The sequence below is a fragment of the Panthera uncia genome, chromosome D1 (assembly GCF_023721935.1).
Source record: "Panthera uncia isolate 11264 chromosome D1, Puncia_PCG_1.0, whole genome shotgun sequence".
NCBI lineage: Eukaryota > Metazoa > Chordata > Mammalia > Carnivora > Felidae > Panthera > Panthera uncia.
Window position 1 is genome coordinate 6,610,842 of NC_064808.1, and position 137,419 is coordinate 6,748,260.

General features: G+C 59.2%; 2 protein-coding genes across 5 annotated transcripts; one reads left to right on the top strand and one right to left on the bottom strand.

The window, feature by feature from the left end:
- Positions 1 to 12,367: 12,367 nt before the first annotated feature.
- Positions 12,368 to 112,633, top strand: NRXN2 (neurexin 2). Of its 2 annotated transcripts, XM_049643660.1 has the most exons (22): positions 12,368 to 13,456; positions 26,295 to 26,312; positions 33,050 to 33,079; positions 35,410 to 35,481; positions 39,831 to 40,132; positions 46,201 to 46,245; positions 54,079 to 54,240; positions 54,929 to 55,367; positions 58,675 to 59,061; positions 59,240 to 59,443; positions 65,390 to 65,416; positions 66,963 to 67,091; positions 67,465 to 67,846; positions 68,453 to 68,643; positions 70,279 to 70,452; positions 70,846 to 70,965; positions 84,219 to 84,400; positions 89,117 to 89,288; positions 93,605 to 93,694; positions 97,070 to 97,395; positions 99,726 to 99,804; positions 111,082 to 112,633. In XM_049643660.1, exons 1-22 carry the CDS (start codon positions 12,394 to 12,396, stop codon positions 111,966 to 111,968), a joined length of 5,481 nt encoding a protein of 1,826 aa, XP_049499617.1. In that variant the 5' UTR covers positions 12,368 to 12,393; the 3' UTR covers positions 111,969 to 112,633. The 2 variants fall into 2 exon arrangements, with proteins under 2 accessions (XP_049499617.1, XP_049499622.1); XM_049643665.1 differs by lacking the exons at positions 12,368 to 13,456; positions 26,295 to 26,312; positions 33,050 to 33,079; ... (11 more) ...; positions 70,279 to 70,452; positions 70,846 to 70,965 and adding an exon at positions 76,679 to 76,925.
- Positions 112,634 to 116,999: 4,366 nt separating this feature from the next.
- SLC22A12 (solute carrier family 22 member 12) lies at positions 117,000 to 125,389 on the bottom strand. Of its 3 annotated transcripts, none has more exons than XM_049643598.1 (10): positions 124,956 to 125,389; positions 124,203 to 124,306; positions 123,748 to 123,800; positions 123,402 to 123,570; positions 120,006 to 120,129; positions 119,727 to 119,842; positions 118,810 to 119,024; positions 118,261 to 118,369; positions 117,835 to 118,038; positions 117,000 to 117,300 (listed from the first exon to the last, which is right to left on the bottom strand). In XM_049643598.1, the coding sequence occupies exons 1-10, from the start codon at positions 125,355 to 125,357 to the stop codon at positions 117,237 to 117,239; spliced, it is 1,560 nt and encodes a 519-aa protein (XP_049499555.1). In that variant the 5' UTR covers positions 125,358 to 125,389; the 3' UTR covers positions 117,000 to 117,236. The 3 variants fall into 3 exon arrangements, with proteins under 3 accessions (XP_049499555.1, XP_049499546.1, XP_049499563.1); XM_049643589.1 differs by having other exon boundaries at positions 123,646 to 123,800; XM_049643606.1 differs by lacking the exons at positions 123,402 to 123,570; positions 123,748 to 123,800.
- Between the last annotated feature and the right edge of the window lie 12,030 nt (positions 125,390 to 137,419).

The following is a 137,419-nucleotide window of genomic DNA, read 5'->3' on the forward strand; positions in this document are numbered from 1 at the left end:
GAGTAGAATTGGGGGGTAGAACTTTAGAACCCAGAAACCTTGAGACATAATAATCTTGGAGAGGGCCTAGAATCTCCAGGAATCCAGAATCTTGGCAGGGGCGGGCGGGGGGGGGGGGGGGGTGTCTCGGACTTGATGCTACGGCTTCTTTGCACCCAGAATTGCTGGGCCCAGTGGCCTGGGTAACCGTAGCCTCCAGCCCGTAGCCGAAATTCCCTTGCTTGACAGGTGGCCTCTCAGCCCCTGCTTGAATACTTCCGGCGGTGGGAATCTCACTGCAGTGGGGGAGAGAGGGCAGCCCTGAGTGCTGGCTGTGGGGCAGGGAGGGAGGTGGGGACCTGGGCAGCCTTGGCCCCAGTAGCCCCTGCCGGGCTGGCAGCCTCTTGACCCGGTGCTGCTGCTGCCAGCCGGAAGGACGGTGACTTCCAGAGGAAATGCATATCGATCCCTCTCTCAGCCTCCTGTGGCCTCTCCCAACCCAGCTCTTCCCTCCTGAGTCTGCAGCACCGAGGTTTTGGGGGTCACCGCTACCTGAGGCTACTTCTAAGGCTGGTCTGGGTACAGAGGGTGGGGTAGGGGGGCTTCTGAAGGTTCTGAAGCTGGGCCAGGCTCCAGCAGCCCTGAGAGTGGGAGCTGTCTCCTCCAACATTGGAGCTCCAATGGGGAGCTGCCCCCCAACCTGGGGTGTGTCGAACGGCAGCTGTGGGTTGTCCTGGGGGTGGCGCCTTGAGCACCGCCCCCCATTCCTACCTGCAAAGCAATGGCCTCAGCCCCTCCCTCGGGGGTCCCTGACCCCATGCTCCCCTCTCCCCTTGAGACCCCACTCCTGCCGGGCCACTCCTCACTGAGGTCACCTGCAGCTCTACCCTCTGTTGAGACCCCAGCCCTGTTCCCCATCGGGTCCCTCGCGCTACCCCTCCTTTCGTCCTCAGCCCCCTCCTGCCCTGCCCCCTCTGAAGGCTGTAATATCCGTTTCACGATTTGGGGGCTGAGTTGCTATAACAACAGACGGCGATTGTGTTGTGAAGAGCAGCTCGCTCCCGGTGCCGCCCGCCTCCCGCGCTGCCTCCGTCCCTGCAGCCTGGTCGGCTCCCCTCCCCGCAGCCCTCCGCCCCAGCCCGGCCTCTTCCCCGTGTGGTGTGTGCGTGTGTGTGTGCGCATATGTGCGCCCAGGTCTGCCCTGCCCGGGAGTGTGATGTGGGACTGTCTTTTCATGGTTGCGCGTGTGAATTTGGTGTACGAGCCTCACGTTGTGCGTGCGTGTGCATGTGTGTGTGTGCAGACACACACGCCGTATTTGCTGCGTTTCCCCTCCGCCGTGTGTCCCCACGGGACTGTGTCTGGGAGAAGGGCCACATTGGGTCGGGTGCCTTTTGGGGGGCTGTCTTGAGGTGGTGCGTCCCAACTATGTTGGGTAGCCTGAACCTTGGGACCTTGGCGGGGAGACCTCCCTGTGGCTGGGGGGAGGGGCAGGGAGGTGCAGCGGCTGCCAGGTGACCTTTCCTGCCCTTGATGGGCAAAGGTGGCCCAGAGAGCTGGGGGTAGGGACAGGAGACAAATGCTCACTCTTACATCCCTCCCTGCCCCTGCCCTCCTCCTATCCTTTCTTACACCCATCTATAAGGGTCTGAGAGAGTCTCTCTGAGTCACTGCACCTGTCCATCTGTCTGCCCATCCATGCCCCGGTGCCTGTCTGGACAAGTCTGTGTGTGTATGTGGGTGTGGGCGTGGGGGGGGGGGCTGCAGGGAGAGAAGCAGTGGGGGATGGGTGGGGCAGTGGGCTGTGGGGTCAGAAAGGCGAATTCACATCTACAGGCCCTGACTCAGCAGCTCCCATTCTCTGGCTCCTCTAGTGGCCTTGGTGGGGCCAGCCTGAGGGTCTTTCCAAGGTCAGACTGGTCCTCCAGTCTGGGACATGGCTCAGGGATCTCTTCCCCGATCCCTAGGAAACACCCCCTGCAGTCCGGGTCTCCTCGTCCTCCACACAGTCTGGAGAGGAAGACCACTGGTGGGTGGGTGTCCTCGCTCATCTACTCAGTAAATGGCCACTCTGTGCAAAGTGCTTCCCGGGGGGAGAATGAGCCTGGAAGCAAGTCCTCTGTGTGCACCTGTCCCCCTGGGCGTGCACTTGCCTCCCGTGTGGAGGTACCTGTGTGCACAAGTTTGTATGTGTATGTGTATGTTCTTGGGCAAACATGTGCTTCCTGTGGGTAGCTTACCTGGGTGGGGCATTTCTGCAGCTGCCCCCCGTGTGTCTCTTTGGGAATGCCTGTGTGCACGTGGTTAGGTGTGCGTGGCTGTGAGTGTGCCTCTGGGTGCCCATGCACGCACTGGTGGTTGAATGTGTGTTCTTGTATGTTGTCTCTGGCGAAAGAAGCACCCATCTACCACTGGCTGTGCAAATCACAGACCCTGCAACAGAGATCAGGGTTTTGGGGTGAGGTGGCAGAATGGTCTGGTACACACACACACACACACAGCCTCATTCAGAAGCCCAGTGCCCAACTTTGTGGTACACGCACCAGGTGCCGGGTCCACCTTTGATTGGCTGAGTGAATGAAGGGGTGTCCCCTTCCTCCCACACTCGTACACGCGCACAGTGATGCGGACACGCTCACAGGGAAGGCCTCGACCCAGCGCCCGCGCTCGCTCTGAAGCTCCTGGTTGGGGGGGGGGGGGAGGGGGTAAGAACAGAGAACTGGGCTGCTGCCAGCCTTCCTTCGGTGATCCAGGCAAAGTGAGGCCTCACCCCTGCCCCCGAACCTGCTCCTTCCCCAGTGCAGAGTTCCTGGCGGGACTGGGGGCCAGGCTGCAAACTCGGATTCCCATCAGGCAGGGCTGGGAAACCCCAAGCCCTTAGGTCTACCCCGCCTCCATCTCTGCCTTTCCCTCCCCCACTGCCTGCTTCCTCCTCCCCGCAAAGACCCTCACGCCTCAGCTCTAGGGGAAGCCAGGGCGCCCTCGGGCGGTGGGAAGCGGAGGCCATACTAAGGGCCGGAAAAAGCCCCTAGCGGCTTCGGGCAGGCCCCCTTCCCTAGGCTCCCGGCAGCCGGGGCCCGCCCCTGGGCGTAGCCAGTAGAGGGCGTTGCGGCCCGGGCCCCTCACTGGTCCCGCTTTCTCGGGGCCCCCCAGTCGGGGCCCGCAAGTCTCTCTTGGGCACGTCCCAGTCCTGGGCGCTGCTACATCGACCAGCCGGCCGAGGGGTGCGGGACCCGAGGGCCCGACCCAATAGGACAGAGGCTAGGGCGCCTGGATTCCAGGAAAAGACACTGGGGCTGGGTTGGGGGTCTGCCTGGTTGGGAGCCTGGGCGCCAAGGCTAAGCACCGGGAGAGGCGGGGAAGAGCTCGGACGCCCTGGGGCCGGGACGCCTGGGTCCCTGGCAGGGAAGGGAGGTGGGCCTGTGGAGCGGAGGGACCGGCGGCCTCCGCGCCTTCGCATTGGCTGCGCCGCTCGTCCGTTAGCGCAGCGTGGTCCAATGCGCGTGTCTGGGGGGCGGGCCCTGGTGCTGATGCTGCCGTCAGTCGGTGTTGCAGGGATGCGGCGGCGGGAGCAGCCGCCCTGACTCGCAGAGCATCCTCCACAGAGCGGCACCGCGGCGGGGCGGGCGGGCGGACGAGCCGGCGGGCGGGGACGCGGCGGGGAGCGAGAGAGGCGCGAGGCGGCCGACACCGCCGGCCCCGGCTCTGCCACCCGCTGGAGACGGGGCGGCCCTGGGGCTCTGATCCCCACCCTCCAGCTCTTGGCGCCCCCAGAACCAGGTAGGGGGGGGGCTGCGGCGGAGACGGGCGGGGGGCGGGAGCCGATCGGGGGAGGGGAGCGACCGGAGGGGCGGGGGAGGCAGGAAGGATGGATTGGGGGGCGGGGGCGCTGCCGTGCTGAGAGGGCTGGCTGGGTGACAGCGAGGAGGCTAAGTGGCTTGGTGGGGGGGGGGGTTGGGGGTCGGAGGCTCCCTGTGGAAGGGGCACTGGCCCTGAGCTGGGGTGAATGGAGAGGGGTGAGAGGGAGGGTCGTTGGGGGAAGGGATGGGGCGAGAAGGAGGGGTATCTGGAGGGCTGAGAGGGAGGCTCTGAAGGGGGGTCCCCAGTCTGTGCTAGCCCCAAGGGCTGGTAGCAGTGTTCCTCCAGAAGGGCTGGGGAGCTGTTGTGCTCTGAAGGGTCCGCAGGGGCGAAACCAGCGAGGAACTGGGCTTGGTGGAAGAAGGAGAGGGCGCTGGAGAGGGGAAAGGGAGAAGTGGAGAGGCAAGGAGCAGGGGCCAGGCCAAGGGCTTCATACTGGGGGGCACCACTGAGGACCAGGCTTTCCTGGGGGATGGGAGCCAAGGGGAGAGGAGGTTATTGGGAGGGAGCAGAGGGGAAGGTGCCAAGGTGCTTGAGGCAGAGATGGGTCCGTGCCGGGGGGGAGAGCCGGGAAAGATGGGGGGCCTGAGGGAGAGGAGCGGAAGCTTGCGGGGGAAGGTTGGGGGCGATGGAGAGGGAGACTGGGAAATCAGTAGGAGGGGGCTGTGCTGGGGTGGGAATGCGCTGGGGGCGGCGACAGGGTTATGGTCAGAGAGTGCTGCAGGGAGAGGCAGCTGCAGGGCCCTGGGCCGGCTCCCCCACCCCCAAAGAGGAGGGGACCATTTCTCATGTCCCAGCCTCTCCCCTAGCTGAAGGAGCCATCTGCCCTGGGTTCTTTGGGCTGGGTATGAGCCCTTGAACCCTTGATGGGCCCTTGGAGGCAAAATTGGCTTTTCGGGGGCTCTTGTCTTCTTTACTCTCAACCCCCACCTGAGTCCTGGGCGAAGGCATTCGGTGCCTCACTGAACAAGTGAGGGCTGGGGCTGGGAGGGGCTTGTTTCGTGGTGCCTGGAGGTGAAGGGGGTGGTTGTCCAGACCCAGAGGGATGAATCTTAGGGGGGTAGGTCTTGGCCGTCCAGTCCTCTCGACTGCCTTGGGGGTTTCCTCACACCCCTGGTTTTGTATGTGCTGGGGGTGGGGTGGGGTGGGTGAGCTCCTGCCCCTCCCTCTGTCCACCTGCCTCGTGCCTGGGTATTCCTTTTGGGGGACTTTAGGGCTCTGCGTTCTCTATCTTCTGCCAGAGAAGTAGCAAGAGAGAAACGAGACAGAAGGAAGAAAGAGTGGAGGGAGGTCGGTTGGTCTGTTAAGCGCGAGGCCTCCTGTCCTGTGGGTGCTTTGGCCACTACTGTCCCTAACTCCTCGTGCCTCCGGGGACGCCTCCAGGGATGCTGGCGTCTGAGGGTGGGGGCGAAGGGTCTAGCTGGGGGTTCCTTCATTCCTGCTGGAGGAAGTGTGCTCAGGCCCACCCTGTCCTCAGATCCAGGGGGGTGGGCGGGACTGACCCACAGGCAGAGGCCAGTGGCCACCGGGTGGCTGAGGAGTTCTCTCCAGGAGCCAGGGTCCGGTTCCGGCTTCTTGGCTTGGGCTGAATCCACACTATGGGTGCCTGGGAGGAGGGGGCTGGGTTCTGCAGGGGCTGTTAAGGGCCTCTCTTCCCTCCAGCCCTCAGTCTCTGCCCAGGTCCAGTTGCTCCCCCCTGCCCGCCCTTGCCAGTGACACAGACACCTTGACACCGATGCATACACTCGGCGGCACCCACCCAGACACACACCTACACAGGCACACACCTGCGTACACAATACACCTCCTGGCGGCACGCCGCCTACACTCCCCCGCCCAGAGAGGCGGCCACCTCGCTGCCTGCCTCAGAGACCTCCCCCGGGTGCCCTGCTCTCGTGAACATGACACACGCATGGCCCCTCCGTGCCCCCAGAGCCCCGGCACCGCACTGTCAGCCCTCACCCTCAAACACACACACACGCACACACGCACCCCCCCCATCCACTCGTTCGCCTCCCCAGGTTTCCACGGTCACGTCGGCACACCTGCACTCCTCCGTGCACGCAGCCTTGGGACACCCCTTCCTGGACACCCCCTGCCCGAGTACACGTCGTTAAGTGCCGTGTTAGTTGCCTCGGGTCTTTGTGTGTGTGCGCGCACCAACACACACACACACATGCTTGCTAATACCCGTTTATGCCCTAGCTCCCCCCCCCCCCCCAACATCCCCCCCCCCTTCCCCTTGCCCCTGCTCACTCCCATATCTTTGTACCCTGAGAAAGCCCCCCCGCCCATACACACACCCCAGGGCCTCCCAGCTCTCCTGGCCACGACCACCATCCTTCCTGGTCGCTCAGCTGCACCTGGCCTTGCCCAGAAACTCCCATTTCTAGGTGCCCCCACTCCCCAGCACTAATCCTCACACTCAGGGCCCTACCCCTGCCTGATGCTGGAACCACGCTGTCCATTCATTCCCAGCTCCGAGCCCAGCCCCCAGGGGGACGCCCGACCATGTGTCTCACACGCCACCTACCCTGCTGTTCCATCTGTCGGGGCGGCTCCCCACCCGGTCCCATCCACACCGGCTTGGAGATTCACTCGACAGATAAGCCAGCATATGCGTGGCACCTTAGCATTTACAAAGCCTTCTTGCTGCCACCGTGGGGGCACCACAGGGGCTCAGCTCTGTCCCTCGGTGAGCGGTGAGCGTCGGTCTCCTCATCTGTAAGATGGGGGTCCTCCTGCCTAATCTCATGGGGTTCTCGCGAGGACCAGATGACCGGAAGAGTAGCAACTGGTCAGCAGGGGTGTTGTGCTCCTACTGTGAGCCTGGCTCTGGGCTAAGCGCTCTGGACTTCGTGGAGTTGTCAGGAGCGCGGCAGCTGTTTGCATCACGAGCGTACAACCTTCCACACGCATGTGCACACACCTGTCACGGATACCTTTAGCAACATCCCCAGGGACCTCGTGCTTACTCACGAGCCTCACCCACGCCGGCCGGTGTCCCCCAGGGGTGCACAGCACGGGGATGGACAGAGGGGTGAGCTCCCCGCTCCCACTGCCTGCCCCCAAGCTCCTGGCACCTGTGCACCAGCCCCCACTTTGCCGAGTCATTCAATTGTACCTCACTCAGTCCCCAGCCCACCCAACGCCTCAGCCCCACACACCAGGCAACAGCCTCATCATGCACACCTCCAGCTGCCCAGCCCTTCTCTCCACGCACAGAGACCTGCTCGGGGGGTCCCCGTGCACACACCCCTCGCTTCCAGCCTGTGCTGCTGTGGGACTCTTCTGGTCTTCAGACTTTCTCCCATCTTCCTCGGCAGGAGGAGGTTTGCAGCAGCACCGGGGAGGGTCCAGGGGGCGAAATTTGAGTCCCAGCCCTGTCACTTCCAAGCTCTGTGACCTTGGGGGAGGGCCCTTTTCCCCTCTGAGTGTGTTGCCTCATCTGCAAAAGGGGGCAGTGATCAGACCTGCCCTGACCATTTCCCTCGCCCGGCCCTGGTGGAATCCAGGGAAACATGGGACACGCGGAGCTTCGTAAATTGCAAGGTGCCAAGATGAGGAGTTTGAAATGTGAGCATTAATGCAACGTACTTTCGTCTCTGCTAGGCGCTGTCCTAAAGTGCTTTACGTATATTAACAATGCTAGTATTGCCTCTGTTTTCTACCTAAGGAAACTGAGGCCCAGAGAGGCTAAATAATCTGCCCAAAGACACACTGCTAGGAAGAGGGAGAGGTGGCATTTGAACCCAGGCTCCAGAGTTAGTGCTTCCGATCACTGTCTTGTGTTTGCCCACTGCTAAGGTGTGGCCGGATGCGGGCACGCTCTGAGTCTTTCCAAAAAAGTCATCAGGGCTGGCAGGAGGGAGCAGAGAAGGGAGGTCAACCCACCAATCCTGCCCGAGGTTTTAGGGAGGCCCTCCCAAAGCCCCACTGATTGAAAGGGACCTTACGGCTCAAGTAGTTTGATGTCCCCTCCCATGTGATTCAAGAGCCCCCTCCTGAGCTCCACTGAGCAGCAGTCACCCGCCTCAGCTCACACACCTCCACAGAAGGGGGACTCACCCCCCCCACCCCCCGGAGGCAGCCTACTCCGCTGTTGGATGCTTTAAATTGCCAGCAAGTTTCTCTTTAGCTCGAGCCAAAATCTCCCTCCCCGCAACACGCACTTCTCCCACCTGTCCACGGGCTGCCTTCTGGGGCCACCAGAATGTGTGTAAACCCAGCTCTTCCTCCCTGGCGCCTGGGGGAGGCCCCTGCTGTCACACTCCCAGCTGGCATGAGAGGGAGCTGGCGTGAGGGGAAGAGAGCCAGAGGGAGGCTGGCATTCCCGAGGCTGGAGGTGTGCGTGTGCGTGTGCGCGTGTATGGTATAGATGTGGCTGGAGATGGGGTGGGTGGATGCTGGGAGAGGGCCCCTGGCCAGGGGCTCTGCCGGCGTGGGGGCATGGACCATCTCTTCCCCCTGAAGTTTGCGTCCATTTGCTTAGTTGGCACTGGCGGTGTGGGGAGGGCTGAGGCTTTGGGTCAGGTGGAAGGCCCAGGTCCTGAACAGTGGGTACAGTGGGAAGCATCTAGAATGGAAGGCCAGCGACCTTCGTTTTAGTCTTGCTCTGCTGTGTGGCCCGGGGCCAGTCACTGCCCCTCTCTGGGACTCAGTTTCCACCTCGGAAAAGGCGAGAAGGATGACCCCCCAAGAGCTCTGAGGCCTGGGTTTTTCAGCCCCGGGGGCAGACGGAGTCTGGGGTGTCCGCGAAGGGCAGTGGCCCCTGTGGAGACCAGATCAGAGAAAGGTGGGCTCCAAGCTCAGTGCGTCCCTGTGGCCTGTGCACAGTGCAAGGGGGGAGGGAGGCAGCAGACGCTGGAGCCAGCAACGTCTTACCTACACACACTTGGGCCAATGCATTAATCAGTCTAAGCTTAGTCTGGGGTGATGAGAGCAAATCCCCAAACTGTGGGTGAAATGAGACAGTGCGCGTGTGTGGTGGTCCGGCCAGGTGCCTGGCGCGCGGCACGGAGCCCAGAAGTTGTAGCCCGCACGCCACGGTGGCACTGGCCTGGCCTGGCCTGGCCGCGGAAGGTGAGAAGGAGGCTGTCAGCCTAGAATGATCTAGGAAGAGCCTGTGGGAGAGCGTTCAGTGGGCAAGAGAGTAGGCCGGGGGCCTGATCCCCTCCCCCTCCAGCTCCCATCCCCACTGGCTCAAGGCTGCAGAGTCCTTCTGTGGGTTGGGGGCGCTAGGGAGCTGACTGGGGGCAGAGTCCCACATGACATGGGAGAGGTCAGGTCCCCAGAGGAACAGTGGCCCCGGGCCCAGCAGTGGCTGGCAGTGTGCGCTGAGCTGACGTCAGTCAAGGACGGGATATCCCGAGGCCGCTCTGGCCCGTGTCCCTGCACCGGCAGTGGGTGCTGGAGAAGAAGAGTGGGTCTTGGGGAGCCAGTGCCTGGTCTGTGGGTGCAGGGGGCTTCCAGTGCACTGCATGGGCCTAGGGGAGGGGCCATTGCCTTGCACAACTCCAGGGGCCACCATTTACTTGATGTAGCTGTGCAAGGCCAGCCCTGGCCCATGGCTAGGAGATCTGAGTCCGGAGAGCCGTGTACCAGGAGTGGAGGAAGGTTCGCAGGATTCCCCCTGCATCGCGGGAGGAAGGGTGGGTTGGAGGCTGGGTCAGCAGAAGCTGGAACTGCAGGGTGGGGTGGAAGGGACCCAGGTGTCCACTTAGCACGCACTCCTCTTGGGGCCATCTCTGTCTCACAAGCCTGAAGCTGCTCCCAGGGTCTCTGGGTCCCTGGAGAGAGGACCCAGGGAGGGCTGGGGCTTCCTCCTGGCCAGCCCTGCAGCCCCTGTGCCCCGGCGCTGAGCCAGCCTGGCCTGTGCTGCAGAGCTGTGGGCTGTGGGGAGAATGAGTAATGAGTCTTGAGGGGCCCTGGTTCCCAGACCCTGCCCTCGCCCCTCCCTGGAGACACCGCACAAACCCAGCCTCTGCCCCCACTGCGGGCTCACAGGCGCTGTGAGCTGTGTGTATCTGCTCCCTTCCCACACTCTCCTTGCACATCTTGGCACACACAGCCACTCTCTGTCACACGCTTTGCCGCCCCCCCCCCCCCCTCCAACTGGCCTCCGGGACCCAGGCGTCTGCCTCCCGGCCCTCTGGAGGCCTCCTCACCAACCTTCACTCTATCTGTCCTCTGCCAACTTCCGGAACAAGGGGGACCTTGCCCCTAGGCTTTCTCAGCAAGAAGCCCCCTGCCAGCTCCCTAGAGGGTCGGGGGATTGTGAGTATGGCAGGGGGATTGGGTTGGGGGTGGGGCAGGGGAACTAATCCCCTCCCTCTCCCGAGCTGAGGGGTGAGAGTGGACAGCCTGCATGAAATCCTATTCCCTCTGCTAGTGGAAATCGATAGCTAATTAATTCCCTCCCCAAAATGTGTCCGGAGGTGGGGGTGGGGGTTGGGGGGAGGCGGAGAGAGACTGAGACCCCAGCAGGGGAGGGAGGAAGGACGTCACTTTTCTGCCCTTCAGGCCTGTGCCTCCGCTGGGGGCCTCCCTGCCCCTTCTGGAGAAAAGGGGGAGTTTGGCCTTTCCCTCCCCCAAGCCTGAGGGTCCCCCTCCTCTGCCCTGGGCTGGGGGCGCATGTGTGTGGGGGTAAGGGCGTCAATCAGGCTGGGAGCAGGTGCTGCATTTAATTTGATTGGCTAATTAGCCCGCGCATGTTAATTATCTCCATTACCCAATGAGGAGAGGCAGTGGCAAAGCTATATATAACCGGGACAGTGTTTGGAGGGAGAGGGGGCTGTCTGCCTGAATCGTCTTCTGTCCCCTGCCCGGGAAGGGGCAGTGAGGTGGGAAACTTGAGTCCCCACTGGAGCCCGTAGGACTGGGGGGTGGTGGGGGTGGGTGGGTAGGGCAACAGTCAGAAGAAGCCAGATAGAAGGATCTGAGAACTGGGCTTTGAGGGTCTCTTGGAGATAGCTCCCCAAACCCTACCCCTGGTCTCCTGGGACCTTCTCTGCCCCCTCTTCCTTTGGCACACATGTCACTCCGACCATCCCTGCCTTCCGATGACCCTCTGCTCACTCCCCTGCTATGGATTTTTAGGGGGCCCCTCGCTTTCTCTCTCTCCCTTCGTACCCTTGCTCCCATGTAGAAAGGAACCACACCCACCCAACCTTCTCCTGCCCCACTCTCCTCTCCTTTTGGCTCTCACTGCTCTGAGTGAGACCTGTGGCTACCCCACCCCTTGTCTCCTTTGTGGAAGGCTGCAGTCTGACACATGTGGATCTAAGTCCCAATTCCTGCTGACAGGCTGTGTGACCTTGGGCAAGTCCCTAGACTTCCCTATGTACGCTTCCCCAGTGGTCAATGGGAATAGTGGGACTTCTCAGAGTGATTAAATGCCATTGGTAAAAATGCCCAGCCTCCAGGGCCTTGACAAATGCTGTTTGGATTTGGAATTTAATTTTCTCTAGCTTCTCTCTCCTTTTCTCCCCATCAGGCCACCTTTCTCCTCCATTACTCTTCTGTCTCTGTCACTTTTCGTGCCATTCCTCTCCTCAGCCTTCAATCTTTCCCTGTCCCTTCCGAAACTTTGGGCCCTCCCTGCTTCTCTCCCAGGCTTCACCCCACCTCCTTCCCTTCCTCCCTCCCCAAAATAAAATCAATGCAATATTCAGGAGGGTTGTTGGATATAAATAATTACGACTCGGAGTTTAACGAGATGCAAATTCCCCTCCCCGGTGTGGGGTATAAATTGCTCTCTGACAGCCCGTTACAAGGGTAATCATTTCAGAAAGGCAATTTTATGTAAATGAGCCTGCCTGCCTCCTGGTGGCTCCCCCAGCCGTGGATGGGGAGGGGGTGGAACCCAGGGGTGAAGAGAACCCAGGTATTGGGCCAGGCCCGAGGCTGAGGACTGGGAACTGGAGCTTGAGGGGACAGACAGACATTTAGGTTTGTGGGCTGGTGAGCAGTGGGGTTGGGGCCCAGGAAGGGGCGGAGTGTTGTCTGGGGGGAATCGGGGACGAGGAATCAGATGCTTGTACCCTTGTGTGGATGGAGAGGGCTTGGGGCCTGGATGTCCGGGTCACAGCTGGCTTCTCTCCCTTGCCCCCTTCTCAGCCAGGTTACCCAATGATCCCATTGACGAATTGGCATTTAATTAATCCCAATGAATTATTTAGCAACTTCATCCAGCATCAGGAGCTGATGAGACAGAGCCACGACTGGCTGGCGGTGGGAACACCACACAGAGGTTGGGTGACTCAGAGAGGAAGGGCCTGGGGTCACCAGCTGGCGGAGGGTCTCCAGGCCTCACCCACAGGAACTGGCCCTGGTCGTGCCGGGAGACGGGTGTAAGGGCGGCTGCACTGGGCTCCTATGAACTTTAAGATGCTACTACCCACCAGCCCACATCTCAAATTAATAATTACCCTAGTGAGTGCAAGTGTTGGGCCCCCAGTTCTATCTATGGTGGTTATCTCTTGTTCTGGGACCCTCTCCAGGTCAGGGCCGACCCCTCAAGTCCCAAAGGGAAACCATCGGGTGCCTGCCGGTGTGATGGGGGGAGTCACGACCCTTGATCCCTTAACCCTTTCCCCTCCTCCGAACCCCTCCTTAACCCTTTTCTCTCTGTTTCCCCGCAGGCATCCCTCCCCCGTCTTTCGTCCGAGCCCGCAGCGGGGGAGGGGCGCCTCCACCGCCGCCCAGGGAAGCCGGTACCTGGGCCTCTGCGCCTCGCCCGGCGGCCGGGCCCATGGCACTGTGAGCCGGCGAGGGAGCCCCGCTCGGCGCGGGGGGCGCCCGGCCCCCTCCCCGCCCCATGCGCCCGCGGCTCTGAAGCCTGAGCGGGGCCGGGGGCCGGGCGGGGCCGGGGCCGCCGGAGGCATGGCGGCCGGGAGCCCGTGGCGGCCGCCGTCGCCGCCGCCGCTGCTGCTGCTGTTGCTGCTGCTGACGCTGGCGGCGGGCGCGGGCGGCCTGGAGTTCGGCGGCGGCCCCGGGCAGTGGGCTCGCTACGCGCGCTGGGCCGGCGCGGCGAGCAGCGGCGAGCTCAGCTTCAGCCTGCGCACCAACGCCACGCGCGCGCTGCTGCTCTACCTGGACGACGGTGGCGACTGCGACTTCCTGGAGCTGCTGCTGGTGGACGGGCGCCTGCGGCTGCGCTTCACGCTCTCGTGCGCCGAGCCGGCCACGCTGCAGCTGGACACGCCGGTGGCCGACGACCGCTGGCACATGGTGCTGCTGACCCGCGACGCGCGCCGCACGGCGCTGGCGGTGGACGGCGAGGCCCGCGCCGCCGAGGTGCGCTCCAAGCGGCGCGAGATGCAGGTGGCCAGCGACCTGTTCGTGGGCGGCATCCCGCCCGACGTGCGCCTCTCGGCGCTCACCCTCAGCACCGTCAAGTACGAGCCGCCCTTCCGCGGCCTCCTGGCCAACCTGAAGCTGGGCGAGCGGCCTCCCGCGCTCCTGGGCAGCCAGGGCCTGCGCGGCGCCGCCGCGGACCCACTGTGCGCGCCTGCGCGCAACCCCTGTGCCAATGGCGGTCTCTGCACGGTGCTGGCCCCCGGCGAGGTGGGCTGCGACTGCAGCCACACGGGCTTCGGCGGCAAGTTCTGCAGCGAAGGTGAGCAGGGGGGTGGCTGCTGCTGGGCGCCGGGGGGAGGGGGTTGTGGGGGGGGTGCTCGGGAGCGAGCGGCCGCCTGCGCGCGTGTCCTGGGGTCGCGCGGCCTGGGGGGGCGGCTGCGGCCGGCGGGCGCGAGGGCGTGTGAGAGTGTGTAACCTGCACGCGAGGGTCGTGAGGCGGTGAGGACACCTGTCCCAAGGAGAGGGAGCGTGTGGCTAGCCAGTGTCCCGTGTGGGCGTGGCCAGTGCGGGCCCTGAGGCCACCTGTGGGGTAGGGCTGTGTGGTCTGGTCCTGTAAGGGGCTGGCGAGAGGATGAGGGTCCGGCCCTTGGGGGGCCTGTGGGGCGGGTGGGGGAGGGAGTATGTGCTCTTGATCTGTGTGGGTGGGGTCTTGTGCGCGGGGACTGCGGGGGCTTAAGGTCTGGGGCCTGGGGCGGAGTCCGTAACTAGGCCCGTGTGGACCGCGAGGCTAGACGGGGTGCCGGACCTGGAGGGTGAGAGGCCGGCCCGAGGCGGGGCGGGGCGGGGCGTGAAGGGCGGTGGGTGGGGCCTGTGTGGGCGGGGCCTGCGCGGCGGGGGCGCGGCGGGCCCTGGCGCTCTCGGCAGGTGCTGCCGGCAGAAGCCTGTGAGTGTTTGCGAGTGAAGATCTGGGAGCGCGGCGGGTGAGGCCGGGGCGGGACCGGAGGATGAGGGCCTGGGAGTGGGGAGAAGGGAACGCCGGCGCTGCGACGGCAGGTGAGGGAGAGTGGGGATGGCGAGGTTGTGACTGGAAAGGGAGCTTTGGGGAGGGAGAGCTTTCACCAGCGCCCCAGCTTCGAGAGGCGGAGCCGAGTGATGTGAGGGGCCAGGGACTCTGCGGGCTGTGGTTCAGGAGGATGGGGAAAGGGGGACTGGAAGGCGTCTGTGGTACTTTGGCTGGCGAGGGCGTGGGGGAGACGGTCCCCATCAGTTTGGGGGCGGGGGTGGCCGCAGGCATGCTTTCCCCTGCCGCAGACCCCTAGAAGCTGCGGGCCACCTAGCAGCTGTGTGTGTCTGATCCCCTCCCCGCCCCTCCACCCCTGCCCAGCCGTAGAGTCTTTTGGGGAGTGTGTGCGGGTGCATGTGTGTGCCCACAAACTGGTGCGGCTCTGGGACTGCTCTGGGGGTGGGTGTGCTCCTGGCTGCCGGCGTGTGGACGGCCACCCCAGGAGCTGAGTCTGCAGGTGTGGCCCTGGGTTTGGGATGCACAGTATTTTGACTGTGTATCTGTCGCTGTGGTAGAGGGATCCATGAGGAAAGCGTTTGGATTGCTTTTGTGGGGTTATTTGTACCAAGCGGCGGGATGTATCTTCAGGAACTGTGTGTATGAAGTCACCTGACACCTTCTCACCTTTTCTCCCAGGAGTTCCGGTGCTCCCTAAACTGTGATCGTGTGTGTCTGTGTGTGTTTGCCAGCACGCAGAGGCTGCGAGTCTGGCAGTGTGTATATTCCGTGCAGATGGTCTGCTTGACTAGTAGTGTTTACAGATAGGAGTCCAGTGCCTAGGAGAGTGAATAGTACACACACGTAAGGCGTGTGCTCAGGCGTAGATACCCGTGTGCGTGTGTTTTAATGCAAGACCTCAGAGACACTGGAACTCCGTAAGGAATCTTTCTTTCCATGACTTTGAATTTGATTCTCTGGTCTCTATGACCTTTCCCCTCCAAGCCTTTCTAAGAAAAACAGGACGGTGGCATCTGGGTGGCTCCGTCGGTTGAGTGTCTGAGTCTTCATCTCGGCTCAGGTCATGATCCCAGAGTTTTGGGATCGAGCCCAGCATCGGGCTCCTTGCTGAGCGTGGAGCCTCCTGAAGATTCTCTCTCCCCGCCCCTCTCTGCCCTCCCTCTCTCTCCCAAATAAATAAATACATAAATAAAAAGAAAATGGGATGAACCACCCCTCCAACTTGATGGAAGGGGAATTTGAGTTAGAGAGAGGTTACAGTAGCCCGTCTCACGGGCAGAACTGGGCCCGAGCGTATGAAAAATGCAGCCAGAGGCACACTGGTCGGTCAGAGCCCTTGTGTCCATTCCCTGAAGGGATTTATTGGCCAGAGGCTCCTAGTGAGTCACACGAGGTGTGTGCTTCTGAATAGGGGCCGTGCGGGTGTGTGGCAGAGATGTGTTGGCGTCCGTGTGTGTGGGAGGGACAGGTGTGTGTATCACGGGGGCGTGTTGGATGTGTTTGGGGCGAATGTTCGCGTTAGCTGTGTTGGAGCTGGGAGATGGCTGTGTATCTGACCCATTGTGTGTGTGTGTGTGCGCGCGCGCGTGTGCGTGTGTGCGCGCGCATGGGGTAGCTGTTGTGGTTTGTGATAGTGGTGGTGCTTTGTGATAAAAGGGCAGGGATATTCCTCTCTGTATGCCTTGCACCTAATACAGTACCAGGCACTTAGTGGGTGTTTGATAAAAATTTGTGGAATGAATTAAGAGACATTAATAAGCGTTTGAGAGAATCAAGTCTTGGGCGAGGCTGTATGTGTACATGAAAATCTGTCCGCCGATATTTTCAGATATATGTTGGGGGTTGGCATGGGGTTGTAAGCACTGATTGTGCCTGGAGATGACAGGTCCAGTGACAGCCCTACTGATTGGCCTTCCTCTCCCCACCCTGTGACCTCATTCCCTCTCCTTACATTTGTTCCTATTTCCTGGGCAGCTTTTGCGATACCCTGTGCTCATTAGACTTCTTCTAGAACATTCTCATCCAGCCGGGATGAGAATTCCATCTCATTTCCCATTCCAGGAAAGGAATGCACTCCCACCCCTGGGTTTTGGGGTTGAGGATGAAGACTTTGAGGGGAATATCTCCTCATCTCTGAGATAGATCTCAGGGCCAGGGTCCCCACGTTTCCCCAGAAGTTCCAGTTATTTCATTATTAAAATTTTTTTTTAATGTTTATTTATTTCTGAGAGAGACGGAGACAACACAAGCAGGAGAGGGGCAGAGAGAGAGGGAGACACAGAATCCGAAGCAGGCTCCAGGCTCCGAGCTGTCAGCACAGAGCCTGATGCAGGGCTCGAACCCATGACCTGCGAGATCATGACCTGAATTGAAGTTGGACGCTTAATCGATTGAGCCACCCAGGTGACCTCCAGTCATTTCATTATTATCTGCTTTGAGTGATTCTCAACTTTTTTGAGATTGTAGGCGTTTTTTAAAAAAGTTTATTTATTTTGAGAGAGAGAGAGAAGGTATGCGTGCATGCAGGGGGTGGGGCAAAGAGAGAGGAGAAACAGAATCCCAAGTAGGGTCTGTGCTGTCAGTGCAGAGCCTGATGTGGGGCTCGAACCCACGAACCGTGAGATCATAACCTGGGCCGAAACCAAGAGTCTGATGCCTAACTGACTGAGCCACCCAGGCGCCCCAAGATTGTGGGCATTTTTAAAGGTCAGTCATTCGCAGTACCCTTTCCAAATAGTAGTTATTTTTGTATCCGTTTGCTGTGAGGACGGATGGCTCAAAGCTACTATGAATTCAGGAAAGCTTTTAGATGACTTTGATGTTATGTTTGCCATTGTGGTTAATCAAATATACCTTAGAAAATTTTTTTTAGCTTTATATGCAAGACATATCAACCTGCCTTCAGTACTTGGTATACATATGGGTCTGTGGATCCTTTGGAATCCCCCGCTGCCTTCCTGGGTCTGGGCTTACCCATTGAGAACTTCCCTGTTAGGATATCTGGTTTTGTTTTTTTTTTAATAGTTTATTTATTTCTTTTTGAGAGAGACAGAGACAGCTTGAGCAGAGCAGAGGAGGGGCAGAGAGAGAGAGAGAGAGAGAGGGAGAGAGAGAATCCCCAGCAGGCTCGCACTGTCAGCACAGAGCCCTCGGCGGGGCTCGAGCTCACAAAAGCGAGATCTTGACCTGAGCCGAAACCAAGAGTCAGACGCTTCACCGACTGAGCCACCCAGGGGCCCCTCATGTGCGTGTTTCCTAAGTTTGTTGGTGATTCAATTCAACAAGTAGTTATTGAGGCCTCCTTCGTGACGGGCCATGTATTGAGGGCTGAAGGGGAGCCAGAAATGAATAAGACACTGCTCTGGGAGTTGACTGTTTAATTGGGGAAACAGATTAAAAAAAAAAAAAAAAAAGCAGTCCAGTCTGTGGTTAAGAGCACAGATTCTGCAGCCAGACTGCCTGGGCAGTGACCTTGGACTTCAGCTCTCTCCACCCTGGTTTCCTTTTCTGGAAAATGGGGGTAATAACAGTACCTACCTTACAGAGTTGTTATGGGAACTAAGTCAGCTAATTCACGTAAAATGCTTAGAATAGCGTCTGGCTCATAGAAGATGCTCAATAAACAACGGCAAAAGAACAACACAAAATTGTGTGGTACGTGCCCAAAGAGATGCAGCTAGGCAGTGCAGCTTAGTGATTAAACCCCAGACTCCTGAGGCTCAGAAGGGAGTTTAAATCTGACTTCTGCCCTCACTGGGCCCGTGACAGCAGGCGGGTGCCTCACGTGCGGACTAATTTGTCCTTGTGTGTAAGTGGGGCTAAGCGGGCTTGTCTCACAGGTCTGTTGTAGAAGTTAAAGGAATACCTGGTACACGACTAGAATGTACTACTCTCACAAGCAGAGTGCCCTTGGGGTTTTTAGGAAGGGGATAGTTTACAAGTTGGAGGTCGGTGATCAGTAATAAGACGCGTGCTATTGAAGACTGACCTTGAACATGGATGAAGAAGGTTGGGTTGAGGAGGCCCCCATGTGCAGGCCCTGGCAAGAGCTAAGGCGTGGAAGGGAGGGATGTGTACGTCATGGCCATTGAGGGGCGCCAAGAATATAAGGCAAATAGTGGAGTCGAAAGCAGGGGAATCAGGGGCACCTGGGTGGCTCAGGTGGTTAAGCGTCCGACTCTTGATTTCAGCTGAGCTCACGATCTCACGGTTCGTGAGTTCGAGCCTGCATCTGACTGTCAGTGCAGAGCCTTCTTGGGATTCTCTCTCTCCCCTCTCTGCCCCTACCCCATTGCCCTCTCTCTCAAAATACATAAGTAAGCTTTAAATAAAATAACATAACATAACATAACATAACATAACATAACATAACATAACATAACATAAAATAAAGCGGGAGAAGCAGGTTGAAGCCAGGTCTCGGAGTTCTGACTTAAATCATTCAACCAACATTTACTGGAGGCTGTGTACGGGGTATCGGCAAATGAAGCCACAAAAGAATTTTGAGCAGATGTAGGAATCAGCAGAGCTCTATATCAGAAGCTGGGAGTGGGGTGTAGAAGGATTTTGGGGGGCAGAGTTAGGCAGTGGAGAAATCGGTCGGGAGATAGAAAAAGATAGTTGGGAGAGACTTGGGTGGTCGAAAGAGATCTTGAGGCCCTGGACCCAAGATCTTGTCTTGGGGAGTGGCGAGGGAGGGTGGCGGTACTTGGGAGCTGTCGCTGGAATCTTTAGGACTCTGCCTCTTGCGGGGCAGGGAGGAGTCAGAGGTGATGAGGTTTCAGGTTTGCTGCGGTGGAAGGAGGTAGAGGGGTGAGAGGAAAGGGGAAGCCGGGCGGGGAGCCGCGTTGGGCCACAGATCACGCACGTGTTGAGCTGCATTGCCCCTCAGTGTTCTTCGACGGAGGCATCCAGGCTGCTGGAAATGTGGAGACCAGAGCTTTGAGCCAGAGGCAGGGCTGCGGAGGGAGACCCTGGCACCACGGGCGTGTGTGGAGAGAGAGAGTCTTCGAAGCTCTGGAATCAGAGGAGGTGGCCAAGGAGAAGGTGACGAGACTTCAGAGGAGCCCACAGTTGGGAGGCGGAGGGAGAGGAGTGGCCGCGGACGCCGCCAAGGAGCAATTGGAACAAAAAGAGGAGGAATCACACAGTCAAGGGGGCAGAGCCCGGGGCCTCACAGCTGGTGAGCGTTTGCTAGGTGTCTGGATGCCTTAGGTCATTTTCACCCCTCGTGGCCGCCGCCTGCGATATAAGGGAATCTGAATCCTGCTGCCCCCCACCTTTGTCCATTCTGCCTCCAGAGGCTCAGGCAGCGGGTGAGCTGTGTCCGTGAATTGCTTGCCTTTGGTTTATTGGGGTGTTTAGCGACCGTGTTTTATCAGAAACCAGCACCCCCCCCCCCAAATTCTTCAGGTCACAGCTCCTCCCGTAAGCCAGGATGTGATGAGGGCATTACTGTATTTGTCAGCCAGCTGTCCCCGCACTGAGAAATCGATCGGTAGCATGTCAGTCTCCCGGAGCCCTGGGGGAGGAACTCACCCTGGGAAGTGGAACGTTATCCCACTTAAAATACACAACTCACCAACAATGAAAGAGCATCCCGGATGGAGATCTTTCGGAGATATATGTTGCACGCCCCTCTGCCTCACTAAGCATAATATTTGGAGAGTGATTTCACCTTTTCCGGATGACTCAGGGTGTCGTGATTCCCCTCAGGTGTTGGATCGCACTGTCACACAGTGGTTCGTTCCTTCGTTGAGGTTTGTCCCTGCCTGAAATGATGCCTGGCTGCTGTACTTTGGATTTCTTATATTAGCTCTTGCTGATTTTTCCACCTCCGCCCTTGCGAGGAGTTGTCAAGGAGCAGCCCACAACCGTCTCTCTTTCCCTCTCTCTCTCTGTCTCTTTCTCTCTCTCTCCTCTCTGTCTCTCCGTTTGCAAACTTGGAAAAATCAGCATTCCCAAGCGTGTTAGGCTCGTGTGTCACCACCAGTAAGTGGATTCTGGGTACGGTCCGAGAGGCTCCCCTATGCGAAAATAGCAGTCTTTCAGGCATCACTGTTAAGGACATTCGTTTCGGCCGCTCAGAACTTTTTCTTTTCGTTTGTTCCAGTCTTCATCACTGTCCTTGATTATGAACCTGCTGGGATCTCGAGTTCGTGTTAGGCAATACCACGCATGCCCTCTGGTGGGGCGGGTAAGCCCCCTGTGTGTGAAAGGTGACTACTTGAGGTCACGTGATGTGGGATCACCTCTGATACCCAGGGTCCTGACAGTTTCTGCTGTAGAGACGGCTCCAGGCTCGAGAGAGTAGTGCAGGGAGTGACTGGCGTTAGAGCCCAGAGAGAAGACACATACTCACAAGGAAAGGCTCCGATGGCAGAGTGGCTAAGAGCGAGGGCTGCCCCCGGGGGTTGAGTCTGGCTTTGCTACTTGCTGTGTGTGTCAGCTTGGACCATTTACTTAATCACATTGGTCTTCAATGTCCTACTCTGTAAAATGGAGGCTATAACGTTGCTGTAAGGACTAAATGAGTCATACGGAAATCCTTTACAACGCGCCAGGCACTATTCTAAATGATCGATAAGTGTTACCGTGATCATTAACCCTGGTGGTCAGAGAAGGCTGCAAGGAGGAGGAGGGACTTGGCGAGATCTTGAAGGCAGACTGAGTGAGATTCGTGGAAGTGGAAAGGATAGGGCAAGGGCTTTCTCTCTAGGTGAACAGCCTGAATGAGGAGTCTAGGAGATGTGAGTCGTGGGGCAGGGTGGGTCGGGGCGGATGAGGAGACCAGGATTGCTGTGCTTGGAGGGAGATAAGATCAGAAACTGTAGATTAAAGTCGGCATCTAAAAAGTCTTGACTTCCAGCCAAGGATGTGGCCCATTGGAAGTATTTGTTTTTTAATTTTCTTTAACCTTTATTTATTTTTGAAAGACAGAGAGACAGAGCATGAGTGGGGGAGGAACAGAGAAAGAGGGAAACACAGAATCCGAAACAGGCTCCAGGCTCCGAGCTGTCAGCGCAGAGCCCGACGCAGGGCTCGAACCCACGAACTGTAAGATCATGACCTGAGCTGGAGTCGGACGCTCAACCAGCTGAGCCACCCAGGCGCCCCCTGCCCCCCATTGGCCGTATGAAAGCCAGACAGATGTGGGTTCAGATTTTGGGTCTGTTCCTCACCAGCAGTGTGCCCACTGGGCAAGTTTCTTCCACCTTCTAAGCCTCAGTTTCCCCAATCTCTACAAGAGTAGAAACAGTGTGCCCTGCTGAGGTGGCGACGGCGAGGAAGTGAAACAATGCGTGGAAAGAGCCAGGAGCACTTGAAGTACTCGGTATGTGAGAAGTGTTTTTGATTATTCATTCAACAAACATAGGCATGCCTTTTTCTGAGCCAGGAACTGTGCACACAGCTGGAGGTAGAGATGAATGAGACGTTGTCCTTGCTCTTGGACGTTACACCGTCCAGTCAGGAAGCAGACATGGAAACGCGACCGCAATGGATATACAATAAGTGAAACGATAACACAATGTGCATATTGAAAGCTGGCACAAAGGCGGGGTGGCCAGGGGCGCCTGGGGGGCTCAGTCGGTGAAGCGTCTGACTCTCGGTTTCGGCTCAGGTCGTGATCTCACAGTTCGTGTGTTGGAGCCCCGCATCCCGCTCCCCGCCCCCCACCCCCCCCAGAGCAGAACCTGCTTGGAATTCTCTTTCTTCTCTCTGCCCCTCCCCCCACCTCCCACTCCCCCTCTGTGTGTGCACTCTCTCTCTCTCTCTCTCAACGTAAATCAACTTAAAACATTTTTAAAAAGGGGCGCCTGGGTGGCTCAGTCGGTTAAGCATCCAACTTCAGCTCAGGTCATGATCTTGGGGTTTGTGGGTTCAAGCCCCACCTCGGGCTCTCTGCTGTCAGCATGGAGCTGGCTTTAGATTCTCTGCCCCTCTCTCTGCCCCTCCTCCGCTCACACGCTCTTCCTCTCTCTCCGTCTCAAAAATAAACATTTAAAAAAATTAAGAAGAGGGTGGCAAAAAAAAAAAAAAAAAAAAAGAAGAGGCGTGGCTAGCCTTGACTGGGAGGTCAGTTGGGACCACGAACAGAGGTGTAACTGACCTGGTCTTAGAACAAGAGTTGGCTTTCTCAAGCAGCTGAGGGTGACAGGAGTGGGGATAGAGCACGGCGTTTCAAGCCGAGGGAACGGTATGTGCAGAAATGTGGCACATTAGGGAAACGGACAGCCGTGGGTGGGGCTGGAGCCCGGATTGCTGCAGGAAAGGAGGTGGGAGGGAGGCATGGCCCAACTTTGCATGTACTTTCCTGAGAAGACTGGACTGTTTCCTGGAGGCATTAGGAAGCCTTGGAGGTTTTTTTATTTTTTTATGTTTTTTAATGTTTATTTATTTATTTATTTTTTTTTTTTTCAACGTTTTTTATTTATTGTTGGGACAGAGAGAGACAGAGCATGAACGGGGGAGGGGCAGAGAGAGAGGGAGACACAGAATCGGAAACAGGCTCCAGGCTCCGAGCCATCAGCCCAGAGCCTGACGCGGGGCTCGAACTCACGGACCGCGAGATCGTGACCTGGCTGAAGTCGGACGCTTAACCGACTGCGCCACCCAGGCGCCCCTAATGTTTATTTATTTTTGAGAGGGGGTGGAGAGAGAGAGAGAGAGAGAGAGAGAGAGAGAGAGAGAGAGAGAACACCAACGGGAGAGGGGCAGAGAGAGGGGGAGACACAGAATCGGAAGCAGGCTCCAGGCTCTGAGCTGACAACACAGAGCCCGACGCGGGGCTCGCACTCACAAGCGGTGAGATCATGACCTGAGCCGAAGTCAGACACTTCACCGACTGAGTCACCCAGGCGCCCCAGCCTTGGAGGGTTTTAAGCAGGGTTGTGACTTGGTTGGACCACCGTGGTTTGCGGACTATGAATTGTAGGGGAAAAGACTGGCTGTAGGGGGAGGTCATTTAAGAGGCTTGTTAATGTTCTGAGGGGAGGCTTTGAGGGGGGGGTCTGGACTTGGGGGTGTAGGGGGGATGGAGGGATGAAAAACACTTCCAAGGTTTTAGAAGGTGGAAGTGACAGGACCGGGCGATTGTTATGACAAAAGGGCAAGGCTGATTTCTGGGTGCCTACCTTGACCAGGGAGACCAACCAGGGGGAGGCTCCGTTGCAGGAAACCAGGGGTGAAGGGTGAGGGCGTGGGCTATGATGACCTAGGAGCGCAGTGATCAAAGTCAAAGGTGATTTTGTGCTGCGGGGCGTGCTTCCCTTTCTGCCCACAGGAGTAGGTACTACACCAAGCTCCTGAGATCGCGATGGGGCTAATGTGTGAGATGCATGTTGAGGGTCATGGGCACTTGGGCACTTAGCTAACTAACGGCGTCTTGAGCCTGGCAGAGTGGGGGGGCACATGCTGGGTGCTCAAGGAGCGTTGGCTGAAGGCAGTGCCTTTGCCAGATGCAGGGGAATGGGCACTTTGTGGCGGGGGTGGAGACAGGCATGGCTTTGGCACTTGGAGGTCGGGGAGCTGAGTAACCTCTGAGCAGACAGATGGGGAACGCCGATCTGGCATCCAGGGAAGAGGCCCAATCTGCAAACACAGGTTTGGGAGTCCTTAAGCCACGGAAGCGAGCTCTGGCCAAGGAGGGCAGGGGGCAGGGAGGAGAATGGAGGGCGCAGGACTGAGCCTGGAGGGGTCCGTGATGGCAGGCAAGGGACACAGGTGAATCAGCAGATAGCAAAGAGCAGCAGAGCAGGAGAGGTCAATGGGTCTCTCCGAAGCCAGGAGAGGGAAGACGTGGGCAACCAGCAGGCCAAGCTTGGTCGCCGCACCTTCTGGAGGCTGGCATGACGACCCACGTTTGCGGCAGGTGGGAATACTTTTTGAAATACTAGCCATGTTGGAGTATCTCGAAATCACCGGGCCTCGTGTGTACGGGTGCTGGGGAGACGCTGGCACTGACTGACCAGGGCCTTAACCCACGCGTTCCAAGGGGATCCAGGGGTTCTCCCGGCGGCCCCTCTCTGGCCCAGCATCACCCCCTGCCATAAATGCGATGTGTTGCAGTTTATTTAAGAAAATCGTGGTATACACAGCCATTGGGGGATGCCGCTGGCAGGTAAAAAAGAAGGTCTGTGTCTGTGACCCACGTAGATACGTAAAGGCGTATGTGTGTGTGTGGGTTTAGCAAATGGAGAGAGGTGGGTCGACAGACAGAAAAAGAGAGAGCTGTGCTCATCACCGGGCATGAGTCTTTAGCCAGCGGAGGAGTGTGGGGTGCAGTGGTGGTTCATGCATCTAATATTAGGTATTAGATCACCGTGTGGGTATTGATTCTGCGTTCAGCCTGTGTGTGTATATTATGGAAGGGGTAGAATGTCTGACAATCGACAGTGTGTGTGTGTTTCTGGAGTATGGCGAACCCCCTAAGAACGAATGAGCAAATAACACAAAATGATGTCGGAGGGAGGAGACCGTGTGCGCACGCGGGCGTGGGTGTGCACCGAACAGCTGTTGGTGTGTTTGCGTGCGTACCTTGGGGCCTACATGCATGTGTGCATGTGTGTGTGTTTCCCCGCTGGGTCTGTATTTTTTCCATTAAAAAATGTTTATTTTATTATTATTATTTTTTAGTGTTTATTTATTATTGAGAGACAGAGCATGAGCAGGGGAGGGACAGAGAGAGGGGGAGATGCAGAATCCGAAGCAGACTCCAGGCTCCGAGCTGTCAGCACAGAGCCCGATGCGGGGCTCGAACTCAGGAACCGCGAGATCATGACCTGAGCCGAAGTCGGACGCTTAACCGACTGAGCCACCCAGGCGCCACCCCGCCCCCCGCAAAAATGTTTATTTTTAAAAGAGAGAGACAGACTGTGAGCGGGGGAGGGGCAGAGAGAGAGAGGGAGACACAGAATCCCAAGCAGGCTCCAGGCTCTGAGCTGTCAGCACAGAGGCCGACGCGGGGCTCGAACTCACGAACCGCGAGATCGTGACCTGAGCCGAAGTCAGAGGCTCAACCGACTGAGCCCCCCAGGCGCCCCTGGGTCTGTATGTTCGTAGGCTGTGCAGATTCTCTTCCCGCCTGCGGCTTCAGTAGGTGGGCCCTGAGAAATGTCTGGAGCCGGGGCTGGGGGTGGGGGGCACAGCCCCCTACAGAGCAGGCCAGAGCCCCGCCTACTCGAGGAGTTGCAGCCTAATTGAAGGAACTGCCTCTCCCCTCTCCCCCTTCTACCCTCTCTTGACCCATTTGGTGCACTTCAGGGCCAGGCCCAGGTGGACCCCTAATAGGGCGAGGGCTGGCTACCCAAAGGCTGTGACGTAACTTAGGGATGGGCCCGCTGCAATGGGACCCCGTCCCACCCCTGAAGTGGCCCATCCAGCCCCGGGGGGCACTTCACTTCACCCAGCTGTTTTTCCTAGGATCACAGAAGCCAAGCCACAGGGGCCGCAGAAACGATGTGGTCCGTGTCTGTCATATTTATGGAAGAGGGACCGGTAGTAGCTCAGGGAGGTTAAGTGACTGGAGTCACACAGCCCTTAGCGGCCGAACTGTGTTTTGTGACTGCGTGTGGATGACTGTTCTCCCCCGGGGTGGGTGGCGGGGTGGTGGTTGGGTCTGGGTGTGCAAAGGCCTCGAGGGTGAGTTGCGTGAGAGATTATATGCGTCTCTGGATCGCTAAGTACCTATGTGTGTCAGTGTGTCACTGAGTGTGAGCGTGTCCCCATCTGTCTCTGAGCCACAGTGGAAGGCAGGGGAGGAGCTGTGCCTGGGAGAGTCAAGACTGCCTGACTGCTGCGCCTAGTTCTGCCTCTGATTCTCCATATGACCTTGAGCGCTCATTTCCCTGCCCCGGGCCTCAGTTTCCTGAAATGCACCATGAGACGTGGGTCCTCCTGGACCGTGTGACCCTGTGTGTGAGGCACTGACTCAGGGAACAGCTCTGTCTCTATGTTGTCCCTAGCAGAGCCTTCCGGCGTGGGTGACTTGTGTCAGGGCCTCGGGGAGGGACGGCGGGGCACCGGGACCTTGAACTCATCCCTCTCCTTGAGACCCCGTCCTCGGCACCCTCACTAACTAGCCTTCCCTTTTTCTCTCTCTCTGCCTCACCCTTTCCTGACCCTCGCTGGCTTACAGAGGAGCACCCCATGGAAGGTGAGTGATGCTTTCTGGTCACTGGGGTGGCGGATCGATCCCTGTGCGGGCTTGTGCCAGGGTGTGTCGGCCACCTGCGGGCTCCCTCTCCTGCCCATGGTTGGGGCCCCTTGGGGAAGGATGTCTGGGTGTCCTCTCGGCTCCCTCAGCCCCGCCCCTTGCCTGTTCCCTCTTTATTGGTTTGCTGGGAGAACTGCCGGGCAGAGGGCAGGCCCTTCCACTCCCAGTCTTCTGGGCCAGGCTGCGACTGGCGACTGGCGATTCTTCTTAGGGAGGAGACTGGAGTGAGGGTGAGGGGAGGGGACTGGAGGAGTGAGAAGTGAGTGAGGGGGCACCCTTTTGCCCAGCCCCGCTGAGGAGGCTTAAGAGGGCCATGCAGCCGGGGGGCCGGGGGGGGGGGCGGTGCTCACGTACAGTCTGCTCTGGGCTCTGAAGAATGCAGGCAGGGGCGGGGGCCCGGGTCCCCGGGGCAGCAGGTGTAGGTGGGTGGCAGCTTCTCTGCCCTGATTGACACTGGGGCAGGCCCCTGGCCCCTGCCCCACGGGGCCGGTAGGTAGGGGTGGTCTGCTTCTTCCTTCAGCCCAGGCCGAGGGCAAGGGCAAGGGCAAGGGCCGGAGTGTGCCTCTCTTCGGAGTCCCTCTGTCCATTCTTTCCCTGTCTTTTGTTTTGCCTTCTCTCTCTCTCTCTCTCTCTCTCTCTCTGGTTTCTATATTTACTTTTCTTTTTCACTAGGGCTCTGTCCCTGGACCTCTTTCTTTGGCTCTGCCAGTCCCCAGGCTCTCTCTGGGCTCCTGTCATTCTCTGAACCTTCCCCTCTTGCTGTGGTTTTCCCTGGCCCTTTCCCGCCTCAGGGGTGGACTAGATCAGCGAGAGGGGAAGATCACGTGGGATGGGGGGCAGGGGCGCGGGGGCGCCCACATGGCCACCGTCGAGAGGGCAGGTGGCAAGGTGTCCCATGCGCGTTTCCTGGAGAAGCAAGAAGCAAGTGGCAGGTGGGAGGGATGCAGCAGCTCTAGGCTGAGAGCTCCCTGGGCCTGGGCTCTGGTTTGGGAGGAGCAGGGGGAGCACCCAGGATGCAGGAGTCCTGGGCAAGAAAGAAGGGAAGTGCTTTGGGCTTGAGTGTGGGCTGGAACCCATTTTTCCTTGTGGGGTCCGCGGTTCGGCTTGTCTCTTACTGATAGATGCCTCTTCTCCTTGGAAGTCTTCAGTTTCCCTGGTCCCGGTGGGCAGGCACCCATCTGTGTGTGTGTGTGTGTGTGTGTGTGTGTGTGTGTGAGAGAGAGAGAGAGAGAGAGAGAGAGAGAGAAAGAACGAGAGAGAGAGTGCATGTGTGAGAGACAGTGTGTGTGTATCTGCATGCACATGTGAGTGAGAGTGTATCTGTGTGCATTGTGTGTGAGTGTGGATGTGTGTGAACATGTGTGTATACATGTGTGAGAGTGTATGCGTGTCATATGTATGAGAGAATGTATGTGTATGTGTGTGCAGGTGTGTGTGTGAGAGTGTGTATGTGTGTCACGTGTGTGAGAGTGTATGTGTGTTCAGGTGCGTGAGAGTGTGTATGTATACAGGTGCATGTATGAGAGTGTGTGTGTGTGCACATGTGTGTGTGAGAGTGTGTGTATGTGTGCAGGTGCATGTGTGAATGTGTATATGTGTCACATGTGTGAGTATGTGTGTGCAGGTGTGTGAGAATGTGTGTATATGTGTCACATGCGTGAGAGTGTATTTGTGTGCAGGTGCGTGTGTATGTGTGCCACATGTGTGAAAGTGTATGCATATGTGTGCACGTGTGTGTCACGTGTGTATGTGTGTAGGTGCGTGTGAGTGTATCTGTGCACATGCATGTGTGCAGGTGCGTGTGAGAATGTACATGTGTGCACGTGTGTGAGGGAGTGTATGTGTACAGGTGCATGTATGAGAATGTGTGCACGCGTGTGTGTGAGAGTGTGTGTATATGTCACGTGTGTATGTGTGTGCAGGTGCATGTGTGTGTCACGTGTGAGTGTGTGTAGGTTTGTGTGTGAGTGTGTATGTGCCATGTGTGAGTGTATGCGTGCGTGTGTGCATGTGTGTTACGTGTGTGTGTGCAGGTGCGTGTGAGAGTGTATCTGTGCACATGTGTGTGAGAGAATGTGTACATGTATGCACGTGTGTGTGCATGTGCACGTGTGAGAGTGTGTGTGCAGGTGCGTGTGTGCATGTGTCATGTGTGTGTATGTGCATGTGTGTGCCATGTGTGAGAGTGCATGCATGCGTGTGTGCACGTGTGTCGCATGTGTACGTGTGTGCAGGTGTGTGTGAGAGAGTGTATCTGTGCACATGTGTGTACATGTGTGCACGTGTGAGTGTATGTGTGCACGTGTGAGAGCGTGTCACATGTGTGAGAGTGTATGTGTGCAGGTGCATGTGTGCATGTGTCATGTGTGAGTGTGTGTATGTGTGTAGGTGTGTGTATGTGCCATGTGTGAGAGTGTATGCATGCATGTGTGCACGTGTGTGTTGCATGTGTATGTGTATGCAGGTGATGTGAGAGTGTATCTGTGCACATGTGTGTGCAGGTGCGTGTGAGAATGTGTGTACATGTGTGCACATGTGAGTGTATGTGTGTGCACGTGTGAGAGTGTGTCACATGGGTGAGTGTGTATGTGTGCAGGTGCGTGTGTGTGTATGTGTGTCATGTGTGTGAGAGTGTAGTATATGTGTGTGCATGTGCGTGTGCGAGAGTGTGCGTCACGTGTGTGTGTGTGCAGGTGCGTGTGAGAGTGTATCTGTATGTGCTTGTATGAGTATGTGCAGGTGCATGTGTGAGAATGTACGTACATGTGTGCACATGTGTGAGGGAGTGTATATGTGTGCAGGTGCATGTATGAGAGTGTGTATGTGTGCGCATGTGTGAGAGTGTATGTGTGCACGTGCGTGTGTGAGAGTGTGTGCATGTGCATGTGTGTGCAGGTGCGTATGTGTGAGAGTGTGTATGTGTGCCACGTGTGTGTGTGTGTGTACCGGTGCATGTGTGAGAGTGTATCTGTGCACGTGCATGTGTGAGTGTGTGTGCAGGTGCATGGGCGAGAATGTGTGTACAGGTGTGCATTGTGGGAGGGAGTGTGTATGTGTGCAGGTGCATGTATGAGAGAGTGCATGTGTGTGCGTGTGCGAGTGTGTGTGCACATGCGTGTGAGAGAGAGTGTGTGTGCGCGCACGTGTTCATAGGACTCTCCTGCTCTGTTGTGCCCGCATGCCCCCGTGCACGTCTGTGCATACGTGCTTGGGCACATGTGCCCGAGTGTGTGTGGAGGTGTGCGCGCCTGTGTCATCGTGGCCCACGTCTCTGTGTGCCTCTGTAGGAGAGTCTGCATCTGCGTCCGCATCTCTGTGTCAGTGTTTACCTCTGTGCGTGAGAGAGAGAGAGTCTGTGTGTCTGGGTGGACGCAGCCTTCTGAGGGCTGGAGATAAGATTTAGTGCTGATGTGACTTTTACTTGCTCTTGATGTCATGTCTCCTCTGGAACAAAGGGAGAGACGGAGGGAGGAAGGGGAGGCGGGGGGCGAGCCTCAAGGGAGAGGCTTGTGGGGAGGAAGAAGGGGACAGAGAGATGGGAGGAAGGAGGAGGTAAGTAGAGGCAGGAAGAGGAAGCGGAAGCGGAAGGAGGGGCAGAAGGGAGAGAACTGGGAAGGGGAAAACAACCAGGCCCTGGAAGAAAGCAGGAGGGCTGCCGGGGAGAGGTGACGGAGCCAGGAGGGGACAGAAAAGGGAATGGTTCTCTTCCAAGCATGCAGGACCAACAGGGACAAGAAGGGAAGCTGGGTTTTGGGGACGGGTGGGGAACGAGACCCTTTGGACACCGCTGAGCCGTATCTTGGGGGCAGCATGGTGGCCTGCTGGTTTGGAGGTGCGCAGCACGTGCCCACACGCGCGCGTGCACGCGTGTGTGTACACCTGGAGGTGTGGTGCATCTGTGTGTCTCTCTGTGACGTGTCTGCTTGTGTGTCTCTCGATCTTGTCCCCTGTAAGCCTCTTCCTGCTGGTCCTCTTGGGCTTCTGGTAGGAGAGTAAGGAGGAGACTGAGTGGGGAGGTGTGGTTTCGGGGGGCGGGGCTGGGACCTCCTCTGTGGCACAGTGCTCTGGATGTTGCAGTTCAGATCTTGGGGTCCCCCGTGGCTTCACCCTCTTTTCCTGACCCCCAGCGCTGTGCCTCAGGCCTAGCTTTCTCCTAGGAACTCAGTCACAGGGCTGGGGCTGCTCCCCAGCCCCTGACAGCAGCTCCTTTTGGGGGAGCCTGGCTGCCCCTCCTCCTTTCTCCCCAGCCTCCTGTAGCGGGGAGAGAGGACGCAGAAGCAGCCAGATAAAGTGCCCTAGGAAAGGACCCTTGGTAATGCCATCCGTCACTGCCAGCCTCTTCTCCAGGGGTGGGAGGAGGGGCTGACGCCACAGGTGGATGTGGGGAGGGGCTTACCCAGGCGGGCTGGGCAGGAGGAAGGAGCAGGGATTTCAGGCCTGGGGGACCGAGGCGGGGGGTCCAAGGGAGTGGCAGTAGGCGTCAGGGAGAGCACCCTCAGGCCGGGCTGGGCTGAGCCGTGGGGAGCCCGGGCAGGGAACCGGCCTCCCCTTCACCAACATGGCTGGTGCTGTCACGCCTGAGGGAGCTGAGCAGCTGGTTGCCGTGGTGACAGAGGGAGAGTGCTGCATGCTAATGAGGCTGCCTAGGAGCTGGGCAGTGGAAGGGTCTGCCAGGGGAGAGATGTGGCTCCCTCCCCACCCCCTCCCTGCCCCCTATGAGCAGTAGCACAAGCCCGCGGGGGACAGAGGGCCAGTCATAGGGCACCCAGCTCCCGTGCCTCGATTTCCAAGGATGGGAGCCTGCAGGCAAGGTTATTTCTGCCAGGAAGAGCTGGCTGAAGGTTTAAGGCTCTGGGTGTCGCTCCTGGATTTATGGGTAGATGCGGGTAGATCTTGGGGAAAGTTTGTGGCGGGGGAGGGGGGCATTCAGAACAAGGAATGCGACTGAGTCCAAATGCTTGGTCCTTCCCTTCCGCAGCTGCGGCCCCTCCCCCAACTGGCCTAGCCGCAGAGGTGGGGAGGGACCCCGGCCTTTCCCCCAAGAGAGGAGAAGGGGGCACTGTGAGCCTCTGCCCACGTCTTCTGCAGGGGCCAGGCCTTTGACCACGGGCCACCCCCTTCCCAACCTCCTGGCTGCCTTTCCTCTTGGAGCAGAGACATCCTGGGCTCAGCTTCATCTCAGAGGAACCTGGAGTTCTCTACGTCGATCATACCACCCTGGCCTGGCCTTTTGTCCCTAGGGCCACCATTGCACAGCACTGGGATGGTTTTCAAGGGCTGTTCCTCCCCCACCCTTCTGGCTAGATACCTGGGATGCAGGGTGGGGGGGAGTCCTCAGCTTTGCTGTGGGACCTGGTGCTTCCAGCCTTGCTGGCATAGGGCTTTCCGTGGCCGGTGTTCTCTGGGGCCTAGGGTGCTGGTCCAATGGGCCAGAGTCTTTCCCCCTAAGGTTTAGGAAGGCCCGGATCAGGGCTAGACCAGGCTTTTTCAAAGGGCCAAGGTAACCCTGGAAAAAAAACCCAGCCCGTCTTGCCCTCGGACTTGAATATAAGGCTTCTGTTTTCCATTTTCAAAATTCAGCTTTTGGCTCATCTCAGAGGGGGCCGGGCCGGAGAAAGGGGGTCCGTAGAGTCAACTTGACCTCTCAGAGAGCTGGACCTCCTGCCCGTGGGCCTTGGCTGGCCTCTTTGGTTCTTGCTGTCCCAGAGCGCTGGCCCTAGTCTCCTGGTCCTCCTTATGGAAGGATCTGAGCTCCCCATCTTTACTTCAACGTCTCCCTTTCTCCTATCTGCTTCTGCTCCAACTCTGTCCTCCCCAGCCGAGCCTCGCTTTCCTCGTAGAATCCAGGAACACAGCAATCCATATGGAGATTTTTGGGGGGGGGGCAGCTGGGAGTTCTGGACCTGGACAGATGCCTTTCCAAAGCCCTGTGGGGGGAGATTCCTCCGAGGCCCAGGCTCCACACAGCCCAGCCCACCTTCTCTGCCAGGCTCACAGGGGTAAGGGCATGGGGTGGGGGTGGGGTTGGAGGTCCTCCCTGCCCACTTAATCCCACGCTAACAGGACACTCTCTCTCTCTCCAGGTGGCTTTGATTTTTGTGTCGTGTTTTCTTTTCTCCTCCATCCGAATCGTTTTTTCTCGTTGACTGTTTTTTTTTCTCTCCGCCTCCCGGAAGAAAAAAAAAAAAGAAAAAAAGAAAAAGGAAAAAGCAACCCTCCCAGCCTCATGCTTCTCCTCCTTTTCCTTTTTTTTTTCCGGCAAGAAAAAAAAAAAAAAACAAATCTCCTCTCCCCCCCCCCTTTGCAGTGATTCCCTGCCTGGACCCCCCCCACCCCCTCCGGTTCTGCCTGTACCCCATCACCCTCTCTGGTGCCCCCTTCTCTCTCTCTCTCTCTCTGTCTCTCTCTCCCCGCCCCTCGTGCCCTCCACCCTCTGTTTCCGGCATCGGGCCCCTCTCCTCAGCTTCCGGGCTGAGGGCTTTCCCCCGATGTCTGTCACAAGTTAAAAAGGGTTTTTAAATTGTGGCAGCAAAAGCTTTTTTCTCCCCTCTCTCTGGCTGATTTTGATGACTTGTGTTTTCTTTGTTTCTTTCCCCTCTTCTTTCTTTTTTCTTCTTCTTCTTCTTCTTTTTTTTTTTTTTTTTCCTTTCTTTCTTTCTCTCCTTCCCCTTTCCAAGGTCCGGCTCACCTGACGTTAAACAGCGAAGGTATGGTTTGAAGTTCTGGTTTGGATTGGATTGGATTGGATTGCCCCCAACCTGCGCCTGGATTTTCTGTTCCTCCCCCTGTTCTCCTTCCCCGGCCTCCACCTGTCCTGCCTCCTTCCTGCCTTTCCTACCTGCTTCCTCTGTCACGTCTTTATGTTATGTTCCCCCGGGTGCTGGGGTGGGGGCGGGGGGGGGGCCGGCCCCACCCCCCCGTCTGTGCTCTCCCCTCCCCCCCACCTTCCCTGATGCGCTCCATCCACCCTCATCGCGCCTTGGTTTCTGACATCAAGAGATGTTTCAACTCCTGCCGTTGTCTCAAGTCGCCTCACCTTTTTGCGTTTTCCTGGTGGCGTATCTTCTTTTTTCCTTCTCATGGTGGTGTTTTATTTCCTTCCACTCATTCTGGTCATTCTTTCTTTTCTGCGGACCCAAATAAAAGAGAAAAAGCATGGGCCGGAGAAAGCCAATCGTAGGCAGCCTCCCTGGCCTCGCCCTGCTGCTGCGGGGATGTCCCCTCTCTCCACGGTGGCAGTGAGGAGGGAAGAGGCAGGGGAAATGGAGGGGCAGGGTGTCCCCTCTCCCACAGCTGTTCCACCGTCCACCCTCACCCACATCTCTTGACTCTGTTTGACAGATGAGGACATTCAGGCCCAGAGAGATGAGGTGACTTATTAGTGATTATGTGGCCTTTAGGTGGTGGTGCCATTGGGGCTGCTTCTTTATTTTTAGCCTCCCTTCAACCAAGTCCCTCCCATCTTTAAAAAGCATCTTTAAAAAGCAACAAGCTTTGTTAAGCAAACCTGACAGCCCAGGGGTCCTGACTGCCGTCCTCCCAGTGCTGACCCCTCCCGGGTGTCCTCGTCATTGATTCTTGAGCTCAGGAATTCTAGACCCTTTTGCACCGCTCCCCATGCCGAGGGCAGAGCTCTGTGAGGCCTCATCTTCCATATGGGGTCTGTAGCCTGCAGGTGGGAGAGGCCTGCAGGATGAAGACTGGGCCATAGGGAGAGACTCAGATCTGGAATTGGGGTTGGATTTAAGTCTGGGAAGGTAGGAGCCCGAGATTCTTACAGGGATGTGAAATTATGGCAACAACTGTGGAGAACGGAGACATCCCAAGGGGGTGGTCAGGACCTGGTCGGTTCGCTCACATCCTTCTTGCCTCTCAAGGCCTGGCTCTGGGGGTGCTGGCTGTGGCTCACCTTTGTCATAGAGAAAGACCTGGAGGATCCAGAACCCCGCCCCCGCCCCTGAAGGGCCCGCGGCTCAGGTGTTATTCTAGCTTTTAGTTCTGGGGATTTGGGATTGAGGTGGAATGGGGGCTCAGACACGGACTTTTCAACTCCATTCTTGAGTGCCCCTCCAGAAGGCATTCTGTGGGGTCTGGCAATAGGCGTGGACACCTGGGAGCCAGACGCTGAGTGCAGTAGTCACTGGCAGGGGTGGGTAGAGAGCGCGAGCCAGCCTGGAACCCAGATGCGGTGACGTGCCCGCAGGGGCCTTTGGAGAGGAGGCCCAAGGGTTGACGAGCCCATGGGGGGAAGTGGGAAGCCATCCCTGAGAAAGGCCTTCCCCATGCATGTGATGAGTCCAGCCAGGCAGAACCCCTTTCGGTGTGCATAGCCCTGCTGTAGACACGATTTCAAGGGACAAAGAGCAAACAAATGGTGGCCCTGCCCCTGGGAAGCCCCATGACCTGGTCGGCAAAGAAGGAGACAGAGGTGACATTAAAAACACTCACGAGTAAGAGAGCCAGGTGTAGACCAAAAGCCAGGTTAGCCTTGAGGATGGACAGAGGACACAAGAGGTCTTCGGCGTGTGAATCCAGAAGGTTCTGGTGGAGGGGAGCCTGTGTCAGGCTTTTGCAGGAGTTGAAGAGCCACAGCTCAGTCTCTGCAGAGGAAGCGCGATGAGCAAAGATGTGGAGTGGGGAGGAGAGGCAGGGAGAGGCAGGGAGAGGCTGGAGGTGGAGGCCGGGGCCTGCACAGTCCTGAGGGCTGGCCTGTTTGCACGTTCTTGGGACGAAGGAGCTCCTGAACCGGAACCGACAATGGACACTCTTCCCTCCCCGTGGTCTTTCTACCCCTGGGCAAAGGGCAGACGTTGGTGGCTGTGGGTCTCAGGGGTCTGTGGGGCTGATTCGGTTTGTCATCTGGCTCCTTGCCTAGAGGCCCCGAGGCAAGTGAGTCCCCAGAGCAGCACCCCTGCCCCACCGGTACCTCCAAGCAGGACCTCAGCCCCGGAGAGGGCCCTCCATCACCTCGAGGCTGGGGTGGGACTGGCTGGGTAGCCCCCCCCCCATGCCTGACTCCCCAATTCTGCTTCTCCAGTAGGGTCCTTACTGTTCTCCGAGGGGGGGGCCGGGAGAGGAGGAGCCGGCGATGTGCACCAGCCAACGAAAGGTCAGTGACCCTCCAGTCCCCAGAGAGCCTCGCCCCTTGCAGAACTGCACTTCCTGGCGTTGGGGTGGGGGGTGGGGCAGCTGAGTCAACACCAGCGTGTCCCTTTGTACCGCGTCTGAGGTCCATGAAGACTGCTGGGCCTGCCTCTCTGGTGTAAAGGACCACAAACCTTCACTTTCCCCCCAAATCCCGGCCGTCCTAATGACCTTTTTCGAGGACAAAGAGATGTCTTTTTGTGGCAGTTGTTCAGGCCCGTCCCTAGAAAGTAACTGTTTGTCTGGTAGAACGACGGGGAGGCAAGGCACACCCTCCGTTGAACCCTCAAGTTCTGGAAGCCTGCTAGGGGCCCGCCCAGGGGGATTCTGGTTAGGAGATGTGGCATTCGTCTTATGCACGGGTCACCTAAGTGAGCCTTCACAACCTTCTGCGGAAGGGCTCATTGCCCTTGGTTTACAGATGCAGAAACGGACGCTCGCCAACCCTCTGAGACCAGCACGGGGCCTTTTAGCCTGTGTCAGGGCTATGGGTTTTAAGCTCCTTTTTCTCCCCGAGCCTGCCTCTCTTGGAGTCTCTTTCCTAGGTAGTTTATGGGCAGTTAGCCACCGTCAAGGGGCTCCCGCGGGTGCCAAGCCCTGGGGCTATCGAATCCCGCCCGCGTTCTGTGGTACGTGCCGTTCTGTCAGCCTGGATTTCTGCCATCCCTGCTTTCTTCCCCAACTATCTGGTATCTCTTTCAGCCGACTCTTGACAAAGCAGCCAGGCCATCCACACTGGAAGTCTCCCCTGAACTCCCCAAGCAAACCCAGACACCGCTCGGTGTCCCCTTGGTCCACACATCCGTTTTATCGCTCGCCACCCTGCCTCCTAACTGTCACTTCACCTGTTTGCCTCTCCCAGCCGACTGAGCTCCCTGGGGACAGCGATTGGGTGTTTTCATTTGGACACCCTCCCCGGTGCTTCCACACAGCTCCCGGCACATGTGTAGGCATGTGCTTGGCAAATTTATTTTCGATGGGTGAATGGTCTCTGTTCTCAAGGGGCTCACTGACATTCCAACGAATGGCTACAAGAAAGTGTGGTACATGCAAGGTGTAGGAAAAGTGCAGACTTTGTCCAGGGGAGTTAATTTATTCATTGGTCTTGAGAGTAAGAGGCAGCGCGCGCGCGCACAAACACACACACACACACACACACACACACACACACACACACGCAGAAAGTTACCAGTGCAGGAGTCATTTGTTAGTCGAATAGTTTATAGTTTATGAAGCTTCATTCCATCTGTTCTCTTTCTAGATGCCACAGCAGCCCGCGAGGTAGGTCGGTGGTTAGCTCCTTTGTCCCGAGGAGAGAGCTGCGGCTTAGAGATCCGCCTTTTGGTCAAGGTCACCAAGCTGGTGGAAGAGGCAGCATTAGTGCCCAGGCCTTTTTTCTCACATCACACTTCCTCTCAAGGGAGCAGTACAAGATGTTACTAGGCAGTAAGTGCCAAATGAGCAGAACAGACAGCTGTAGTGCTGGAGAGTAGGGAGGGGCAGAAGGGGGCTGGAGACCTTCCCAGAGGAGGGCTCCGAGCCGGGCCTGGAAATGAGGCAGCTGCTCTGGTCCTCATGGCTCTTAGAAGTCCAGGACCACAACAACTGGTTTCTGGCCACATTCAGCTTGGCTGGGGGCACTTGGGCTCCGTAGTCCCTGACCATGGGAGGTGAACAAGTGTCAGCCCTGATCCCCCCCTTCCTGTGCAAGAGGGGGCGGTGGAGGGTAGGGGGCGCTGCGATTGTTTCTCTAGTGCTGCCGGGAGTTGTAGTTCCCTGGGTGGTGTACGTGGGATGGTGGGGGAGAGCGCCCCCTGGTGCTTTGGGTCTGGCTCCTCTGAGCGCCCTGGGGCAGGGCAGTCCCCCAATCCTTACCGCGAGTGTCCCCCACCCCCCCTCCAGCGATCCCTTGAAGTCCTGCTGCCCTCCTCCCCCTTCAGGGTCTGTCTCTGTCCTTCCCGCCATCTTTGGGCTGTCCTTTTCACCTTCGCTCTTGTCTATCCCTCTCCTCAAATTCTTTCCCTCTGTCTCTGGCTGCTCCAAGCCTCTTTCTGTCTCTGGGCCCGTCCGGGTCTCTGACGGCAACGGGAATGGGAGAACGCGTAGAGTGCGGCTCTGCGACTGGCTTTGCCTCCTCTCCTAGGAGATCCGAGGCAGAGCCCAGAGGAATCAAGGGATGGCCTCGTTTCTTCATTTCGCCTTGGCAGCTGTGGTCCAGCCCCTGGCCCTCCTCTCTGGTCTCTTTTGTTCTATCCCAATCACTTCTTCACGTGATTGTTCTATTCTTTCTTTCCGTTTGACTCTCCTTCGAATGATCGTTTGTTCCTTTGCCGCAAAAGTGAGGGAATGGGAGAGGAGGCCTGGCTTCTGGGAGGGACTAGGACGTGTGGCAAAGCCAAGGTCAAACATGTTCCTTTCTCTGGTCCTCCGGTCCCCTGGCTCTGCCGGTGCCTGGGCAGCAGGCCTGGTTGCTATGGAAACGGCCAGGCCTTGAGAAAGCCTTGGCTTCCATTCCCTAGAGGTCCCTGTCCCCCTTTCCTTGCTGGCCCTCTTCCTTCCTGTCCCCTCCAGGCTTGCTCCTTGTCTTTAACCAGACTTCTCCTCTCCACCACCTCTTGGTCCCTCGGTGCTCCGAGCCGGCTCCCATTTCCCTTCTGTCCCCAACGGCCATCCTTCCCCCTCTCCGTGGCCTCCCTCTGCATCGCCCTTCTTCCTCACTGGCCCTTGCTGTCTCTGCTTGATTCCCTTTTGCTTCCTGGCCCTTCTTGCTGGAGCCCGAAGGTAGGCAGAGCGGGGTTCTGCCCGTGCCCCCACCAGCCTCGCTGCCCCGTGGCCTCAGGAAACCGGGCCTTGCCAGCTGCAGCGAGCGCGGTGCCAGGCTCTGGGGCAGCAGCTGGTGCCTTGGCATCCGGAGGCAGTGAGGACAGCCTCCGGGCAGGCTGCCCGGAGGGAGAGAAGCGGGGCTGTTGTGTGCTGGGGAAGGGCATCCGCAGAGAGTGCACCCGGGGAGCCGCGGCTTCCACACGTGGCGCTTGCCACCGTGGCCTGGCTCACGGGAGGGCAGGTGTCTTCTGAGGGCTGTGCGTGCGCCCCAGCCTTGCACCCTGCTCCTTCCTGGGCCTGGGGGCCTGTACTGAGAGCCCCCGCGCTCCATAGAGACTTTGTGCGGGCAGTCCTCACGCGCACCCACGCTGTGCGGTGAGCGGGACGAGCCATCACCGTGCTGCTGTCTGTTGGGGACAAGTGAGTCGCTGTTGTGGTCCAGGTCCTCTGCTCTGCCCTCGGCCCGTGTCCCCTTCTCGTCCCGCTTTGTGTGCTCTAGCTGGTGAAGTTGTCGGGCTACGACCCCAGCTTTCCTCCACAGGCTGTTGCTGTCCTGTCACTCGTCACCCGCTTACCGAACGCTACAAATCCCTAAGGCCCTTTCGGTCACGTTGCTTCTGCTTGGCAAGTGCCCGCGGAGGGAGCCCCGTGCGGGGTGCTGATGGGCACACGCATACACACACATGCACGCACGCGTGCACAAACCCTAGCCACCTGCTGGCGCTCAGGGCTCCCACCCCTGCCCTCTGGGACCTCAGAGGCTCCCGCCTCGGGCCTGTCTGCACCGCCCTCTCAGGCTGGACTAGAACACGGGGCTGGGGAAGATAACCGGCACGATGGCCGTCGGAACCAGCCACACCCAGTGGCCCACTGCTGCCTGGTGCACATCGCTGTCACATGCATCCCCTTCCCGTGTGTCTTCCCAATGCCTTACCCCACCCCACCGCTTCCCTGTCCTCCTTTTCTGCTCCCTGTTGCCCAACTGGCCTGCCGGTCCCATCCCCCACGTGAGGCCTGCAACTGTCCCGGGGGCACTGAGAATGACCTTCACCAGACAGGAGGCAGGAGTGGGAGGTGGGCTGCACTCAGGAGACCCTCGGTGCCCCCCCCCAACAGGGGAGGCGCTCCAGGGGGAAGTCGGGAGGCGCCCCTCTTTTCTCTTCCACATCCCTTTGTTAAAACCATGGAGGGGACGGAGAGTGGGCCAGGGAGGAGACAGCGAGAACGTCTGCTTTGCCTGCCCCGTGGCAGCTGAATTGTCAGCTGTCAGCGTGAGAGCCATTTAGCAGCCTCCCGCTTTGGAAATGGACACGGGGAAGTTGCTTTCTGACAGGAAAGACGGCCGGGTGCAGAGAGGAGGGTGGGCAGGCTGCGAAGGGGTGGGGGGAAGAGGGCCTGACGCCCGCGCCAGGGCTGCCGGAGGGGCAGGGGGCGGTCTGGCGCGCCCCACCCCACTCAGCCTCTCCCGTTTCCCCACGCCACGGCGTCCAGGCAAAGAGGAGTTTGTGGCGACCTTCAAAGGAAACGAGTTCTTCTGCTACGACCTGTCCCACAACCCCATCCAGAGCAGCACGGACGAGATCACGCTGGCCTTCCGCACCCTGCAGCGCAACGGGCTGATGTTGCACACGGGCAAGTCGGCCGACTATGTCAACCTGTCCCTCAAGTCCGGGGCCGTCTGGCTGGTCATCAACCTGGGCTCAGGAGCCTTCGAGGCCCTTGTGGAACCTGTCAACGGCAAGTTCAACGACAACGCCTGGCACGACGTCCGGGTCACCCGAAACCTGCGCCAGGTAGGGGGAGCAAGAAGAAGGCCGGGGGCCGGCTGTGTCAGGGGCCCAACGGGGGTGGGGACAGAGGGCAGCCTGGCACGGGGTCGTCGGGGGCCCGGCAGCCAGGTGTGGTTCTGGAGAAGTTCAAGGCTTGGGCTGTGAGGGCCTGGGAGTGCGGGGGCAGCGGGCAGGATGCAGGCACCAGGAAGCCAAGTTCAGGGGACGCCGCAGAGCTGCCGTGGGGCAGGAGCCTGAGGGAAGAGGAAGGGTCTGGCTCACACCGGTGTGGTGACTAGGGTTTCAAGGGCTGGGGGCTGAGAAGTCAGGTGACCTGGCAAGAGGGCCTTTCGGATTGGCTGAGTAGCTGTGGGTATCCTGACTCTAGGGCAGCAAGGCTCAGATGAAAGCCTGGGGTAGTGTAGGGACAGGGTGTGGCTTGCCCTCAGGCGGGACCTTTCCAGGAAAGAGGCAGGGGTGTGGTGGCGAGGCAGAGGTGCAGCAGGCGTGAGGGAGCACACACTCAGCCCCACCTCACTCTGGGCAGCACGCCCCTTTCTCCTCTCCCTCCCTGGCTGCCCCAGCAATCCGTGGCTACCTTGCCATGGCTCCCAGGCCCCTTGCAGGAGCCCGGATGGGACTCTCGGGTCAGCCTCTTGCAGGAGGGACGAGACTCTTCTCCGCGGTGTCTCTTCAGCCCCCGCTCCTAGACTGGCCGCTTGGCGAGGGCCTCAGTTCTGTCCTCTGAGTAGTGGCCTCTCCACCATTTCTAAGGCCCAGGGAGGCTAGAGCAGGTGAGGCCATGTCTCTGGCCTTGGCAGTGACCCCCCCCCCCCCCCGCCCCAGCCCCGGCCCAGCTTGTTTCCAGCCCTGACAAGCTCCCGCCTCGAGCAGAGTCCAAGCCAGACCCTTGTTGAGGGGTCCCTGTGTATCCAGGTGGTACCTGTCTCTACCTCCTGGCTCCTTTCTCTGTTCGCTCAGGCAGGGCCCAGGGGGCCAGCCTCCCGCCAGTCCGTTTCTCTCGGGTTCACCACTTTGTCTCACAGCCTGTGGCAGGGAAGCGTCTTCCAGCTGCATTGCCAGCAGGCTGAGTGCCACCAGCAACGTGGAACGTCTCTGTCCCCGGAGGCACGGCTGCTGCCGGGTTAGGCCTTCTCCTTCCCTCTACTGCCTCGTTCTGGCTCTCCACTCTCTCTCCTTGTCTTGGTCCTCGCTGTCGTCGTCGTCGTCGTCCTCCTCCTCCTCCCCTTCCCCTTCCCCCCATCGATAGGCTCCTTGATGGGAGTCGGGATTCTGGCTGCTGTCACACTTCCTACCTGTTCTCCACCCCCAGTGGGTGATGATCTAATGGGGAATCCTCCTCATTTAGTGCCTTCCCCCCTGCCGGGAGGACTCTGGGACTAACCCTGCCTGCTGCCACCTGTCGTGGGCTCCTCTCCACGTGCCTATTCTCCGTGCCCCCCCTGCCCGGGGGCGGGGGGACCCTCCTCGCTGCAGTCTCTCTCTCTTCTTGTCACATTGTTCTCCGATCCCGTCAGAGGGCTGTCCTGTGTTGTCACTGTTATCTGAGCAAACCCGAGTGCGTCGTGCCCACCTGTCATACTTGCGGGAGAGGGCGGGGGGGGGGGGTTTGCTTCTGTGCCCCTTGCTGGTTTTCCCTCCGCTGGACGGGTGCTGTCACTACTGACAAACCAGCGGGGAAAAGAGGGGGAGAAAAGACAGTCTCTTCTCTCCCAGCTCTGCTCTCGAGGAGTCAGGATGAGTCTGTTAAAAGTTAGCAGAGCAAAGCTCGTGCGCGCGCCCGCTGAGCAGCAGGGTCCTGAAAAATTCTAGGACCTTGCGGAACACCAAGAGGAGGGGAAGGTCTGCGGCTCCAGGGGGCGGCAGGAAAGCCACCCAGAGGGGATGAAGCCTGGCCTCGGCAGCACCGGGCGTGGACAGCGACCCGTGGTGTCCTCCTTGTGGGGCTCCCAGAGTTGAGGGCTCAAGCTGGGAACTGCTGGGAACCACTTCCTCTGGCCTCTTGTACGATGAGTCAGAGCAGAGCCCGGTCATGGTGACCTGAACACAGGCCTTCAGGGCCAAAGAGGGTGTCCGCTTGAAGGCTTTGATTGAGAGCACTCTTGAGGAAGGGTTTCTGGAGGGATTTGTTGGACTCTAGTCCACACCCATAAACGCGAGGTGCCATTCTGTTTCGGCCCTTGTGACCATCACCGGGAAGGTCAGCCTCGGGGCTGTGGTCTGGATTCATCATCCTCACTCAAGGTCTAGCCTGCGGCCGAGTACTTCCTCACCAGGCCCTTGGAGCCCCTGCCCGTTTTTCAGGGCTTTTAAGAATAATTTACTGGGTCCTGTTGTCTCTAGAGCAGTGGTTCCTAACCAAGGACGGCGTGCCCCCTCGGGCCCCCTTAGGAGACCCTGCGTTCTAGCCCTTGATAGGGTTAGAAGGATCGTATTCCTTCCGTGTGCTCCATATTGCATTCATTTCTTCTCTCTCTCTTTTTAAAAAAAAATTTTTTTTTAATGTTTATTCATTTTTGAGAGACAGAGCATGAGGGGGGAGGGGCAGAGAGAGAGGAAGACACAGAATGTGAAACAGGCTCCAGGCTCCAAGCTGTCAGCACAGAGCCTGACGTGGGGCTGGAACTCACGAACTGAGAGATCATGACCTGAGCTGAAGTCAGTCGCTTAACCGACTGAGCCACGCAGGCGCCCCCATGTTTATTTATTTTTGAGACAGAGCATGAGCGGGGGAGGGGCAGAGAGAGAAGGAAATACAGAATATGAAGCCGGCTCCAGGCTCTGAGCCGTCAGCACAGAGCCCGATGTGGGGCTCGAACTCGCAAACTGCCAGATCATGACCTGAGCCACCCGGGCGCCCCCCCCCCCCCCCCCCGCCATATTCCCATTCTTATCAGTGAGCAAGTCGAGACTCAGCAGGTTACAGAACTTGCCCAACGTTATCCAGTTAGGAAGCGGTAGAATTGGAAAGTCTGTCTGACTTTGCAGCCGCGCCCATCTCTCTGCCTCCCAAGGAGAGCCCGGCCCGCTGTAATTGGTGTGAAATACAAAGGCGGCTCTACTATGTGATTTGTCTTGTGGATCTGCCCTTCTTGGATGTTCCCAACTCTTGAGACCGTCTGAGTGTTCTGCTCCTCTCTCTGAAAAATGGGCCCCCTCGAGCCCTGAGCAGAGCGAGCGCCTCTTCTCTGTCCCGAGCTTCTCCTGCCCAAGCTCCACGAAGATGGCCTTCACCCGGATTTTTGCGATTTGAGTGTATAATCCTGGTCTTGGCTTTCTTGAGGGGCTGGAGCGACGGGCAGAGTTGAGAGTGGAGAAGGAGCGTAGATTACCACTGGATATTATTATGACTGACCTCTCCCCTCTGTGACTTAATGACTTGATGCTTCCTTCCTTCCTCACGCACTGTCGTTCTTACGCTCCTGGACTCCAGGAGCCCTCTGATTCTGTGTGTGAGGAAAAGCCTTTATCGTTCATTTGCTAGTCTGAAGCCTCCGTATTCCAGGTCCTGGCATTTGGGAAGGCACCGGCTTGTGCTATGTCACAGGCCACCAGGAATGGTTTCCAGCGCAAACTCCACTCTAGTTAATTTGGCCACGATCGCCTTGGTCTGGGCTCTGCACCCGGCCCCGTCTCGGCCAACTCCAACCTTGCTGCTTTTCAGAGGAAGCCAGGATGGTCTTGACATATTAGTGGAAGTCCCGGGCTTTGAACGCACGTCTCTTCCCTCTCAGTCCCGTTTCTTAATTTGCTGTTCTGCTTGTTAAATATTAAAGTTGTCCCAGAAAGTTGAAAACTGTTCTTTTTTCCCCCCTTATTTGAGTCTCCACAACCAGTCTTCATTCAAAACGAGTAGTAGTAGTTAGAATTGTACCCCCAACCCCTCCCCCCACACCCCTACTTTTTCCCCCTGCGTGGTCGGACTAGTCAGTGACACCAGAAAACTCTTGTCTTTTTGGATGCGATTGGTTTAGCTGCCCTGGAACCAATCGGTCCTTGTCCTGACTAGTTGGCTTCTTCACTTCACGACAGTCCTACTACCCGGCTGTGCTAACTCTCGTATTATGGGTTAGCCTCTTGCACCCGTCACTGCACCTGACCTGAGACTCTTGCCTCCCTGTTAGGGAAACTGCTTCTGTATTGCTAGTAATTGGTATTGGTCATTCAGCCCTTCTTCTGGCTGCTAAATATTGAATTCTTTTTTTTTTTTTCATGATACGAGGCCCTTATTACTTGTCTCTCTGAGTTAGTCCTGTGCCCACTGGTTATAATAATGCTGTAACTAATGGATCTGTCCATAGAAGACTTCTCGAAATCATACTCTCAGGGGTGCAGTTTAGTATTTAATGGACATCACACAATGGTGTCCCATCATCTCCAATGCTCTCGGTGCAGCTGCCTCAAGTCCCACTGACATTGCCTCCACAAAGACCAGGGTTGATTTTGAAGGTGACTGTTGCCCTTGCCTTTGGCCTTGAGAAGAGCCACATGGGGGTGGGGACTCTAGAGGCTGGGATAGAAGAGGCCAGCTTATAGCTTAGGGAGGAGTAAGGGGTTTTAGAGGTAAGTGGGCCTCTGTGTCCCTTTTTCTGGTGTGGTGTGTGGGGGTTATGGATTTTCAGTGCTGGCTGTGGGGAGGAGAGGCTCAGGGGTCTATGGGGTGTGCATGGGAGGAGGCTGGGCTGCTGGGAAAACGTTAACCAATTCCAGGGACTTACAGGCGTGGTGGTGGGGGGTACTTGATTCTAGGAGAGATGATTGCCCAGAGGAGCATCAAAGAATGGGGGTGGGGTGTTTGAAGAACCTGGGGAACTTTGGGGGAAATATGGGCTCTGAAAAATCAAATTAGGCAGGAAGGACGGGTCAGCTATGAGTGGGAGAGCGGGAGGAGAGGGAGGCGGGTTTGGGATTAGGTATGCCGTGAAAGTGAGCCCAGTGCCAGCCCATGGAGGGCAAGGTTTCCTTTTCCCTCTTCTGGTGGTGACCCTTATCTCTCTTCTTTTCTCACGGAAGAGAACCAATAAAAGAGGAGCTGCCCCCTCCCCTCCATGACTCCCTGAATCAGTTTGCCTGTCCTACATTCCCACAGAAAGCACACACCTGTATCCCTTCCCTTGCTCCTTGGGAACCTCTTCCCTTTGCCTCCAAATGAAATGACCTCTCATTCTAGCCAGTCCTGTGATGATTCTCTAGGGCATTGGCCACTCTTCTCCCAGCCTGACAGCTGGCCCATCACCAACCAGTTAACCCATTAACTCAACACGCTCACTGGTCAGCCAGTTGGCCAGTTCTCTGGAAAGCCATCTGGTTGACCAGTTAGCCAACAACCCATTGTCCATTACCCGAGTCAATAGCCCGTCCCTTTCTCACACCCCTTGTCCCCCCCCCCCCCCCCACCCTTCCCTTCAATTCCCTAACATTTCAGCTGAAAGGACTTACTAATACTGCATAATTGGGTCTGCTTCTTAACCCCCTGCCTTCCCTCTCTCACCCTCTGTTGGAAAACCCCGTTGCCGACTCTGTGTGTGTTACTAACACGCTTATAACCCAGGGGACCAAGGGATGGGCAGGGACAGGTGGGGTGAGGTATGAGTGAAAAACCAAACTAACCTTTCTGTCTCATTGCGGAATGTCGGCCATCTTTAAGTCTTTGCTTTCCTGGTCTAGTTCTTTTGTTGTTTTCTTCTCTACTAACCAAGGTCTTGAACTGTTCCCCTTCTCTGCAGCCGGCTCTTCCGGGAGGGGTTGGGGGGCAGAGGAATCCAGAGGAGGGGCTGGAGGGGGGCGCGATTGGGAGAAGAAGGGCTTCGATTTTTTTGTGTGTTTTATTTCTCCCTCCCATTATGATTTAATTTTCTTTAAGCAAAAATACTTCCGCTCAGCCTAAGGTGGGAGGGTCTGAACAACCAACCAAATATATATGGCTATATATTTTTCCTCCTTCCTTGAGTTTCACAGTTGGTCATTTTATTTTTCTTTTCTTTCCGTTCTGTTCTTTCGTTGTTGTCTTTGTTGTTGTTTTTTTTTTTTTTTTGGCCCCTCCCACCCCCTCCCCCATATCTCCGGTGAAGCACGCAGGAATTGGACACGCTATGGTAAACAAACTGCATTATCTGGTAGATATCACTCTAATTGTCTTACCGTTTGGTTTGCCGTGGGTTTTTTTAGCTGTTCGATTCTCCCTCTTTTGTTTCCTTTCCCCGTTTGGTTTTGGTTATTTTGCTCTTCTGATTGTTTTTGGCGTCCTGGACAGTCTTCAGATTTTGCTTCTCTCTCTTTTAGTTTTCCTTTTTCCCCTTTTCTTTCTTTTTTGGTCCCAACTCAAATCCAAAAGGCAAATGGAAATCGAGGAATTTGGCCTGTCCCAACCCTATAACCCCGACTCCTGAATTCAGATTCCTGGCCAGAGAGACCTGGGGGCAGGCCCCATGTTCATCGGCTCTGGTTAGACCAGCCCCGATGCCAGGCTGCTTATTTCTATTGCTTTATTTTGTTCCTTTCCCCATCCCCCCCCCAACCCCGCTCCCTCGTTTTTTTCTCTTTGATTTAGTTTCTTTCTTGGTCTCCTGAAAATCCATGGAAAACACCATCCCATGACATGCTACGCTCTCTGCTCACTGTCAGCTCCCGGACAGGCCCCTCGAGTTGGGAGAGGGGGCTGGGAGTGAGACCTCCGGGGGCAGCCAGCTGGGCAAGTCCCCCAGAGGGGGGATGGCCTTGTGAGATGCAGAGCAGCCTGGGACCAGTCCAGAGCTCCTTCAGATCGGCAGTTTGTACCAGATTGGGGGCTGTCCCATGCTGGCTGCCAGGGAAGAGGTGACATCCCCTCCCTCACTCCTCAGCCTTGAGGGTTCGTGGTTCCGTCTGCCCCCCCAACATCTGCATGGCATGAATGGTCTTTCCCCCCATGAGGGATAGCGTCCAGTCTCCCCCACCACTCTGCCGCTCTGACTAACACTGTGTTTCACACTGTCTTCCTTCCCCTCCATCTCCCCTGATCTGTGCCCCGTGCCTGTCCTGCATGGCCTCTGACAGGGTGGTTACCTTCCCTGTTGAGGGGATGAGAGGAGGAGGTGCAGCAGGGGTGAATCAGGCTAGTTGTTGCCAAGCTCCGCTGTTTGGGTTGGGCTCAGTCCCGGTGAGTGTTGATGTGGGTGTCTGTGTAAACGCAGCTGGTGTGTGTTGGTGTGTGGGTGCGGCTGTGTGTAAATGTTGGTGTGACATTTAGGGGGTGTTAGTGGGAGACCGTGCTGTGTGTGTGTGGGGGGGCTTCTGCGGGTGATTCCACACGTGTAAGCGCGGTAGTGAGCAGGGGGGCCGCGGGACCGTGTGTACGTTTGAGTCGGGGAAGGGCTCCGCGTGGAGGCGGGCCGCGGGGGCCAGCCCCGAAGTCTGGGGGCCGTGATGGCAGGAGCAGGGAAGGAGCTGGGGCTGGCTCTTTGCTCCTTGCCTGGCTTCGGAGCGTGCGCCTGCAGGCTGTGCCGTGTGCCATCCCCAGGGATTCCCTCGTGCCTGCCCGTCCTGGCTTTGCAGCAGCCGGCGGTTACTCATCGCCTATTAATAATGCAGAGTGATTGAGCGCCAGGCTGGGGACCTTGCAGATGGATGTGTCTGCTCCCGCGGGGCCTGCGCTGCTTGGGGCAGCTGCCTGGCCTTCCGAGCCTCCCAGATCCGTGTGGCTGGCTGGCGATGAGGGAAGCTCGATAGCTGGGGCTCCGGGGCTGAGTGGCTCCCCCCACCTCCCCAGGAGGCTCCACCTCTGAGGCTATGTCTGGCCCGTCCTGATGCTTCCACGCACCCGTGTTTCCCTGCACCCACAGACCCGCGGTAGCCCTGTCCTCTGCCCTGTCCCCGAGGTAGTGCCCACCGCCACAGCCAGCCCCGCCCTTCCCCGCTCCAAGACCTCATCTGGCCACTCCCAGCCACCCTGACGTTCCCATGGAACCACGTGGTGGTCCCAGCACCACCCCATATCCCAGGCTCTGCTCTCCAGCTGCTGCTTCTAGAAGTTAGCTGCTGGCCACCCCTCAGGCCAGGCCACTGAGTGCCTGTCAGGAGCCGGGCATTTGGAACCCTTTCTTTACAGAGCTTCCCTGGACAGCCAACCTGTGACCTTGGGGACAGAAAGGAGGCAAGATAAACCCACGTGGCACACTCCCAAACACCCGGGGAATACCATCTAGGGGTTAGGGTGCCGTAGACCTTCCTTCTGGTCTCAATTCAGTTACAGATTGACCACGTGGACCTGAGCCAAAGGTCAGTTTCCTCAGCTACCGAACGGGTGATGGTACACCCGCATTGTCCATTTCATGGGGTCAGTGTGGAGATCAAGTAGGGTAATGGGAGTGAAAGCGTCTGTGCTCTGTACAGGGAACCATAATTTTATTAATCTTCATAACATGTTAACTGATTATCTCAGTGTTTCCAGGGTGAGGATGTTTTGTAAAGAAGTGATCCCCTTCCTATAGCGAACCCTGGAGAATACAGCATCTCTGGCCCCACTGGAGACGCTATTATCGTCCCTTCTTAGGAATCAGTCCCCAAGATAATTGCAAGAAACCCCAGAATGCCTCAGGAGTTGGCCTGGGGAGGAGGAGGAAAGACGGAGTAACACGGTGAATCAGCCTTGTCTGATTTCAGCCTTGACAAGGGAGGTTCCCGCTAAATTCGAAGTTTTTAAAGTCCACGGGGTGAGCGTCACTGCTTGACGATCAGAGCAGGTTGCCTCTCGGCGCCCTGAGTAGCCTCATAAGCCCTCAAACACCTGTCCCAGGGATCAGCATTTTCAGGCCAAGACCGGAATTAGAGCCTGGGGCACCAAAAAGACGGGGTTCACCCTTTTCTTATTATTCCCGGGTATTCCTCAACCAGGTTCCTGTTGGTTTTGCGTTTATCTTACTAATGCATTTGTATATGGTCTCTTTTCTTGTTATTTGAGCATTTCTCCTTGGGTAGAGGGTGAATACAGACCAAAAAGGCCAATCAGTTGAGAGGTTTGGGTTAGATGTGGTCAGGATGATGGAAGTTTTCTTGTTTCTTGTTTTTTTTTTTTTTTTTTTTTTTTTTTTTTTAATTTTGGAGAGAGAGAGGGAGAGAGGCAGACAGACAGAAGAGAGAGAGAATTTTAAGCAGGCTCTACGCTCAGTGTGGAGCCTGACACGGGGCTTGATCTCACCACTCCGGGATCATGACCTGAGCTGAAACCAAGAGTTGGACGCTCAACATACTGAGCTACCCAGTTGCCCCCGAAGTTTTCTTATAAAAATAAAAATAGCTCTTTGTGCATACACTGGGGTCTGTGATTCTTCTAAACAGCTCTCACAGTCTGAATATAATTTAAACTTGACAGATGCCCAGATTGAGACATCAGAGATTGTTATCAGTTAACAGAGGGGGAAACTGAGGCCTAGAGAAAACCCAGGACTACATGACAGTTATGGAAGGGTCCGGTGCCTTCCCTTCGGTTACCTCATTTAATCTGCATGGTCAGCCTGGAAGAAGTGTGGACGATGGAGGTCACTGAGCCCCTTTTACAGATGAGAGGCAGAGATTGTTCTGGAAAATGGTAAAGGTTGCACAGGAACTCAAGGTTTCTGGCCTGGAGTCTTTCTCCTCTAGTCCCAGGCTTCATCAAATCCAAACGTCAGGGTTCGCTGTCAGGCCATGACTGCTGGCTAAGTCGTTTTCCTATTTCCAACCCGATTCTCTCTTTAGCTTCTCCCTACCACAAACAGATGGCTGAACTTAAACACATAGCAGGGATGCATGACCTCCCTCAGCCGTCCTTCCCCTGTCTTCCTGCCCTACTCCCGCCCCACCCAATCCTAAGGGAAGCCCAGGCCTTCTTCCTAAACTAGTTGTTCTTAACCATCTTTGGCTCATAGATCCTTTTGAGAATTTGATGATGGCAATGGACTAAGGAGGCAATTTTGCGTACATTGTCAATGGCTTTCAAAATCCCAGAAACCCATCTAGCCCATCCACAAGTCAGAAACACCCATGCTCACAATATTATTCTCCCTTGAAGGGGAGGTCAGTGACCCTGAGATCCTAGCAGGCAGCTGGGAAGGGATCCGGATGATGCCAGAGGATCTTTCCCTCTTCCTCAGCCTTTCTTCCTGGGTCATGATAGGCACGGAGCGTACCTGTGGGGCTATAGAGCCCGGTTTCACATCCTACCAGCCTCCCTAAGAGGAGCCCAGCCGAGCAGAGCAGAAGAGAGGTGGACCCAGCAGGGAGGGTTGAGACCCCGCCCGGGTCGTAGGCTGCCCCTGGAAGCCACCTCCAGCCACCCTCCGTGCTCCTGGGGCGTGGAGGGAGGCTGGGCTTCCACGTCTTCGGTGCTCCACCCCTTCTTCCCTAGCTGGGCCTGGTTCTTCCAGGGCAGAGCTGTGGCTCATTCCCGTTGGCCTACTCAGTCCCCAGTCAGGGCCCTGCCTGTCTGCGTTGATGGGTTGGTGTGGGTTGAGTGCCGAGTGTCTGCAGTGTCTCGGGTGCTAGCCGTGGTCCTGATGACGGAAAGATGGCTGCTTGGAAATGAGCCGGTCGGGACGTCCTCCCACTGCCTCCAGCAGGATGTGGCGTGTGAGCAGGTGTGTCTGGGTCAGTGACCAGTAGTGAATGGGTGGTGGGAATGAGCGTCTGAGTCACTCTCTGGTGAGGAAGATCTGAGCCTCATGTCTCTTCCCTTTTTTCCTCCACCCATAGATGTCTTTGTCCTCACGGCGACTCCTCTCCCCTCCTCCATTGGAAGGAAGCTTCTCCTTCCTGCGCCCACAGCTCTTTCACCTCCATCTCCGCTCTTCCCCATCTCCGCTGGCCCCGCATGCCTTCTCACCTGCGGCTGCCTTTCTCTCACCTCTCTTGCTGGGCCTGGCCCCCCACCCGTGGCCCTCTAACCTGCATGTGCCCTAGCTGCAGAGGCTGTTCTGTCGCACGGCCCCCCTGCCCTCCTCCCCCGCCGGCCCCACCCCTTCCAGAAGCTGCGCGGGGAGGGGGGCTTGGGGGGCAGGGGCAACACGAACCCCTGGGGTGGAGGGGGACGGGGGAATTACTCCCCTGTTTCCTGCTTTTACTAACGAACCTGCCATTTTTGTGTCTGGACTTTGATTTGTCTGAGGGAACAGTCGGGTTTTACTAATCTCCGTCATCTCCCTCCTTGCCTTCCCCAGAGACTGTCCTCCACCCCCCCTACTCTTGGCTTCCTTTCCACCCAGTGCCCGTCTCCCCCTTTCTCCCTCAACTTCCTCCACCCCCAGGCTGACCGCCCTTCCTCCGTGCACCTCCGTACGTTACCCTGTCTCCTGCTACCCTCTCCCCCAGCCCCTGGGCCGGGGCTGCTCTAAAAAAATAGTTGTAAATCTGGGAGACAGACAAGAGGGTGGTTTTTTCCCCAAAAGAGGCGCCCCATGGCAGTGATTTGCATAAAGCTGTAGTGGGCAAGGTCAGATTCATGCCTAGTCTGAAGGGGAGTTGAGGAGAGCACCCCCCAAAGGTCGAGTCCTTCTGACTCTAGAATGGCAAAGGCAGATGAGCTCACTGCATGGATTGGGCCAAAGAGAGCCCATAGGGTGGGGGAGATGGCAGCTGGTGCCCTGGCTGCTGGGCCTGGAGAGGGAAGACACAGCTTAGTGGCTGAGGGGGCTGGAAGGGCTCTCCCCCTGCACAGAAGCAGGGGCACGTGACCAGAGCAGTCTTGGAGGATGGAGGTCTGTTCACTCGAGGCTCCTGAAGCTTTGGGCTTATAGATGGACACAGGCAGTGAGAGCCCAGTGTTTCCCTGGGTCACAAGGTGACTTGATGTTCACCTTTAATGGCCATGATGTGCCCCTGGATTGTGCTGGGACTAGTGTGGTTACAGGGACATGTCACGCCGGGGGCCTGCCCTTCAGGCGCTGACCTTCCAACTGGGGTGACCAGACACAGGCTCAGGACCTCATTAGTGGCCCATTTCCTGGTCTCAGTGTAGCATCACGAGTGGAGTGGAGGTGCAGGGCAGAATAGAACTGAATTTGCCCCAAGGAGACCCTTCACCTCCCACCCCTCCCTGTCTTATCCTGTCCCTTCATCCCAGCCCCCTTCTGCCCTTTCCCCAGCTCCCTTCTGCCCATTCTAATCTTGTCTGCATGTTTTTGTGACTAATACTTTGACCCTTCCCTTTCCCACCCAGATCCCTGCTTCCCAGCCTCGGGCGGGTGGAGGGAAGAAGAAATAAACCATTATGACCAGCCCTCCCCTCAAGACAAGACTCAAAATCTTTCAAACTGCCCCCTTCCACAAAGACACCCCCTTGCCTTCTGTCCTTGAACCTGGTACCCGCCCCCCCCCCCCCCCCGGCACAAGGTTTGATGGTTCCCAGGAGGGGGCCCCTTCAGCCCTCGCTTTGCTCAGCTGTACCCCCACTCATTGTGAGGCCCCAGCCCAGCACGAGGGGGACTCGGGGGCCCTGTGGGGGAAGCTCCCCTTGCCTCATTCTGCCCAGGTTCTTTAGGAATTCCTAACACCCTCCTTCAACCCCACGTGACAATGGAACCCCGGAGACCAGTCTCGGGAAGATGGCTGGTGGCATGTGCGTATAGACTGGTGTGGGTGGGGACATCCCAGGATGTGACTGGAAGGCCCAAACCTCCAGATTTTGCCTGACAAGGGGGTGCTAAAGCATGTTTGGGGCCTGGGAAGTGGGGGTGAGCTGTGGTCTGTTGGAAGCACAGTGTCGGGGTTCACCGTGAGCCAGCTTCCTGATGGCTCCTGCAGGAGCCTGTCTGCTTTTCCCAGGCGACTGCCCTAAGCCACAGCCTTCCTAGAGCGAGCGCTCGTGGTCCCGAAGCCCTTGGCTCTTCCCCTACAACCTTGTTGGGTCTCTAGAGCCCCTGTGGGCTGCTCCTATGGCTAAACTTTTTGGGGACCAAGTGGGCATTTGGGGAGTGGGTAGACAGAGAGTTTCCTGCATTTGTCCCTGCTCCCCAAGGTCACTTCTGCCTTCATCAGGCCCCTGCTGAGCCCCTTTCACCTCTTTGGAATGCTGAATTACTCCCCCGTCCTTACCCATGTTGCTTTCTTACCTGACTTCAGCCCAGGGTTAAGGTGTCATGAGGTTAGCCCCGTTACCCTCTGTTCCCTAACTTGGCTCTGAGTAACAGTGGTGATGTTCGTAGGGAAGACAATGAAGAAAAAGTTCAGGCCGGTGACTTGGCGAAGGGTTACCCTCTCCCTGGGAGACGAGAGAGCCACAGAGGGACCTGGGAAGTAAAGAGACAGACTCAGAAGGAGGGCATGGACCAGTGGGAGCCCTTGATGTCGTGGTGGTGGGAATCAGCCCCGAGGGGCGAAGGGCATTATGCATCCCTCAGGAAGTTCCAGCCGTCCCCAGTAGTATCTGAGCCCCCCTTCCCATGCCCTTGCTGTCTCCCATTTCCCTGCTGGGCTAAGACTGAAAAGACTCTTCAGTGCTCTGAAGGGCTGCAGGTGAGGCAAAGCCACCAAGATCCAAGGTGAATTGGTGTTTCGACCTCCTTTATGAAAGACGCTCTGAAATCACATGAGGATCCAGAGAGCACCTCAAGAGGAGGGAAGGGAGGGTGCATTGCATCCCCCCAGAATGGGGTCTTGTCCTGAGGTCCCTGCTCCTTTCTGGAGCCATTTCCAGGAACTGCTTCTTGGTGTACTTCATGGTGAGCCCTCTGAGTACCCTCCAGGCGTCTGCCTGCTGAGCTGGGGGCCGTGGGGCAGGCCTTAGCCCACCCTGAAACCATCAAATCTTGTGCTGCCTCCTTTCCCGCCTTCCCTCTTTTCCCCCCCACTGTTCCTCCTCCAAGACAAGCAGACATAAAAATGGGGGTCTCCCTCCCCCGCAGCCCCCTGGCCCCTCCCTTGCCCAGCCCGTGGCTTTTCCCAGGGGGTTGATGCCGGTTGTCTCCTTGTCTCTCCCCCTCCCTCCCTGGGCTGGGCAGGTGACCATCTCAGTGGACGGGATCCTGACCACCACAGGCTACACGCAGGAGGATTACACCATGCTGGGCTCTGATGACTTCTTCTACATTGGGGGCAGTCCCAACACGGCTGACCTACCGGGCTCACCCGTCAGCAACAACTTTATGGGCTGCCTGAAGGACGTGAGTAGGTCTAGGAAGGGTCTGGGGTCAGCCAGGAAACCCTTTGGTCCCTGTCTTCAGCATGATTTAGTCTGACCTGGCCAACCGCCTGGTTCCCCTGTTCCTTCCAAGGTGGTGGGAGACGTCTCCTATTCAAAACCTAAGCCCCACTGACTCCATCAAGAAGCTTCTCTCTCATTTCCTTGAGCCTCTGAAGTCCCCCAGCCTCTCAGAGGACCCTGGAGGGCAGCTGCGGTACAGAGGAAAGACTGTTGGGCGTGAACACTAAAGCCCTGTGTTTGGTCCTGGGTCTTCCCCTCACTAGCTCTGTGACCTTGGCCAAGTCCGTTGGCCAGTCTAATTCTTAGTTTCCTCATCTATAACATGAGTAGTCAGTGCCTACTTCTTAAGGTGGGTGTGAGGAGCAGATGAGAGTGTGAATAAAAATACCTTGGCAATCGGAAAATGTCGACTAGATGGTAACAGAGATTGTCGTGCCATTATTGTGAACCGCAGTCCCGCGGACAATGAGGGCTGTCCCGCGAGTGCCGGGCTGGAAGACGGAACCCGGAAAATAAGTGGGGTGAGGGAGGTGCTGGTTCACAGCCTCTGTGCACGAAGTTCTAGAACAGAGGTCCAAGCTGGGCAGGAGTGGCCAGGCCCTGAGCCGCTTTTGCTTCTTCACCCCTGACCCCACCCCTCCCTGCAGGTGGTCTATAAGAATAATGACTTCAAGCTGGAACTGTCTCGCCTGGCAAAGGAAGGGGACCCCAAGATGAAGCTGCAGGGGGACCTGTCATTCCGCTGTGAGGATGTGGCTGCCCTGGACCCCGTGACCTTTGAGAGTCCTGAGGCTTTTGTGGCGCTGCCCCGCTGGAGTGCCAGACGCACCAGCTCCATCTCCCTAGACTTCCGTACCACTGAGCCCAACGGGCTGCTACTCTTCAGCCAGGGCCGGCGGGCTGGGGCCGGGGCCGGCAGCCACAGCTCTGCCCAGCGGGCCGACTACTTTGCCATGGAGCTGTTGGATGGCTACCTCTACCTGCTGCTGGACATGGGCTCTGGGGGCATCAAGCTGCGGGCATCTAGCCGCAAGGTCAACGATGGCGAGTGGTGCCACGTGGACTTCCAAAGGGACGGGCGCAAAGGTCAGGAGGCCTCTGGTCCCTTCCGCTCTCCTCCCAGCCACTCCTCTCCCCCCCCCCCCCCCCCCCCCGCCCTGACATTCTTTCCAGGTCCCTTCCACTGCTGTCCTACCCCTTCCTCTGGCCCTGTCAGCCCCTTCGCTGTCCCTCCTTGTCATGGCGCACTGACAGAAGGAGCATAGTGTTTGGAGTCAGCAGACCTGGAGTCGCACCTCTGCTCTCCCGCTTACTGTGTGTGTGACCTTAGGCCCTTTATTCAACCCCTTGAAGCCCTAGTTTCATTATTTATAAAACCCTAGTTTCATTATCTACATCCATTACACTGGAGGTCCTTAAGAGAAGAAAATAAGAAAATACGTGTAAAAGCATTAGCACCGTGCCTAACACAGAGTAGACATCCCATTCTCCTCCCCCCCCACAAAAAACCAAAACTTCCCAACCACGCCTCCCTTCTTTCTAGCTAGGTCCATGCAACTCTCTTTCATTAACTACTCAACAAATTCTTACCGAGTACCTACGGAGCGCCAGGCGCTGTCCAAGGTGCTGGGACGGGGATGGCGGTGACTCAACGGTCTTTGCTGTCATGGAGCTCAGGCTCTGGTTGGGGGCGACACAGACGCTAAACAACCTCACACTCCCACCTGGTGAGGCTTCTAGCACAGTAAAGCGGCAGTGCAGAGAGTGCTCGGGCCAGGCAGGTGCTGTTTCTCAAACCTTGTGTTGCTTCCAGCCACCCCTTGACTCTTCCTTTTCGGTCTTCTTTTCCCATTCTCTTGTTTCCTGCCCAGTGCTCTCTTTTCCTCTTTTCCATCTTGTTGACCATGAGAGAACGAATTGATGTAAAGGGGAGCTGACACATTATCCAGCGTAAGCACTTATCAGCGTCAGCTAAATCGTTGTGCTCCCCAGTTGTCCCTGCACCAGACCTTTGAGACTGGGTGGAAGGATGGTCTCCCCCCCCCCCCACCAGGAGCACTGTGGCCCCTGGAAGCATCAGCCTTTCGTGGCTGGCTGTTTCTTCCTTTCTCTTCTCCAGGGAAATGTCGCCTTTCCTGGGCTTTACAGTACATGAGTTCATCCCCCGGTTTTGTCTCATGATGGTACCCGGGGGGTCTTCACAGGGCACTTGCTGCCTCCCAGGGTCTCCACACAGGTGATTAGTAACTCTCTAGATCGGAAGTCTGTCCAGGCCTTGCAGAGAACCCCTCTCTCTCTCTTCTCCTTAGCTTCCCACAGATCTCCAGAGCCCACATACCAGGTCTGGCTGGTCCCTGGGTCGCTGTTTGACCAGCTCTGGCCATCTCTGATGTCCCACATTCATTTATGCACCTAAGCCCAGACTTGGGGCAGTCATCGCAACAAAGCTCTCCTTGACCTTTTCCCTGTTTGTTTTTTAATTGTGTTAAATTACACATGACATTTACCATTTTAACCATTTTTAAAGTGCACAGTTCAGTGGCATTAAGGACATCCACACTGCTGTGCAGTCATCACCACCGTCCACCTCCAGAATATTTTCATCTTCCCAAACTGAAACGCTATCCCCATGAAACACTAACTCCCTAGTCCCCCTCCCCCTAGTCCCTGGCAGCCACCATCCCAGTTTCTGTTTCTATGAATTGACTACTTTAGGGACCTCCTAAATGGAGGGACCTCCTGTAAACGGAATCACACAATAATTGTCTTTTTGTGTCTGGCTCATTCCACTTAGCATGGTTTCAGGTTCATCCATGTTGTAGCACTGTGTCACTATTTCCTTCCTTTTTGTGGCCAAACACTATTCCATCTTATGTATCTACCACATTTTGTCCATTTATCTGCCGATGGACACTTGGGTTGTCCCGTTTCCATGTTTTGGAGCAAGGATCTTGGAGCAAGGCTTGTCCTCACTCTAATTTCCTCTTGCTGACTCTCCATTATACACTCTTTTCCCACCTCTTCCTTTCCCTGTCTCTTCCTTCTCCCACATTTGGTTCATTTACTGAGAGTCTCGCTGGGCAACGTCCATGTCCAGGAGACCCCGGAGCTGGTGGGTAGAGCAGGCATCTGGGGAATCTACTATGAATAGAGATGCGGGTGATTGGAGGGCCATATTGGGGGGGGGGTGCTGGTGGGAGGGTGGGTTGTAGCAGCCAGACCCTGGAGCATCTGACACCTTGTCGGGGAAGAACAAGCCAGGGCCATGTTAAACGGGGCCCAAGGGAGTGGCTTCTCTGGTTCAGGAAAGGTTTTGAGCAGAAGAGACCATGCTTTAGATAGAGTCCTGTCTGTAGAGGAGGTACTAATTCTGTTTCCTTAGTGACACCCCTGTGCCTAATGTAGACCAAATCCTCCTTACCTCTCTTTAACCTCATGGAGATAGCTAGACCTTTTCTTTTCTTTTTTCTTTTCTTTTCTTTTCTTTTCTTTTCTCTACTTATTTCTTGAAGAGTTCTTCTTGAGAAAAGAGAGAGGAAGGAAAAAGCATCGGAAAAAAATTATAAACAGAATACTTTCTAATGTATAGGCTTCTGCTTCTTAAGATCTCAGTAGAGGTTTTGAAGCTCCTACTTGATCCCAAATCTTTTTCCTAAGATAGCCAGCCTTTCCTTCCAAAGAAGTCTTAGTATGTAGGAGCTCTGTGCCTGGCATCCCCTCTCCTGGGTGTTGTCCTGTGTCTGGCTCCAGGACGGATCTGCTTACCCATCTTGCCCACCAGGCAGAGGGTTGGACAGTGCAGGCTCTGTGGTCCCACTGCCTGGCTGGCACTTTGGCTCCATTCCTCACCCTCTGTGGTGCTTTGGGCAGGCCTCCCAATCTCCCTAAGCTTCACCTGCCATTTCAAGTCGGGGTCATAAAGGGCCAATTTCATAGGGTTACCTTGCGACTCGGTGACATGAATGAAGTGCTAAGTGCCTGACATACAGTCACTAAAGTAGGGGGAAAACGCTTTGGATTCAAACCTCTCAGCCTCCTTAGTGTTCGCTGCCTCTGGTTTCCGGTCTAAGGGATGGGCCGGGGTAATGACCCTCGAATGATCTAGCCCCTTTGGGCATGTCCACTTCCTGTATATCCTCTGAGGACTCACTCAGGTACAGAAGGAGGAGTCTGGACAGAGGCCCACTGCACCCTGCAGCTGGGCTGGGGCTGGCTCACCTGAGTTCCTGAACTCAGAATCTTTGTTGAGTAGCATCCACAGCAGCAAGGAAGGCTGAGCTTCTGGCCCAGGGCTGCTGCAGGGTGCGGGGTGGGGGGTCGGGATCCCTTGCTGGCCCGCGGCGACTCTCGATCCTGCTTTCCTCACTGAGGCCCGCTCTCCCTCGATCCCTAGGCTCCATCTCGGTGAACAGCCGCAGCACGCCCTTCTTGGCCACTGGGGAGAGTGAGATTCTGGACCTGGAGAGCGAGCTGTACCTGGGCGGTCTCCCTGAGGGGGGGCGGGTGGACCTGCCCCTGCCCCCGGAGGTGTGGACGGCGGCGCTCCGGGCTGGCTACGTGGGCTGTGTGCGGGACCTCTTCATAGACGGGCGCAGCCGAGATCTTCGGGGCCTGGCCGAAGCTCAGGGGGCGGTGGGCATCGCCCCCTTCTGCTCCCGGGAGACACTGAAGCAGTGTGCGTCTGCCCCCTGCCACAACGGGGGCATCTGTCGAGAGGGCTGGAACCGCTTCGTCTGTGACTGCATTGGGACCGGCTTTCTGGGGCGGGTCTGTGAGAGAGGTGAGGTTGCTTTCCTTCCAGGGGTCCCCGCTGCCCCTCCTTGTGCCCCTTCCTCCTCGGGGTGCCCCTCATAGGCCAGCCCTGGGTCTGTCCTTGTAACGATCCTCTTGGTTTTCCCTCTTCCTCCACTGGCCTTCGGCCGTACCCTGATTTCCCTCTTCCGTTACCTCTGGGGCAGAGGCCACGGTCCTGAGCTACGATGGCTCCATGTACATGAAGATCATGCTGCCGAACGCCATGCACACGGAGGCAGAGGATGTGTCCCTGCGCTTCATGTCCCAGCGGGCCTACGGGCTAATGATGGCCACCACCTCCAGGGAGTCAGCCGACACCCTGCGCCTCGAGCTGGACGGGGGCCAGATGAAGCTCACTGTCAACCTCGGTAACCACCCCGCCCTGTGTTCTGGCCCCTTCCCTGTCCCTGCCTCTGAGCACACCCCCTCTGTCTGGAGAAGTTGGTGGTGGCACCTCCAAGAGTGGGAAGTGGGGAGGGGCCGGCCTCAGCCAGAGCCCCTGAAAGCTTCATCCCCAGCAAGGGTGCACAGCGTAGGGGATGCTCCGTGCTTGGCAACACTGTGTATGGGGGGCACCCCGAGTCTGGCCGTGCCCTCTGCCCAAGTGTGTCTGGGTGCGACCGCCGCCCTCCCGGGGGTGCTCATTTGGGTTTGGTGGCGTCTGTCCTGCACACACGCGTCACAGCGTCGCTCATTCTGGGCTGTCGGCTCATCCACTTACTCATTCGCTGGTTCATTCATTTGGGAAGGACTTGCGGGTGCCTAGCGGTGCCGAGGCTGAGCCCAGGGCAGCGGCAGATCTGGAGCTGAGGAGGACACAGCTTCTCTCACGGGCTCTGCGTTTGAAGAGCCGTGTCTGTCTGTGTGCATAGGTGTGCGCAGGTGACACTGGACGCCTGGGGACAGATCCTCCCTTGTCTGCTTTCACGTTTGCGTCCCGGGGCCGCCCTTTGAAGCCACAGGGTCACCTGATGGGCTGTGCCAGGCCTGTTTTATAGACTGTAGAATTCATATACTGACTCCTCCGATGTCATAAAGCCAGCAGTGGCTGGGGTCGGAGCCCAGACTCAACGCCAGGTCATTTGCCCTAAAGTACAGTGTCTCCCCACTGCCTCTCACAGAGCTGGGGTGGGCGGAGGGCGTCAGGGGCCCTCGCCGTCTCTGCCCCTGCCCAATGAGCCCAGATCAGCTCCGCTTCACAGGCAGTCCCCAGGGTGTCCGCACGGGGGCGGGGGGCACCAGCAGGCCGGTTGGGGCAAAAAAACAAAAACAAAAACACAGCAGGTGCACTCACTCAGCTCCTATTTACGGGAAGTAAGTGCCACTGTATTCTGAACCTGGGTTACAATAGCAACGAAGACCAGGACCCCGCCGTCGCGGGGCTTCGGTCAGGGGAACACTGGAAGCTGGAGGTCCTCAGCCGTCCAGGCTGGACTCACAACTGTCCATTTCACCCTAGCCTCTCTAAACGCAAAGGCGTATAGCACCCAAGGGCCTGCCATGTAGGCAGATGCGGGCCATGAAGGTTCCTTGTTATGTCCTCAACTGGAGAGAACACAGAGGATTTGAGCTTTGAAATATCTGGATTTCACCCTAACTTTCATCTCTAGGCCATCTGTGGGACAGATGGTGGCCTTTTGGGGACCCATTGCCTTGTTAATTTTTACCACATCTTTCCTCTTCCCCTTTGGACCACTTGGCCTTGGTACCCATAGGACAAGGATTTGCCGAGCAAGTTGGGGGCAGGAGGTAGGGAGGTGTGCAGGCAGTAAGGGCCTCAGACTTGGGGAACTTAAGAAGCTCAGCTTCTGACCACCGTCACAGCCCCCAGAGCGGGTGGTGGGTGTCAGTGCTGCAGGGGGGACGTGGGAAGGGAAACACGCTTTGGCCAACATTCCATGGTCCGTACCATGTCCCCTAGCACCTCTGAAAAGGTCACAGGAGGAAGGTGCCAGTCCAGGACCCCATGAGCGGCCCTGGGGTTCTCAGACTGGTCTGGTCTGTGTACCCAGACCCAGCACGGGCCACTCCTTCGGCTAGGAGGTGTGTCCTCTGTGCAGTAAGCTCATGGCTCTGTGTGCTCAGAAGTGATCCGGCAGGGAAAGTCTCTGGCCCTCTATCTGCAGGGCAGGCCGATGCCTCTTTCTTACTTGAACTGTCTTAGGTGCATGGGGAAGAAGCTTGGGTTCCTTGATATTAGACAGGAGGCGGTGTTCTTGGCCAGGAACATGTTCTCTGGCGGATCCTCAGGACCTTGGCCCTTAGGATCTACCCTCTCCTTCCCACTGGCGTACTTTTCTGTCTGTGCCTCATAAGTACTTAGAAATCAGAGAACCAGGTGGCCCTCAGGATGCCACTGGCTCTCACCTTTCACTGCCTCTCATCCCTGGCCGTGCTGGGTCCCACGCGCAGAGATGCTATCTCTACTATGCCCCGTGACAAGCCGTGACCAAGTGCTTGGTGCAGGCGCCTCTGTCCGCAATGCTCAGCGATGCGTGTGCAGGGAGGAGTGTGGCCGCTGTGTGATCTGCACCCAGCCATTCAGCCTCAGGCTCTGATGGGAAGAGCACTGGGCCTGGGGCCAGGAGATCTGGGTTTCGGGCCCGGTCTCTTTGACCGCTGGGTAAGTCATTTCTCTCTTCTGAGTCTGTTTCTTTCTGTAGAATGAGGCTAAGGATCCTCGCTCTGCTTACCTTCTGTGGCGGTTTTCAGGCTCCCATGGAACAATGGGAGTGAAGACATCGTAAAGATGCGAGCCACACGTGTAGAGACTCACCCAGCCCTTCTCGAAAGAAAATCTAATGGGAGTAGAGACCTAAGCTTAGAACCAGGCCTGGGGGCTTGCTTCCACACTGCATGATCCGGTCCGGCCCCTGCTTCCCCATCCTGCTGGCTACCAGGGCCTGTGGGGCCTCGCAGGCAGGGAACCACACCAAGGCTCTGATCCCAGGGTTGGACTCGCTCCCGGGGAGCAGAGAGAAGCCTCACAAAGCTTGGTCTCTCGCGGCAAAGTCTCATCCTGTAGGCAGGGAGGGAAGGCAGACATACGCAGGCATCTGTGCAACCTGTCAGAGGCTCAGCGAAATGCCTTGGACGTGGGGCTGGGTCCTAAAGAGGAAACCAAGGCTGCCAGTGACCACTTGGTGGGACAGCTGGGAGGAGGCACTCAGTGCCAGCTTCGGGAGGCAGGGTGTTTGCCGGGCCAGAAAAGGCTGACAAGGAGCTGCTGCCTCCTTCCAGGCCGAGGATGCTAGAGAAACTGGATTGTGTCTCCTGTCCTGTCCCTAGGCCTCCACCACGCCTGCAGACCCCAAGCAAGTACCCTAAGGTCTGCTGGCCCTGAGCAGGGTGGTTGATTTCTGTTCCCAGGGAATGTTAGAGTCCCCGGGATTCTTCACCCTGTTCCAGTGTGACCTGTGTTCCCGGTCCTTTTGCCCTTGGTATGGCCTCTTGAGCCATTGCCCCACCTAGCCTGTCCCTTGTCGCCCTCCCCTCCCTGGAGTTGCCCTCCACCAGCTGTGCTCCTGCAGCCCCAGCTGTCAGTGAGGCTAACGTGAAGGCTGTATTGTAACTGAAGAATCTCCAAGCTGGAGGAACCCTTAAAAGTTATCTCCTCCAGCCAGCTCCACCCCCGCCCCATATGTGAATTACCTGTTAGTTCCTCCATCGCTGCTCAGATGCCATTCATGTCAGGAGCTCCCCACCTCTTCTGGCCATTCTAATCGCTGGGTCATTCTTCCTTAGCGTCAACTTCTGAAATTCCCTCTTGTGGACCTAGTTCTGCCCTCTCAAGGCCATACAGAGTAAGCCTAACTCTTGTTCGTGTAAGCCGGGCTGAATACACATTATGTTTCAAGGTCCGTCAATCCCTGAGGCCACGGAAGGGTGTTTTGTTCCCACCCGGGGCTCTCAGTAGTTCACAGGCACCTTCCATAGGCTGGGCAGCCGGGGAGATTGCTCTGAACAAGAGCTGCATTCTGTCACTCTGTGATGTCACTTCTGAGATGAGCCTCTGGCCTATGGGCTCCTGAGGCTCCTTGCATGGGAGACTTGGACCCACCGTCTCCAAACTGTGGAGCCTGGGTGGGGCAGGGGATCAGGTGGGGGTATGGGATGGGAAGCCTGGCTTCTTCACCCTGGGTTCCTTCACATGCAGGTGACCTCTTCCCACCTGTTTGTTTCCCTACACACTCACACCCCCATCCTGGTCTCTATGTTCAGCCAGGACTTTGGTGAGTCTGTGCAGACCTGTCACTTCTGTTCATTTCCTGCACGGGTCACTAGCTAATGCCGCCTGAGCTGGGCTCTGGGCGGGTGTGTGCACGAAGGTGGGTGCTTCTCATCGCTCCCACTTTCTGCTTGCCTCCGGGGTGGTGCCGGCCCCCTCCTGGGGTGCCCATCCTCACGGGGTGTCGGCTCTCCTCCAACCCCACTGCAGTGGGGCTTCTGAGGGTGGAGTCACTGCAGGGGGTGGGGACTTGGAGCTGACACCTCTTCTCTGGACAGATGGACCCCCCATTCCTGGCTCCCACCCCTGCTAGGGAAGGGAAGAACTGAGCTTTTCCCAATAGGGGATCGGCCTGTCCTTCCAGCCCCTTTTTTTCTTTTTTGGACCCTTCATTGGTGAAGACTCTGCTGGCCCAAAGAGAGCCCCCGTGACCTGACTCCAGGCCTGGCACCCCCCCCCCCCTCCCCCCTGACATTCCCCTCCCCATCCCCCATCTAGCTTCTGCTTCCCTCTGCTCCCCCTTCCTTCCTCTTTTCTCTCTGCACCCTCTTGACCTCCTTCCTCTCACTCTCCCTTCTGACTTCCCCCTTGAACCTGCTCCGTCGCCTTCCCCTGCTGCTGCTTCCCTCCTTTGGTGCCAGGCTGTGGCTCAGGGTCCCGGCTGCTCCCCCCACTCTTCTGCTGCGGTTGACGACGCGTGTGGAGCTCAGCCGTACTGCCCGAGGGGCCCATGCCCCCAGAGCCACAGGGGAGCCTGTTTACCTCCACTGCAGGAACCTTCAGGGGCCCAAGGGATGCCAGATGCCCCCAGCCGCCTTTGTGTCCTGGGCCTAGGGGTGCAGGCAGAGCCTGTTCTGGGAGGAGCCATAGGATGCCAGGATATTCCCAGAAAGACAAGGGGCCGGCCCACTGAACACCTCTTTCTTGCTCTGGGCTCACAAGGCGAAAAGATGAAACTCAGAGAAAAGAGATTTGTCCACAGCCACACAATGAAATTGGGACCCAGCTCCTCTGCCTCCAGGTGCAGGACGTTCTGCAGCCCCAGCTCATCTGGGTCTGGTGGCATGGTGCAGGTGTCCCAAGGGCCCTAGGCCCCAATCTCATAGGACCCTAGTGCTCCGTTCCCCTTGCGAGGCTGGCCAACTGACATGTTGTGGGTCGTGTGTCCCATCAGAGGGATGGCCCAAGGCTCCGGGGCCCTGGGCTACAGTTCTGTGTAGACAGTGTGCTTTCTGACCATGTGGGGCCGCCTGACCCTGGGGTCATAGGACAGCCATGCGGAGGCTGGGGCAGACTTTGCCTGTGGTGCCTGCTCGCCTCTGACTTGCTGGGTGTCCTCTGAAATCATACTTTGGGGGCCTCACGAGCCCCATCTGTGAGGCCTTGGCCCCTCCCTGAGAAAACAGATGGATTCTGGTTCCTCGTCAGGGTGAAAGATCGCCCTGTTCCCCAGTGGCAGCCTGGCATCCTCCATCAGGAAGGGTAGAAGGAAGGTTCCTGTAGGGGGTGGTGCTGGCCCCCTGGGACTTTGGGAGATGTGTGGCCACGGGTAGGGAGCCCTGGGGCAGACCCCTCCATTTGGCTCAGAGCCCAGGGGGGCATGGGGAGTGATGTGTCACAACTTGGGCTCTGAGCAGGGAGTCGTCCCAGAGCAGGGGATGCGGGGAATCTGGCCCTCCCCACCCATCTCCCTCCGAGAGATGTGGAGATGTGGGGTTGGTCAAGCCCTCAGCCCCACAAAGATCCCCTGTACGACTGGGATTCCCAAGGTGCCATCTCCCTCAGACGTGAGAGGCCCCGGGCCCCTCTAAGACGGGAGGCGGCAAGCCCTCTTCCCATCACCTGATTGCCCTGCCTCCCAGTTCTGGGGAGGGTTGGAGCCCTCTTGGGGGCAGGAGGGACAGGGGTCCAACCGAGGAAGGGGAGAGGGCACCTGGGCACGCGTGGTCCCCGGAAAGTGGTCCTGGGGGGGAACCCCCGCCCGCAGACACCCCTCCCTGTGAAGGATGTAAAAAAAAAGAAAACAAAAAACTTGTTCTGCCTTTTTGTCTCCCCTCCCCCTCTGCCCGCCCCACGGCCCCCCCAGACTGCCTGCGCGTCGGCTGCGCACCCAGTAAGTGGCTTCCCTCTTCTTCTGCCGAGCCCCCAGGGGCCTGGGATGCTGGACACTGGGATCTGGGGAGGGAGAGTGGGGGGGGAGGAGAGCCTTCCTCACTGGCTTGTGTGGGGGTTGGGCAGTGGGGGTGGTGGGAGGGGAGCAGGCATGAGGGCAGGTGGGGGTGGTGTGGCTGTGGAGGGCAGAACGGGCCAAGCCAAGGTGAACCAAGAGGCGTTGGTGGAGGGCCCTGGGTCAGCATGCTCACTGAGAAAAGGAAGGCCAGGGAGCCTTGTCATCTCAAGTCCCTGGGAGGGTGGGGCAAAGACTTGGGTGCACCTATGGCAGGAGGACCCCCCCCCCCCTCCCTGTGGCCGGAAGAAGCCGGAGAAGAGCCGGGATATTCCACTGCATCGCCAGAGGCGGCCACAAGGGGGCGGGCGAGGCACGCAGGAAAGAAGAGGAGGGTGGGGAGCAGGGTCAGGGGTTCGAGGTTCAACGTTCAGCCCTCCACAGCTCCTGTGTTGGGGAGGTGGGGGGGCGCTGAGTTCCCGTCACGCCGAGGCGCCTTCAGAAGGGACAGCGAGTCTCTCAGCTGGGGGTGAGGAGGAGAGCAGGTGTGGGCATCTCCGAGCATCCCAGGGTGCTGGGCTCAGTGCGGTCTCCGAGAGAGTGTTTCTGCATGGCGTGCCCTGGTGTCGTGCGAGAGAGCACAGGAACCCGGCAGACACCGGCAGAGGGGGCCGTGTGCGCCCAGCGTGTCCGACCTCTGTGTGTTCGGTACCTGTGGGCGCGTGCGTGTTGAGCCCCGGCCCCGCTGGCGGGAGCCCTGGGAGTGCCGCAAAGTCGAGCATCCTTCTAAAGAAGAAGAGGTTTTGGTTTAGACCTGGAATCAGAGAATCCCGGCCTCGCATGAAGGGTCATAATTCCTAAGACGCGTTCCCCTCTCTGGCCAGGTCGGTTGTGCTGTGTGTGTGGTCGCGTGTCCGGGTGCGTGGAGGTAACCAGAGGCGTACAGAAAGGTCACACCGGGTCCCTCTGTAGGCGGCGGGGGGTGGCGAGCTGTGTGTCTGCGTGAGGGTTTCACCGCCAGCAGCGAAGCCACGGGCGCGCCCTCACACGTGCGGCCGGGGGTGGTCTGGGAGTTTGAAAAGGACAGGCCTCTGCCTCGATGCTGAGAATTTCACTGCTGGCTACACACACTGGCGCTGACGCTCCTGAGAAGACTCGGGAAGAAAACGCTGGTTGTAGGTACGGGCGGCTGTGTGCAGGGCCTCAGGGCACGACTGCAGAGGCACCGTTCGCATCCAATTCGGTTCCAGGGACGGCCTTGGGAGTTGCGCAAAGAGGCAGTGGGTGTTGTCTGGATTTCTGACTGGGTGTGGAAAGACTGGGTGAGCGTGTGTCCCCGCGTGCGGGGGGCGGGGGTGCGTGTGGCACAGCTGGCCGCGTGCCTTAGGCCGTAGGTGTGCAGCTGTGCGTGTGGGGGGGGAGACTGTGCGCCTGGGCTGGGACCGGGAGCCACGGGCGAGCGAGCCGGAACGCCGCGCTCACTCCCCCCTTGGTGCCGCAGGTAAAGGCCCCGAGACGCTCTTTGCGGGACACAAGCTCAATGACAACGAGTGGCACACGGTGAGGGTGGTGCGGCGTGGCAAGAGCCTGCAGCTGTCTGTGGACAACGTCACCGTGGAGGGTGAGCGCGCTGAGCCCAGCGGGGTGGATACGCCTCCGGGGACCTGTGGACGGCCCTGTTCTTCTCGGTGACAACCGCCTGGCTTCCCTTCCTCGGGCAGCATTCTGGCAAAGCCCCCGCTGCTGTTTCTCCCCGAGGGGTGGCATGTCACGGGGGGGGGGGGGCCCGGACGCCGTTGTCCCCGGTGCCCGTCAGCCCTGGGCCGGCGAGGCGTGCGGCCGCCGGCACCCCCACCGAGGGTGTCTGCCGATGTCTCTCCGGTGTGGCCCTCGTGTAGAGGGGAGGCTCCTGGCACCCCGGGGCCCAACCCCAGAACCCCCCCCCCCCCCCCCCCCAGCCTGCCCCCCTCATCTCTGTCTCCGGTCCCGAGCAGGACAGATGGCGGGAGCCCACACGCGGCTAGAGTTCCACAACATTGAGACGGGCATCATGACGGAGCGGCGTTTCATCTCCGTGGTGCCCTCCAACTTCATCGGGCACCTGAGCGGGCTGGTGTTCAACGGCCAGCCCTACATGGACCAGTGCAAGGACGGCGACATCACCTACTGCGAGCTCAACGCCCGCTTCGGCCTGCGGGCCATCGTGGCCGATCCTGTCACCTTCAAGAGTCGCAGCAGCTACCTGGCGCTCGCCACGCTCCAAGCCTACGCTTCCATGCACCTCTTCTTCCAGTTCAAGACCACGGCCCCCGACGGGCTCCTCCTGTTCAACTCGGGCAACGGCAATGACTTCATTGTCATCGAGCTGGTCAAGGGGTGAGCTGCCGCGCCCTGCGCCGCCGGCAAGGGAGGGGTCCCCTTCCCCTGCTGACCGAGATACGGCCCCCGCCACTGGCTGAGATATCCAGTCCCCTCAGACCACAGCTCGAGGTTCAGGTCCCCAGCCCCCCGCCAAGATGGAAGAGTGGCACCCCCTTTTCCAACCCGGTGACTCCCCGGTTCCTTCCTTGCCAGTGTCCTTGCCGTTCACTGTCCTGGCTCAGGCGGGTCCTTTCTGCAGGCGGGAGGCAGGGCCCTGTCCCTATGGCCTCTCTTGCCTGAGGGGACCCCACCCTAGAGCAGCTGTGCCCTGCCCCCAGGAACCCCTGCTGTCCCCACAAACCTCTCCCCCAATCAGCTCCTCGTCTGAGCCTGTCACGGGAGCCGGCTCCTCTGTGGCCCTCTGTCCCCACATTGTCCCCATGATGGGACTTCACACCAGAGTCCTCTTGTTCTGGGCTGGGTCCCTCCACCGTGGGCTCTCCCCCTCTATCCCCTCCTCCTGCAGCACGCAGGACCCCTGCAAGCCGTAGCTCCTCCTTACCCTGCCCTCCCAGTATTGCCTTCGCCTTGACCCAGTGTCTCCTCCCTACCGCGGGGCAGGTACATCCACTACGTGTTTGACCTGGGGAATGGCCCGTCCTTGATGAAGGGGAACTCAGACAAGCCAGTCAATGACAACCAGTGGCACAACGTGGTGGTGTCCAGGGACCCAGGCAACGTGCACACGCTCAAGATCGACTCCCGCACGGTCACGCAGCACTCCAATGGCGCCCGAAACCTCGATCTCAAAGGTGGGGCCTGGGGCCTGTGGAGAAGGCCTGGCCCTGACCCAGATGCCCCCTTGGCCCCAGCAAGACCCTCCCTCCCCCACACCGGCTGGCGTGCTCTGTCACTCACGTGATTCTCCCTCTCCTCTCCTGGCCACGGTTTCCAACTCCTTCCTCTTCTTTTCTGTGTCCAGCCTGACGTTTTCCTGTCAAAGTTCTGTTCAGCTCTCCCGTGAGGCTGCCCTCAACACTGAAAGCCCGGCCATGGGATGTGCCTCACGGGGAGCTTGGTGGCCTCACTCTAGAGCTAGGGGTGGGCAGTCCAGGGCTTCTGAAGACCTCTTGGTTGCCCAAGATTGAGAGGCCTGCCTTGGTTGAGGGCTGGAAAGAGAATGGGGAGCATAGTGTCCTGGCAGATAGCTCCCCCCGAGTGGGTGGGAGGGGACGGTTGATAAGGGGAGGGGGGGTTAGCCGCTGCGGGGTCCCTGCATGTGGCCTGTCCTATACACTGGGCATCTACTAGGCTCTGTCTGGGCACTCTTCTGGACCCAGGCTTCCCTGGGAGGCTCGGTGTCACATCAGGGTCACACATTCCCCAGGGGCCCTTAGGTAGCTATTGAAGTGGTCATTGGCTGCCCCCGGAAGGGGTGCTGGAGAGAACAGGGAAGAAGGAGGAACCTAGAGTCAAGGCGTTGGGACAAGAGCAAAGATGAGGCCTGCAGCTTCTCCAGAACCCTCTGGGGCAACACGAGCGACCTTCTTCATCTGCCCCAAGCAGCCCTCAGCCCCATGGAGACCCCTGCGTGGTCCGTGTGACTCACATCGTCTGGGGTCTGGGAGGGTCCTCAGAGACCAGTGAAGTCACCCCCCGCCTTGAGAAGGAGGAAATGGGAGAAAACGGGAGGTTAGGAGGCTTGCCTGAGGCCCCCAAGTGAGCTGGAGGCAGAGTGGGATCTAGAAGCCCGGTCAGGTGCCGGCCAGATCTTTGGGCTTAGTGCTGCCAATTCTCCCAGCTTCCAGAAGGGGGCAGCATGTCACAGATTATCCGAAGCGCTGGCAGACCCGAGGGTGGTCTGGGTTAGTCTTGTGTTGCATCGAGCCAGTGGCCAAGACCCCGTCTCGCTGAAAAGCTTGCGCCCTGGGCCGGCCAAGTCTTCCGGGGAGTTGGGCGCGACACGGCCAGGGCAGTGATGCATGGGATCGGATGTCCCCGAGGAGAACTTCCTGGAGTCACCCAGAGTCCCCGGCCCAGCCCTAACTGTTGGGGAAAGGGAGCTGGGTTAGAGCACTCAGGAGAGAGAGGCCTGAGGGAGCTCAGGGAATAGGGGGAGGGGAGAGGGTGGGGGCGGCGCAGACAGGCCCTCACGTCTCTGAAAGGCCCTGATTACAGGCCGGAACTGGAAATCAGCTGTGTGGGAGAGAGCATGGAGCCCGGTCTCCCAGCTGCTCCCCATCCCCCAAGCACCCCACCCTGGGCATCTGGGCTTCTCGGGGAGGGGAGCAGACAGATGGCAGAGTGGAGAAGGAAGAAGGAAGGGGGGGGGGTCGTGGGATCTCTATACAGAAGCCCGAGTCTGGGACGACCTGACAAGCAGATGCTGGTATCCTGGGAGGGGGATGGGGACCGGGATTCAGGCTTTGACCCCTCTCCCTTTACAGGGGAGTTGTACATTGGCGGTCTGAGCAAGAACATGTTCAGCAACCTGCCCAAGCTGGTGGCCTCCCGGGATGGCTTTCAGGGCTGCCTGGCCTCGGTGGACCTCAACGGACGCCTCCCAGACCTCATCGCCGACGCCCTGCACCGCATCGGGCAGGTGGAGAGGGGCTGTGACGGTGAGTGGCGGGTGCAGGAGTTGGGGGTGACTCTGCGGGCCGCAGGAGGGCCGGCCGCAGGGCTTCGCTGGGGCAGCACAGTGGCCTTGCTTCTCGGGCCTCGCGGGAGCCTGTCCCCACAGCCCTGGGGCAGGGGTGCCGGGGGTGAAGGGTCACTCACTTTTCCCGTTGCCTCTCACCCTGGCCCCTTATCGCAGTTCAAAGCCAAGCCCAGCCGTCCCTGAGCACCCCTCCCCACCCGTGGCCACCCCCCCCCCCTTGTCGGTTTTTGGCCCTTTGGTCCTGGCAGGACTGAGAGTGGGGCCTCTCACCGGGCTCTGAAGCTTCCGCGCCTCCTGGGGAGGGAGGGGGCTTGGCTGAGTGGGGGGTGTTCCTTCCTCCCGCCTCTTCCAGGCCCCAGCACCACCTGCACCGAAGAGTCCTGTGCCAACCAGGGTGTCTGCTTGCAGCAGTGGGATGGCTTCACCTGTGACTGCACCATGACTTCCTACGGAGGCCCTGTCTGCAATGACCGTGAGTTCCCGGGGGGATCTGGCCCCTTCCCAGCCATAGGGACTGCCGGGGAGGAGAGAGGGTCTCTGAGAGCCATGCTGCTTGCTTCCTTCTTATCCCCTCTTGTCCCTAGAGCACGGGGCGGTGGGGGGGGGGGGGGGGGGGGGAGGGGAGCTGCTGGCTGCTGTCGACCCTCGACCCTCGACCCCTTGGAGTCTTTCCTTTGGGGCCTGGGCGGGATTGCTGCTGCCTGAGCCCCTGGGGCAATCTGCTGATAAGACGGCCTCCTCCCTTTGCTCAGAGCTGGCTGGACGCTGCCCCCTTCACCTGTACCCAAAGATGTCAGCCTCTGTTGCTCTCCCTGTGAGATTTTGGTGATGGTCTTAACAGGTTTGATGTACCTGCTATAGCTCAGAACAGGGGGCAGGCGTCGACCTGCACCCCCTTTCCTCCGGTGCCCTCGGGAGAGTGCAGCGGAAGTCTCGAATTTCCTGCCCAGAGTCGGCCCGCTCCCAAGGGGGCAGGCTCAGGAGATTCCCAGGAGGCCAGGCCGCTGGACAGCTGGCTTCCCTAGACAGCGGTCATGCTGTTCCCGACTCCCCCCGCCCCCCTGCCAAGAATCTCAGCTGTAGGTGGTCCCCTTGGAGCCACAAGGACACTCCTTAGCGTCCTTGCCTCGTTCTTCTCCCTGTCTGGGCATCTGTCTGCCAACTTGCATATTGTCTGAGGCCCCTCCCTAGAGAGGGCACTGTCAGCGGCAGTTTCTGGTACCGGGGCTTGGTGGCCAGCAGCGGGTTAGGGTTTGGCAGAGGGAGGGCAGCTGGGGCAGGAAGTGGAGAGAGGGAGACTCCTATCTGAGGGGGGCTACAGAGTTTCTCTCGGACGACCGGCCTGCGGGCAGCAGCAAGGAAGAGGGCAGCCTTCTCAGGCATCACCTGAATGGTCTTCCTTCGGGGTAGCCCTATGGAGAGACCAGGGGTGTGGCCAGTCAGCTGCCTGGGAAAAGACACACACACACACACACACACACACACACACACACACCACTCAGGACTGGGCTTTTTCATTTTACAAACATGGGGACCGAGGCCTGGAGGGGTCAGTGGATTTCTGGGGGTAGTTAATAGTAGATGTGGGCTAAGAACTGGGGTCGGTGCCTTTGCTTCCCTGCCACGTCTTGGAGCCGTAGTCATCCGGGCACGAGTCCTGAGTCTCTTACGGGATCCACCTACAAGTTCCAGGGACTGGGCTCTTGGGCAGATCTTGGTTCTTCCTTCTCCGTGGGAAGCATGTCCTGCCCTCTTCCTCAGCACTGTTGGGGGGCTCTGAGGCCTGACCCAGGCTTGAGGATCTCCGCTTCCTGTTCCCATCCTGTCTTCAGGGTTTTCCTCGTCTGACCTGCTCCTCTCTGTTCCTCCCAAAGCCCCCAGACGATGTCCCCCAGGGCTCAGGGACACTGGAGCCCTGGCTCCCCGGGGAAGAAAGACAGGGCGGGGCCTCTTTCTATCCAGCTCACTCACTGTGCACAGATCTGGAGACGGTGGTAACTTCGATGCTTAACAGTAATAATCCCCACTGGTTGTTTAGCGTTTGGCAGTTCACAAAGCTCTTTTAATTTATTCCTCAGTGAAGGCAGTGGGCTGGAGACCGGCCGTCCTGTTTAACTGATGGGGAAACCGAGGCCACTTGCATGCCCTAAATTCTCGGGTGCTGGGGGGATAGAGTGCGGCTGGAACCTGGGAGCTCCTGACTCCATGACCTCCTGCTGTTCATTTAGTCCCGGGTGGTGGTGCTGAAAGTGGGCATTTCTTTTTTTTTTTTTAATTTTTTTAATGTTTATTTATTTTTGAGAGAGAGACAGACAGACAGAGACAAAGACAGAGTGTGAATGGGGGGTGGGGGAAGGCAGAGAGAGAGGGAGACACAGAACCGGAAGCAGGCTCCAGGCTCCGAGCTGTCAGCACAGAGCCCGACGCGGGGCTCGAACTCACGAACCGCGAGATCATGACCTGAGCCGGAGTCGGATGCTCAACCGACTGAGCCCCCCAGGCGCCCCTAATAGTGGGCATTTCTTGCCTGGGATGCAAAGGATCAAGGTCAAGAAATACTGCTGCCCACTGTCACTACTACACTGGCACATACCGGAGCCTTCTGGAAGCGGGCATAGAGATTGTTGGGAATTTAGGGAGTTATGTCATCTTTTAGCGAGGGTGGGAAGAGAGGCTGGAACCGCTTCTTCAGGTTCCAGGAAGGCGGGAGGCAGGGAGACTCGGGGCTGGGGAGCAGGGCATATCTTGGGAAGAATCACCATCCCCGAGCACTGGTCTGTGTCTGGTGGCAGGCCTGAGCAGAGCCGTGGAGGTCAAGACAAGGTGGGTGCAACCTGGCAGCTGCTGGGATTCTGCCTGCTGCTTCCCCCGATACCGGCCCTGGGGGACCTTCTGAGATCTCTGCCCCGGAAGGGCAGGGCAGGAACCTGGGGCTGGGGGCTGTGCCATTACTTCCCAAACCATAATTCCCTCTTCTCTTGGGATCGTGCCTCCTAATTCTCCACGTTCGGCTCTGTGTCTTGTTCGTGCTGTCCCTCTATGGCTGGTCTTCTTGGGGCCCAGCCGCTGCACAAGGTCAAGCAGGAACCTGGCCGAGAGGCCTGTTCAGTTCACCCTGCTTGAGTGTGAAGGCCCTGGGAACAGCACGGGCATGAAGGGGCCCAGAGCCGGAAGAGAGGGAGGAGGGTGGGAATGGCCAGGGTGTCCTCAGAGCGTTGGGGTTGTCTGGTGGGGGAGAGACTGGGGCGGGGAGACGTCTGACCTTCATTCAGGACAACCTTTCCCAGCTTGTGGCCTCAGTTTCTCCGTCTGTAACATGGGGTGTGCAGGACCTCTGTGTCCCTTTAAAGTTCAGTAGTCTGCTCTGGGAAGGCAGGAGAGATCAGAGGAGAGAACCCATCTCTGCCATGAGAGAGAGGAAAGTGGGGGAGATAATGGAGAACAGAATACGAAATGAGGGAGGAAGGGAAGCTAGAAGGAGGGACACGGCTTGACATGGGGCTGAGACTCCAGGGCTGGGGTTTGGGACCCAGGCGCTCCCATCAGGCCTGCTCAGGGTTCTGTCTTCCAGAACCCCCCTCTCCCAGGATATCAGCTCTTCCCCATGCCTGCCCTCCTCTTCTCATCTCTCCACTTGCTCTGTTCATCTCCGCGGGCTCTATTGATGTCTTGCACACCTCTCCCTCTCCTCTTTTACCCTCCGTCTCCCCCCCTGGCTCCCCAACGTCACCCCCTCCAACTCTCTCCACTTCCCACTCACTGATATTGATTGGCCTCTAGGCGGTTTCCCTTCCTCTCCTCTCACCGCCACCGGCTCCTCCCTCCTTCCCTCTGGGACCATAAATTTTCTGCCTGCTCAGAGCTGTGTCAGTCTCTATTCCAGAGCCTGGGGCACAAGGATGGGATGGAGAGGGCAGGGGGACAAGGCTTCAGGGGGCCCCAGCCCCGCTTTGCAGGCTGCAGTGTCTCTTTCCTCACGGAGCCATGTTCCACCTCGAAGCCTTCCTTCTCTTCTGGGGACCCCTTTCTTCACTTCTGAAGGGCCAGGGGCCAAATGGGGCCACGTCCTCCCACAAGGTTGGGGAGGTGACCTGGGCAACAGGGGAGCTGTCCTGGGTGCTGACTGCATTCAGGCGTTCCCGTCTGGCTCACGGTGCTGGAAGATGAAATTCAGAATCAATTAGCAGGAGCCAGCCCTCTCCTGCCTGTGCGCCCCCATTCCCTGTCCCCTTTCTCACATCACCTCCCCTTTCCTTTTGCCCTTTCTTCACCACCCCTCCTCACTCTACTACCCTGTTTCTTTGGCTCCTTCCAGGTCCATCTCCACCTCCCTCCCTCTTCCTCTTTCTTGACCCTCTGCCTCCCACCCCCACCCCTTCCCTGGTTCGAGGAGACCATCGTCTCACTGAACCCAGATTGATGTGGGTGCAGAGGTCACATCCAGATGAAGGGACGGGAGTCTCTCTGCACTTACCTCTTGGGCTATGACAAGTGCTTCCCAGAGGTCCCCAAAACTCTGCGGTGGGGAGTGGGGAGGGGCAGATCCCAGTGGAGGGGCACCTAGAAGAAGTGGCTTCCTCGGCCGAACCTAAGTGACCCAGGAAGGGTTTTTGTCCTAAATGGGACACTCAGTGGACAGGTGTCCTGAAAACTCCGTGGAGGGAGAGGTTGAGGCCGGGGGAGGGGAAGATCGGAGGCGTCCAGCGAGGGTGTGCTGGGTAGGGGAGCACCCTTTTGGGAAGGTAGTGAGAAGGCTGTACGTGTGTGACGTGTCTTCCCCTTGAGTACCTGTGAGGCTCTGGGTCATTGTTTTTGGAGGGTGAGCTGGGAGGAGGTGTCTGTGTGTGTGTTGGCTGTTCATCGCTTGCGGCCGAACACGTATGTGTGCGCGCATGTGTGCCTCTGTGCATGTGCACACCTCCTGCCCCTCCCCCGCGCCGAGTGTGAGTCCGTGCGCCAGTGTCTATGAGCACATGTATGCATGTATGTGTCTGAGCCTGTGTGTGTGCCTGCGCGCTCACTGGTGCCTGTATGGGCACGTGGGTGTCTCCATACCCGTCCACATCCCAGCGTGCACGTGTGTTCCGAGGGGTGCGTGCAGAGGTGGCCGTGGCCACATCTCTGCGCGCTGGACCAGAGAGGGCACCACTGGGGTTCGTCCAGGCGCGGGGGAAGGGAAGGCGGAGGAAGAGAGCTGCCTCTCTTGCTAGCCTCAGTCCTGTTCAATTATTCAGCAGGGCCCCTTCTCTGGAGCGGGCGGGAGGGGAGCGCGCGCGCGCCCGGGCGCGGGGGAGGGGCGGGGCGGGGCGCGCGCAGAGGAGAGGCGAGCGCCAGGCGGGCTAGCCAGGTGCCGTGCGGCGGAGCTGCCCAGCGCCGCCCGCAGATCGGGAGCCGCTCGGGTCCCTCTGCCCTGCCCCCTCCTCCTCCCGCGCTCCCTCTCCCCTCCCTCTCCGCTCCTCTCCTCTCCTCCCTCCCTCTCCCTTCCAGCCCTCAGCCTCTGCAGCAACACTCCGCTGCCTCCATCTCTCCACCGGAATCTCGCAGGCTCGCGCCTTTCCTCTGCTCAGTCCCGCTCCCCTCCTCTCCTCTCCCCTCCTCTCCCTTCATTCCCCCCCTCACCCGGATTTGCTTCCCTCCTCCCTTTTCCCCCCCCCCCCCCCCCGCCGCTCCCTCCTTTCCCCCCCGGCCTCCGTCGGGCGGCAGCGGCAGCAGCGGCGCGGCCGGCCCTAGTCTCCGTCGTTCTCCCGCTTCTCCCCTCCAGCCTCCCCCCTCCCCCGGCTCGGTTTTTCCGCAGGATTTCCCCCGCTCTCCCATCCCTGCTTGGCCCCCGCGCCTCCCCTACCTCTCCACCCGGCACCATGCCCCCTCCCCCGGGCGCTCCCCCGGGTTTCTGACGGCCCTCTGCGCCGCTCCGACCCCGCCGGGATGCGGGCAGACCCTTAGCTCCTCGAGATGGACCCAGGCGTCCTGGACCTTGGCGTTGCCGCTCCGCGGACCTCGGATTCCCCGGCGGGATCCAGTTGATTTCGTTGGCTCCGGACCGAGGCTTGGGCTCTGGTTTTCCTTCTCTTCACCCCTACCCCCCCTCCCGGGGCTCGGAGCCGGAGGGGGGCTTCGCGGGGCTGCGCAGCCCCGCGTCCCCGCCCCCGGCCATGGGGCTGTGAGGCGGCCGCCCCCGGGCCGAAATGCCCCCCGGGGGGAGCGGGCCGGGGGGGTGCCCGCGCCGCCCCCCCGCCCTGGCCGGGCCCCCGACGCCGCCGCCGCCACCTCTGCTGCCGCTCCTGCTGCTGCCGCTACTGCTGGGGGCGGCCGAGGGGGCCCGGGTCTCCTCCAGCCTCAGCACCACCCACCACGTCCACCACTTCCACAGCAAGCACGGCACCGTGCCCATCGCCATCAACCGCATGCCCTTCCTCACCCGCGGCGGGCACGGTAAGTGGCGCTCTGCCGTGGCCGGCCCCCCACCCCCACCCCCGTCCCCCCTCCCCGGGCCTCCCGTGCGCGCGGCCCCGGCCCCGCGGCCGCACCCCAGCTTGTGCGCGCCGAGGCCCGGCCCCTCCGCTTTGCGGGCCCGCGTTCCCTCACCTACCATCTCGGGCTCCCAGCTCCTCAGCCCCACCCTGGCCTCTCCATCACCCCCTGCGTCGGCCTCGGCTTGGCCGTCATCGCTCCTTTCTTGCCTCACCTTCACCTCCTTCTCCCCATCTCGGTCTGTCAACCCCTTCCTGTTTCCGCTCCCATCACCTCCCCATCTCTGTGCCTTCGTCCTCGGTCCAGCTCTCCCCCTACCCTGCCCTCTCCTCCACCTCTGCCCCTCACCGTTTCTCCAGCCGGCTCACCTCCACCTCTGCCCCTCCCTACCTTCCCACTGCTCGTCCGGCATCTCTGGGCCTAGTTTCTCATCTTTGTCCCCCCAGCTATGCTCCCCTCCGCCCCATCTGTCATCTCTGCCTCTGACGTGTCCCGTCTCTTCCTCTCCCACCTCTCCCATGTCCGCCTCTATTTCACCTCTGTCCCCCCCCCCCCCCGCACCCACCCCGTTTCCCCTCTGACTGGCCTTCCATCACCCCCCAGTCAGCTCCCTCCCCTGCCCCAGCCCTCTCCGGGCCTCATCTCTCCTTTGCAACCCCTCTGCACCTCTGCCCTACCTGCACCTCTGACCCCCAGCGTCTCTCACCTCTGCAACCTTACTGCTTGGAACTCACACTCCCCCCCCCTCCCCGCCCCAGGCTCCCTATGATCTCCCAGCCCGATCTCCCCACCTCCCCTCATCCCAGTCACCCCATCAACCTGGGCCAGTCCTCCATCACCTTCCACTTCCTGTCACCTCTTATCTCAGCCCCTTGTGACCCTTCCATCTCAAAACCGGCTTCATCTTCCCTCTCAGACCTCATCAACTTCCATTTCCAACCTCCATCACTTCTTGTTTCGGCCCTGTATCACCTCCCGCCTCGGCCCCCCATCACCTCATAGCTTCAACCCTCAGGTTCTCTGTGTGCCATTCCTTCCTAACTCCGTGCCTGCCGCCTTCCACCTCTGTCCTCCCTGGTCCCCGTGACCCCTCGCTTCTCGTCCCCGCACCCCACAACTTCCAGCCTCTGCACTGTCTCCATCACTGACACGTCCTGACACATCACCCCTCTTTCCCGTGCCGGACCCCATCGCTTCCCATCTCAGGTCCCTCCTTCCCAGTCCAGATCAGACCTGTCACCTCCCATCCCGGAGACCCTATCACTTCCCATTTTAGTCCACACATCACGTCCCTTCCCTGCATACTGGCATCCCTTTCCATAGGGGACCCGTATCCCCTCCATCTGTGTACCTCTCTCCCTCCCACTTCTGCACCTCCCCCCTCCCATCTCTGCGCCTCCTTCGCCTCCTGTTCCTGTCCCCCCATCACCTCCCACCTTGACTCCCATGGTGTTCTGACATCTCCAAGCTCCCATCACCTTTTATCTGGACTCCTATCGTCTCTCATCACTGTGCTGTCACCAGCTCTCCCTCTGTACCCTTGTCACCTCCCATTTCTGTGCGTCCATCACTTTCCATCTCTGCCCATCCAGCACCTCTCTTTCTTTTTCACTCCACTCTTGTTCCTCCCTCATCTGCCATGCCTGTGTCTTCCTCGCTTCTCCTCCGCGCCCCTCCCGGTCCACCATTTCTGCGCTCTTCTCTGCCTCCCTCGTGCTACTCCTCCTCCGTCCATCTTTGCTTCCCAACCTTTGCCCCTGTGTCCCTCCCAATCTTCTCACCCCCTTTTCTACTCTATCTTTTCCTCTTTGTCCGTGCCCTATTCCGTCTTTGTCCGCTTCCCAAGAGTGGCCCCTTCCCACCCTCCTCTCTACTGCCTCCCTCTCTCTCCCCCAGTGTACCTCCTCTCATGTCTTCATAAGACTGGGGTCCTCTCCATCCAGCGCTCTGCTCCCAGGTCTCTCTCTTCCTCCACTTCCCCAGCCCACACCTTCTCTGGCTCTTAACCCCCCTTTTTCTCCCCACAAGCTCTTGGGCCCTCTGTGCCCTCGTCCCTCCTCTTCATTGTCCCCTCTGGCTCCCCAGAGGCCCAGTGATTCCTCCCAAAGGGGCCCGGATAGGACGTGATCCTTCTGGGCACTGAGGCGATGTGCAAAGTGGGCAGCGTGCGTGCAGTGAGGAGCAGAGGGCCAGAGGTGAGAGAGGAGTAGGCCCAGGAGAGGCAAGCAGATTGGAAGGAGGGACCTTCCTAGGAGCTGAGTGGCAGAGGAGGGCTCAGTAAAGGAGCTGGGGTCAGGATGCAAGGAGCTGGGAGACCGGGAGAGAAAATGGAGGAGAGAGCATGGAGGTGGGGGGGGGGGTGGCGCTGCTAAGGAATGTTGGTTTTGGGGTTGCCTCAGAGATGTCCACTCCCTTGCTGTGTGGAGGAGAAAAATAGCCCCCTCCACAAGAGGGCTAATGGCTGCCCAGTGCCACAGGGCAACCGAGGAGCAGCCGCAGGACACAACTGGAAGGTGGTGGGAACCGGAAGGGAGGGACCCATGGAGGGTTAGGCAGGTGAGAGGGAGGAAGAGGGTCAGAGGACAGATAGAAGAGTTGGGAGGAGGCCCTCTGGCTGGCCCCACCTCTGTTTACCTTAGTCAAGAGAGGAGGGGAAGAGACAGGTTTCTCTTGGGACCCCCTGCTTGGCTAGAGGAAGAGGCCAACTTGGGAGAGCTTTCTAGACCAAGGGGCATCCTCCCTCTCTGCCCCAACATCTCCCCCACATCCCCCGGTGTGAGGGAGCCTCTCCTTCTGCACTTGCTTCTCTGTGTCCTTTCTCTGGGCTTCTCCCCGTATTTCTCCTTGCCTTCCTTCTCCCCTCTCCCCCCTTCCCTCCTCCTTTCCTCCTTTCCTCCTTTCCCTCCACTTACCTCCACCCCTCAACCCCTCCTGTTGCATAATATCCATATCCACCTGCCAGATACCCATTGACACCCCTGCACCTGATGTCGTCTGGGCTTGGGTGGGTGGGTGTGTGTGTGTGTGGGGGGGCAGTACACCTGGATCCGAAAAATGCCCCGAGGGGGTGACACTCTCCTGGTCCTTGACCCTGATTCTGGTTTCAGAGCCTTTCAGCCCCCGACCTTTGTTTCTACTACTCCCTGAAGCCAGGGATGGAGAGCTCTGGATTCATCACTCCAGCTTATAAAGGGGGCTGGCATTTATTTTGATTCTGCACATGGGTGGGTGAACTTGGGGTCTGTGACTGGATGGTGTGTGGCCCAGAAGTGGGCCAGAGCGCTGAGCCCAGGGACTGTGGAGACCCCCCCGCCCCCTGCCACCGCCAGGGTAGTGAAGGTCCATTTACAAAGAGCCAGGATGGGCTATGGGCACCTAGGACCGTGGCTTTTCTGGATTGTGCAGGACGTTTTATCCTCTCATGATTTCGAGATCTACCAGAAGGTTTCTGTCATGGCTTCTAATGCAGCTGGGAGACTGGCAGACGGACGGGCTGCACATGTAGTTTGAACCACAGGGGCATCACTGCATAGGTGGTTATTCACATGGAATGAGTTTATTGTTTGGGTCTGGGTTAGCTAACCATTATTAATGGTTGTGTGTGTGTGTGTGTGTGTGTCTTTCTAGAATGCAGGTGTGTGGGAACTATATGGAAGGTTCTTGATCGTTTAGTGTCTTACTGGGTCAGTGAATTTCTGCATCCAGGAGGCCCAGACTATGCGGGGTGTGGACAGAAGGTGCCAGCCCTGGGCTGTTGGCGGTGGGCACCTGGGCCTGTGGCATCTTGCTTCTGGCCAGAGTCTCTCTTGTCTTGGGCTTTGGGGTTGTGTGCCCCCCCCCCCTCGCCCTGTTGTGCACTATGGCGCTCACTAGCTACATGGGGAGGTCAAAGACAGTGGGTCTGGGCCTCCTAGAGTTAATATTCTGGGCCTTGGCTTAGGCCCCTCTCTTCTCCGGAGCCCTTTCTGGAACCTTTCAGAGGTTCTAGATGTGGTGTGGTGTCCTGGGCTCCTTGTCTCCATGCCTTCCCCTCCAGGGGAGTCTGGTGGCTGGGGGCATACAGGACAGCTTGCAGAGGGGCGGGGGGGGGGGGGGGGGCGAGAGTTATCTCCAGGGCTTGGGGTCCAGCTGGGGAGCAACCAGAAGGGACCTGGCAGAGCCCCATCCCCCTGCCTGCCTTCCTCCCCTACTGGGATGGAAGGAGGCGCCCTGCTGGGGGGAGAAATGTCTCCCCAGGGTAATTACTGCTGCCCCAGTCCAATAAGCCATTCAACCTCATCGGTCTAAGACAGTGTCTCTCCACCCGATTCCCCCACAGTGTAATAAACGCCCTTAGGCTTTAACAGGCCCACCCCGCATAATAACCAGCTGCAGCGTCAGAACAGCTGGGTAATAAAGCCCCCGGGGAAGCCGGGCTGAGCGTGGCCTGGGCTGGGGACTAGAGGGCTGTGGGCAGGTGCCCTTTGGCCTTGGGCGCGGGGACGCTGGCCGTCCAGTCCTGCCCTCGCTGCCCGCCCAGGCCTGCCTTTGTGCACTTTTACCACAATGTTTGCTGGCCGCCTCGTGTCTCCTATCGGAGTCTGCCTCTCCACGCTGGGTCTTTGTGTGCGGCTGGGTGTGTCGTCGCCTGGGTGTGGGTGTGGGTGTGGGGTCTGCGGGTGCGTCATTGGGGACGTGTCTGCCGTGGGGCCCGGGGCTGGGGTTGCCGGCCGGGCCCCCGATCCCGGAGGCCTCACTGCCCCGTGGGGCACGGGGCTTGCCCGCTCCTCAGGCCCTGTCTGGGTTCAGGCCGGGTTCTGTACACGGTGATGTACTGTCTGGGGTCCTGGGGTGGGGAAGTGAGGAGAGAGGGCCTCCCTTCCCTTAGACCTGGGAGGTTTGGGAACAGGCTCCACAGAAATGGGGTTTGGCAGGTGTGAGGGACCAAGAAAGCCAATGAGCCCCACTCCCCACATCTACCTGGGGGCCCCCCGGAGCCCATAGGGTGGAGAGGCAGCAGCCTCTGGTCCGGGAGGCCGGGTCAGAGGGCCGTGTGGAAGAAGGTCAGCAATCTCTGTTCCCCTGGCCCTCCCCACCCCCCAAATTTGGACTAGCAGCTTGTGAGTAGAGGGGGAAGGGAGGACCCTGGGTATGGTGGTTGCCATGGAAACAGCCGGTTTTCCAGAGTGCTGCAGTGTTGGGAATGGAGAGACTGTTGCCGGCTGAGAGGCCTGCCCTGCACACGGCCTTCAGGCCTGGCCCCTTCCGGGCAGGTGACCCGCCTGGGGTGGGGGTGCGGCTCACTGTGTACCCTGCCCCCAGCCAGCCCTCCACCCTGATCCTGGGGCTCCCTCCTGACACCGGGGCCTCCAGCCCCCACCCCGTACCGCCCCCCCCCCCCCAAGTATAAAGGATACGTGGGTCTGGAGGGGCCAGAGCCAACCTGCCTCTGTCCGCTGAGGGTGCTCTCCCAGTCACTCTCTGTGGCCAGATGTCAGTTTTTAGACGTTGAGGTGGTTCTTTCCTGCCTGCCCTGCCCTGGGGGCCGGGGTCATCTCTCCTCTCAGGCCAGATCTGGGGAGAGGGAAGGCGCTGATGACCAGCGCTCTGGAGAACAGTTCCTTCTCCCCCAACCCCTGCTGCCTCTCTGGGACCCAGGCAGGAGTCTCCCCTTCTCCCCTCAGCTCTTCCCTGGGCCTGCAGATGGTGTAGACGGTGCCTCCGTCCAAGGCACTCAGGGTCCCTCTCCTTCAGGGGCCTAGGGGCTTCCTGGGGTAGATCCCCCTCATCCGTGATTGCCCAAACTGCAGTGGGGCGCCTAGACCCTAAGGTGAGAGACCCCAAGGTGCTTGAGGGGCCTGGCCTTGAGGGGGGTGACCAGCTGGGCTGCAGTCTTGACAGAGTTTGTTCCTCGGAAGTGTCTAGGCCCCAGGCCCTCCTCAAGTCTCCCTCAGGCCTGCCCTCCCTGGCTCCTAGCTCCCTGATCCCACACCCCAACTTCTACCCACAAGGCCCCACTTTCCTCCCAGCCTACTTCAGGCACGTGCCCTCAGGCCCCACCACCTTTCTCTCTGGATAAGTCTTCCCCTAAACCCCTCTCCCCTCCCCCCCCCCAGAAGTGCTTTGAGAGGAGTCGTTAGTGGCTAATTATTTAATTAAGCATTTTATGAATCTCATCTGCTCTATTTAGGTTCTAAAGAATGCAAGATAGTTCCCTTCCTTCTCTGAAGGCCCCCGGAGTAGGAGACCTCTAGGCTTCCCAGACAAGGCTCCCTTCCAGGAACCTGGGCGTCCAGCCCCCCACCCCCATCCCAGCCAACGGTCTGCCCCTACCTACCCCTTCCACCCCCCAGGGAGCCCAGTCAGCCACAGGAGGGAACATGGCAACTAATGGGGTTTATTTTGGGGCTGAGATCGTTAGGGACCTCACACCCGCCCCCGGCAGCCGGATGGAGGAGACTGAGAGGGGAGAGAGGGTGGGGTGGGGGAGGGCAGGGAGAGGGAGCCTTCATCTCTGGCTCCTGTTCTCCCACTTTCTCTCACCTACACCCCTCTCTGTCCCTCTCTGTCCATCTGTCTCTCTGCCTCCTTCCTCCTCTGGCTGTCAGTCTCTAGTCTGCTGTACCCGTCTCCCCATCCCCCAAGGTCTGTCTCTTCTTTGATGGGTAAGGCTCCAGGCACCCCCTCTTTGGGCCCCAGGCAGCCCCCCTCCTAATTGGGAGTGAAAGCAAGGAGTCCTGGACAAACTGGGACCAGGATTTCCAGGGGCTTGGGAGGAGGTGGGGGCAGGCCGTGGAAGGGTGCCAGCCTGTAGGCGATGAGTCAGAGCTGAACACAGCCCCTGCTCCACTCGCCATCGCCTGGGGCTCCTTCTGCCTCAGTGCTTGCTCAGCTTGGCCCCACAGAAGCACACACCTCCGACCTGTCACCTCTGCCAGCCCTGGGAGAAGCTGAGCCGGTCGGGCCCAGGCCCCCCTCCGAGGTCGGTCCTGCCTGCCCTCGGTGCGCTTCTCAGTCTCCTTGCAGCCTCTCTCTGGGCCCCCTCTCTGTGCCACTCTCTCTGTCGCCTCTCTGTTTTGCTGTAATTACAGCTAGAATCCTTGATGAGGCAGCCACGTCTGTCTGTGCGCGTGCACAGGCCCTCCGCCGGGCACCCGCCCGCCAACTGTTCCCTGGGATGGCAGGGCCTGGTGTCCCCGTGCTCTGGTTGCAGCCCCGAGGACCTGCTCGCTTCGCTCTCCTGAAGTCATCTCTCCTTCTCCCTTCTCTCTGCAGCCGGGACCACATACATCTTTGGGAAGGGGGGAGCGCTCATCACCTACACGTGGCCCCCCAATGACCGGCCCAGCACGAGGATGGACCGCCTGGCCGTGGGCTTCAGCACGCACCAGCGGAGTGCTGTGCTGGTGCGGGTGGACAGTGCCTCCGGCCTCGGAGACTATCTGCAGCTGCACATCGTAAGGATCCTGGCCCCTGACCCCCCCCGCAATCCGCTCAGACCCCTCACCGCCATGGGATCAGCACCTCAAATCCCCCCCTCCCACCCCCGATTCCTGGAGGTTCCTCTGCGCGGTTCTGCCCCTGAGACCTATCCCCTTCCTGTTCTGCACTCCCGGAGCCGCCCTGGCCAGTCTGACGCTCTCCGGCTCCCCACTCCCTGGCTCTGGGTCCTCTGACCTTCCTGAGCAGAGGGGCCTCCTTGACCCTTCCGGGCCATTCTCCTGCAGCCCACATTGTGACTCCCTCCGGGGCCGCTGCCTGCTCCCCGCTGGGCCACCCGGGGCAGCCCGCTGTGTCCTGCCCTGTTCTTGCCACGCTTCTTCAGGCCGCCCCGCCCCCAGAGCAGCCGCAAGGCACGTTGCCTGAGATCCTGCTGCTGTCTGTGCTCCCCTGTAACCTCTGTTCCCGTGACCTTTGCCCTCCCGGCAGCCCCTTGACCCTGCCTCCCCTGCAGCCTCTGGCCTCTTGGCCGCACCCCACATCCTTATCCTGGCCTCCTGTCCCACGTGGCTCTGGCTGTTTCGCCGGGCTCCCCTCCTCCACATCTGCTTCTTCCCAGTGCCTCCCTCTGGGCCTCCCACCAAACCCGCCCCCCATCTGCCCACCCTCCCCCCCCAACATCATACCCTACCCGCTCCACCTGCCATACCCATTATACCCTCCACCCGCCCTACCTCCCTATCTGCCCCATCTGCCATACTCCCTCCTCCGTCCACCTGCCACACCACCCCCCTGCCCCGTCCTACCTGCCACACCCACGGCTCCTCCCTCAGTTTCCATCCTAACTCTAGTCTTCGGGTAGCCCCTTTTCTTCTGTGACCCTTTCCCCTTCTGGTCCAGCCCCACACCCTTCCCTATGGCCTCTGGCCTTGCCCTATTTCATTTCTGCCCTTAGCCTCTTCCCTGTCCCCTCCCCACGGACTTAACCCCTGGGCCTCTGACCTCAGTCTCCATTTCCACCTCCAAGTCCCCTTACAGCTGCGTCCTTTCGCCGCCCGCCTCCCACAGGCTGACCCTGGCCGGGACTCCCGAGCTGGGGGGGTTGAGTAGGGTGGCCAGGCCCTGTGTGCTGGAAAGGTCTGGGTGTGGGGGGTGGGGATCTGGGCTTTAAGGGGACCAAGGTAGCATGTCTGGGCTCTTGGCCTCTCCCCCTGATGGGACCATGGCTACCGGCCCCTCCTTGCGCAACAGCTCTTCCCGGGTGCCGTGGTTGCAGACCCCTCCCCCACCGCCAGGGAGCCAAGGAAGGAGGTGTGAGATGTCCCATGGGCTGGGGTGGAAGCGGCAGCCGCTGGGTGCTGGACGGAGGAGGCCAGGCAGGGAAGTGTGTAGGAGAGGGGTGTGGAGTGGCGACTAGCCTGGGAAGAAGGCCTGGAAGGTTCGTGCTCGTGTGACAGTGTCTCTGGAGATTGTGACTGCGGACAGCACGTTGACTGTGTGTGACATGTGGGGCTGGCTGCGTATCGATGGCGTCAGCAGTGACAGCGGGACCTTGGGGGACTGGGGTGGGGCACAGGCTGGTGGCCTCTGATCGCTTTGCCTTTCCCAGAGGACTGGTATTTGCTGTTGCTTCAGTCTCCCGACCCTGTGGCAGGTGTGGCCGTGTCTCCGTGTCCTTCTCTCTGTGAGTAGGGCTCCTGTTCTCTCTCCACACACTCACGAGAGGCCATGCGTGGCTTCGGAGCCGAGGGCCCGGATTGGAGTCTCAGCTGTGCCACTTCCTTGCTCTGTCCTTGTGCGGTCACCCCATGGCTCTCAGCCTCAGTTTCCCCATCCGTGTAGTAGCTGGGTGCTGAGAGGACAAAGGGAGGCCGTGAGGTTTAAATGAGATGGCGCGTGTCAAGCCCTCGGGACACGGCCTGGCCCGTAGGAAGCGCACAGTGTCAGTCCACACCCCGACCATCTGCGATTCCATGGGGCGAGTCAATCTGCGTGCATTGCGTGTCTGCCTCTTTTGACCACTTCTGTGTGTCTTTGTGCCTGTGTGGCAAGGGGACGGGGCTCCCCGGCGCTGAAGACACAGGGTAGGGGGTCGGGGTGCAGGGAGAAGGGGTCTCCTCTTCTCTCCCAGCAGGCGAGGCCTGTGGCGGGATCATGGAGGAACGAGGCCCGGAGCCTGGTGCTGCAGAGGGCCGGAGGGGGGCGCCAGGCCGTGACGGGGAGCCTGGCGAGGGTGGGGGCCCTGGAGGAAGTGTGGGAGCCACGGGAGAGGCCGGCTCTGGGGGAGGAGCTGGGCCCAGACGGGGCCGAAGCCCCTCGGGGGCAGCCTCCCAGCCCCTCCTCCCCTGGTGACACACCAGCTCCCGCCACCGCGTCATTAGCAGCTCTCAGAGAGTGGGGAGGCGGCAGCAAAATAAGAGAAAAGCAATTTGACGTTTCTAATAAAGCGTCGCTCCACTTTGCCAAATTAATTTTGACTCCCATAATTATTTGCTGTAGGAGCGGCCGCGTTCTCCCCACCGCCGCCTAATGAGGTAATTGGGGAATTAGGAATTAATGACTTTAACAGAAGTGACAACTGACTTCACGTGGGGAGCAGCTCTGGGAGCTGCCTCTCCCCCGGAGCGCGTGGCTCTGAGCTCGGCTGCCTCCTAGGGAACCCAGGTGTCCTGCCTTCCAGTCGCCCTGGCCGGCCCTCTGCCTGGGGTCCTTGACCGCCATCACTGCCTGGCTGAGCCTCACGGGGAGAAACTCTCAGCAGCGTTACTAACAATAGTACTGAGGGGCACCGGCTGTTTCCCCCACGTGCGTGGGGCGCCCGTGACCGTCCCGTCTCCCCGCGATGTTGTCAGCCTGTGGGTAGTGGGGGCGGGGGGGCTTGCGAGTACTCTTTGTTAGGCAAGCCCAGCCTCAGTTTCCCTGCTTTACTACATCTGAGGAGAGATGCTGCGTGTGTGTGTGTGTGTGTGTGTGTGTGTGTGTGTGCGTATGCACAGGTGGCTTTCCCAAGTTCTAGGATGGGGAGAACTGGACCCACAAGTGGGGAAGGGATTGGGCGTGGATCTCCAAGTGAGCCACGGCTGCACCCCCCGTGCCCTGCACAGGTCTCTGCAAAACCCCAATCCCCTCCCCATCCCCAGGGCCACCAAGCTGCTTGGCTCTGTTGGCTGCAGGAGTTGACAGCTGATTGGGTCCTAATGCCCAGGCTGGACTGGGCTAGTCTTTCAGGAAGACCCCAGGAGTGTGTGTCCTCTCTGATGATGGGTCATGGGTCCCATGACCGTGTGTGATCCAGGGGGCCTAAGTGAGCCTGTGTGGGTGTCTGTCCTATGCAGGAGGGTGTGGGGGACTCAGGAGGCTGAGCTCAGGAGTGCTGCTGGGAAGTTCAGGGGAATGGAATAGAGGCTCAGGTTTAGGGCCTCCTGGGCCTCCCCCTGGCTCCTTTAGATGTCTTTGTCTCTCAGGTAGGTTGGCCTCAGTAGCCTCTCAGATCATTCCTCACCCCCCCCCTCCCCCGCAGTTTGAGTCCGTGTCTCCTTAGACTAGTGGGCAAGGAAGAGAGAGCACTGGCTTTGGAGTCAGGCCAACTGGGGTTCAAACCCGGGGTTCCTTTCTTGTGATGTGGATTTGGGGACGTTACTTCACCTCCCTGAGCTCGGTCTCCTCCTCAGTGAATTGGGGGTACCATAAGCTTCCTGAGAGGGTCACTGTGGGGATGGAGAGGACACACGTGCACAGTACCCACAGAGGGCCTGGAACATTTTAAGGATTCAGTGAAGTGCTCCCTCCCACTCTGGAGCCATCAACGGAACTCTTCTGGGGCTGGATCCTGGGTGGCCTCTGCAGGGTTCCCCAGGCACTGCCCTGCTCAGGGCTTGGGTCCTAGGTCCTGGGGGTTGCTGAGACCCTTTCCTCCCCTTCTCCAGGCTGCAGTCCCTGTCTTTCCTCACCTGTCCTTCCTCAGCCACCAGCCCCGTCCTCTACCCCTACCTGCTCACCTTTCCTTAGTGAGTCTGCTGTGGCTTGTCTCCCTGATCTTTTCCCATACCCATCACCCCCCAATACACACAGTCCAGACCCCCACCTCCGCTCCTGTGACTTCACACTCAGGCCTGACAACCATGGGGGACGATGAGCTACCAGGAGAGGCATGTTGATGCCCCAGTGCAGGGGTCCCAGGGGGCCCGCTCAGTGCTGAGCATGCAGAGGAGGGGAGGCTTGAGGCTGGGGGTGGCGGGGAGTGGGGAGGCCAGACTTTCCTCGGGCACAGGGCTGGCTTCCGTGGACTTCTCTGTTGGTCATCCCCTACGGAGGTTTCCACCCTCTGAGCTCCCACTGGTCCCCAACTTAGTCCCGGTCACCTTGTCTGGGGCCTGGGCTCAGTGGCCCTCACACAGAATGGGTGCCCTGTAAACATTTGTGAATATTCTGTATGAACCAAATGGCAAGAAGCCGGTATGGTTTGGGGAAGTGCTCTGGGTCCAGGCTCTGTACCCCATGGCGGCCCCCACCTCTCTGGATCTCAGACCCACTCCTTTGGCTGCATGTGGGGGGCAGGCAAGCTCACCGGCCTCCTCGGGCAGGTGACACTGTCCAGCAAAGGCATGACTGAGAGATGTGCATTGTAAAGCTGTGAAGTGCCACGGAGCTGGGCCGGTGGTGGTCACAGGTGTTCTAGAAAGAGTGAACCGTTACTCCTTCCCGGTTCCTCACCTCTACCTCCTTGTCCCCAGGACCAGGGCACCGTGGGGGTGATCTTTAACGTGGGCACGGACGACATTACCATCGACGAGCCCAACGCCATCGTGAGCGACGGCAAATACCACGTGGTGCGCTTCACTCGAAGTGGCGGCAACGCCACCCTGCAGGTGGACAGCTGGCCGGTCAATGAGCGGTACCCGGCAGGTAGGCGGCGCCGGCGGGCGGAGGAGGCGCTGTGGGTGGGGCGGGGCGGGCAGGGCGGCCTCTGATAGGATCGCTGCCTGCACTGGGGCGGGGCTAAGCGGAGATGTTTCCGGCTGGGGGCGGGGCCGAGGGAACCGCGTGGCTAGTTGGGTCGCGGGCAGGGGCGTGGCTAAAGAGAAAGGTTGGGATTTGCAAGGGCGAGCTAGTCCTCGGTGGTGGGAGTTTGTGGGCTAGGAGGGCAAGGGCAGAGCTGAGCTGGGAAGGCTGCGAGGCCAGGGCCCAGGTGGAGCTGGGGGAGAAAAGAAGAGGAAGAAGGGGAGAAGTAGGGAGAGTCTGACTCGATGGAGGAAAGAATAGGTTTAGAATTGAGGGACAGGCAGAAATGGGGAGGCAGATGCAGAAACCAAAAAGAGAAGATCCATAAGTAACCCAGAATATATCTTGGCGAGGAGGCAGGCTTGTTCCCAAGGACAGAGCCAAGGAACGAACCAAGGTCTCTACAGACAGCAGATCATAGATCCATATCAGGAGACCTAGATAAAGGGAGAGAAGTGACCACAGAGATGCAGAGAAAAGGAACCCGTGTCTCAGGGAATAGGGGACATGGTGAAAGGGAGAGAAGGCCAAATGACAAGAGTGCCAGCACATTCCACGAACCTTCACTGGCAACCTACTAGGCATCAGGTCCTGTGCCAGAGACACCGGGGAGCAGGACACGGCCTCTGCTTGCAGGGAGCTCGCAGTCTAGGAGGGGTGAGCCCAGCAACCAGACCCAGTTTCAACAGTGTGACAGCTGTGGTGGCCCAGGACAAACCAAGGTCTGAGGAGCACGGGGAGAGAAGGGGATGAGGACATGGGAGGAATGAGGAGGCAGAGAAAGAGCCTCAGAGTGAGGGGGCAGCCAGGGGAGGGGTGATGGAGAGATATGGAAATAGTCACTGAGACAAGAGCAAAGACGGAGGCAGCTCCCCAAGTGAGGCAGAGAGATATATGGAGACGTGGTGGCACAGACCCAACCAGTGGGAGAAGAGGTGGACAGAGCCTCGGGGGGGGAGAGGAAGAGAGCCCAGTGCGGGAGATTGAGAGGGTGGGGGAAAGAGAACCACTGCAGGGGAACACTGCAGAAACGTAGACATGCGGAGGTATAATATGGCTGAGTGACCCTGCATAGTCACACACACGGGGGCGACTGAGGAGAAGCGAGAGCACGTGCAGCCTCGGTCCCTCTCCGAGGCAGAAGTGACAGCTGAGGTGGGGGCTGCCCCACCCCGACTGAGGAGGGCGTGGGCAGAAGGACAGGGAAAAGTGCAGGTGTGCACACCCTCACGGGCCCACTTACGCCGTCGTAAAGACGCCGGTGGAGATTCCCAGCTCCCAGTCACGCAGGCTTGTCCCCAACATTCTGGAAAAAAAAGAGAACCACGTGGCCCGAGAAATACAGAGGGTGATGGACACACAGGCCAACCACGGACACACGGATGACTGCAAATACTCGGATGGTCAGACAGACGTAAGGGAAACGAGAGTCCTGCAGAGGGGCCAGCCTACCCCAAGGTTCTGGGCGCCTGTGGGGCCATGCAGGTGCACAGACACTCCCATGTGACGGCTGGCACGTGCACAGACCAGGCCGTGTAGGGATGACTGCCCTGTGATCATCAGTCTCCTCTCTCTGTCTCTGTCTCTGTCTCTGTCTCTCTCTCTCTCTCTCTCTCTCTCTCTCACACACACACACACACACACACACACACACACACACACGAGGGCAACCTTTGTAGCAGCGAGGACATCGGCCTCGGCTGGACAGAGCCGGGCTGGGAGAACATGAAGGTTTTACCACATCGAGCCATGACTTGGGTCCAGAACTCTTCCCTCGGAGCCTAGCAGGCCAGAGGCCAGGTTGGAGGACTCGTGTCTGCCCTTCCTCTGCTCAGGGAACCCTGGCTGGGGGTGGGGAAGACAGCCTGTCCCCTGACTGCAGCGTGAGGGCGGATGGTCTGCAAAAGCCGAAGGTGTCATCCCCAGCGATGCGAAGCAGGCTGGGTTAGTGGAGTGCATGGGCCCAGAGCCTGGGCCTTCCAGACTTTCCGGAAGCCCAGAGACTCAGCTCTTGGACTCTGAGTCAGCAGGGCCAGACTTTTAATCCTGGATCTCCTGATGACAAGCTGTGTGGCCTTGGGTGGGTCGTCCAGCCTCTCTGAATCTGTTCCCACCTCTGAGAGGTAGGGATCATACACGCTTCATAGCAATACTGAGAGAATTCTGTCCGATGACCCAAGGAAGGCGCCAGAATGGCATGGTATAGAGGAGGCGCTCAACAAACAGAACTTTGGTTAGAATTGTTACGTGCTTCAGTGAGAAGGATGTACATTCTTCCCTTCCTCTCAGGACACACACACGGACAAATACACGGACACTCACACACACAGACACACGCACAAGTATCCCAGTGCAGGTACGTCCCTAAATGCTTCCTGCCCTCCTGCCTCCCTGCCCCTGCATGCATGGTCCGCCCCTGCTTTCCCTGCCCGACTCCCTTCTTTCCCTGCCCGACTCCCTTCTGGCCGCTTCACCTCTCCTCCAGCGTCTTCTTCAGTCCCTCTCACTCCTGTCTTCAGGGTGGGATGCCCTGTGCCACCTCTAACGGAGCAAAGAACACCGCCGGTCACTTGCCAGTCTCCCGTGCTTGGCTGGGGTCCTCTGTGGGCAAGGGCCAGGCCCTCATCTTTGCATCTCTGATACCCAGCCCCAGGAACAGAGCAGATGCTCAAGATGTGTTTGTTGAGTGACTAAACGAGTGAACAACCCATTGTTTACTTAAAACACCAGCGACCTAAATCTGTAGGGAAGGCAAGGTCTCATTTGCCCCAGAAGCACCCAGGGAGGCACCTGCCACACACGCATGAACACGTGGTGTGCTTGTTCACGAGAGAGGTCCACCGCAGGCCCGGCCCCGGTCTCACCGGGCAGCGAGTGTAGCTGTGCAGTGTGAGATGATCAGGAAAGCACCCCCGTAACACGTTATTGAACCCTGTGTGTGGTTTCAGTGGGGAGAGTGGCCAGATTCCCAAAGGAAATCATTTCTACTTCCACTGCTGCAGACCGGAATAATCCACAGCCTGTGGATGCAGGGAGGAACACACAACTCCTAGGCACACTGACAGACCCCTTTCCACAGGCTCACTCTCCCTCCCTCTCCCTCTCCCTCTCCTCCCCCCCCCCACACATATACACCCCTTCCCTCCCCATCTCCAAGAACTAGACAATGGTGAGTGGAAAGAGGACACAGGTGGGCACAGCAGGGTTGAGGAGGGGCGGGGTTGGGAATTGGGGAAAGGAGCTAGAAGGAGAAAGGCTAGTGAGTGAGAGGGGTCAGGGGCTGGGCTGGGTCCCTAGGGCAGAAATGAAAGGGAACCTGAGCAGGTCTTGGAATGCGACTGAGATGGGGAAAGAGAGCCCGAGATGGCAGGGCTGGGTGCACCTGTAGGGAGGGGCCCAGGGCAGGCGGAGAGGGCTGCCAGGGGCTGCGAGATGGCTGTGGAGAAGGGCAGGGGGGGCGGGGGGGGCTGCTGGGTGGCGTGTCACCTGTGGTGGGTGGCGGCAGGCAGACAGGAGGGTGGGCAGGCTGACAAGGCTGCAGAGCCCGTAGGAGGCGGAGATTAAGGCGGAAGCTGGTGGGGTAGGGGGGTGGGGTGGGGCTGGCAAGAGAAGGTGCAGCGAGGAGCTGAGCACCGAAGGTACAGGGAGCCGGGATGCCTGGAGAAGCGGTTTAAACCTCACTGTTAAGTGCGAGTGCCGGGCCGCCCCCTAAATGCCGCATAAACCCCACTTAACCCATCCCTCCCCCTTCTAAACCACCCTCTAAACTCAGTAACCAGCTGGGCCACTGAGGCCCCCCCACCCCCTAACTTAAACCCGCTAAATGCCCCTCCCTGCCCCCCCCACCCCACTTCGGGATGGGGAAGGAAGGTGGGTACCACAGCCCGAACACAGATAAACCTGTTTAACCTCTGACCTTTGACCTTCCAGCTGCCTTTTCTTTCTTTCGGTCCCCTTTCCTTTTCTTCCATGTCCCTGTCTTTTTCTTTGGGTCACTCGTTGCCCCCAGGGTGGGGCCGGCTCCGGATGGGAGCCTAGGGAGGGGACACGGGAGGACGGGGGACCCAGCGTTTCTTCTCCCGCCTTGGGTGGACCTTCCCCCCCCTTTCCGTTGGATGTCGCTGCTTACTCTGAGTCTCCTGAGAAACGCGTAATTACTTTTCTAACTCCTTTGGACTTCGCCGCCTGAGAAACCTACTGTCTTTCTAAACTTTTCCAAGGAAACTTTGATAACGAGCGCCTGGCGATTGCTAGACAGAGAATCCCCTACCGGCTTGGTCGAGTAGTAGATGAGTGGCTGCTCGACAAAGGTAATTAACCAGAATTAATTAATTAATTAATTAATTAACTTTAAAAACACTATCTTAAAGGTGCAGAGCTCTCTCTTTCCCCACCGTGCCTTCCCCATCGCCCGCCCCTTAGCGAGGGACTGATTTGCCCACCGGGATGCCCCCTTCCCCTCTGGAGTCAGTAGTCTGTGTCTTTAGAGGGGTGGTTTTGGACAAGGGTGGGGTTTTTCTCAGAAGAGGGCTTCTTCCAAACCTGGCATGGGCTGGGATAATCCATGGGATTCCTGGACCATCCCGGTAGAGCAGGCTGGAACACAGATCAGATGGGGGAGGGAGGTTTCCCAAAGGGCCAGCAGCCAGGGCAGCCTGCACTGCACTTAGGAGCAGGAAGGCTCTGGGAAGCAGGAAGTGCTGATCCTAGGATCCAAAGGGAGGGTAGGAAGGCTTCACCAGGGTCCTCGAAGGATGGAAAAGAAAGAGTGAAGGCCTGCCATCCTACTGGAAAGACCCACCCAAGAGAATGGCTCCGGGGCACTGTCTCTGGAATGGGCCCACGTTGGTCCAGAAGGCCTCTTAGAAGGAGCAGAGGCGAGGGCAGGGGGCCTACTAGGAGGTAGGGGCAGGGGCAGGTGTCCCACAAGGGTTTCTGTGTGTGCCGAGCTGATGAGGAAGACAGAACAGGCTAGCTGAGAGGCCACATGTAGCGAGGCACTGCTGGGTGTGAGGGAGAAGGCCACTTGTCGCCAAGGGAAGTTGGGGCCAAGGGCAAAGCCATCCCATTCCCTTCGGAGAGGGGGCGAGCTCTGTACCTCTAAGGCTAAACTCTAGGGGGGCAGTAGAAGTGTTAAACCCCCACCTAACCAGCTGATAACTGTGCTTTTAAATGTCCACTGGGGCCTGCCCCAGCTAAAACCCCCAGATGTCACCTCCAGCCCCCCACACAGCCAGTGGGGACTAAACATGCTGATAACCAGATGTGATAAATCCGAAACAGGACAAAAAGTTAAAGGGACTGTAACAGACATCGCTAAAACCTACAGCCCCCAGCCACACTGGGTTGCTGTCTCCAGCGGGGCGAACTTTAACCCTTTGAGGAGTTCACAGCAGGCGGGGCCACAGGGGCCAAGTTCGCTAACCTATGTAGCTTCCTCTCAATCACCCACTTCCCTCTCCCAGAATCAGAGAGGCCAGGGGAGCAGCCTGGGCTGAGGCTGGGACAACTTGTGACCCCCCAGGAGGCAGAGCTGGATGGGCCCTGGTGGGTGGGGGGGGTGGGTAGGGAGCAGGGCTTGCAGATCAGGTGAGGGTGAACCCCAGCCGTCCTTTCCTAGCTGCGTGGTCACCCCTTCTCTGGAGACCTCAGTTTCCTCTCCTGGAAAGTGAAAGATGGGGCAAAACACTCTGGTATTTCCCAGAGTGTGGAAGGGGGAGCGCACCTGTTGCCTCAAGACTTCCAGAAGCACAGGGAGAGCGAGCCCACTCAGCCTACCTCCCGAGGGGTGCTGGGGAGAATGAGATGAAGTAAGGAAGCGGGAAGGTATTTGAGAACAAGATCTGGGCATTGTTGGAGGGATGCTTTTACTGTCAGCATCTGGCATGTGGTGGGTGTGCGGATAGATATTTCTCGAATGAATCAATTTCCAGTTCCAAACCAGGTCCGGTGAAGCCTAAGTCCCGTGAGATGCTTCCCAAGAAAGAGATTTGTGGCAAAATGAGCCTGGGAAGTGCTGGCTCCCTTTTCTGCCTCTTGGAGCTGCAGATGGACATTGGTCTCACAAAGGTTCTGGGAAGTCGTGTGAGAGAGAAAGAAACCTGCTGTTTCATGGTGAAGTGGTCACTTCCCAAACTGGTTTGACCACTATACACATTTCCTCTCCGTTTTCCTCCTAATTCTTATGGCGGGGAATAATCTTGGGAGGAGATAGTCCTTAAAGGGCTTCCCCGGGTCTGGTATTCTAGCTGCTACTGACTAGTTCTCAGCTTTGGTTGCCTCTGGCTCCCCCCCACCCCGCCCCCTTTGTAAGATGGTGACTCTGTCCAGGGCTGAGTAAGGTGCCAGGCAGCCAGAGGGCACCGGAGGAGGAGGAGAGGCTGAGCAGAGGGCCAGGCAGACACATCCCGCGCCCGGTCACTGGCTAGAGGCCAGACAGATGGCCGCGCGGCCCGGGGAACCCGTGTTTCCAAAGAGGGGTGTTTCACAAGTCGGACTGTCCTCAGCCCAGGTTTCGGGGGCAGGGCTTTCAGGCACCTAACTCTAAACCAGATCTTTAACGAGGCACTAACCAGAGGCTAACAAGGGCTAAGCCAGGTCTTAAACCCCCCCCCCGGCGCCAGCAGCTGAAGGTCCCGGGGGCAGGGGGCAATGTAGTGGTTCCTCTGCCCCCCGCTTCCCCCAAATAAGCAACACCAAAACCAAAGTTAAATCTAAACTTAAACATAATAAATGTCTTTTCTAAAAACCAAACCAAAGCAACAAACTCAGAGGGTTAAACCGACCCCCAGATCCACTAAAACCAAAAAGAACCGCCAAACCCCACCCAGGTGGGAATTCTGAGGTGTAACTGCTGAGCGAGGAGCGAGATTGGAGCTGGAGCGGTTTTTTGGGCTGTCAGCGAGCGAAGCAAGGTCCCTTTAACGTTTTCCACCTCTGTGCCTGAACATCCTGGCGGGGAGGAAGGCCTCTGCTCTCCAGGGCCTGGTCCCCGGGCAGTGGCTGGGCCTTGGAGGGGGGAGGAGAGAGGGGAGCCTGGCCAGAGGTCAGAGGGCTTGGTGGTGGCTGGCAGGGCAGAGTGAGGTCGCCCTCACGCACGCCGGCCCTCCTCCCACGCACCGTCCTGACCTCTGGCACCTCGGTGTCGCCTCCCACTCTGCTTTGACACGCGCTGACCACTCAGCCTGGCAGTCTCCTTCTCTGTCTCTGCCTCTTTGTCTGCTCTGTCTGCTGCTTCCGAGGGCTCCATGGCTCGGGGCTGGACACTGGGTGTGGGACGTTTGGGGGAGCAGAGGGAGAAGATGTGGATCAAATTGAGGGAAGGGAAAGAAGGGGGGGGCGATGCCCCTGGAGCAGGAGAGGAGAGGGGGATGGGAATATCAAAGGCATGAGCATGGTGGGGACAGGGGGGAGCTGGGCTCCCTTTCCCAGCCCATGTGTGCCTTGGGGACCCTCCCCCTCTGGGGTCCCCACCTGGCTGGGCTAGGGGCTGTGGCTGACAAGGACTTTCCCTTTGGTGTCTGCCCTTCCTCGTTTCTCCTACCCCCCACCCCCACCCCCTTGCTGATTTCCCTCTCCACTCCTCTTTCCTTCCCTTGGCTTCCCTCTGTTCTCCCATCCTGTTCTGATCTCTCCCCACTGCCTGTCCCTCCTCTGTCACCCCTACCAATCCCCCCGCCCACCAGGCCGCCAGCTGACCATCTTCAACAGCCAGGCTGCCATCAAGATCGGGGGCCGGGACCAGGGCCGTCCCTTCCAGGGCCAGGTGTCCGGCCTCTACTACAATGGGCTCAAGGTGCTGGCGCTGGCCGCCGAGAGCGACCCCAATGTGCGGACCGAGGGCCACCTGCGCCTGGTGGGGGAGGGGCCGTCCGTGCTGCTCAGCGCGGAGACCACGGCCACCACCCTGCTGGCCGACATGGCCACCACCATCATGGAGACCACCACCACCATGGCCACCACTACCACGCGCCGGGGCCGCTCCCCCACACTGAGGGACAGCACCACCCAGGTGAGGGCCTTTGGGCTGACGGACAAAGACTGAGACTTTGGCTGGGGGAGAGGGCCGATGCCCACGTAGCCACCGGGGCGCCCCGGAGAGGGCCTGGGGGGTCTGGCGGGATCCCGGAGGCTGCCACCTCATCCTTGTCACAGTGATGGTTCAGGTGAGGTGGGAAAGGTCTCCTTCCGCGAAGCGGCCTTTGCCCTGGTGACCAGGGATGCTGTATATGGGAGGGTGGGCACTGTTTCTAGGGACCACTCCCAGGGCCAAGGGGGAGTTTGGCACTCCAGCTAGACCAGGCAAGACCGCCCTACCCAAGAGGGAGGAAGTCTGGACTGGGGTGAGGGTGGAATGAGCCCATCTGCCTGCCCCATAACAAAGGTCATGCCCAGTGCTGTGTGGGCAGCGAGAGAGAGATGGATGGAGCCAGGACGGCATCGCTCTGGGCAGGGCACGTAGGTGACGGCCCTGGAGGGGCTAGAAGCCCAGCTGGTGGCGGCCCCGCCCCTGGAGGCTGGTGGAGGCCCGGAGCGGTGTCTCCCTGATTGCCGGTGCCCTTGCAGGGGGACCGCAAGCCCGTCCTCCGCCTGCGACCTTGAGCAGGTGCCACCACGTAGCAGGCCTCAGTGCCCTCTATGGCTGTGGGTGTGAGGGGGTGTGGGTACAGACGGTTCCCTGGTGCTTTACCCCCCACACTGCCTGCCTCGCCTGCTCAGGTGCTCTCTCTAGATCAGGTCAAGCCCAAGTGACTTGAGTCTATCTTCTCTTATACCTGGAGGGGGTGGTACCTGGGGGTGAGGCTGTGCTGGGGCAGGACAGGCCCGGCTTTGCTGGTGCCAAAAGCCAACGGAGCACGTGTGACTCATAGAGGCAACTTGGGGGCCTGGCTGAGTTTTCTAGCTCTTGCCATCAATGACTGTCGGCCCAGGGAGGGATCACACCTGGCATGGTAGACCGTATTTAATCACCCTGTCCCCGCAGCCCGAGCCACCACTGTCCCTCATTGCCCGTGGCTGTCGGGCCTCTGTGCCTGGAGAGAGCGCTGTCCTCCCCGGGGCGAGGGAGAGGTGGGGGGGGGGGGGGCGCGGCCAGGGGGCCGCGCCCCGAGTCCCCCGCCAGCCTGCCTTCAGCGTCTGTAAATGAGGGCCAGACTCGATGAGCACTAAATCCCCTCCTCCCTCCCAGTCCGTGTGTAGGGGGGCCTGGCACTGGCTGACGGCCTCATCCGGGCACGAGCGAGAAGTCTGCACCCCCTTCCCCTCTGCCTTTGCTGCCAAGAGAAGCTGGGGGACCCGAATGCCAGACCTCGCCCCAGGGAGCGGGGAGCCCCGGGAGAAAGGCCTGGCCCTACCCAAGATTGGGCAGTGACAGTGCCCGGCGCCCATGGGCAAGAGAGGCCCACCAGTCTCAGTGGGAGGGAGATGGGCAGGCCATCCAGGTGGAAGAGAGGTGGGGGGGCCCTAGGGGCCACAGCTGTGCTGGAGAAGCCCCCGCAGGATGGACTGGTGCTGAGGGGCCAGGGTGCAAAAGGAAAATCAGCGATCTGAAGATGAGGGGGTGGGGGGAGGGGCAGGGTGGAGAAGAGGCACCCCTCCCCACCCCAGACTCCTCCCACCCTTGGCCTTCAGCAGCCTTCTCCCCACATCCCGCAGTCTCCTGGGCTCCCTTCCCGCCTGGACTCTGGGTTTCCCCGCTTGGGTCTCCTCCCCAGCGCACCCTGAGCGCACTCCCCTCCCCGCCCCTTACATTTCGCTCATCTTGGGGATTCTCTTTCTCTGCAATCAGGAGGAGAGAAAATGCTGACAAAGTCGTCTCCAGTTGTCATGGCAACCACAGCCCTAATTACTGTGTGCAGCCTGGTTCCGGGCTCTGGGAAGGGGACTGGGAGAGAGATGGGGGTGGGGGGGGGGTAGTGAGGGTGGAGCCAAGAACCACCCCCCCCACCCCCCCACCCTAGGCCCTGCTCCCCGTCTCTGCCTGTGCTGGCCTCCGGCAGCCCCCACGCCTTACCTCCCCCCTGCCCCGGGCCCCCTTGCCCCAGCCCTGCACCCCCAGGTCCAACGTCCAGCCTCCCTGGCTTCCTAGAAATAAAAGACACATGTGCTGGCTCACCGACCCCCAGGAGCCGGGCAGCTGCTGCAGGGCGGGTGCTGTCCAGCCTCGCTCTGCACATCCGGGGGAAGGGAGGCCCTCGGCCATCCAGCCACGGGCCAAGGTGTGTGTCTTAGCGCCCAGGACCCGTCTCCTGTGTGGTCTCACTCAAGAGGTGGCTTTGGGACCTGTTGACCCACCCGCGAACCTTCTTCTCCCCCCCGCCCCACCCTTCCTCTCGCCCCCAGAACACAGATGACCTCTTGGTGGCCTCTGCTGAGTGTCCGAGTGACGACGAGGACCTGGAGGAGTGTGAACCCAGTACTGGTGAGTGCCTTTCCCCCCTCCCCTGCCCCGGGCCCGGGTGACGCTGATGGGAGGGGGGCGACTGTCCCTGCCACCTGGCCCAAGCCCACAGGGCCTGCTGCCAGGCCTTCACTTGCCCTGATAGCTTCCTCTGCCTTCCTGCCATTCCCCTCCAGGTCCCTCCAATTGTCCCTCTGGCAAGGCCGTTTCTGGCCTTTTGGTACCCCAGCCCTCCGAGTTAGTGAGGTCCTTAGCTTGGGATCCTGGGGTTGAGGGCCAAGGAATGCTGGGAGGGAAAGAGGGGGACTTTTCCCCGAGATGAATAACTACAGCTCCCATGAGTCTTTATGGGGTGCGAGCTGGGGGTGGGGTAGGAGGGGGAGCGCAGGCCTAGGAACTACAACTCCCATCAGCTCTTGAGTCCAGAACTACAACTCCCATCAGCTCTTGGGTCCAGAACTGCAACTCCCATCAGTCCCTGAGGCCTGATTTTCCCTGGGTCAGTAGTAGAGGAGACCTCTGCTGGATCCAGAACCCTCCTCATTCCCAGTCTCAGGGAGGTGGCCAGACACTCTGCCAGGCCGAGCTGGGGCAGTTATACCACACGGCAGCTCTGTGCCAGGCAGTGAGTGGGCTGGGGTGAGGCGGGGTAGGAGATGTGCCCCTAGCCAGACACGTGACCCCTGAGGAGCTTGGGACCTGAGGTCTGGTCTAGATTTCTAGAGGGGCAGTTGCTCTAACAGGAGAGCAGGTGCTGGGAGGAAAGGCTTCCCGGGGGTGGCATTCCAGGCCTCTGCTGGATCCTTCCAGCTGGAGAGCTGGGCTCGGCCCCAGTGAGAGACCAGGTTGGCAAAGCAAGGGTGGGCCTCGAGTGCCAACTGAGAAGTGCGGGGTATGGAGTGGCATAGTGGGTGCGAGGGCTGCTCAGCTGAGCAGATTGGGGGTGGCTGAGAGGAGCCAGGGGGAGGGAGGGCCTGAGGAGCTGAGGTCCTGGTGCTTACGCCTGGCAGCGGGAACGGAGGAAGGACTGAATGTGGCCAGATTTCCCAGGAAGGGATCGTGGGATCCGGTGGTGGCCTGGATGAGCTTGTGGGAACCTCATCCCTTGCTTGGGTTTCCAGAAACTTCTGGTTACCTTGCAGTGGGTAGCACCTGGGCTCTGGAGGTTGGGGCAGATGCCTGCGGGGTTGGCGACCGTGATGGGGTCAGGGGAGGGGGGCAGTCTCACTGGGGCATAGCTTGTGAATCCAGCCTGGCGGGGGGGGCGGTCTGCCAGTCCCAGAGGAGACGCTCAAGCTGAGGGTAGGCTGCAACCATGGAAGGAGTGTGGGGAGAGCAAGAAACACCACGGAGCCTTGGGGCAGAGGCTCAGGTTCCAGAGACCAATGGCAGGGGGAGAGCCGGGGCACAGGCCCCCAGACCCCACAGGCCAGAGCTGAAGAGCGTTGTTTGGTGGTCCGGGGCCCTGAGGCGCGTGGGGGAGCTGCAGGCTGTTGGGCTGCAAAGGCCTCCCCATCCACAGCCGAGAGCTGGTGCTTTCTGGAACAGACGCCGTCCACTGCGGGGAGGCCCCTCTGCTGGTGGGGGGGGGCGCCATCTGGCTGCATCCCACTAGGCGATCTCAGCTCAGGGACGCACCTTCATGCTCTGCCGTTGCTTTGGGAGGTTCTGGGCATCTGGCAGCTTCCACGCAGCACTCTCCCCCTCAACCCTGCTTTACCTCCTCTACCCAGTCAGTTACTGGGGTTTCCCGTATACGGAAGCAGCTCCCCTAGCCCGCACCTGCCGAAAGGGGCCGTGATGATCAGCTCCACGAGAGCCCTGGGATAGGACTCCGGGGACACAGGGCTGTGTGGGTCTTGAGAAAAGGGCACTTGGCCCCATCACATGTGTTTGCACGCATGTGCTCACTCTGGGGGGTGGGGGGGAGGGACTGTGGGATGAGAGGAGGGGTCTGCTCTCCCTGGACCCCGTGGAGAGGAGTGTGGGGCCACACGGCCACCGCGCAGGGACAGGCAGTGCATACTGGGCCACACCGGGGGGGGGCCACACACTCCCCGAGGTTCGAACTTTCCAGCCGCCACCTGGAGTCTTGTCAGGGGCCTGGATGTGACGGAGGCTGAGTCGCTGAGTGCGTGCACCGGTTGGCCGAGCTCCCTTAGGCTGTGTTGGGACGAGGGAGTAAAGGGGAGCTGAGGTAGGCAGGTCGGCCGCCCTCCCTGGATCAGAGGGCCAAGCCCCTGAGGGGAGGGTGGAGGGTAGAGGAGGACTAGAAGCCGGGGGGGGGGGGGGGGGGTTAGGGAGAGGCTGGTGGACAGCCTGGCACCGGGCTTTGAAAATAAGGGCAGAGCGTACGCGTAAGCCTCCAGAGGAGACCGACAGAAGCCAGAGGTTCTCCCCCAGGTGTGCGTGGCACGTGTGTGTATTTCCATACGCACACCCGTCCCATATGCTTCAGGTTGGAGTTTTATCCTGATGGGAGGCCAGGCAAAGACCAAGATGACTCCAGAGCCCCTCAGGCTGATCTAGACCATGCCACCCGCCCCATCTACCGAGAAAGGGGACTCCAGCCAGAGGCCCTCTTGTGCCCCGGGTGCAGGGAGGCTGTTCTCTAGCACAGGGCCGGGCCTCCTTGGGCTCCGAGGTCAGTGTTAGAGGAGGAGGCAGCCTGGCTAGAGACAGTGGCTACCCAGGGACCGACCCCAGGGACCCCAGGCCGTTGGCATCCCTCCCACCTGCCAGATCCTCCTCCCTGGGTCCAGATGTCAAGCCTGGGATCATCCCCACTCGCTTTCCACCCTTCCTCTCCGCTCGGGCCCCTTCCCAGACCCCAGGCCCCACTCCTCCTTCCCGTAGCTCGGTGAGATCATCGTCCAACATGGTTATTTCACGTGAGGTTGGCAAGCCAGTCAAAGAAGGGTATGGATTGATGGGCACCGTGTTTTCATTCTTTTGAGAGGGAGTGCCTTCAGCGGGGGCGTGCTCTGCATCGTGGGGAATGTGGCCCACCACCCCTCGCTGTCTTCGCCAGCCTGACCCGCACATTAGGGTATGGTGCCCTGTGGGGATTTGAGTTTGCACCCCTTGAGGCACCCAGGAAGGGCGCACACGGACTCAGATCCACAGCGGCACACGTTTACATGCGTGCACACGTGTCTGACCAGGGGCGCACGCACGTACATCCGTGCACATACACTTAGGGATCTACCGGCAAGCTCACGCACACCCACTTGCACAGGTGTGAATACGTTCAAACCTGGACGGTCACAGGCCGTTCGCGCCTCAGACCAAAGGAGGCGCACACACGCTTAGATCTAAAGAGACACGTGTCGTCCGTAACACGCAGACACACGGCTACCGAGACCCACAGAAGCACAAACCCATACAGCCGCGTGTCACGGCTCCACCCAAGTCCACACTCACGTTCGGGCCTCCCGTGTCCTGCCAGTAAGTTCGCACAAACCCATACAGGTGCCTGGTCTTACAGAGACGCATGCGTATTCAGAGCGTGTTCAGCAAGTTCGCTTTCCCATCCGTGCGCTTGGGGCTCCCAAAACACCCACCTAGGCTTGGGCTCCCGGGTGCCACGCCACAGAGCCACGCCCGTGTGCACGCAGAAGGCACCTATGTGCTGAGACCCGCACGTGGGCACGTTCTCAGAGGTAGGCTGTGTGCACCCAGACCCAGGGGTCCACACACGTTCACACGGTTGTTTACGCCCGCACCTGCAGCCCTCCCATTGCCCCGTGAGAGGGGACCCTCAGAGCTCCGCCTTAGCTCAGACAGAGGCTCATGCTTACATTCATACCCACGTGTTCAGAGGCACGCGCACACACGCGCACACACTCGGAGACACGTACATTCAGATTCACCCATGCTTGGAGACATACACATGGTCGGACCCTTCAGGGCATACACACTCGTACGGAGTCCTGCAGTGGTGTTTACACGCGCATGCACACACACACACACACACACACACACGTCTACACTGGCCCGCACGGGCACCCACGGATACCGATGCCCTTACTCGTATGCTCAGATGTCCACATGAGCTGCTCACAGATGGGCTCGTATCCTCGGGCCGCACATACGTGTTCAGACCCAATAAAACGCATGCCTCTGAGTTCACACACAGGTGAGCACATGCCGCTGTTCAGACCCCCGAGGGCACACACATGCGCGAGCACTCAGATTCATGTAAGCCTCCCACGTGGCTCAGACCCACAGAGCCAGCTCGTGCGCTTACCCCGTGTGGGCACGACCCTTCGGAGGCTTTGCGCCCATGCATACGTACGGGAGACCCTCAGAGGCCGGATCCCACAGACGCGGGCGCGCCCGCTCAGACCCACACATCTAGCTCAGAATTCACAGAAGCACAAATGAGCTCACATTCCAGAGTTTCTTAAGATAACACCAGTTGCCATGATAGATCACCTCCACAGCACCTGTGGTTTAATACCCAGAAATTTATTTCTCCTCTACAAGCCCTCGCCCAGGGCCTGGCCTTCCGTCTGGAAGCCACACGGTCCCCACCAGGTGAGGTCCCGAGTTGCGGAAGGTGACCCACGGTGGGGTCACGCGCGGGTGGGTTCTACGGGCCAGGGTGGAGAGGGGCGCTCGTTGCTTGCGCCGATTCTGCCCGCGGCCATCCGGAGCTCAGTCTCCTGGCCCCGGCTCAGCTTCCAGGAAGGCTGGGAGGTACGGCCTTGCCGTGCCCCCGGGGAGGAAGCAGAAACAGATGCGGTGAGCAGACCAGCTAGCGATTTCTGTGTCCAGTGTGGGCCTCTGGGTCACCAACAGTCCATTTCACTCTTCCTCACACCCGCGGAGCACGCCTCCCCCCCCCCCCCCCCCGCCCCAAGGGAGACACCCTGAAGCCTCACCCCCTCAGGGATGTCACCGCAAAGGGGAGGGTGTCTGGGAGATGGCGGCCCGCTTGGCTGGGTCCAGACTTGCTCCTGGGTGTCCACATGTGGTCTGGATCCCCGTGAACTAAAAGGGTAATCGATCTCACGGACCACACAGCTCAGCCCCGCCCCGAATCCAGTGGGCCAGAGTCAGCCATCACAGTAAAACCTGTCATGCAAAAAAAGAGAAGAGTGGAAACCCCCCCAAGACCCCTAGTTCTAAGCCTTGAGGAAATCCAGCCCCCCCTGCAGTGGGTGAGACTCCACCCCTGCGGTGGGGAACTTTCTTCCTTAACCCCGTCCTCTACTGTCTTCGAGAAACTCCCTCTCCTTGGTTTGTGGCCCTGGTGCTGCCTCTGTGAAGGGCCTCCCAGTTCTTATCCTCCATGGCCTCCTCGGAAGTGGGTGTTGGGAAAACGTCCTCCTTGGGGACTCGGCCCACTTCCTGCCCCTGCATATTTGGGGGCCCAGAGGTGGTTTCTCAGGCTCCAGCAGTCAAAGCGGCTGCCCTCAGAGTTCTTTCCCAGACACACTTGCGAAGCCCGTTTATTTCCGTGTTGCTCTGATCATGGGATCAGAGCCCGTCTCTTCATTTAGCGATGACGCTTCTGAAGGCCTTCGAAACAGCAGGTGGGGAGGCCACACCCTCCATCTGATCTGTGAGGCGAGGCCGAGGCCTCCTCGTGCAGGTAGACGTCTCACGGGGTCATTGTCCCTCACAGCCATCTTTGGTCTCTCTCGCGATTTGTAGTTTGGAAGCATCGGCTCTCTGGACGCTTGGCAAGCCCCGCGTTTCCGGGCTGTCTCTGTTGCCTTCGTCTCTGCTTGCAAAGCCCCCACTCACTCTTGCCTAACTCAGTCTTCTTATGATGCATTACCGAAAGCCGAAAGGAAAAGGCGGCATCGTCACCCCAACTTTCCTGGCACGTTCCCTTGGGGCCTCAGCCTCCGCCGGCGCACGCTCTGCCCCGTAGGGCATCACAAGCAGAGGCTGGAACCCAATGTCCCGCATCGTACGCTGCTTCATCTTTCCAGCCCTTTCCCTGGCTTGTTACCTGAAGCCCACGGGTTTTGGGGGCACACAGGTCTGGTTCGGCATCCGTACTTGTGAAGGCAACATGTGTTTCTGTAACAGATAACCCCCAGATCTCAGTGGTTTCTTCCAGGGAAGCATCTCACTCGAGTGAAAGCCCACCAGGGGGCTTCCCCATCAGCAGGTGGCTCCGCCCCAAGGGGCGCTTTGGGAATCCAGCCTCCTTCCATCCCTGTAGCTCCTCCGTACTCAGCAGGCAGTTTGCGAGGTCCCTGGAAGGAGGGAAAAGGGCACGCACCCGCACCCGCACCCGCACCCGGGAGACTCATGGGCGGCTACTAGCAGCCGCCCCTGCTCAGTCATACGGCCACACCTACTTGTAAGGGGTGCTGGGAAATGTAGTCTTGCAGCCCAGGAGAAGGAGCCCATGAGTTTGGGGAAAGAGGCATTCACAGAGGCCTGCCTCCCACGCTGGGACCCACGGGGGCATGCTCACGGGCTCGCGGTGGGGCATTCACGCATGCGCACAGGAGTTCAGACCCAGGCTCAGAAGCGGGTGGACCCAGGCACAGCCAGGGGCTCGCTTACACGCACACGTCTGTGCACATTCCCTGACGCTCATGTGCTCAGATCCGTTGAGGTTCGTGTGCACACGATGCCCAGGTGCACAGGAACAGACTCTGAGGGGTGCGTTCCTGCACACACACACACACACACACACACACACACACACGATACGGCATCCGCTCTGACCTTGAATCCGCCTTGACGCTTGCCATTGGCTGCGCTGGTGTTTCCGAGTGGGGCGGGGCGCCATCTTCCAGGTCACTGCACGCAGTTGGGCACAGGTTGTTTTCTACTGGAACAGGTGAGTAAGGGCTGAAATCTAGCCAGCGCTCTCTGCTCACCAAGCTGCGTGCCCTGGTCCCTGGAGCAGGGCTGTGACCTCCAGGAAGCCAGAGTACCTTTTTCTAATTGTGTAAAGAGAAGCTATTCCCCAAGTCGTGTGCGTGCAGGTCTGTGGCCACACTGAGGGGCTGCCTTTTTGCGGACCCACACGAAACGCCCTGTGGGCTAGTGGCTTTCTTGCCGTCACAGCCTGGGCAGGCACCCCGCGCTGGCGGACGGGGCCTCAGCCAGCCGATTGCTCAGTCTGTGACACCCAACCTCAGTGCTAGGTGCTCTTTTGGGAGTAGGCACGTCCTGCTGGGGTGGGAATGGGGTTCTTGGGTACATTTCCGGTCAGGAGTCGCTGTGCCCTGAAGGCAGAAAGGGCTCAGCTTGCTGGTCTCCTTGGCCAGAATGGAATTCTCTCTAGTAAGTGGGACTGACAGGTCCTGGCATTCAACTTAGGAGTTGGGTGGGGGGTGGGGGGGCTTCTGTGATCCGTGCTCCTGTGAGTATTTTTCCCAAGTGCTGTAGCAGCCTGAGGTGGGGGAGGGGCGGGAAGCTGCCTAGGGTCCTTCTCAGACTCCCGGGAGCACCCCATCCCAATGTACAGCCTTGTAGAGCTGGACCCGGGATCCCAGGCACCCCAAATCTTCCTCAAACGCCCAGTGGGAAGGGGAGCCCCTGGTTGGACTTTCACAGTGAGGAGTCTCTGAGGGGTCCTCCCTTCCTCCAGAGCCTGCTAACTCCTCGCCAGGACAAGCTTGCTGGACCCTGGACCAGTGAACGACCCCAGGGAAACCCAGTGCCCTATGTTACATGCGGCTTGCCTGCCACAGAGCCAGTTCGGCTTTGATCGAATGTGGGGGAAGGAAGACAGCGCAGGGTCTTGACAGCGTGTTATCTTGTGGGGACAGCAGGAGCTGTGGGGTGAGGAGACGGAGGCTGGGGTGCAGGGCCATGAGAAGGGGGCACCGAGGGGCAGTTGTGGTGGTGTGGAGGATGTCGGTGAGGGTGGGACACCCTCAGGAGACGCTGTCAAAGCCTTGGACAGAGAAGGGCCCAAGGAAAGCTCCCAGAGAAGCTGGGGACACAGGGACGGGGCTGAGACCCAGATATGGAGGCCAGGACACAGCTGGGGTTGAAGGGCAGGGGCGAGAGTCAAGGTGACCAGGCCTGGGAGGGCTCTGGAGCCTGGGAGACGCTGCACAGGGGGAACTGTACAGGCCGAACTCAGCAGTGCTGCTCTGTGTGGGTCAGGGGAGGAAGGGTGTTCAAAACCCAGTTGTTCTGGCCCGTGAGGGGCTCCCACCCCATCCCCAGATACCTAGCCTGGCCGGGCCCAGAGGAAATGCCTGGTGAGTATTCCTCCCCTTCCCTTGGTCAAAATACGATGAGCCCCCGCACCAGGCCCAGTGCTGGGTGCTAGGCCTTGAACCTTCCCTAGCAGTGAGCCCAAACCAGAGGCCTTCTTGGGAGAGGAGGTATTTGGCCGGACTCGAAGCACGAGTGAAATATTAGCAGGGGCGAGGTGTTCTGAACGGAAGGCAAAGGTCAGGAAGAGGGCCGGTGGTGTGGCCCAGCAGGGAGAGGAACTGTGCCGTGACGGGACACAGGCTGCCAGCCTCCACCTAAGAGCTGGGAGCTGAATGTGCCCTTTACCCAGGGACCAGGGTGCTGGGCCATCCATGGTGGGTCCAGGGCTCAGGAGGGGATGGGGAGATCAATTATTCATCCATAGGCAGGAGGTCCACAAGAGCCAGACCTTGGCCTCACCCTGGGCCTGGAGCCCAACGCCCTAATTTTATAGATGAGGAAGCTGAGGCCCAGAGCGTGACAGAATTTTGTCCGTGGTCACACAGTAATTAATGACAGAACAGGTCTGTGGCCTCCCAGGTTAACAAGCCAAGAGTCAAACAGATTACTGCAGGCATGGGGAGGATGAATCAGGCCTTTCCAGGCTCCTTGTGAGAACTTGACCCTTCCCTGGTCTCTGAGAGCCACAGAAAGGACTGGAGAGTCCATTTGTTCACCTTGCCTGATGCAGACACCGAGTGACCTTGGGAAGTCCTCCCCACCCCGGGCCTCAGCATCCTCTTCCATAAAAAGCTAACTTTGGACGGTCCCAGCTCCACAGAACATGCTTGTCTGCTTTGGGCTCAGTTTTTCAGTGTGGCTGAGCCCCTGGAGGGCCAGGTGCCCTGGGGCTTCACAATGTGGGGTGCAGGTGAGCCCTGGCCCCGGGGGAGATGGGAGCCTGGTGGGAGGAGCAGCCTGGGGAGCTAGGCAAGGCTACGAGTTCAATGGCAAGATCTTGGCTGTGGCAGGCTAGGGGGGCCAAGGACAGCTCTGGCAAGATCTTGGCTGTGGCAGGCTAGGGTGGCCAAGGACAGCTCTGCCAGATTTTGTCGGAGCTTGGGATCGGAAGGATCAACAGACACAGAGGCTTAGGGAGCAGGAGCAGGAGAGCAGGCTTAGGGGCAGGGAGCAGGAGAAGAGACGCCAAGATGTGGCAGTGACACATGGCCGGGCGTGGCTGCAGTGGGGCAGGCAGGGCCTGGGAGTGGAGCCCCGGGGGTGCTTCCTCTGGAGGGGATAGGGGGCTTAGGGCCCGATCTGTGAAAACCACGCCCTGCAGAGACCAGGGAGAAGCACTCAGATGGGGGCAGGGCTTGGGTGTAGGACGAGCTAGAGAGGAAATCTCCAGCCCCAACCGGGCCCAGAGGTGTCCCTCTAAGAGGAGAGAGCCCTCCCAGACCTAGACCTAGACCTAGAGCCTCCTAGACCTAGATTCCAGCTGGATCTACCCCACACCAGTGGGATGCAGTATTTGCCAGAGGGGCAGTGGGCTGATGAGGGTTGTCAAGTTGTTGACCCCGGGTCTGATGGGAATTGCAGTCTGTGCCCCACCCCTCCCCCGGCTCCAAGGGCTAATGGGAGTTGTAGTTCTCACCCTTTGGGGCTGATGGGAATTGCAGTTTATGCCCAGGGTACCACAGTTAATAGACCTAAGGGAGAAAGGGAGGAGACCTAATCACCACCCCCCAACCTTCCCGACTAGTCCCCCCCCCCCACCCCGGGCCCTATGTTAGCAAGTGCTTCCTTCCCAGATGGCTGTGTATGTATTTTCTTTTCTTTTTTTGCTTTCTTCTTCTTTCCGTTGTTTTATTATTGTTTTAAGAATAATAAGAGGGCCAGAGGCAGTCAAGCCCTGGTCAGGTCCTGGCGGCCCATGGGGGTTCTGGGGAGGGGGAGGGGGGAAGCCAGTGGGGGTCAGAGGTGGAGGGTGAAGAAAGAGGAAGTTGGGGAATTAGGGTTAGCGCAGGAGTCGTGTGTTCCTGTCCACCTCCCTCCCTCCCTCCGTCCCTCCTTCCCCCCCCCCCCCCCCCGCCGCCTTCCCACCTCCCTGCCTCCACAGGGCTTCTCACACCCTCTCCCAGAGTCCTATGGGACAAGACCCTCCTCCAGCCTGTCCCCTCCTTGCCCCACTCTTTCTCGTGGACTTTGTCACCTCCCACCTCAGTTTTCTCTTCTTCCCATGGCCAGCCTGCAATTAACCTTCAAAGCTGCTTCCCATGACCATCCCCCCCCCTCAAGTCCTCTCACCCATGTATCCATTCCTCCATAGCTGCCAGTACCTCCCTTTCCCCCAAGCCCTCCTTCCCACTGCTCCCTCCTTCCTCCCATGCTGTCACCAAGTGGTGGTAACAGTTTCCCCAAGCCAGCCTGCACCGTGCAGATCTTAGGTTTGTGTTTAACGAGGGGGAGAGGGCACAAGTGAGGGAGGCGAGAGAGCGTACAGGAGGAAGCAAGATGTCCAGAGGGAGAGAAGAGCGAGGGAGGGAGATACCAAACAGATAGACAGAAAACGTTGTACGGAAAAGTTGTTTTTTCTTATTTTTTCCGGGAGAACCCGCTTACACAGCTCTGTTTGTAATTTTTTTCTTCATGCTAAAATCACACGGCCTATTTGTTGATGTAAGTTGCCTGAATTCCGTGGTATGCTATCTTCTTTTTTAAAAAACAAAAGAAAAAAAAAAAACAAAAGCAAAAAAAGAGAAAAATCTAGAAAAAAAAAAACCCTAAAAGATATTGTTGTTAGGTTTGTTTAAATGCTGCTCTTGTTATCTGTTTTTAAGCCTTAAACCAGTAGAGTTTTTTTTTTTTCCGTTTCTTTTCGATTTCCTTTCCTTTCTGTTCCTTTTGGTTTCTTAAGACAAACAAAAGACCAAAACCCAGTGAGCCGCAGAGCCCGTGCGTGGGGTGCCCAGGGCATCCGAGCCGCTGCCCGCTTAAAGCGCAGCGCGCCGGCAGGCTGGCGGGCGGGCCCAGCCCGCTCTAGTCTCCGCCAAAGCCAATTGGAACCGATTTGGGTGTGTGAGGCTGTTGTTTCTCTCTCTGTGCCAGCCGCCTGCGCCCTGGGCCCTCGCTGACACCCTCTCTTCTCTCTTCTCTCTCTTGTTCTAGGAGGAGAGTTAATATTGCCCATTATCACGGAGGACTCCTTAGACCCCCCTCCCGTGGCCACCCGATCCCCCTTCGTGCCCCCACCCCCCACCTTCTATCCCTTCCTCACGGGCGTGGGCGCCACCCAAGACACCTTGCCCCCACCCGCGGCCCGCCGCCCGCCCGCCGGGGGCCCGTGCCAGGCCGAGCAGGACGACAGCGACTGCGAAGAGCCCATCGAGGCCTCGGGCTTTGCGTCCGGGGAGGTCTTTGACTCCAGCCTCCCCCCCACGGACGACGAGGACTTTTACACCACCTTTCCCCTGGTCACGGACCGCACCACCCTCCTCTCACCCCGCAAACCCGCTCCCCGGCCCCACCTCAGGACAGATGGGGCCACGGGCGCCCCCGGGGTGCTGCTGGCCCCCTCCGCCCCGGCCCCCAACCTGCCCGCGGGCAAAATGAACCACCGAGACCCGCTGCAGCCCTTGCTGGAGAACCCGCCCCTGGGGCCTGGGGCCCCCACGTCCTTCGAGCCGCGGAGGCCCCCGCCCCTGCGCCCGGGCGTGACCTCCGCCCCCGGCTTCCCCCATCTGCCCACAGCCAACCCCACGGGGCCCGGGGAGCGGGGCCCGCCCGGCGCGGTGGAGGTGATCCGGGAGTCCAGCAGCACCACGGGCATGGTGGTGGGCATCGTGGCGGCCGCGGCGCTCTGTATCCTCATCCTCCTCTACGCCATGTACAAGTACCGCAACCGCGACGAGGGCTCCTACCAGGTGGACCAGAGCCGGAACTACATCAGTAACTCGGCCCAGAGCAATGGGGCAGTGGTCAAAGAGAAGGCCCCGGCCGCTCCCAAGACGCCCAGCAAGGCCAAGAAGAACAAAGACAAGGAGTACTACGTGTGAGCCCCGGCACCGCGCCCCACTGCCAGCTGCCCCTCCCGGGACCGCCCCGGGAGGCGGGTGCGGCCCTCTCCCTGCCGGGGGCTCTGGGGACCCGCTCCCTGGCTGCCTCAGACTTCTCTCACGAAGAGGAAACGCAAAAAAAAAAAAAAAAAAAAAAAAAAAAAAAAAAAAAAAAAAAAAAAAGGAAAAAAAAAGCAAGAAAAGAAAAAGAGGGAAGAAAGAAAGAAGGAAAAAAGAAAAACAGAAAAGGAAACCCCGTGCTCGTCCCCTTCCTCCTGCCGTCGGGTGCGGCGGCACCGTCAGTCCCGGGGGCTGTCTGTCCCTCTCAGCCCTGCGCCTGCCGGGCAGGGCATGTGCTCACAGCCCTGGGTTGATTTATTTTTTTAAGGGGGGGGGTAGTTTTATTTTGGTGGGGTTGGGCGGGAAGGAAGGCTGGGGGTTTTGTAAAGTGTCCACTCCTCGTCCTGTTTAATTTCCCGCAATTTTTCTTCTGCCCTCTGTCCCTCCTGCCTTCCTTCTCCTCCCAAGCCCTCCGGCCCCCATCCCAGGCTTGCTGTGTCTCTCTGTCCCCACCCTCCCTCTCTCCACTTCTTTTCTCGTGTGTCTGGTTTCTCCCTTCCTTTCCTACCCTTGGGTTTCCAGAGTCGGTGGGAGAAGGGCGGGCGGGTGGGCCGAGGGGCCCAGCGTGGGGGGGCGGGGCGGGGCGGGGCAGTGGGAGTTGCCCCGAGCGCCCCGACTCCGCCCACCAGGAGGAGGCGCTTGCCTGGTGCCGCCCAGGGAAGGGGCTCGGGCCGCCGAAGGCCTGTTCTGTTGTGTGCCGCCGGGCGACGTGCATTGATGGGGAAGCTGCTGGAGGAGCAGGGGTGGGGGGCGGGTGGGAGGGGAAAGGCAAATGCAGATATATATTAAAGACAAATAATCTAGGTACCGCGAGCAGCAGCCTGTGGCACCCGTGGGGCGCGGGCACCAGGGAAGAGAGAGAGCGAGGCATCGCCCGCTGACTGCTGGGGTCACTTCTCTGCCCACGGGCTCCCTGCTCCCCCAGTTTTTTTTTCTCTCTTTGTTAACAAATGTGTCTGAGTCTTGGAAAACACCCCAACCCCGGAAATGTGTGGGAAAAGAAAACAAAAACTTTCCAAATCCAACGGTCCTGTGCAGTTTTTTTCCGGGTGGGTACCGTTGGGACATCGGTCCTGGCTCTGGCCTGGGGTCTGGGCCCGAATTGCGGCCCATGAGAGCTGGTAAGTAGCCTCCAAAGATTTGGGCCGAGCATGGCTTTGGGCTCCTGGGGGGCGGCTTGTCTTTGTCTCACCCCCATGTCCCTCCTGGCCCCAGGATCGGCCCAGGTAAGCAGCTGGTCTGTGGTCTTGGCTGAGCCCACCCACCTGAGCTCTGGAGGTGATCAAATCACCAAGAGGCAAGAGCATCGTGTTGCCCCCTAGTGGCCACAACGGGCCCGCGCCTCTGGGGGCTGCTGGGGTCTTGCTACAGCCCTTGGGGAAGGTGGTGGTGTTCCTGGGTGGCCAGGGCTCCAGGGGCTGAGTGCACATTTGCCCCCAGTTCCGCCCAACTCCAGGGTCTCTGCTTTTTCTGCATCTCTAGGGATTTGGAACCTAATCTCTGCCGCCCCGCCTACCCACCCCCTCCCGGGCCCCGGTCTACACTGCCCCAGTCTACGCTGCTCGCGGGCTGACTGTGGGCAGCTCCTGCAGCTGTAGGTAGAAGTGGAGCTTCATCCTAGGGCGTTTGCTCCTTCATGGAGACACTGAGCAAGCCCACGGTCCCAAACACGCGGAGAGATGGGTCTGGATTTGAAACTCTTAGGTGAGGGTTAGGTGCCAGCGTCCTCAGGAGAGAGGAGGGTGGATGGTCTTCCTCTCCCAGGTGGCAGTTTGGGATCGCCATGCCGCTGGGCACGTGAGCCCTGACTCAGCCGTGCTTCTGTCACTCAGGTCTCCTCCACTTTCTGCTTGGTGGATCTTGCTCCCCTCTCTTGGTTCTGCTCTCTTGTGCCCTTGGCTCCCCATCGCCCTGGGCCACTTGAAGCTGCTCCCATCCACAGGTGGCTCTGTTGCTGGCCAGCCCATTCTTGTGACATTTTCCAGTTCACAAGTCCGGTCCATGTTTAGGCCTGGACATCTGGCAGGTCTTTGGGCTTGATGTCCACAGGAACCTCACCTCCTCGTCCTTCCTTCCATCCTGGGATGAAGCTTTTTTGTTTCAGGATCCTCCTTACCCTGGGGTGTGCCCCTAGGGGCCTTTGAGAGCCCTGCCCCAGAGTCCTGTCACTGGTGGGAGAGCGGGTTCTCCAGGAGCTGCTGTGGATTTCCATAGACCAGGCCTCTCCTTGCCCTCCTGAACCAGCCATCTGGGGGGAGGCGTGGGCCCTGCTTCTGCCCAGCTGCTCACAGCCTAGGAGCCTGAGGTCAGCTGTAACCCCCTGTGGAAGCCTGGGGGGAGGCCCTGACTTGGGGTGGTCTGGCCAGGACATCCTGTCCCTGTGCTGGCCGTGGCCTTGCGCTCACGTCTTCCGCTACTGTTCTGTTTGCCCGAGGGATGGAAATTTATCTCAGGTTCCCCCGCCCCATCGTCACTGGCCAAAGAAAACCAATAGAGGCAGGCAGGAGTTCCTCGGTGTCAAGAAGGGAACGTTCTTCTTCCAGAAGTTTCTAGAAATTCTATTTGTCTATTCCAGAAATTCTAAATTCCTATTCCAGAATTTCTAGAAATTCATTCTTATTCTAGAAATTTCTAGAATGGCTCTGAACAGCCTGTCAGAGTAGGGGGCCAGAAAGAGGGACAGTGGAGGAGTTGGAAGGATGGGTCCCAGTCCTGCTCATTGCCATGGGGGTGTAGGACTGGGTGTTTTCTTCTCTTTGTAAGGAGACTAAGAGCTCCTTGTCACTCAAGGGGTTGGTTGTGAGTCAATCTACCATTGACTCAGTTTACCTGTCTGTAAGATATGGTCACTTCAGTCTCAGCTCCTTCGTCTGGGCATCTGATGTTGAACCTATCACCTGGGCCTGAGCTGAGGTCCTTTGGAGTCTGGCTGGCCTGGCATTGACCCTCAGGAGTGTCCAAACAGCATCTGGGGGTGACTGAAATTCCAGGAACCTCGCTCATTGACAGTTGGTTCTATCAGGGAAGTGCCAGGAGATTCCACCTGGGGAGGAGCAAGGACCGAGCTGGGGAAGAAGCTCAAGGTGGAGTCTAGCTGATCCCTTTGACCTTGAAGACCTGCCCTACCACCCAAACCCCCGGTGGAGGGAACACAAGGTCAGCCAGTCCTGGCACTCTTCTGGAAGGACATCCCTTTCCTGGAGGCGGATGTGGAGCCGAAGGAGCCTGCGTTGCCCTCCCCACACACCCTTCTGGGAGAGCTGCAGTCCTGGCTGGAGACAGGAGGATGGCCAAAGTGGGTCTGAAGCCACTTTCCTGTCCCCACTGCTTGAGGCCTCTACCTCCATGGGGCGAATGAGACTGTGAGACTGTTGACCACTTCCTTCCCACGCCCGGTTTCCTGGGCTCTTCCCTTGCAGGTGTCCCTGCAGCCTTGGGGGGCAGGTGCTCCCTGTGGTGAGCAGTAAATTGGGGGCTCCCAAGTGAAGACCGCTTGAGTGGAGCACCCATCTAGAAGGCAGGCCTGGGACCGCTGTGAAGGGAGACCCCTCTCCCTTTGCAGGGCACCCACTCTGCCACGGGGATGACGCTCACCCCCTGCTGCCCCAGAGGGGCCGGGTCCTGGACCCTCCCAGCTTCCAGATCCTGTTGAGTGAGGGGAGACATGTTGGAAGCAGGTCGGCCCCGGGTCCTAGAAGACCGTGAGCGCCTGGAAGGGCCAGGAGCAAGGCTGCTCTGAACGTGGGCAGAGGGACAGCTCTGACCACTTGGTGAACTGGAGGACACCCTAGCGGGGAGGAGGAGCCATCTCTCACCAGTCCTGGGTTCTCTCTTCTGGAAGCTTCTGGACACCAGTGGGTCCCAAGAATGCTGAGCAATGGTAAGGAAGTAGCTGGAGCTCAGCCGGGCAGCAGGCAGACAGGATGGAAAGTTCAGGGCAGGCTGGGACAACCTTGCCTTTGGGCATCTTAACAAACGTGATCCCCACCCCTGTCCCCTTTGTCCTTGTGTGTGTGTGTGGGGGGGGGGGGTTCTTCACTGAGGGGTGGCCACAGGCAGAAGGCTAAAAGACACGATCCCCCCCTAAAGAGGCCCGAGGCTATGCTGACAAGACCAGGCCAGGGAGTGCTCCTGTCTCCCAGTGGTCTCGAGGCCTGAGGGCAGGCTGGGGGTGTCGTAGCCAGGGTTGGGCTCTGGAGACCGGGGCCTGACCCTTGATTCCGTCCCTCCTAGCTGCCCGTCATGGGCAATCGGTTTCTCCAAGCCTTACTTTCCCATCTGTAAAATGGGGCATCTTCCTCGAAGGGCTCGGGAAGAGATGAGATGATGCCATGAGATGCCCAGGACGGTGCCTAGCCCACAACACAGGCAGGAAAGGGCAGATAGGCTGGCCTGGGAAAGGGCCAGCCCCCAGAGGAGCTTCCCAGAACTCTCCTCTGCCCCACCCCCAACTGTGGCTCTTCACTGGAGTCAGGGAGGGGCAGTCATTTGATCCTTTATTCACTCTTTTGTCGCCTCCCCCCCAACGCCCCTCCTGCCAGGCTTTGTGTGGGGGCCGGGTCAGATCAGGGGGCAAGGGGGCCACTCCAACCCTCTGGGAACTCATAGCTGGCAGGGTGGGAGACAGGTGCGTGGCTGTGGGTAAGGGTTTCGCTATGGCCTCGGGCTGCACCCCTGGAAGGAGGCGGTTGCCCTGAGTCTGGGAGGCTGAAGAGGAGTTTGGTAGGTAGAGAAGGGGCGAGGCAGGATTGGTCCCGTGGCTGGAGTGTGCAGAGGGGTGACCGGGGGCCAGAGCTGCCCTTTGGGTACAACTGAGGAGCTGAGACTTGTGCGGAGATCTCAGGGTAGTGCGATGAGTTTGGGACGTTTTGACCTTGGATGATGGTGGCCTCCAAGCTCGGTGGGGGGGAGGGCTGCGGGGGGAGGGGGGAACAGTGGACAGCTGGGGGCCGTGAGCAGCGAGGAGGGGAGCACGGGGTAGACAGGGTCCTGCCGGTCCTTGATCGTTTTCGAAGTCACAAGGGAGGGTCCGGTGGGGTGCTTGGGGCCGCCCCTGGACCCTCTGGAGATGGTGGCCTTTGTCGTCCTGCCTTCTCCGAAGGAGAGAGGGTGCTTCTCCCAATGTCCCATCGCAGAATGCCCGGGAGCTTAAAAGTGTGTGGATTTCAGGACAGTGCGCCCTGGGGGGCTGTGTGTCGCTTTCATCACTGCCCTGTTCAGACGTGAAAGACAAGAGGGGTGTGGCTCGTGCATGCAGAGTGACCTCTGACCCCTGAACTGGGTCCCTCCTGAGGTCTCAGGAGGTACCACTGCCCTGCTCTTGGGGGCCCAGGAATGGGCACGTGCTGGGAAGCGGGGGGGGGGGGGGGGCAGTGACAGCCTGCCAGCCATCTAGGGGCTTTCGTGGTAGAATTTGGGGCCTGTGAGCACCCCTCCTCCCCCAGCAACGCCCATCACACCCTCGGCCCGTCCTTCTTAACAAACGACTACATTCTCCCTTCCCCTCGACGCCTCTGAAGGTGGCCCCGAGGGTGGCCCAGCCTCCGGCCCAGAGCAGGAGACAAAGTCCACACTGTCAGCCAGGAGCCCCGGCCCTTGGTCTCCCCTCTCCCAAAGATGTGCTGTTTGACTCTGGGCCAATCCCGTCCCTTTCTGTGCCTCTGCTTCTCTCTCTGCCCAGTGACCGGATGGGGGCGGGGGGCAGGGGGGAAGCGGAGAGGGCGGGCCCCGGGCCGAGCTCACTCACTGGTTCTGCACATCTTGAACCGTGTCGGGCAGCGGCAGGCTCTGTGTCTCCGGCAGCAACAATGCAGCCAAGCCGCTCAGCACCGGCACCGCTCCGTAGACGAGCAGCGGCAGTGAGCGGCCGTGTGCACCCAGCAGCCGCACCAGAGGCCCCAGGATAGCTCCCGCGCGGGCTGCCATCTGGCCCAGGCCCACCGCTGTCATCCTGCAGCCCCGGAAACACCCGTGAGGGCCTCCCAGCCCGGCCCAGCCCCACTCTGTCCAGGGAGGCACAGTGGTTGGGGCGGGGGGCAGAATGCACCTGCTCAGCCCTGAGACCACATGGGAGGGGGATGGCGGCGGGAACATCCGGGGCTGGGGAAGGCCACCCCCACCCTGCCCTCGCAGCCCAGGGTGACCCCTTCTTCGGGCCCGGGCACAGCCTCACCTGAGCACGGTGGGGAAGAGCTCACCAGTGTAGATGCTGACGCAGGTGAAGGCGGCCCCCAGGCCCCCGAGCCCCAGCACGGCCAGGGATGAACGCAGGGCCCCCAACTCTGTGGACAGGGAAGGGGGTAGCGAGCTTGGTGGCGGGGCTCCGAGGTCAGATGGGGGCCAGACTTCTCCCTGACCTCCCAAATGTCTATGACTCCCCTCCATCTGGGTGTCCCCACAACGCACACACGCACCACATCCTAGGTGACACCGTGGTTCCGTTCGCTGCCCCCCAAACTGCTGCCCAACCCGATAACCCTGAGCCAGACCCTGGGAGTCCTCCTTGGCCCCCTGCTCCCTCCCCTCCCCCTGCATGATGCCACCCCCTCCACTCCATCCCTGTTCCTGCTGCCTGGGGCGGGCTGTCACCATCTGTCCCAGATGCCCCAGCAGCCTCCTTCCCCACTGGGCCCCTGCTCTAGAACAGCACCCTCTGAGGAGGGGGCAGGGGCCCCTGTCCCTGGCTCAGCACCCCGAGGTAGGGAAGCCTCTGGCCGCTCACCGTGGGGCACCAGCATGTTGGCCAAGACGCAGAGCCCCGCCAGCACCAGGGACGCCACCTGAGTGGACCTGCGGCCCAGGCGGTTCAGCAGCACCAGGGTGCCGATCTTGGTCGGGATGTCCACGACCCCAATGAGGACCTGGAGCAGGAAGATGTCGCTGCCGAGGGCCTGCAGGTCTAGGGCCAGGCCGTAGAAGGTGAAGCCGAAGGCGAACCTGCAGGTGGGGCGGGGCGGGTGGGGTCAGGCTGGGGTGGGGGCTGCTCCTTTGCTGGTCGGTCCTCAGACCCGCCTCCAGCCTCCCCCTGCAGGCTCTGCGTAGTGGAGGGCTGGTCTCTGTGCGCCACCTGGCCCCAGGCCTCCCCCCTCCCCCGGGGCCACCCCTCGCTAGGTTTGGCCAATGGGAGCCGCTGGTGAGGGGCTGGAGGTGCAGGGGGTGGGGTGGGGTGGGGGAGAGGCCAGGGTTTGCCTTCCTCCCTCCCTCTGGGTGTCCTGTGTCCTGTCCTGTGTCCTTGCTGGGTGAGACTGGCTCCCCGGGCTCTGATAATACTGGGGTGGGTGTGCCTTCTCGCCTCGCTTATTCTCGAACAGCCTCCTCGGCCTGCTGGGCAGCTCAGCTCTCCCAGTGCCTTTGCTGTGAATCTTCCTCCTTAGGGGTCTCTGCCATCCCCTCTCCCCGGCCTGACCCCACCTGGCCTTGGCTGCTTCCTTTGGGAGCCTGACTGCTAGCAGGGGAGTGGGGGGGGGGGGCGGGGGGGAATGGAATGCTTCAGGCCTGGTCCTGGAGGCGGGAGCAAGAGGAGAGTCCGTAGAGGTCCCCTGCCTGGATGCCAGTCAGGGCCTGACCCCAGGTTCCCGGCTGCCCAAGGCAGGCCCGAGGCAGAGGCTGGGGCCCCGGGGGGGGTGAAGGGGCCTCTACCAGCACAGAGTGGAGACACAGGTCCGGAGGCCCAGTCCGGGTGTGCAAAGCAGGGCAGCCGGGCTGGCAGGAGCCTGGCTCGCACTCAGCTCCTCCCGCATGGCTGACAGCAAGGCCTGCAGGGACGGGGTGGGGCGGGGCGGGAGGGGAGTCACTGTCAGCATTGGGAGCACCGGGCAGGTCCTCCCCCTTGAGACCCTCACCCTCCCAGGGGCCTGTGCAGGGGCAGGGAGAGGGTCTGAGGGCTGAGCCCTGGGGGAGCGCCCCGCCCCGCCTCACCTCTGCAGTCAGTGTGTCCTCCACTGCCCTCTTCCCGTTGATGGCAGCCACCTTCTGTAGCTCCCGCAGGCCCTGCTCCAGCTTGCCCTTGATGAGGAGCCATCGGGCAGACTCCGCCAGCCACCTGCAGGGGGTCAAGGGCAGAGGGTGGGTGGGTGCGGCCTGTGGCCCCAGGCTTCGTGAGCCTTACCGCCCTTCTGTCTCCCTCTGCCCAGGGGGGTGGCCTCACTGGTGCCCATAGGCCCCAGGCTCAGGGACGCCACACCACCTGACGCCCTCCTTCCCCCGCAGGCCACCTTTTCTGCCTTTTTCCTTCTCTTCCTCAGACTGGGGTCGGGAGTCCATATCCTCCCCTTCCGGCCTCCCTCCCGACCCTGTGGCCCTTCCCTGGCCCCCCCCCCGGGGAAGCAGGCCTGGGTGAGCCTGTGTGCAGTGAGGACCGTAGTCTTGCAAGCCCGCCACAAGCCGCAAGCCCACTGGGGTCCCCCACCTCTCCCCAGGGAGGCCAGGCACCTGCCCGATGTCACATCCGTGGCCTTCCTGTTCACCCCCGAGGCTGCGCCTTCCTGCCCGAGCTGGCTCCTCCCCAGCTTCCCACCCAACCGGGGGCTCCGGCCTGGGGCAGGGTCTTTGGTCGTGGCATCGCCAGCCCCCTCCACCTGCACCCAGGCAGCCACCAATTCCTGTCACCACCAGCCGCTTGCACCTGACCCGCCCCTGCCCTTGTCTCGCCTGTGGCCCGGTCGCCCACGTCAGGACAACACTTGCTGTCTCCTGGATGCCAGCTGGCCCCACGCATCCCGGCTCCACACCCCGATGCCAGGGCCCAGCTCCTAACCCTAACCTTGCCCCCACACCCCTCGACGTCGGCCCAGATCCCTTGCGCTGGCCCAGCCCACCGAGGCCCCTGCCACGCCCACCATTCCACCCTGGCTCCTGGCTCCAGGCCTCTGCTCAGGCAGGCCCCCCAGCCAGGCACGCGTTCCCCTGGGACCAGCAGCCAGGCGTGGGGTCACCTGTTCCACATGCGTGGGGCCCGAAGGTCCTCCCGGGTTAGAACAGGGGAGAGAAGGGGGGCTCGAGGCATACTTTTGAGGTAGAGTTGACAAGATCCAGTGACCTGCTGGACTTAGGGTGGGGCGGGGAGGTCAGTGAGGGACAGGGAGGTGATGTGGTGTCTCTAACCCTGGGACCCGGCGGATGGGGGCTGCTATCCCCCCCGCCCTTGCTGGGGAAGCCTTGGGAAAGAGCAGGTGTGAGAAGATGTTCACGTTTGTGAATCCGAGACATCAGTCATGGCGATGTCACACGGAGGGTTGGAAACGGGAGGCTGGAGTCTGGGGAGGGGCAGGTCTGGAGAGGGGATTCGGGGTTTGCAGCATGTGGCACAGGGGACGCAGGTTAGGTCGCCCGGGAGAGGGCACCCTTCCTCCGATTCAGGGGCCAAGAACAGTGGGAGCAGAGCCCGGGCGCCAGGGCCGTCGTGGGTGAAGCCTGGGGGTCGGGCGGGTTCGAGGAGACGGGGAGGGGGGTGGGGCCGGCACAGGCAGACAACCTGTCATGGAGAGAAATGGGTTTTGAAGAGAAGCAGAGAAGCTGGTGGGAGTTCACGGGCCATGGGCTCCCGCCCTCAGGTGGTCCCCCTCTTATTCGTCAAGCCATCACGTGTGGGGTGTCTTGCCAGCTCCCCGCGGGGCAGTGCTCCTGTTTCGCTGTCGTCAGCCCCGCATCAGCCAGTGCCCCGCCCCTGGTGGGCACCCGGTAGCTGTTTGCTGAAGTCATGACGTGGTGGGTGACGCACGATTGTGGGCACGTGCACGGCACCTGGGTGGGCACGTCTGTCAGGAAAAGTGAGGCTCTACCCCGTGAGCCAGCGTCAGCCTCAGAGAGCCAGGAAGGGGGCCCCGGAATCTGCATCGTTGACCCTTGCCTTCTACCCTCCAGCCTCCGCTCCGTTGGTCCCGGGGGTCAAACGGCCATCCCGGAAAGCCACCCGTCAGCTGGAATGGCTTCCTCTCAGAGCCAGTGCAGGAAGCGTGACTGTCTCCTGCTCTGCAGAGTGACTGCAAATTAGCTGCTCAGGGCTCCATTCTAAGAGCGTTTCTGCTCCAATCAGTGGGGCTTGGAGAGATCTGTGAAGTCAGCCCTCCTCCCGGTGCCAGTGCCCCGTCCTCCCCTGGGCGTCTGCTGGACTTCTTTCTGCAGGGGCCACGATGGCCAACCAAAAACCCAGAGTTGCTGGGTCTGTGTGTGAATGAGCCGGGCTCAGCCCTGTCCCAAAGGACATCCATTCATCCACTTACCCCTCCAGCCACCTGTTCAGCTCAGCTCAGCTCAGCTCATTTCTTGCCCACCACCTATTATCTATTGCCTATTATTACCTGTTATCTATTATCTATCTACCTAGATTATCCATCCATCCATCCATGTATCCATTCATTATATCTATCGTATCTATCATCTATCTATTTATGTATCATCTATCTATATCATCCATCCATCCATCCATCGGTCCATCCATCCATCCATTATATCTATCATATCTATCTATCTATTTATCATCTATCTATATCATCTATCCATCCATCCATTCATCCATCGATCGATCCATACATCCATCCATTATATGTATCATATCTATTTATCATCTATCTATATCATCTATCCATCCATCCATCCATCCATCCATCCATTATATCTATCATATCTATCTATCTATCTATCTACCATCTATCTATATCATCTATCCATCCATCCATCCATCCATCCATCCATCCAGATATCCATCCAACAGATATTTCCCATACACCTACTATGTCCCAGGAGTTTGGCAAGAGCCATGCCTGATTTATTTCAGGGCAGCACAGACACTTCCTAACTTCTCTAATATGTCAGCCCTGTGTGGGGGGCTGGGGGTCCCCTCTGACAACTGGGTCTTGGTCCCTGCTTTTTAGTAAAATGTCAGTACATAAGGCTGACTGGGGCCGTGTCCTAGGAGCGGTGTGTGTGTGTGTGTGTGTATGTGTGTGTTGTATTTGTGTCTCACCCCTCAGCCTGGCCTAGTGCCTCGGCTCAGAAAATGTGCCCAGAGGCACACATGCCAAGGCAAGCAAGGAGTCAAGAGGGAAAAGGCCTAGAGATGATGGGAAGGAAGAGGGGAGGGGGGAGGATGAGTGCAGGGGGAGGAGGCACCGGGAGGAACAAGGAAGGGAGAAGCGTCTCCGGCCCTGGAGCCCCAGTCCGGGGTGGGTGAGCACCGTGGACCTGTGGCCGCCAGTTGTGCCGGGCCCGTGGCTCCCCTCTGGCTGGGCTCCCTTGGCCTCCTGCGCCCCTGGTCCCTGCCCCCAGGGTGGAGGGTAGGCAGGGACTTCTCTGAGGACAGGGGACGGCACCCACCAGGAATACACAAAGCAGAGGAAGAAGGGGGCGGAGACCACCAGCTGCAGCAGGGCCCAGTCACGCACACCGTAGGCCACTGTGGCCATCAGGACCTGGCCGAAGCTGAAGCCCAGGGAGTTCAAAGTCATCACCAAGGCTCGGGCACGCGTGGACGTCCACTCCATCACTGCAAGGAGACCTCAAGGGTCAGCCTGGGAGCCCACACGAGCCTCCCTCGCCTGGCCCGGGTCAGGTGACCTACGGAGAGTGCAAGTGTTCATCATGACGCCCGCCACGGCCAAGGCCACCAGGAAGCGAAACAGACAGTACACCGGGAAGGTGGGGGCGAAGGCAGCCGCCGTGCCCGACACGGCCATCTGAAGGTAGTTCCAGGTCAGCACCAGCCTGCGCCCAAACCTGCGGGCACACAAATGGGCAGGCGGTGGCCGGGTCCACGGGGCGCCACGGCACCGGCCACGGGGGTCTGAGCAGAGGTCACGGTGACTCTTGGGTCCAGACCCGAGTTATCCCCCCCTCCCATGAAAGGCTTGTAGGCCCAGGTGGCGGCCCCGGGCAGAGAATGAGCTCCCCGTCAGCAGGAGCGCTCAACAACAGCTTTTAGCGGTTTTAGGCAGATTTTAGCAGTAAGTGTTTGGTAGGAGTGACGATCCTCTACAACCCCAGAAACAAAGGCCTAGAGCGGGTACAGGGCTTCCTCAGTGGCAGAGCCAGAAGGCGTCAGGGGAGAGACACATGGAGATGGGAGCACAGAGGCGTGAGGGAAAAGGGGGCTTCTAGAACTGGGGGGGGGGTACTCACCTGTCGGAGACTTGGCCAAACACCGCCGCTCCCACCAGGATCCCCGACAGGTAGATGGACTGGGCCATGGGCTTCAGGGCGTGGGAGTCGCACACAAGGTCCCACTGGCGGGAGAGGAGTGGGGAGCTGAGCCCAGACAAGCAGGGGTGGAGGCGTAGGATGGGAAGGCCTGAGGGAACCAGGCGTGGGTGGATGGCCCGGTGACCTCTAGGGTGGTGGGGCAGGGCTAAGCCTCCCCACATCACCCTCTGGTCCAGGGTCAAGTTCTCTCTGGCCTCATCTCTCCCCTGCCTCACCCGGTTTGCAACGCCAGCCGGAGTTGGCGTCACCTCCCGATTCCCCCGGGGCCGCTCCCTTCTGCAGAGAGAGGCCCCTTCCCCTGGCCGGGGTGGGGGGGTCCTCCCACTCGCCCGCGTTTGCCTGATGCCTCCCCCCCGGGGTCTGAGAACTGGGGTCACGGTGGAGGGAGCTGCCTGTGTCACAGCTAATCAGGGGCAGCGGGGCTGGCCTGGCGGTCACGGGCAGCACCCACTCTTCCAGGAGCCAGGGGCCAGTGTCTGTCTGTAGGCTGAGTCCTGCCGCCCACTCCCCTGTAGGGCAGGTGCTGGAGGAGGGCACCGGTGGCGAGTGAGGAGGCTTGCAGAGGGCAGGTCCCTCCCAGGACTGGGCCGTGCTGAGCCCAGTCAAGTGTGAGCTCTGCCCTTGGCCTCTAAAGTGCCAGGACTTGGGGAGGGTGTCAGGGGAGGCCCTCACCTTGGCCACGATGGTGGACGTGAAGGTGCTGCGGTCGTAGACCCAGCCGTCCACGCACGGCTCCGTGGCGGCCTCGCTCCAGTTGGTGGCCGTGCCATTGGGGTCCAGGAGCTGCCACTGGGGTTGGCGGAAGCGGCGACACCGGTGGGGCTCGTGGTTGGGGCCCGGGGGGATGGAGACGGTCAGGAGGTCCTTGGGGCCCAGGGCCCCGGGGACACCGGCCTGGGCGGTGCTGTTGTCCAGGAGGGGCACCCAGCAGCGGTGGCTGGGCACGGCGGCCGAGAAGTTCTCCATCATGCTCTGAGTGGTGAGCCACATGATAGGGACCACCAGAGCCACCATCTGGAGAACCTGGAACCTGCCCAGGCCACCCACTTGGTCCAGGAGCTCAGAAAACGCCATGGAGCCCGCCGAGGGGGCCCAGGGGAGGTGCCCACTTCACAGAAGCTGGCCCAGGGCAAAGGGGCCAAGGCCGGCGACCTGCTTCCCCCACAGCAGCACCTGCTTCGTCAGCTGAGAAGCCTGGAGCATGGCAGTGGCTTCTGGCTTCACTGCCCTTGGGCCAGGACTCTCCGGGCACCCGCCCAGCAAATGTCACTCAGGGTGCCTCCGACTCGGACCAGGGGTTGCTAGGTGTGACCCCTGAGCCACCAGCATCCTTCTGGAGACGTAGCTGGCCCTGGACCTCCAGGAGGAGCTGAATAAAGGAAGTGGGGAAAGTGGAGACCGAAGTCACCCAGACTGGAATAAAACACTGACCAGGTGACCCTTACGGAATAGGCGTTAAGGCTTGGTCGAAGATTAACCCAACTGTGACGTAGGCTGCTGCCTGCCCTCCACACCCCTGCCTGGGACAGGCAGGAGCTGGAGGGACATCCTGTGGGCTGCTGGGACCTGTGTGTGTGTGTGTGTGTGTGTGTGTGCGTGTGTGTGTGTCCCAAGTTATGGGCAGCCATCTGAACCCACACCTCCCATCCTGTGTGGCCCAGCACCCCCCGTCATCTGCTGCCATTGATGCCCCCAAGCTTCTTCTGCTGTCACCCTCTCCGAGCCCTTGCAAGGTCTCCCCAGTGTCACCAGACACGTGTGCATGATGTGTGGGAACAATGACAGTGACCTAACCGTTTCTTCTGTGCTTTGGGGCACGAGGCCACCCATTTTAGGGGTAACTCCCTCCCCATTGCCTTTTGTCTTGCCCACTCTCCCCCTGCCCAGTCACTGACCTCTGTGCCCCCCACCCCGAGCATGCCCTGTGCCAGCTCCGCGGGCTCCTAGCCTTGCTCCCGTCCTGGCTGGTGCTCCCAGCCTGGAATGCCACATCCTGAACGTACCACAAGGGCCTTCTCCTTCAGGGAGCTCTGCTTGCTTATTCTTGCCTCCCTCCTGGGAGTTAGTAGTGGAGCCCCATCTTCGCTCTGGCCTGCACCCTTTCATTATTGTCCAACTGGTCTCATTTCCAGCCAGTTGCCGGAGGCCAGGAACCCTTCTTTGGAGCATCTTTGGGACCAGCACGGGTTTGGACAGCTAATGCAGCCTCCGTAAAGACTTGCTCCTGCTGGTTTTAAAGGCAGCTTCTCAGGGGCGCCCGGGTGGCTCAGCCGGTGAAGCGTCCCGACTTCGGCTCAGGTCATGATCTCACAGTTGGTGAGTTCGAGCCCCGAGTCGGGCTCTGTGCTGACAGCTCGGAGCCTGGAGCCTGCTTCGGATTCCGTGTCTCCTTCTCTCTCTGCCCCTCTCCCGTTCATACTCTGTCTCTCTCTCTCTCTCTCTCTCTCTCAAAAATACATAAACATTAAAAAAAAGCAGCTTCTGTTTCTTTTGATTATAAAATTAATGTACATGCCTTTCAAAAGTTTCAGAACGTATTGACAGGTGCGAAGAAAGCAAAGATCCCTCCTAAACTCACCAACTGGTGATCACCACTGTTGATACTTGGTGCAAATCCTTCTAGAGTCTTGTATTTTGTGCCGCCTCCTCTGTTCAGATATCTCCTTCCTCCTCCACCCTCTCGCAAAAGATGCCCCTTCTCCTTATTTCACTAAGGAAACAGAAGTCAGGAGAAGCCAGCGGTCTCATTCTCCCACCTGCCTCGGTGCCCCCGCATCCTGCCTTTCCTCCTGCCAGCCCGATGGCCCACCCGCTCGCACTCATCCTGCCCCCCTCGCCGTGTGCCCTGCGACCCACCTCTCCACCTGCCCAAAGCCTCTTTGGCAACTGCCTTCCCCTCCCGACCAGATAGTTCCCACCAATGTACAAATACGCCATTTTCCGGGACGCCTGCCTGGCTCAGTCGGAGGAGTATGTGACTCTTGATCTCGGGCTCGTGAGTTTGAGCCCCATGTTGGGGGTAGAGGTTACTTAAAAAAAGAAATTAAAAGTTAACCACCCCCCCCAATCTGCCACTCTCCCTCCCATCCTCAGAAAAGCCCCCTCCCTTTTAATGCCTGTCTTTGGCCCCCACCTCTTTTCCTGCTACTCTTTAGGTACAAGACCCCAAAAGCATTATTGCCATTCGCCTCCAATTCCTCCTTCTTTTTTGGATTGATTCCCATCAACTTTTTGTCCCTGTCACACCCTGGTCCCCAGTGACCTTGCTGCGGCTGCATTCGGTGACATTTTCAGGGCTCCTCTTACTTGAGCCATCTCAGCCGCTGGCCCTTCTCCCTCTGGGCCACCACTCTCCACACACGCTTCTGTCTCCTTTGCTGGCCCCTTCTCTTCTCCCCACACTCTGTGTCCTTGTTCCTCTTCTTAAAATTTTTTTTAACATTTATTTATTTATTTTAATTTTTTTTCAACGTTTTTTATTTTTATTTTTGGGACAGAGAGAGACAGACAGAGCATGAACGGGGGAGGGGCAGAGAGAGGGAGACACAGAATCGGAAACAGGCTCCAGGCTCCGAGCCATCAGCCCAGAGCCTGACGCGGGGCTCGAACTCACGGACCGCGAGATCGTGACCTGGCTGAAGTCGGACGCTTAACCGACTGCGCCACCCAGGCGCCCCTAACACTTATTTATTTTTGAGAGACAGAGACAGAGCGCGAGCAGGGGAGGGGCAGAGAGAGAGGGAGACGCAGAATCCGAAGCAGGCTCCAGGCTCCAAGGTGTCACCACAGAGCCCGACGCGGGGCTCGAACTCACAAACCGCCAGATCATGACCTGAGCCGAAGCCGGACGCTTAACCGACTGAGCCACGCAGGGGCCCTTTCAAGGGCTTCTTTAATCCCATCACCCAAGCTCGGGGGCCCGTTGGAACACCTTTCTAGGCCCCAGGTGGTGCCACTTCCTGCCCGGGGAACCATGGCTACAGACTGCAGGCGGCCCTGGGAAAACTGCCAGAAGCCTCCATAGGGTAAGAATTCTTACCAGAGTCAGCTCTCCCGGATCCCTGCAGAGCCCTGTTGAAAAGGAACGTAAAATTTCACACTGTCCCTTCCCTTCTAAATCCAGACTCTCGTGAATTCAGGTTCCCGTCGGTTGTGGAACCTTCCCCTCCCAGGGACAGCTATGGCCTTCTCGTTGGACAAGAGACTTGTCCAGTCTCCTGTCCTGAGAACTTGGCCTGACTTCCCGTCTACAAGGGAGGGGCATGCGGGTTATCGGTTCCTGCATAGGCAGACAGCTCAACCATTGGGTCGGGAGCCCCAAAACATGGTGGGACAGAAGTGTGGGTTGCACCCCCTTGGCAGCTAGGGTCCCCCGCGTCTGGTGCCAGCTCTCGGGGCATGTGTCTAAGACCTCTTTCTTTTGGCCATCTTTGGGAGTGGCTCTGGATCTTGGGAGGGCGGTACCCTTTGCACACTGTCTGTGGAGCACCTCTCACATCCCTGGAGCAGGTCGATGGCGCCGGGAATACGTACCGTTTGTCGCCACTGCAACTTAACAAGGTATTTGAAAGGACTAAAAAGGAGCTCTATGGCCAGAGATTGGTCAGATTGGAGGCTGGTGTTCAGAGCCTGGGAGGAACTTTTGACAAGGCCTTCTCCCCACAGCTTAAATGGAACTACGTACCCAGAGAGAAAGAAAAGCGTTTCCAAAGACAAACAGCGCTAAATTTAGAGCATGGGAATCTTTTGATTTCCATCTCAGCCCAAGATCTTCTGCCCGATAAAAAAGGGAAGCAGACTGAAGATAATGTCGCTGGGTGGGTGGGTCGGCCCCTTGATGTCATTAGGGCTGAGAGGCACTTCGAGTCCAGGACCGGGGAGCTCACCTGGGGAGCGACCTTTCACAGCAAAAAGATGAGGTTTCAAATGGAGCCCTCGGTCTCCCATTTTTGGGGGCCCAAGAGAAAAATGGGTGGTTTAGATCACGGCGGTGGGCGAAGAGAGGGTCACAGAGCGGAGGGCGAGGCGACTGGGCAGAAGACAGAGGGGGAGGTGGTGTCGCGGGAAGGCTTGTCGTGCCCCGAGCCAGCCTTGGTGAGTTTCAGGCGTTAGGAGCCTGCGGACGGTCCGCAAACGGGCACAGGCCAAAGCTGTTCGCCAACGTGGGTTTTTTTCTTGGACCCGGGGATGCGCCGTGGACATCTTTCTGGCCGGATCGTTCGGCAGGTGTTTTTTTTTTTTTTTTTTTTGCGATTCCTCCCAACCCCCGATGTCCTGTGGTGACAGCAGCTGCCTCTGGTCCCAGGCCAGGCAGGAGAAAGGGCAGGCAGGACTGCTAACCGTCAGTGACTCAGCAAATTCCCCAGGCGGCTAACAGGGCTCGGCCTAATCCAGGCGGGCGGCTGGAGGAGGAGGCGGCAGCCAGAACCCACTGGGTTTGCTCATGCCTCCGGGGTCCCCAGAGTTTCGTTTTCATGTGGCCTCTGAGCCTCCACTCTCAAACTTCTTCCCTTCCCTCGCCTCCACGGGCTGGATTCTTTAAGACAGGATGGCTATCCCGGGACAACACTCTGGGTCGGTGCCTTTGAGGATGTCTGCTAGCCTCCAGCTTGTCCCCTTTGCCCAAAGCCTTCGCTGATACCCTGGTGCTTCAGAGCCAAGGCCAAGCCACCTGGAGCCCTCCTCCCCCCATCTCCCCCCACCCCCGCCAGGCCCATCATCAGAGCCCTCACTTGGCTGCCTCTTTCACGTGGCCTGGGCCCGGTCCCCACTGAACACGCCTCGTTCCAGAAATGCCCCTCACCCTCTCTTCCCTTGTTTGCTGTTTCTTCTGTCCAAGAAGTGGCAGAGCCACTGCCACCAACCCCACCAGCCCGAGCCCACCCCTCCCTCCAAGCTTCTCCCCTCCTGCCCCTGCACAGCTCCATGATAGCCCTGCCCCTGCCGTGGTCTCGAGCTTTTCTGTCTGTCAGATAACGGGTTACATGCCTCCTAAGGGCCGGGTCTGAGTCATCGTGTCCAGGAAAGTGCCTAGAACGGGAACGGGCTCGCAGATCAGAGCCCCGGGCAGGGCAGGGCAGGGGCCACGTGGTCTCCGTGGACTTGGCTTGATGAGCTTCTAGTTCGCCACCTGGGGAAAGAGCATCATGGACCCCCCCTCCCCCGCCCCCAACCTCACAGGGTCGTTTCCAGGACAAGAAGTCGTGGTTCTCAGAGGGTCCTCACCTTCTCCAGAGACCCCCCAGCGCACGCGGCGGTGCCTAGAGTTCCAGCTTCTCCAGAACGTCTGAGGATCTGGTCTCCGGCTTGTGTTAACTTGTTCCAAAATGCTATCCTGGGCAGTTCTGAAAGGCTGGAGCTTTCCTTGCTGGACAAACACAGTGGCCCCTCTCTTCCTCGTCGCCAGCAAGATGTGCCTCAAATGTGGCCACGGGCTCAACTCAGAACTCCCCCCAGCACAGCTGAGAGACGCCTCAGTGTTCCATGACGATGTCGCTTGTGGGGATGACACCCGATGGTCGCTGAGTCTTCACTATGTGTCGCACACGATCCTACGTTCTCTCCCTGTGTTAACCCGTTTAATCCTTCGCACAACCCTTCCAATTAGGTATTCCAGTCTTACATCCATTTTTACAGATGTGGAAACTGAGGCTCAGAGAGGTGAGTCTAGGCCACCCAGGTACTCTGTGGCAGAATCGGGACTCCAACCCAGGTCCGTCCAGCCCCAGCAGCTATGCTTTTGACTTTATTTATTTATTTTGAGGCGGAAGGGAGGGGAAGAGAGAGAGCGGGGGGCAGAGGGCATCCCAAGCAGGCTCCACGCTATCAGCCAAAAGCCCGACTCGGGGCTCGAACTCACACACCATGAGATCGTGACCTGAGCTGAAACCAAGAGCCAGTGGCTCAAGTGGCTGAGCCACCCAGGCGCCCCCGCTATGTTTCCAACTCCTGAGGTTGGCCGAAGGCTGGAGGGTAGCAAAGGAGGATGCTGGGAAGCCACGGAAAACTTCATGGCAAGCGTCCCAGCCTCGGCGCCCCTGTCCCTCTCACTGGGGCCCCGCTCCCCTCCGATGAGCGGCCCTTCCCTCCTGTCCTCTTTTCCTTGAGCGCCAGGGCCCCCGTCTCCCAGCTCAGCACCTCCCTAGGGGAACCCCTCCTCAGTCCCTGTCAACCACCCTCCCCCTCCACTCCCCCCCTCACTGGGGACCAGGGAAAAGATCCCTTTTCTTCTCTGTGCTGCCAGCTCAGCCTCCCGTCCCACTGGACCAGATTTTAGCTCTACTTTAATCTTGCCAAAAAGCTCAGTAAGCGGTTTCCTCGGACAGAAACGGGGCCTTCCCCAAGCCAACTTCCAGAGCCACCCCCAGAACAGCCCGCGCCCCCCCCCCCCCCCCACGGCTTGCCGCACCACGAGGGACCTGCCTTGTACCCAGCTGGCCCTCGTCCACAGAAGCCCTGCTTCCCGTCCCTTGCCTCCGAGGCCCAGGAGCCCCCCCTGGCTCAGGAACCCCCTGGCCCATTGAACAAATGCGCTCTAAATAGGTCAAGGAGAGCGCTGGGCAGCCTTCCTTTCATGTGCCTGGCGGAGCGGGCAAGTCTGGCCTTCCCTCGCCAAAGGGACTTCGCTCTCCTTGCTGCGTCAAAAAGATATTTCGTGTTAAAATTCAACAGAGAGATGTTAACCAGCCGTCGGAATAAGGCTCGTCAGAGCGCGGGCTGCTCGGACGGGCTGAACTTTGCCTCGCTCTGTGGAGGGTCTCACCCGCCGCTGGCAGCCACCGGCTGGCACATTTTAACAAGGCCGGGTGCAAACGCCGCCCCCACCCTCCTGCCCCCACCAGTGCCCGGAGCCCTGCCTCGGGGGGGCCCCCAGAGCTCAGGATTCCAGCATCTTTCCTGAAGAAGTCAGAAGCCGCCTTAGCTGCATTTTAGGAACACCGAATCCTCTAGCAGGGCCCTGACCCTGTTTGGTTTTGCGAGTGGCAGCCTAATGTTAGGCGGAATCATTTTAGGCGGATGCCAGGACCAGCTGGGGGGAGGGCTCGGGCAGGTGTCCCGCGGATTTTGGCAAAATCCCTCTCGTTTGGCCGGAAAGCACAGCGGCGGGATTTGGCCAGCAGCGTGCAAGCACACTGGGTGATCGGGAGTTTTCTTTTCTGCCTCTGGGGACGGGAAGCACACGGCCTGCCATCAGAGCAGCCAGTGCCAGCCGTGCTTTCAACAAACCCACGAACCCTCCCCAAACGAGAGGCAGTTAGGCACACAGCCTCTGGAACAGGCCGCCTGGATTTCGATTCCTGTTCTGCCCGGGCTGTGTGGCCTTGGGAAAGGAGTTGAACCTCTCTGTGCCTCAGTCTCCTCCTCTGCAAAATGGGGGTGAGCGTGGTTCTGACCTCACAAAGCTCAGGACAAAGCGAGTTGGCGCGGATCACCTGTAACAGTCCCCAGCAGGCGTTATTAATATCCTTTTTTTTTTTTTTTTTTTCCTGGCAGTGAGGACTCAGGGAGACACCTGGGCTCCCCTGGAAGCCGACCTGAGAAGGGTTCATGGGCAGCCGGGGCTGGCCCCGAGTCAGATCGAGCAGGGATAGATGCTGGTTGAAGGACGGGCCCCGACACACCGTGGAGTGACGCTGCTGTAAATCTGGGTCAACATGTGATTCGCCTTTTCACATACGGCTGATATCTGCTTGGCCGCTTTAACGAGGAGCTCTTACTTTTCGAGAAGGAACGCCTGTGTGGATGTGAGGGCGGCTGGACCTTCGGGCTCACTCCGCGTCCATGCTGTTTGAACAAAAGGCAGGAGGGGGCGGGGGAGGGAAGGTCGGGCCTGCGGGCTCCTGGTTACTTCGCGTCCCCGTCGGCGTCTCTGTCTGCCACGGGGCTTGCGACTCTTCCTCTGTGGCTATACTCGAGGGTTCTGTAGCCTGGAAACCTCAGGCCAGTCTCCAGCCTTTATCTGCACACGCTCGCACACACGTGTGCACCGTTGGCCTCAGCTGGTGAGGGTTGAGGAGACGGAGGCCGTGTTTGGCCCACAACGATGAGAACACCCTGGCCTGGGTGGGACTGGACAGTCTGGCCTCCTCTGTCCCGTCTCCTCTGCTTCCTCCTGCCCCAGAGGGTCTGCTCCTTCCGTTACAGGCCCATTGTCCCACGTGGCCGTGTGTGTGTGTGTGTGTGTGTGTGTGTTCCTCATGGAGACAGTCACATCCCTGGCGGGGGGAGTCTGTTCTCAGCTCCTGTGGGTGCCCCGCCTCCAGTTGGTGCCAGGCCCCAGGTCCCAGCACAGCATCGTCAGGCACGTTGGGGTGAGACTGACAGGGCCCCAACTCACATGAGCTGGGCGGTGTAACCTCACAGCCCCCGGTCCTAAGGGTTAACTTGAAGCCGGTTCACACACTCCTTGCCTGCTGACTTAGGTCCTTGACCTGCAACGGAACAAATTGTCTTTCTTGGAGATTCGCAGACCACTGGCCCTGGGGAACAAGGAACCAGGACGTTCCCAGGCCACAGAGGCCACCAAGTCTGCTTGAAGCGGCTTTGGCTTTCTGATTAGCCTAGCTTTTAACAAAAAAAAAAAATTTTTTTTGAGGTCACACAAGGGACTGTACTGACCTCCCTTTGCACATCCATAAACCTTGTCCCCCTTTGCAGGAAAAAAACAGAGAGCCCTCTTGGGGCACCTGGGTGGCTCAGTCGGTTGAGCGTCCGACTTCGGCTCAGGTCGTGATCCCATGGTTTGTGGATTCGTGGATTCGAGCCCTGGATCAGGCTCTCTATGGTCAGCACAGAGCCCGCTTCGGATCCTCTGTCCCCCTCTCTCTCTGCCCCTTCCTACTGCTCAAGTGCTCTGTCTCTCTCTCTCTCTTTCTCCCTCTGAAATAAATATTAAAACAAACAAACAAACAAACAAAAAAGAACAAAATACTCTTGCACAACGACCCCCAGGTACCAAGCAACCAAACCTCTTGCTCAACCTCCGAGCTCGGAGACGACTCCCCAGCTGGTATCGTCTGAGTCTGCGCGTAATCAAGAAATGCCACTGATCACCATACGCCCTTGAGAATTCTCTGGGCCAGGCAGAAACCTCGGAGCTGGCCTTTGGACGAGAATCAGGTGGCCGGCCTCCGGAATAAAGCTTATCCTCCTTTCCAGTCGAAGCCCTTCTCTGGAGTATTGGCCTTTCGAGCCACGAGCAACGGCAGCCAAACTTGGGTTTTGGTAACGGGAGGAGGGGGCGCCCTGGCGGTGTGGCGCCTTGGGGCTGCAATACTACCTCTGTCCCCTGCTTCTGCTTCTCTCGTGGCTCTGGTCTCGCTGAACATCTCTTTCCTCCACACACAGTGGAGAGCACGGCGGCCAATGCCCCCAAATGTCAATCTTTGCTGCTTCACTCCCAGAGAAGGGCCGATTGATTGATTTTCTTTCTTCATTTTGGCTAGAGACACCCTGGGAGGGGGTTCTTGGGGGCCCAGTGAGGGCACGTGCCGCCTCCTGGACCCAAAGAACACAGTGCCTCCCAGTGATGCCATGGGGGGCACGAGGGACACGGGCAGGGAACCCGATCTCATGTCTGTGCCCGGAGGGGGGGTGGAAGAGGGTATTTGGGGGGGGGGGGGGGGTCCCCCGCCAACCGGGGGGGGGGGGCAGGGCTCTAGACTTTCAGCAGGTGGAGGCAAAGGGAACATTGGAATGTTCTCTTTGGCCTCTTCGTGCTCTCCCTGCTCCCATTCATTCATTCACTCATTCATTCATCCAACAAACAGTAATTTACAAAAATACCTTCAGTCAGGCCCTGGAGCAAACTTCTGGGGACTTCTGAGAATAGTTCAAAAGCGTTCCGCCTGTGAGGTATAGGGAGGGGGGAGGCGGAGGCCCAATGGCAGCACGCCCACCAACCGCTAACCCTATGAGGACAGATTCTATGAGGATAATGAAGGAAATCGGGAAGGCACCGGAGTAACAGGGAGGGGTGGGAAGGGCCACTCAGCTAGCAGGGGGGACGGCCTCCCCGAGGAGGGACGAGTACTCACACCTCGGCTGCGAAGGGGCCAGGGGTTAAAGGCAGAGCAGAGCAGGAGGGGAACAACGTGCGTGAGGTCCCCGTGGTGGGCAAGGACCTGCCAAGTTCATGGTGCCGTGAGCCAAGTGAGCGAGAGGGAAGCTGGCGGGGGGTGAGGAGGGTCCTAGGGGTCTCGTGAGAACCCACAGAGGGTGGGGACCCCCTGGAGGGTTTCCTGTAAGGCACTGGCACGAGCCCTGGGGAGCACACGGCGGATGGTGTGTGCGGAGGGGCGGGGCCACGAGTGGGAGCAGGGGCCAGTGAGGAGCTCCTGGGGTCCCCACGGGAGAGGTGACAATGGATGGCTTGGGTGGGGGCGAAGGTGAGGACAGACACGGACCGATGGGAGGTACATTTTGGAGAGGGAGGCAGTGGGACTTGGCGACCAGTTGGTGACAGAGGGAGGCTTTAAGCATAGCTCCTAGCTTTCTGGCTTCACCACCGACTGGATATCGGGCCATCTAGGGTCTGGGGGAAGGTCACAACGTCACTGTGGGCCGTGTTGAGGTCCCGACACCAGGGAGGCGGCCCAGGCGGCTGGGGGAACGGTCCCGCTCACCACACAGACGACCCCAGTCCTGGGAAGGCTGGCCGGGGGGGCCTGGGAAGGTCCGGGTGACCGCTCTGGCCACGGTGTCCTCATGTGGCTCCTGACGCAGCTGGGAGGGGAGAGTGGCTTGGCTCCTCTGGACAACCTGGTGTGGCCCAGATGCTGTGTTCTAAACAAGAGAGCCAACGTTGAGTATTTTGGAGATGTCACATAAAAATTGTGACTTAAGAACACTTGGGAAGTTTGGCAATCCTGGGCTCAAAGCTTCCGGGCGACGCTCTCTGGGCCCCGAGTGGCCTCGTCGCCCCCCGCCCCTGCTCCCCGGGACTGAGCCCTATCCTGCGCCTGCCCACCGGACTCTCCCCTCCACCGCCTGGTCTCCCCAGATGACTCTGCCCTGGGGGAAAAGGTGTCACCCATGCGGGTAAATCCCCACCAGGTGGGCGAACAGAAAACCTCGGTCTTCCTCGGCTCCTCCCGTCTTTCAAGTTCCATCCCGACCTTTCAGCAAATCCAAGGGGCTCCATCCAAACCCCGCCCCTCCCTGCCACCACTTCTCCGCACAGGGTGCCACCGGCACCCTGGGGACACAACAGTGGCCCGGACGGGGCTCCCCGCCCCCAGCCCCGCGGCTCTGTCCCCCCTTCTCCGCTCCCAGGCAGGGCCATCCTTCGGAATCTCCATCAGGTTCACGTCAGCCCAAACCTTGCAGGCCCCTTCTCGCCCGGCATCCGGGCGACACTTCCCACCACGGCCACCAGCCCCGGAAAGACCGGCCCCGTCTCTTGTGTGACCGCAGAGCCACCCGGCACCTCGCACTCATGGCACACCCCCCCTCCCCCCGGGGGCTGCAACGGCCTCTGGCCACGCACGTGTGGCCTTCGGGCCTGGGCTGGGAGCTCCCTACAGATAACGCGCCTTCTAGGCTTTCTTTCAAGCTTAATAAACGTGCAAGGGAGTGAAATGCCGCCGCGCCACCTCCGTAATCAGGAGAAATGAACACACCCATCACCCCAGAGTCCGTGTGTCGCCACTAACTTCGAAATCCCTCCTTCCCTCCCCCACCCTTGGCTTGAGCACCCGCAGACCGGCTTTCTGGGCCCCCGGCTTAGCCTGCGTTTTCTAGCACTTTTTATACATATATTTTACACGAATTGTAATTCGTTGCATAGACACACTGAAATCTGTCTGCTCACCCGTTGATTGACGTTTGGCTGGTTTCCAGCTCCCGGAAGTTGCAAATAGAGCGTGCAAGTCCCCGTGCGTGTAATTTTTTCAGAAGCTGCCACCCTGTTTTCCAAAGTGGCCGGACCATTTTACATTCCCACAGTCGCCCCACAATCTCCTCAACACCTGGTCTTTTCAATCTTTGCCATTCTGGCGGGTATGTGGTGGCATTTGTGTGGTTCACGTTCGCCGATGTGACGCCTCTTTGCACGCGCGTCCATGTATTCTCTCCGGTGAAGCATCTGTTCAAACCTTTTGCCTGTTGAAAAAAACTTTTTTTTAACGTGTATTTGT

Bases quoted from the DNA above. Each gene is read 5' to 3' on its own strand.
- SLC22A12 (XM_049643589.1), bottom strand. From the start codon at position 125,357: ATGGCGTTTTCTGAGCTCCTGGACCAAGTGGGTGGCCTGGGCAGGTTC. The intron at 123,801-124,202 runs GTGAGTACCCCC...GTGTGCCCGCAG, and splicing joins TTTGGCCAAGTCTCCGACAG to GTTTGGGCGCAGGCTGGTGC. The intron at 119,843-120,005 runs GTGAGGCGGGGC...CCGTCCCTGCAG, and splicing joins AGGACACACTGACTGCAGAG to GCCTTGCTGTCAGCCATGCG.
- NRXN2 (XM_049643660.1), top strand. From the start codon at position 12,394: ATGGGGGGAGTCACGACCCTTGATCCCTTAACCCTTTCCCCTCCTCCG. The intron at 40,133-46,200 runs GTAGGGGGAGCA...TCTCCGGTGAAG, and splicing joins TCACCCGAAACCTGCGCCAG to CACGCAGGAATTGGACACGC. The intron at 70,453-70,845 runs GTGAGTGGCGGG...CGCCTCTTCCAG, and splicing joins GGTGGAGAGGGGCTGTGACG to GCCCCAGCACCACCTGCACC.